The sequence below is a fragment of the Cavia porcellus genome, unplaced genomic scaffold (genome assembly GCF_034190915.1).
Source record: "Cavia porcellus strain 051 isolate PalLab524CR breed Dunkin Hartley unplaced genomic scaffold, mCavPor4.1 scaffold_7, whole genome shotgun sequence".
NCBI lineage: Eukaryota > Metazoa > Chordata > Mammalia > Rodentia > Caviidae > Cavia > Cavia porcellus.
In genome coordinates, this window is record NW_026947490.1 from 804,027 (window position 1) to 948,205 (window position 144,179).

Sequence of the window (144,179 nt, forward strand, 5' to 3'; positions counted from 1 at the left end):
AGTTTCATAGACATTGGGTTATTTAGGATTTTATATCTTCTTGATTCAGTTTTGGTAATTCCTATGTATGTAGGAATCTATCCAATTCTTCTGTGTATTCCATGTTGTTTGAGTACAGGTTCTTGAAGTAAGCATTGATGATCTTCTGGATTTCTGCACAATTTGTTGTGTTTTCACACTGTTCAAAGATAGTTGCATGGATTTGTGTTTGTTCTTTCCTTTTTTGATAAGGTTTTCTAAGTGTTGGTCAATTTTATTTCCTGTTTCAAACACATAACTATAGAATTCATTGACTCTTTGTATTGTTTTATTATTCTCCATTGCATTATGTTCTGTTCTGATTGTTATACTTTCCTCTCTTCTATGAGCGTTGGACTTGACTTGCCTTGTTTTTCTGGAAGCTTGAAGTTCAACATTAGGTTGTTGATTTAGCTTGCTCTGTTTTTGTGATATGAGAATTCACTGCTATAATTTTCCCTGGTAGGGCTACTTTCATTGCATCCCATAAGTTCCAGTATGGTGTATTTGCATTATCATGTGATTTTAGATACTTTGTATTTTTTTTTTTCATAAATTTCATCTGTGTGTCCTTGGCTGATCAAGAGGGTACTATTTAATTTCCATGTGTTTATGAAGTTCTCATGGTTTCCAATTTCAGTGCATTCGTCTGATAGTATGTATAGAATAACTTTTGTTCCTTTGAATTTACTTAAGCATGTTCTAAGAGCTAATATGTGGCCTATTTTGAAGAACATCCCACTCACAGTTGAGGAGAATGTGTATCCTGATTTGTTGGGTGGAATACTCTGTAGACATCTACTAAGTCCATTTCTTCAAAAGTTTGGTTCAATTCTAGTATTTCATTGGTTTTCTTTTATCTCATTGTTCTGTCTATCTGTGACAATGGAGTATTATGGTATTCCATTCGAACTGTATTAGTGCTTATTTGATTTTTTGTGTCAATTATTATTTGTGTTAAGTAATTATGTGCATTGATATTTGCTCATATATATCTACAATTGTGATTTCTTCCTCCTGAATTATTCTGTTCTTTGTCTCAATCCATTTTTGCTTAAAGTCTACTTTCTCTGCAAGTAGAATAGCTGTCCCTGCTTTTGGCAAAGTTCCTATCACATTAAATATTGTATAACATCCTTTGATTTGTCTATGAATTTCTTTCTGAAACATGTATCTAGAAATCTATCCATTTATTCTGTGTTTTCCATATTGTTAGAATATGGGACCTTGAAATAGGTATTGCTGATCTTCTGGATTTCTGCTAGATCTATTATGATTTCACCCTTTTCGATTCTAATTGCATGGACTTGGGCCGGTTCTTTCCCTTTTTTTGGATAAGGTGATCTAAGGGTTTGTCAATTTTATTTAATCTGTCAAGAACCAATTCTTGGATTCATTGTGATATTTTCTTAGTCTCCAGGGCATTCATTAATTTCTGCTTTGATCTTTATTGTTTCCTCCTATTCATGAGCTTTGGGCCTGACTTGCTCTTTTATTTCTGGAAGCTTAAGAATCAACATTAGTTTGTGGATCTGAGTTCACTGTTTTTGAAATACATGTGTTTCTTCTATGCAGCATATTGTTAGATCTAGCTTCTTGATCCATTCTGCCAGTTTGTTTCTTTTGATTGAACTGAGTTCATTAACATTGATGGTAATAACTGATTTGTATTGATTTATGTGTGTCATATTATTTTCCTGCTCTTGGCTCCAATTTTTCCCCTTTGTTTAATTGCTTGTATTTTTCTGGTGGATTTCTTGTTTTGGAGTTCATGGAGCTAGACTCTTTGTTATCTCTCTTTTTTTTTTTTGCAAGATTGTTGACCTTTGTTTGTTGGTGGCAACAGGCCACACACTTGATCAGTTAAACCTGCCATTAATAGAGACATTTAGACAGTGTAAATCAAAGGCAGTTAAAAAGAATATGAACAGAAAAGTAAGAGACCAGGACAAAGAAACTATGAGCCAAATCACTGTAGGATTCAGTGTATCTATACATCTCAACAAGAAGAGATAAGCCAAAATTTTTGACTGCTTTTGTTACTGACCTTGAACAACCAGTATCTTTTTCCTCTAGAGGTCTTGTTATTGGCAGATATGGTTGTATCCAGCGTAGCACAATAGTCAGTGCTTATAATAAATCACACTTTTTGGTACAATGTGCTGCACACAATATATTCAGAATCACTATTTGCTTTTTCTTCACCTTTGTCTCTATTTTTCCTTAACAAAGAGGTTTTGGAGAGTCTTGTATCTGTTTTATGCTGGACATAGTCTCTTTGAAGACTATTTCATCATCTTTATTATCACTCATTTCAGCCACTTCTGTTTTTCATTTCTCCTAAAATTTGGTATGCCAACCAGTGTGGTAATCTGGCTGTCCACAGTCTTATTGTCATAGGAAAGCCTTTTCAAACTCTTTTCTTCTTTTTGTGAGGTAGGTCTGAAGCCTTTTTCTTTTGGCGGGAAACCTGTTTTTGTTGTCTGAAACCTAGTTTTCTAACATAAAATGAATGAAGGCTCTTCTCGACCATGCTATCCTGTCATTTGTCTCCCCCAACTTTTCCCCCATTGGTGACCCCATTACTGTTCCTTGAACCATACTAATCTTAATCTCTCTCTAGAAATCCTTCAGCATTCTCTGTAAGTTTAAGTTTGTGGTCATGAATTCCTTCAGCTGTTCTTTATCATGAAAGCATCTTACTTCTCTATTAATTTTGAAAGTTAGGTTGGCAGGGTACGTCAATCTGGATTGGAAGTTGTCTTTCAGAACATGAAACACCTCACTCCAAGCTCTCTGTGACGTGATGGTTAGAGATTTCTGATGGGTTTTCCTTTGTAGGTGATCTGCTTCTTTTCTCTAACAGCTTTTAATATTGTTCTTGTGCTGAATTTCTGGGATCTTGATTATTATATCTCTGGGTGTAGATTGAATTTAGTTATGGCTTATCTGTATGTCAAGTTCCTTTCCCATACTTGGAAGTTTTCTGCTATTATTTCTGCAAATAGTCTTTTTTAAGTCATTTGTATTGACTTCTGATTTTTCACTGACACTAGTCTTAAATTATTTTTCTTGGTGTCATCTTGCAACCATTGGATTGTTATTTCTTGGTTCCTTGTTATTTTTAAGAGATCTTTCCTTTCATGTTTGCTAGCTGCAATCTTGTCTTCAAGGTCTGAAAATTTCTGCCCAGCTTTCAGTGGAATTTTCAATTTCATGGATATATCTCTGAATCTGTTTCATTCATTGTAGTTTTATCCTGTATTGTTCATTCAAGATTTCCATCATTTTCTAATGCTCCTCTTTTTTTAAAATCATCTTAAGAAATGCTCAGCATTTCTTTCATTATGTTTGCCATTGTTTCTTCTATCTGATATAAGTTTTGATCTGATTACGTTTACATTCTCATGAATTTGTTTCTTTACTTCGGTTGCTATCCTTTCAGAAATTTCAGGTGTTTGACTTCCAACTTCTCCTCCTCCTTCTCTCCATCCTTCTCCTTCTCCTTCTTCTTGTTTTTTGTACCAGGTATCAAACTCAAAACCACGCTCTTAGATGGTAGGCACTTAGTACGCACTGAACTAAATCCCTAGCCTCCAACTTCTTTTATTTGTTTGTCTTCTAGACTTGGTGGTGTGCACTGAAGAACTGAGATTGTCTTTCTGCTTTTTTTCTCGCCATTTTCCTGGGTTTTTCTGTGTGAGCTAGTTGATATTTTATGTTCAGCAGTATTTGTTTTATGAAAAAATGTGCTTCAGTATTTAGTGCACGTGTATTAATAACCATAGCCACTTCTTCTTGGATTGTTCCTTTAACTTGTACATAGAAACATTCTTTGTCTCTTCTAGTCTCATCTTGATGTTTATTATGTCTGAAATTGAAATTGCAATCCTACTTGTTGTGCTGTTTTCTATGCATTGATTTTTATCTGTGAATAGATTTGTGAATTAATGACAATCTTGACTACAACACTGTTGGATCCAATTTTTGTCTCTTTGAGACAGGGTCTTGGTATGCAGTTCAGGATGGTGTTAAGCTCGCTTTGTAGCCCAGGTTGTTCTCAAACTCAAAATAATCCTCTTGTCTTAGCCTCCCAAGTGCTGAGATTAAGGGCCAAGGATTTAGCTCACTAGTGTAAGCACCTGCCTGGTAAGTGAAAGTTTGTGAGTTCCATCTGATACCAAAGGAAAAAAAATAAAAATAATAAAACAAAACAAAAAATGTGAACCAAGTCTGGAGATTACAAGTGTGCATCACCATAGCTGCTTTGGATTCTAGATTTAATCCAATTTTCTAATGTATGTCTTTTAACTGGAGAATTGAAGAAATTAATTTTGATAGATTATATTGAGATATGCTGATTACTTATGATCATTGTATTATTTCTCTCTTGCTGACACTTGTTTTCCTTTTGCTGTTGTTTATCTATTGATCTTGCTTGATGTTTTCATTTCAGATGGATTTTTAAATTTATGGATTTCATCATTTTTGTCTAGGTAATTCTTGAATATTTTCTAGAATGCTAGTTCCATAAACACGCTCTTGAGTTGTTCTTTCTTGTGACATTTCTGATTTATTTGAAGGAAAGCTTTGTGAAGTACATTGACCTGGGCTGGAAGTTCTTTGCTCTTAGGGCATGAATTACTTCACTCTGATCCTTCTGGACTTTTAAGTTTGTCTTGAGAAGTCTGCTATGATTCAAATGGATTTAGAGTTATATATGATTTTATGTTGTACTTTGGCTGCTTTTAAAATTGTTTTTATGTTGAATATCTATTAATTTAATAAAAACGTGTCTCTGAGTACATCAGGATAAACAATATAGTGAGACCTTGTCTCCAAAAAATAATATCTTATTTTTTCCTTTTTCTTGAAGCTACTGTGAATAGTATTATGCTCATAATTTCCTTCTTATTCCATTCATTGTTGGTATAAAAAATGTTAACAGTTTTTACGTGTTGATCCTGTATCCTCCTACTTTGCTGATGATGCTTATAATTCTAAGAGATTTGGTGGAATACTGTTGGCTCTTCTACTGGAGTACCATGTCATGGGAAAGAAAATTTCAGGTCTTTCTTTCTCATATGTATCCTTTTCTTTATTGTTCTTGCCTAATTGTCCTGGCTATTTTTCAAAAAGCACAGGAGATAGTGCACATCCTTGTCTTGCTTCTGATTTTAAGGGTAATGCATTTACTTTTACTCATTTACTATGATATGGGCATTGGTTTGAAATACATACTAAGTATGATATTTAGGTGTGGTCACTGTATATCTGCTGTCTTCAGGGTTTTTATCATGAAATGATGTTGATTTTATCATATGCCTTTTCTGTGTCTATTGATTTGATCATATGGTTTTGGGCCTATTGAATGTTTATGGAATGTATTACAATTATTGACTTGTAATGTTAACCTGTAATTATTGACTCATAATGTTGAGCCATCCTTGCATCATTGGGATGAAACATTTTTACCAGGATATGTCTGGTAACATTTTTTTTCATTATAATTGTTCAGTGTTCTGTGACCCTACCTTGTGTTTATATTGAACACTTTTCTCATATTTGGGAAGTTTACTGCTATGATTTCCGTGGATATACTATAATTTCATCTGTGTTATCTTCTTGCTTTTTTCTTGTATTGGTCTTTTCTTGGTACTGAGCAGCTGTTACAGGGTCTTTTCTAAATTTCAGAATTGACTAATGTGACAACAGGATGTTTGAAATTCAGAAAAGTACTAAGAGAAGCATCATTTTCTGTGCTTCTCTTAGTAATTCATAACTGATCATTTTTCTAAATTTCAAACATCCTGTTGTCACATTAGTCAATTCTGAAATTTATTAAATGTGTATAGGTTTGTATCTGGTATTTCTATCTGATATCATTCTGAACACATTAAAGCTTTGGTAAATTTGCCATTCATGATTTCAACAGATTTGGTCTGCTCTTCCAATATTTACTTATTTCCCCTGTATCCAATTTAGATAGCTTAAGTAATATATCAGTGCACTTTTGCTTCATTTCCTCATGGAGGTCATCTGTTTTCTTCATCTTTCCCATAAACTTTTTATAGAATTCTGCTAACTGGTATTTGATTTCTTTTCCAATTATGTCCATTAGATATGCATTAGGAGACTTGGAAGACTTTCAGAGTGTTCTGTTATCTTTCCTTCCCATGTTATGGTGTATGTATATCCATTTTTTATGGTGCTCAGGAAATCTAGATATTATCATAGTAAGAAAATCAGTTGTTATCCAATACAATGTTACCTTAACTATACTAGTACATTCAGTGGCAACAATGGCATCAAATGTCAACTAGATATTGACAAACCCTATGATTTTAGGGAAGATTATTAGACCACTATATATTGGCTTATAAAATGTCAACTCGTTTTTGCTAGAAGTAGACAGCACTGTCAGATCTCAAAATTATGACCAGAACAGTGATGCTGAACCTTTTAGAGAGACCAAGTGTCCAAACTACAATCTGAATCCCACTTATGTATGGCAAAGGGACAATACCAACTCTCTTTGCAGTTATGTGTGCTGCTGATGTAATACTGGGGTGGCTTTGTATGCCAAAAGTGTGGGCTCTGCATGACTTCAGTGGAAAGCATGCCTTATGTTTGTTGCACCACGGCACCAGACTAGCTGTATTGCCCTTTTGGTTTATTCCCAATGATGATTTTATTCTCCAAACCTGGCCACTCTTAATGGACTACATGGCCAATGATATCTATAGTCTGATTCACAGTCTCTCAAGGAACTGCAGGAGATCTCTATTTTAACAGTCCCTTTTTCCAAGTCTGTCTTCCAAAGCTTTCTCTCACCTGGTTTCTGTGGCAGAGTAAGCCCTTAAGTACTGAAGCAAAACTGCCTTCCTGGGTGTTGGTCTCTTCTTCAGTCAGGTGGATATCTTGATTGTCATTTTTGTTATTCTGTTATGAGGAGATTCCAGGAGAGTAGGTCCCAGAAATATTGGCTGGGTTGGTATGATAAGGTCAGTTGGTCTGGGCTGGCATTCCATGGATGGGTACATGCACACTCTACTTCTGTTGGTGGTGGTGGCCAGAGGCAAGACACACATGCCTCTCTGTGTAACTCAGGATCCTCCATGCCTGGGTTAGAATGGTCCCATGGCAGCAGCAGTGGCTGGGTTAGGGGTGCTCAAGTGGGCCAGTCCTGGCTGGGGCCCTCAACCTAACTTTAAAAATAACCCTAACACAAAACTCAAAATAACTCTAACTTTAACCATAAATGTAATCTGAACCATAGTTCGAACAGACATAGTCTTAACCTTCACCCTATTCATATAATTTGCCCTATCCCTAAACTTAACCCTAAGCCTAACCTGGAAGATAATCCTAACACTAGTGGAACCTGAACCAAAGGCCCATCTCTAGCATTAGTTCTAGATTTAGTCATTTCACTAATCTAAATCCAAACCTAAACTAACCTAACACTACTGACAGTGAAAACCAAGCCCTAGCATAGTCCAACACCTAATAATCAGCCCTAAATCTATCCTAAGACATAGTACTCTTAACATTAAACTTACCATAAACAAAACATTAATGTAGGTGAATCACTACTCAGAACCTACATCAAGTGATTGCCCGACCCCTAGTACTAGCACTAGAACTAAATATAAACCTAAATATACCTTAAATATGACTTTAATGAAAATCTAACTGTAGCCCTAACCTTAACCCAAATGCTGATATAAGACTAATGTTAGAACTAGACATAGCCCTAAACCTAAACCTAAACCTAATCCTAAAACTGAACCTAAGTCTAAAGGTACTCCTACTGTAAACTTATTCTAACATGAATCATTAAAGCTAATACTATCACTGCAAAGAGCCCTATCACTGGAAATAAGGCCTAGGCATAGCTGCAGACATGAAAAAACACTAACTCTGATACTAACAAAACCCTGGTAAAACACTAAAGCTAACTCTAAACATTGCCTACCGTCACTATTATGCAAGCCCAGAAGAAATGCTAATGGTACCATTGCAAAGCTCTACAGCAAACCTTGACACACCTCTAACCTCAACCTTAACCCTAACCCTAACCATATTCAAAACCTAGCACTGTCTTTCCACTGAACACTAAGCTCTAAAACTAATAATAAACATCATGGAAACATAAACATAAACCCAATTTTAATCTAACTCTAATCCTGACTTAAACTAACTACCCTGTCTTTAAATCAAATCCTACTCAAATAATGGTGGAAAACTAATGCTACCCCTAACCCAAACTCTAACTCTAATGCTCTTGGAAATCTAGCCCAATTTTAAAAGTAGCTGTAACACTAATCGCAAACCTCAACCTGATGAAACTCTAGGCCAATTCCTAACTCAGGTGATATTCCTAGCACTAGCCCTAGTTTTAGGCCTAACACTAGTCCTAAATCTGTTGAGATTCTTACCCTACCCTATCCTTAAACCTAAAACTAATCCAAATTCTAGTTGAAACCTAAATTTAACCCTGATCTTAATTCTAACCATGCCAATAAATTGTCTATTCTATCGGTACCTTGGGGGAACTCTAATGCTAACCGTAATCCTAAATCTAATATAAAACCTAACACCAATTCAAACCTTAGCCCTAGTCCTATCTCTAAACCTAATTCTACCACTAAAACCAACCTTGCACCTAATCTTGACCTAACCACATGGAAACCTATTCTCCTATTACTAGCCTCAGCCTAACACTAACCCTAAGTATAGCCTTAGTGGAATCATTGCTCGAACAGTAACCCTAATGTTAACATTGAACAAATCCTAATCTTAACCTTAGTGGGAGACTAATTATACCATAGCACTAACACTGCCTTTACACTAACCTTGGTGGAACACTAGTTCTATGGCTAGACCTACATAGCTTTAGCTTTAGCATTGTACAAACCCTAAATAAATTAACTCTTACAATAACCTTAACACTAAATATGAGCTTAAATTTAAACCAAGAGCAGCAATAGCAAATCTTTTAGAGACAAGTAACCAAACTGCAATTTAAAACTCAGCTATTTATCACAAAGAAAGCAATTAATCATGAATATTGAGGTTTCAGTTTAGAAAAAAAAATTATACATTAATATTTTTTACCTTAAAAGAAAAATCAATGCACAAGTCATAGGTTTGCCACCACTCGCCTCCTAGTGGAAATCTAATTATACTTCAACCATAACCATAATCATAATGATTACTTTGTAGACCTCTAGCTGTAGAACTATTTCTAGTGCAAACCCTATCTATAGGGCGAGCCCTATGCCTAAGAATAATCATAAGGTAATCCTCATGGAACTAAATATCTGATCCTATACCTATGCCTAAATCTGAATAAACCCTAATCTAATCTCCAGCAATAGTCCAACACAAACTAAACATGACTGAGACACAAAATTCTGGTAGAACCCTAACCTTAAAGCTAAACATAAACCTAGCCTTAAAACTAAAACTAGCTGAAATCATAAAAATAGAACTCAAAACTATTCCTAGCACTAGCCTAACCCTAGAACAAACACAAAACTTAACCATAGCTCTAAACAAAAATGGAAATTGAAACCAAAACCAAACTAAATACCAAAACCTTATCAATATCCTGGTGAAATAATTTTAAATTTTATCATGATCCTAAACTTCTGAAACATAACATGGATCTAAATACTAACCCTAACAAGAAAGATATCCCTACCTTAATTTGAACCGTAGGGGAATTCTACACCTAAACTTAATCCTAACTGTCACACAAAAGCAAGCACTAAGCCTCATTCTAACCTTAAAAATAACTCTAGTTCTAGCCCTCACCTTCATCACCAAACCTACACCTAACCCTAGTAATTACACTAACACTAAACCTTATGCTAACTCTAATCATAACCTTCTACATAAATCTTTCCTTGACACTGATAGAACCCTAAACCTAACGATGCCCAGAACTCTAGCCATAACAGTAACAACTATCATAACTCTCAACCTAATCCTTATGGAACTATAACATTAACTTAATCCTAACTTTAACAATAAAATTAAAACTAATCTTAACACTAAGCCAAGAAAGAGGTGACTAGAGGATGAATGACAACGAAGACGCAGGAAACTATGTGAGTAAGTTAAGCTGGCTAGGTAAGTAGGAAAAAGCATCTTTCCAAAATGTAAAGATAATATTATAAATCTGCATAATCTATATTATGGGCGACAACTAAATTGTTTTTAGTAGCTGTTGTTTCAGTTTTTGATATAAAAACATTTGCGTCCTGGTAACTCATAGCCTTTTTATCTTGAGGTGCATATCTAGTTCACATTTATAGAGCTGATTGGCTCTACCAGCTCACTGTGCTTATATATTTTACAGAGAGAACTATGCAAGGAAGCAAGAGACAGTCTGCTGACTGCAGGGGTTATATACCAGTACCCTAGCTAGCCTTATTTACAATGCTTAGAGCCAATTAAAGAATAAAACACCATACTCAGTTCTGTACATATCAGTATAAAAACGTTTCAATACAATCAAAGTTGCAGAAATTGTTCTACATTCAAGAGGAGTCACTCAAATTGTCTTCCACAATTGAGGCCAAACCCCCTCCATGAGGGATCTCTGATCAAAAAGCAGATCTTGTACTTCTACTTGGACACTGACAGTAGAAAAAAGCAAAAAGCTAAGTATCTATACAGACTTCAATTATGCTTTTCTGGTGTTCCATGCCCATGTAAAATTAATCAATGACATAGAATACTTTACCACTTCAATATTCAAGAGAAAATGTAATTTTAGGGCTAGATTTAGGATATATCACATTTAGATTTAGTATATATCACATTAGTTGAGGCTTTGTTTTTTTTGTTGTTGTTTTGTTTTGTTTTGTTTGTTTTGTTTTGTTATTTTTGTACCGGGGATTGAATTCACAACCACACATTTGCAAGGCAGGCCTTTATGCCCTGTACTAAATCCCCAGCCCTGAGGCTTTAAATAATCTGAGCATTATGCTGAGAGTCCATAACTTTCTTGAATACTAAATTTTTTCTCAAGTGTTGCTCTTCTAAGTAAGGAAATTATTTTATTATACTTCATGAAGAGAAAACCTATTTAAAAGACAGAGAAAGGGAAGGAAGAAATTGAAGTTGAGTGGTAATCATGTGGAGTTTTCATTTCTTCTTATTTTTAAAAAGTTTTCATTGTAGTTCTAATATTCAAGTGATTAAAGACAGAACTAAAGACATTTGTCCAGTCAAATTCAAAGACTGATAAAAAATCTGAAAGTAATTTATATGAAGTGTACATTTGGAGCAATAAAAGATACAAATGTCAAAACCAAGAATACAATCCTGACCACTCAATAAAAAACAAATGTTGCCTACAAACATACTATGTGTGTTAAAAAAGAGGATATTGTAACAAGACTAATAGGAAAAGTAAAATAATCTTGAAATCAGCCCATTTACAAAGGCCAACTTAGCATCTCCTGTCCCTGTGCAATGAAAAAAGCAGAACATCACATTTGTGATATTTTTGGCACAAATGCACACACTGAATCTGATCATGAGAGTACATCAGACCAAGCCAAATTGAGAGACATTTCACAAAATACCTGGCCTGTAATTCTGTGAAACAAATGGCCAGTAAGTTTAATAGCTGTACACTTTCTTAAACACTGAACAGGTGGGCAAAATAGTCCAGATTAAATAAAACTAAAGATAAATGAAAGAAAAATTCAGTACGGTATAATGGATTGCATAGTGGCAATTTTTTTAAAAGTAAGAATGCATAATATTAGAATATTTGTTGGCATTTTAATATTCCTTGAATATTAACAGTATTGAATTGATGAAAATTTTCTGATTTTCTCTAGTAAAATATCGTTACTTAAGAGATTCTTCTTACTTTTAGTGAATTCAGTGTAAATTTAAAAGTATTATTTATAGACAGGGTCTTGCCTTTTAGTTTAGAGTGACCTTGAACTCACTATGTGTACGCTGGGCTGTACTTAAACTTGCAGAAGTCCTCCTGCCTCAGATCCCTCAGTGCTGGAATTATAGGCATGTGCCACCATGCCTGACTAATAATGTAGATTATTTAAGAGAATAAGGAAGTGAGTTTACACCCAAGTATTTAGAAAGCAATATAATGATTTAAGTACATTACATATTTATGCATTTGGCTTCTCGCTCCCTCTCTGTCTCCATGCACAGGAGAAGTGGAAGTACACTGGGGCAAGAAGAGTGGAAAGAAGTCAAATGCAGAATATTAATGCTTGGAAAATCTTTGTGAAGTTCATCTAAAAATTATTCACAGTTTTTTTGAAATCATTCCAAATAAGTCTGTAAAAATGGCAATTGAATCCAGTAAAAAAAGCAAAATAGACGTATCTTTAAAGATAGGTGGCAATTTACTTAAGCGTAAAATATTGTAATTTCATAATTTTGTCAGGATGTTAGTTTTGGGAAATTTTAATTTCATAAACCATTTTTGTACCAGTTCAAGTAATAGTACTTGTACTAAAATGTCAAATAAAGTATAGGAATCTAAAAACTGACAGGTGATAGAAAGAAAGCTTGCTTCCAAACACAAACATATTCATGTCAAATAATAATTATACTGTACCATTTGTTTACTAAAATGTAGCATTCTTTAGGCTGATGTTTCAAATGCATAAATTTATATAATCAGAGTTACAGTTGCAGTCACATTTGTAGAGGTTAAACTTCTTCACTCTCATAATTAACTACTAGTAGTTTAATGCTTTTGGCAAATTTAAGCCCCTTTTTAACTAACATCAATTAATATTTATTCTTAGTTTCAGTTCATTGATGAGGTAAGGGTTGAAGCAGTCCTTCAAACATTATATTTTTCTCAAGCAAAAAATATCTGCATAGAAAGTTCATGAATAAGTGTTGTAAAGCCTTAATATTCATAAAGGTCAATCCATCCAAATTGCTGAAAGAAATCACATTGCTTCTTTTTAAATGTTTAAAATTCACATGGAATTTTATACAAATAGCAAATATGCCATAGGATTTGATGAAGCAGAACAATATAATTCATTTTTTACTTATGAAGTCATAATTGGATATATGCTAGCAATCTGTGTTATCATGATTGTATCACAAGAGTATAGGACTAACTGCTGGCATTACTTAAAATACACTTAATATAATAATGAAAAATAAGTTATGATTACCTTTGCCTTAAATAAGATTGTATGAAAATATCTATGCATAAACTGAGCTATATGTAAACAAGTATCTTAGAAATATAAACTAAAATAACTGCATTTAAAAATTTGTATATCCAAGTTGTTTCCCAAGTAAGAAATTCATTTCAGACAAAATAAATCTATAAACAGAGAAATGTTTAAAGAGCTACTGATGGAAATTATTTTAAATATGAACTGTTGAAGCATATGTACTTTATAATCAATTTACACTGCCGAAATTGTTTTAGATAGTTATGTAACAAAAACTATATCTGTGCTTTCTACAGCTTTTATATATTAGATGTTGTCATCTTCCATATTCATTGCTCACTGTACGATGATTTTAAGGCATTATATACATATACATATATATTATATTATACATATACATATACATATATATTATATATGTATATAACTTATTCACATTGAATTACAGTTTTATATATATATATATATATATATATATATATATAATAGGTGAGAAAATAAAGGTGAGAAAATTTCAGCAACTATTAAGAAAACATAGAAGAATAAACCAAAGACCTCAAAGTGAAAGTAATACAAAATCTCAGATTCTCACCATCTTCACCTTCTCTAACAAATGGCCAAAAATGCCAGGCCTACTCTAAACTAAGGTCCAGAAACAATGAGCAAGAACTTTTAACCAGAGAAGTTCATGCATCATGATCTGTGCCATACAGTAGTTAGCTAACACAGACTCCATACAAGGGGTTCAGGGAATGAGGGGAGACAGAAGGTGAGGAACAGAAGGGGAAGACAAATGATTAAGATGCAATACAAGTATACACCAATTCAAGCAGCACGAATATAATCATTAAGTAGAACAATAATATAATGATTTTTAAATCCTTGATTGTTTCTTGGTGAAAACAAGGAAATTTGATATCTTTCTTCTTACTAAATACTGATGATGGCTTTTGTTACATCATTAGTGCATATCTAATTAAACTGTATCTCTGGATCATGTCTGTACCTATATAATTTGTAACCTGTCATAATAACTCAAACTATCAATACTTTTAATTTTAAAAATATCACATGGAATTTTATACAAATAGCAAAAATTTAAATCTCACAGGACAAATGCAACTAATTTCTAATGCTTATTCAAGTTATTTTTAGTATCTTTTGGCTGAATTTATTTGATAAGGAATCATGCTACATTGTGCAAATGTTCCAGTGATTTACTGCTAACCTATAATGGAAGAAAATGGGCAAGTGCTGTCTTCTATTGGAACAACCAAAAGGGATTGAGTTTAAAAAGGCGAATTTAAATGCTGCATTTGATGATATTATCAAGTACCATGTATTCTTCTAACCTCACTGAAGTTCTGTTTCTTCACAGATAAAAAATAAATAATTATCTGATATTTTGCCTAGAGATACAATAATCTATTTTGTCTAGAGAATACAATAATGAGCTAACATCGAAAAAACTAAAGTAGCAATGGTAATATAAAGGTAAAAAATAGTATTTTAAATTTATTTTCTAGAAATGTAGCTTTTTGCTTATTTGAAGTGTATATGCTCAATTGTATTTATTATATACAATGTCTATAGATTTGCTATCATTTCCTGTCCCTTGCTCAAAAATAACAGGTGCCCTTTGGTTAGATAGATTTGATTTGATTTTAATCTATATTTTGATTTAGTTGTCCATTTGTATGATAAATATATTAAAAGTACAAATATGTATCACTTGTTCACAAACCTCTAGAAAATATATGTAGCTGTATGCAATAATTCTCTTTTATAGAATGGTGAAAATTATAGATTTTCCATTTTCAGTATTTTAGCTGAACAAGTAGATTGTTGAGTAAGTAAAGTTATATTTTCAGACAGTTGAGGTATTATCTGTGTTGTGAACATCCATTGGGCTGATCTCTCTGAGGTTTCCTGTTCCTCAATTTCTTTTATGTAAACCTCTGTTCTTTTCTATCTGCTCTTTGGAGTAAAGTAGCTTTCTGAGCTACGTTTACTACTGAATACGTGAAAATATATTCCATAACTCCTACCCCATGACATGATTTATATAACATCTACAAGTCTAAGATTCTATTCATGGGTGGAAAGAAAGCATCCTTTGATGAACTGTACACAACAAATTCTGTAAGTTTAAACTATTCATTTTATGGATATTAATTCCATTGTTTTGTGATAGCAGAGCATGTGTGAGTGTACCCTTCAAAGCTTATTAATGTATGTCATATCACCAAAAATGCAGTTATCTTTGTAAAATTTCATGTGTTTAAAAACTTGTCAATATACAGATATGTAGATACAAATATATAGATCGATAGTTTCATATTTTACTGCTGTTGGATGAGGTAGTCTAAATATGCCAATTATATCCAGTCAATTGGTGGTGTGAAGTTCATCTAAAGTTTTATTTCCTTTTTATGAGCTTTTAATTATTTAAACTTTAAAAAATATTATCAGCATATGCATGCAGTATATGCAGCTTATGATCATCTTGGGGAGCGGGTAAATGTGCATACTAGAGCTTGTTTCTGTTTCATTTCAATCCGCTCACCCCTTTCCCTCCTTCTCTGGCAATTCCCCTATCTCACTTTTCATTCTTGTTGAGATTATTAATCTGAGATCATGTTATAGCATCTAATGTTATATTCATTGAGGTTATTAGGTTCCTATATACAACATATCTTCTTTATTTCCTCTTCTGTTCCTTTTCACCCCTCACCCCTGTTCCTTTGGACCACTTCCATATTGTAACAGATTCTTCCTCTTGTCCTCCTCTATTCATCCTTAATTATTTTCTTTTTATACTTCACCTTACCCAAATGACAGATACCAGCATGACCCACATGTTTCCTAAGGTTCCCAGGGTGAAGGACCAGACAAGGATGAGAAAAAAACAAAAGAAGAGATGAGAGTTGGGGTCAGGTAGAGACCTCCTTTCCTGATGGGAGAAAAGGAACTTATTCCTCACTGCAGGGCATTTATTTATGCATTCAGCAACACAGTGCCACATGGTGCCTCTTTGAGTAGCAACCCATTGCTTGAATTGTCTAGATGCATGGTGCTATTTTGGGCTGAAGCAGCTTCTTTACGTGGCTTGCTCCAGTGCTTTTGTTCATGGGGCAGTCATGCTCAGGCCATGCCCCAGCCCTGCACGTGTTATAATTTTCATTTCCCCATAACATACAATATGGTATTTAAATTTGTGTGTCTCATGTATTTCATTCAACATTGTGTTTCCAGCTATATCCATCTTTTCCTACAAATGTCATGAATTTGTTAATATTTGTAACCAAGTAGTATTTCAGTATATACAGATACCACGTTTTCATTATCCAATCATCTGTTGATGGGTATACAGATTGCATCCATTATTTAGCCATTAAAAATTGCCCTGCTATAAATATTGGTATATATGATGCAAAGGCCAACATATGACCAATATTGGTATATATGACCCAATGACCAATAATACCAATATATACAGATAAATATATATACCAGGCCTATAGCTGGGTTATATGGAACTTCTAGTTTCAGTTTATTAGGAAGTCTCTAAAGTGATTTCCCTAATGATTATACTAGTTTGCGTGTCTATCAACCATGAAGCAAGGTTTACTTTCACCACAGCCTCGCCAGAGTTTGGTATTGTTAGATTTCTTAATGATTGCTCTTCTTTCAAGATAAGATGGAATCAGCATTGTTTTAAAATGCTTTTCTGTAATCGATAGAAATGTTGAAGATTTTTTCATATATTTGTTGAGTATTTGTGTTTGTTTCTCAGTGACATGTCTGTTCATTTCTCTTGCCCATTTCTTGACTGGATTTTTAATTTTAGGTGGCTTAATTTTTAAAAATTCATTATATAGTTCTCTGTCTGGCGATAGCTGGTAATCTATTCTGTCATCGATTCTGGAGGTTGTCTCTTCACTTTATTGATTCTTTTGCTGCACAGAAGCTTTTTAGTGTGATATAATCACACTTCTTGATTCTTGCTTTTATTTCATATGCAACTGAGGCTGTTCAGAAAATTATTTTTATATATAGCCATGTCTTCATGGGGGTGTTTATGTTTCCTGTTTTCTATTCTATTGATCTGTGAAACTGCTCTTTTTCCCCTACTGTGCAACCTTTTCCACTACTGCTTTGTGGTATTGCCCTAAATCAGGCATCAAAAGGCCTCTTGCTTGCTCTTGTTTCCAAAAATTGTTTTTGCTACTCTGGGTATCATCTGGTTCCTTATTTATTTATTTATTCATTTATTTATTTATGTATTGTATCAGGAATCAAACTCATAGCCTCACACTTGCCAGGCAGGGTCTGTGCCACTGAACTATATTCCCAACATGGTTCCATATGAATTTCAGACTCTTATCTGTAGATCTGTAAATTATGCTGTTAGCACTAAATCTGTATAACGGTTTGGAAAGTATGGCCATTTTGACAATACTGGTGCTGCCTATCCAAGTGCAGCGGGCATCTTTCACTCCTGGTGTCCTGTTCTATCTCCTTTTTCAGAGTCCTGAATGGTTTTTTTTGTAGTGTTCTTTCACTCCATGGTTACATTAATTCTTAGGTATATCATTTTTCTTGAAGCTAACGTGAATGGAATTCTTTCATAACTTTCTTCTCATCAAATTCTTTATTGATGTATATAAATGCTGATGATTCTTTGGTGTTGGTCAGCATCCTGCTACCTTGCTGAAGTTGATTACTAATTCTAAAAGCTTTTTGGTGGAGTCTTTGGGTTTTGTATGTAGAATATCATAAATACTTCTATGAGAGTATCATGTCATCTGCAAATAATACTAATTTGAGGTTTTCTTTTCCTGTATGTATTCCCTTTATTTGTTTCTCATGCCTGAAAAAAATTTCAAGTGCTGTGTTCAATATAAGTGACGGTAATAGACACAATTGTCTTCTTCCTGATTTTTGGAGGAATAGTTTTGATTTTCCCCATTTAACAGGATGCTGGCTGTTAGTGTGCCATAAATAGCTTTGATCATGTTCAAGAATGGTTGCCATGTATCTATTTCTTCAAGCTTTTTTTTCATCATGAAGGCATGTTGTACTTTTGTGAAAACCTCATCTGCATCAATTGATATGATCATATGGCTTTTCACTTTGTTTCTGTTTATGTGATGTATTAACATTTACTAAGTTACGCATGGTGAACTATCCTTGCATCTCAGACAAAATCTACTTGGTCATGATCTACAATCTTTTTGATGATGTGCTGCATCCTACTTGTTAATATCTTACTGAGTATTACTGCACCTATATTCATTAAGGACATTGGCCTACAGTTTTGTTTTTCTGTTTGGGCTTTGTGCACCTTTGAGTAAAGTGAGATAATTAATTTTCATAAGTGAATTTGGTAGCATTTAATGTCTTTCCATATCTTTGAAGATTTTGAAGAGTATTAGTGACACAACATGCTTAAAGATTTTTTAGTATTTCAACCATGAATTCACCTGGATTTTTTTCTGTTTATAGATTATTTATTATGGTGTCTATTTCATTGCTTGTTATTGGGTTATTAAACATAATTATGTATTCTTGGGTCAGTTTTCATAGTTTGCATGTGTCTGGATATCTATAAGTAATACTATTTTTTTCAAAATTTGCTAACTTGTTGTAATATAATTTTTCTAAGTAGTTAGTATCATCTGGATTTTGACATTGTCTATTGTGTTATCACCTTTTCATTTCTAAATTCTAGATTTTCTCTATTTTACTTTTAAAATCTGACTATACATTATCTATTTTATTTATTCTTTCAAGGGAAAAGCTCTTTGATTCATAGAGTTTTTGTTGTTTTTTCTTGATTGTTGTATCTGTCTTTTGTTATAGGATAGTGTAAATCTAAATACAGTAAGTCAGTTTCTCCTGTTAATTCTGTCCACTTTTGCCTTAGATTTTTTTGGGGGTCAGATATTAAAGATTATCACACATAGTTTGAGATTTGAACCCTTATCACTATGTGGTAGTCCTGTTTGTCCTTGATGATTTTCTTGTTCTGAAATCAAATTGTCTGAAAGTAACACAGCTATGTCCTCTTTTGATTAGGGATAACATAACAGATATATTTTTAATTCACTTAGAATCAATCTGTGTGTGTTTATATTTAGAGTTCCAAGGAAATATAAATGAGTGTTATTTTCTTTTTTAATGAGTGTTAACAATCCCCTCTGATGATCTTTATCTTCCAGTGGTTCTTTTAGACTTTGCCATTCAAATTATTGTTGATATAATAGCAATATCTACCATGGTCTTTCTATCTTTTATACATTGCATATTTTTTTTCCTATTTTTGTCTTCCATTCTTAGAGTGTCTTTTAGTGTCTGTGTTGAAATTCTTACTTTTCCACTTTATCTCTTAGTATAACAGTTGCATTTCTGTACCATTTTAGTTGCTATGTTAGTGTTAGCAATACACATTTAAAATTAACACAAACTACCCTTTCAATAATGCTTAAAGTAACATACACACACTTAACATGTATAATTAAGCAAATTATTGGTGATATGTCTAATAAATTCTCTGTTAGATCAACTAATAATATACATATATATGTTTTACATTCACTATATTCTTCAATGCTGTTACTTTGTTAATTTCAGACATGTATCATTTTCTTCTCTCTAAAGAATTTGTTTCTTTTTGTCTGAGAAAGTATTTTTCCATTATTTTTGAAGAATAATTTTTCATGATACAGATCTTCAGATCTTTTTATGCTAGAAACATCTGAAAATTTTAGTTCCTGCTTTTTGACTATTTTTTAAGTAGTTTGTTATGGCGTTTCTGTTTGTTCCTCTACATTTTTATTCTGACTTCTTTCAAAATATTTATTTTTTTGATTTTCTGTAGTTCAAAAGTAATATTTCTGGGTATAGTTCTCTTTGGCACTTATCCTTATTAGAGTTCTTTGGGCTTCCTGAATCTCTGATCTGATATAAATGTTAACTGGGGAGAATTTTCAGTCTTTGTCTTTTATTATATTTCTTAGGTTTCTTTCTCATTTTTTATATTATGCACAGTTATAACTTTAGTGATTATTTAACTGAATAACTTTGTTACTTTATTTCAAGTTATGCTTTCTAGTCTCTTTTCTGTTTGCTTTTAATTGGGGAAGTTAATATTGAAATGTCCTGAAGCTTAAAATTTTTTCTTCTCATCAATATCCCATTTATCAATTAAGACCAAATGAACATTGCTTCTATCACAGTGTTTTTCAGTGCCTTATCTTGTTTGCTGTGCTTTAGCATGCTCACTGCATTTTTCACTGATCACCTAATCCTGTACATTGTTTTCTTTATCCAGTAAAGCCTATTGCACATTAAACATAAGCGACTTACATTGCTTTTCTATTCACACAAATGTCTCTCTTATTTCTGAGTCTGACTCTGTCTTCCTATGATTTCACCTTTTAATATGTGAACTACTGAAAATAAGCCCTTGACAATGTAGTAATAAGGTGTTGATGAATGAATGAATGAAAATTTTTTAAAAATTTTACTTTAAATAGAACAAAGCAAAACAAAGTGAAATAGAATAAAACCAATCTAAACAAAACAATGAAAGCAATACAGAATTTTTCAAAACAAGATAATAGAAAATCAACAATGGCTCCATAATGTCTCATATTATATTAGTTGTACATACAATAAGACAATGAAACCAAGCAAAATAAAACAGAAAAAAACAATTAAAGCAAAACAATAAAGTGATACAGACTTCAAGACGAGAATAGAAGATCAACAACGGCTACCATAATATATCTTTTTATCTTAGAAATAATTTCCCATACAATCTGACGCAATAGAATCTAACAAGACAAAACAGAATAAAACCCAAACAAACAAAACAATGAAAATGACACAGGACTTCAAAACAAGGCAATAGGAAATTAGCAATGGCTACCACCTTCCCTTTTTAGACATTTCCTCCTCTTTCACCTTCACAATATCTATTGCACATTTTGAATCCCACTAACTCCTTTAGTTTTATCCCTATCCTTAATTTTAAAGGGAATAAACAGCAATAAAATGAATCTAAACAGTGATAAGACAGTAGGAAATGTACCACAGTTACTATATTACATACTGTTGTCCTCTAAATAGTCGCTCGGCTTTAGGCTTACTAAGTCAAGCAAACGATGCAGTGCCTCCAAGTCCACTTGTGGCTCCTAGGGGAAGCTGTACTCCTCACCCCATCCCGTGCACCAGCTGGCTCACAGGCAGGGCCTTTGCTTCCATCTTGGCTTTCCCCATCTGCACTCTGAATGACATATAGGCAGGGGCAGAGAAGAAAACATTTTATGGTCTTATATCTCTCTTGATCTTTTGGTGAAGCTGTGCATGTAACTGTTACATTACTTAAGTCCTTCACCACCACCACAGATCCATGAGGTGGAATAAAATGGCTAGCATAAATACAAAGCCAAGGGTCAGTGTTTTCCTTTTGTCATATGGAAGGTTGGAGGAAGATAGAGTATATTCTATTTATGTCATATCAGTTAAGCTTTGAAAAATCTCAAGCAGTTCAGTCTTTTGTAGAATAATTTAAACTGAGGGAAAACTTTGGAACAGAAAACGCTGGTCAAAATAATTATTTTTCTTTTATGTCTTTAAATCTACAACAGAATTTCTCTCTTGTATTTACTGCAGGAATCATGTGAGACTTCTTCAGGTAAAACACAAAAGTATTGTGGCTAGGTCTCATTGCATATTTTAATTCTCAGAATTACACTAAACTTCCAAAATTTTTCAATTTCAATTCACAGTTTCTTACCCTGAAATTGGGCCATATTTGTAGGATTAATTAACTCACTGATATTGTCTGTATTCACCTGGCTCTCTAAATTTGCTGAAGGCACATTTGTTGCCCTGTTTTTTCACTTCTTTTACAATTATCAATCTAGTAACAGATAGAGCTTGTATACTTCCTTCTTTTTTTGTCTGATTCTTAGGATAGAATGGTGAATCCAAGTTTCTCATTTAGTAGTGAAATATAAGACATATTGTGTTGTATTTTTAGTGTGAATGAATAGAAATTCATGGAGCATTGCATCATTCTGAGCCACAAAAGTCAGGGAGTTATCAGTTGCAGATCACTTCATTGTGGATCACAAAAGGGTAGTAATACTGATTCAGCTTATTTGCCAAGTGATATTAATAGATTAGACTTAGCATGTGATTTAATATCTATTATTTCTATTGTAGAGGAGAAATAACAAACTTTAAATATGAGATAGCAGCACTCCTACTTCACATGTTAAATTTATAAAAATTAATATGAAAAATGTTTGGAATCTCAGAGTGGTAATACAGTTTTATATGTGTGCTTCAAAATTCACTTTATTATTTTTAATTAATGTGTGTGACTTTTTAATGTTATTTTCATACTCAACCTTTAGAACTCATTTCTTTCAATGTTTATACACAAATGATTGACTATATCACAGTGCATCATGAGAAGTAATTTTTGTGGAAGAAATGTTTGAAAATCAATTGAAGCAAGAGTAAGGATAGTTATATTTTTAATTAATGAGTTAACCTTTTGATAGTTATTGTAATAATGTCTTAACTTTTTTCCTGTATTTACATTGCAATAAAATTAGTAAAATGAAACTTTTCATAAACATTTTAGATTGACTTATTTAAAGTTCAAGTTTAAAAAGTTGGGAATTAAGGCATGCATATACAAAGATTTTAATCAATTATTGAATTACTGTTATCCTAATTAGAACTTGGAATCTTCTGTTTTAGAAAGCAGAATACCACAGCATTTTAATTATATGACTACACATAGAAATATATCTGAGCCCTCAGGTAGAACTACATTATTTCAACTTGCATTAATGAACAAGTTTATTTTTTCTTTCTGATTTAATGATAGAAACAAAAAGAAATAAAGTGCACAATAAAAAAGTGTCTTATAATCAAAACTCTAATTGAAGTTTAATATCAAAATGGTTTCCTGAGTTTTTGAAATATCAATAGTACTGTGTCTGCAAGTTCATCTAATTCAGAACTTTGTAAGGACTCCTAAATGCTTGCTAGTGAGCAAAAGGTTAAATACTACCTATTTAAATAGCAAACAGTTATACATGGTGTGTTCATATGCAACCATCATTTTATATTTCTTCTCACTCAGAAAAGTACATTTTTGTAGTGACAACTCACTTTGTTTCTCGGTTAATTTTCTCTAATATCAATTACATATAAAACTGATACAATTCAATTGATCATGTTCTCACCACAAAAATAATAAAGTGAGCTCTTATGTAGGCTAATTAGCTAGATGTTATTTCACAATGTATGTAAACTTCAAAACATATGGAGAGAGATCTGGGGTGCCCTCGTTGGCCTCTCTGTGTGTCTGGAGGACTGTGGATGACTCTGCCCAGACTGTTGGGAGTCCCCCCAGGCTTCCAGGTGCAGTGAAGGGGAGAGGTGGGTTTGAGGCTTCTACATCAGCCTCCCCATCCCGGTTGCACTTGGAGAACTGCTGAGCTCCCGACGGGTGGGCCGGCCCACACTATCAGCCAAGCCCAGCCTGTTTTGCTGCCACGCCTGGCCATCGGTGTGCAGAGGAGGAGCTGGGCGGATCTGGGGTGCCTTCATCGGCCTCTCTGCATGTCTGGAGGACTGTGGATATCTCCACCCAGACTGGTGGAGTCCCTCCAGGCTTCCAGGTGCAGCGAAGGGGAGAGGTGGGTTTGAGGCCTCTATATCTGCCTCCCCATCCCAGTAGAACTTGGAGAACTGCTGAGCTCCCGAAGGGTGGGCCGGCCCACACTATCAGCTGAGCCCAGCCTGTTTTGCGGCCACGCCTAGCCATCAGTGTACAAAGGAGGAGCTGGGCGGATCTGGGGTGGCTGCATTGGCCTCTCCGTGTGTCTGGAGAACTGTGGATATCTCTGCAAGCAGGGAGGGATCACAGGTTCCTGAGGCACCACGGCCTGTGGTGAGTACCCTAACCCGGCTGCGATTGAAGAACTGTGGAGCTTCCAAGGGGCAGGTGGGCGCACAGTGTCCCTGAGGCCCAGCTTGTCTGGAACTGTGGAGTTCTGAGCAGGCAGAGGAGGGCCACTGATTCTGCAGGCCCAATGGCTTGGGGTAGCGTGGTGCCAGAGTCTCAGTAGCTGCAAACATAAAAGGGGATTTTCAACAGATCCTGAGGAAGCTTTCAAATAACACTTGAAACACAGAAATATAGTAAAATGACAAAACGAAAGACCATATTTCAACCTCAAACTTCCAGCCCATCTCAAGAAACCCTAGGAGTGATGTATACAGAAGAAAATATATTCCATCCACCTCATATATCGGACACAATAGCTACTGAAATTGACAAGCAACTCCAGGAAGCTTTAAAGAAATTCAAACTCGAAATAATCTCCCAGATAAAAGAAGAAATGATAAAAGAAATGAAAGAGATTCTAAATATATCTAAAGTAAACACAGATAAAAAAATTGGAGGAACTAAACAAAAAGATAGAATCCCTAGACGAGCAATATAAGAAACAAACAGAATACATAATGCAGATGAAAAGAGACATACAGGAAATAAAAAACTCCACTGAAAGTTGTAAAAACCGCCTTAATGAAAGTGAAGATAGAATTACAGACCTTGAATACAGGATTGCAGCTAGTGAACAGGAAAGGAAAGATCTTTTGAAAATAACAAGGAATCAGGAAACAACAATTCAAAAACTGCAAGATGATGCAAAGAAGAAGAACATAAGAATGATAGGGATTAATGAAAGAGAGGGAGACAACATGAAGGATGTCAGGAGGATATTTAGAGAAGTAATAGCTGAAAATTTCCCAAGCATGAGATCAGAAACTGACATCAGGATCAGTGAAGCATATAGAACTCCAAATAGTCATAACCAAAATAAAACTACACCCAGACATATAATAATCACCATCCCAGAAATCCAACACAAGAATAGATTATTAAAAGCTGTCAGAGAGAAAAGACAGATCACTTATAAAGGAAAACTTATCAGAATCACAGCAGACTTCTCAGCACAAACGATAAAGTCAAGAAGAGCATGGAGTGAAGTATTCCAGATCCTAAAGCAAAATGATTTCCAACCAAGACTGATATATCCTGCAAAACTATCATTCAAAATAGATGGTGAAATACGATAATTCCATGACAAAGAACAGCTGAAGAACTTCATGAACACCAAACCAACCCAAAATATTGAAAGACAGTTTAGATACACAAAGGAAAAATCCACTAAGCAAAGCAAATAATTAAACAGAATAGAAAGATAAAGATGCAACAGCAGAGAGATAACATTCCTACAATTAACTGGCATTTAACAGTAATAACCATTAATGTAAATGGTCTCAATGCACCAATCAAAAGAAACAGACTAGCAGAATGGATCAAGAAACAAAATCCAACCATATGGTGTTTACAGAAAACCCATCTAACCCAGAAGGATACTAACAGACTGAAAGTCAAAGGATGGAAAACAATTCTTCATGCAACAAAATGCAAAAAAAGGCAGGAGTAGCCATTCTGTTTGCAAACAACGTGAACTTTAAACCAACAATGACCATAAAGGACAAAGAAGGTCACTACATACTCGTAAGGGTAAAACTCCAAGAGGAAGAGATAACTATCTTAAATATATACGCACCAAACTCCAGAGCACCCAGTTATATAAAACAATTATTAACAGAAATGAAAACTCAAATTATCAGTAATACAATTGTAACAGGAGACCTTAATACACCATTGACACCAAGGGACAGATCAAACAGACAGAAAATGAGCAAAGAAATAACAGAACTGAATCATACCTGTGAACAAATGGTTTTGATAGACATATACAGAATGTTCCATCCAACAACATCAGAATACACATTCTTCTCAGCAGTACATGGATCATTTTCTAAAATAGACCATATATTAGCTCACAGAACATATTTAAGCAAATGCAAAAGAGTTGAAATCATCCCTTGCATGTTATCAGATCATAGCGCTCTGAAATTAGAAATTAATGATAATAGATATGCAAATCCTGCAAACACGGGGAAACTGAATAACACACTCTTGAGTAATCAGTGGGTCACAGAAGAAATTAAAGAAGCAATTAAACAATACCTAAAAGAAAATGAAAATGCAGATACAACTTACCGGAATCTGTGCGATGCAATGAAAGCCGTCCTGAGAGGAAAATTTATTGCACTGAGTTCCCACATCAGGAAAACAGAACGAATACAAATAAATAACTTGATGCTACACCTCAAACAGCTAGAAAAAGAAGAGCAAGTCAAGCCCAAAGCCAAAAGAAGAGAGGAAATTATAAAAATCAGAGCAGAAATCAATGCAATAGAGATTAAGAAAACAATCCAAAGAATCAACAAATCAAAGAGTTGGTTCTTTGAAAGAATAAATAAAATTGATAAGCCCCTAGCCAACCTTAGTTTAAAAAGGGAAGAAAAAGCTCAAATTCATGCAATAAGAAATGAAAAAGGAGAAATCACTACAGACCCAATAGAAATACAGAAGATCATCAACACCTATTTCAAAAACCTCTACTCTCAAAAGTTTGATAACACAGAAGAAATAGACAGATTCTTAGAAGCATATGAAGTACCAAAGCTAGATCAAGAGGATGTAAAACTGTTGAATAACCCAATCTCTGCTAATGAAATTGAAAATGTAATTAAGTCCTTACCCACCAAGAAGAGCCCAGGCCCAGATGGATTCACTGCAGAATTCTACAAGAAATACAAACAAGACCTAATGCCGACACTCCTCAAACTATTCAATGAAATTGAAAGGGAAGCAATCCTTCCTAAGTCATTCCTGGAAGCAAATATTACTCTAGTACCAAAACCTGAGAAAGACCCAACTATAAAAGAGAACTATAGACTGATCTCCCTAATGAACACAGATGCAAAAATCCTCAATAAAATATTGGCAAATAGGAGCCAGCAAATCATCAAGATTATACACCATGACCAAGCGGGATTCATCCCAGGAATGCAAGGATGGTTCAACATACGCAAATCAATAAATGTAATCCACCATATCAATAAAGCCAAAAATAAGAATCCCATGATCATTTCTATAGATGCAGAAAAAGCCTTCGATAAGGTCCAACACTTATTCATGATAAGAACTTTACAGAAAATTGGAATAAATGGTCTTTACCTCAATATAATAAAGGCCATTTATAACAAACCAACAACCAGCATCATACTAAATGACCAAAAATTGAAAGCCTTTACTTTAAAATCGGGCACAAGACAAGGATGTCCTTTATCACCACTCCGATTTAATACAGTACTGGAAGTACTAGCCAGAGCAATCAGGCAAGAGAGAGAAATAAAAGGGGTAAAGATAGGAAAAGAAGAAGTTAAATTATCATTGTTTGCAGATGACATGATACTCTACATAGAAGACCCCCTAAACTCCATTGAAAGACTCTTAGGTACAATAAATAAATTCAGTAATGTGGCTGGATGCAAAATCAATACTCAGAAATCAATAGCATTCCTATACACGAACAACAAAATCACAGAGAGGGAAATAAGAGAAACTGGACTATTCACATTAGGAAGCAAAAAAATGAAATATATAGGAATTACTCTTATGAAAGAAGTGAAAGACTTATACAGTGAAAATTATAATACACTGAAAAAGGAAATTGAAGATGATCTCAGAAGATGGAAAGACATCCCTTGCTCATGGATAGGAAGAACAAACATTGTGAAGATGGCCATTCTCCCAAAACTGTTATACAGATTCAATGCAATCCCAATAAAAATACAATCAACATACCTTATAGATCTAGAGAAATCACTCCTAAATTTCATCTGGAACCAGAAGAGACCTAGAATCGCAAAGGCAATTCTAAGCAGGAAAGACAAAGCAGGAGGCATCACAATCCCTGACTTGAAGATATACTACAAAGCAACAATAGTAAAATCAACATGGTTTTGGAATCAAAACAGAGCTGAAGATCAATGGAATAGATTAGAAAATACAACCACAACTACAAACACACTCAACCAAATTATCTTTGATAAAGGAGCCAAGCAGGTTCATTGGAAGAACGACAGTCTCTTTAATAAATGGTGCTGGAAAAACTGGCTCTCCATTTGCTGAAAACTAAAGCTAGACCCATGTCTATCACCATGTACTAAATTAAAATCTAAATGGGTCAAAGATCTGAATAATAAAACAGAAACACTAAATCTGTTGGAAGACAAATTGGGTAGAAACCTTGGAGACATAGGAGTAGGTAGAGAATTTATGAACAGGACTCAAACCGCACGGGAAATACTTGCCAGAATCAATAACTGGGACCACTTCTTATTAAAAAGTTTCTGCATGTCAAAAGAAATCTCCAGCATAGTAAAAAGAAAACCCACGAACTGGAAAAAGATTTTAGTGAACTCTCTCTCAGACAAGGGACTCTTGTCTAAAACATATAAAGAATTAAAAAAAAAAACTCAGACCTCCAAAATTCAAAGATCCAATCCAAAAATGGGCATCTGAGATGAATACACAATTTCTCAGATGAAGAAATGCAAATGGCAAATAAATACATGAAAAAATGCTCATCATCATTGGTCATTAGAGAAATGCAAATTAAAACCACACTGAGATAACATCTCACTCCTGAAAGAATGGCCAGGATCAAGAAAACCAACAACAACAAATGCTGGAGAGGCTGTGGGGAAAAAGGAACTCTCCTGCACTGTTGGTGGGAGTGTAGACTGGTACAGCCATTGTGGAGGTCTGTCTGGAGATTTCTCAAAAAGTTGGGATTGGAAATCCCATTTATTCCAGCTATTCCACTTATAGGCATATTCCCAGAAGAACTGAAAGCATCATACCACAGTGATATATGTGCACCTATGTTTATAGCAGCACAATTTGTAATTGCCAGATCTTGGAAACAACCCACCCCATCTCACTCCTGAAAGAATGGCCAGGATCAAGAAAACCAACAACAATAAATGCTGGAGAGGCTGTGGGGAAAAAGGAACTCTCCTGCACTGTTGGTGGGAGTGTAGACTGGTACAGCCTTTGTGGAGGTCTGTCTGGAGATTTCTCAAAAAGTTGGGATTGGAAATCCCATTTATTCCAGCTATTCCACTTATAGGCATATTCCCAGAAGAACTGAAAGCATCATATCACAGTGATATATGTGCTCCTATGTTTATAGCAGCACAATTTGTAATCGCCAGATCTTGGAAACAACCCAAGTGTCCATCAACTGAGGAATGGATAAAAAAGTTGGGGTATTTCTATACAATGGAGTATTATTCAGCTATAAAGAAGGATCACATTGAGATACTTATCAATAAATGGGCGCAGCTTGAGACCATACTCATAAGTGAAATAAATCAATCTCGTATGTGTGAATACCGAATAGTTTCCCTAATGTAAGTAATGATTCAAATATATAAAAATATGTGGTAATCATGATTCCCCATTATGTGGCCTTGAAGCCTTATAAAGTTTTCACTCATTAATTAGAAAGGCTTTATTCTGGGCTTCTTGATATGGAAATATTTGAAGCTAGAGTATATGAAGTTTTATCCAAATATTTCAAGGAAAAAGACAGACACAGTGTAACTACTATTAAGTCGGGTTATATGGTGGTGAAGTACTAGGTTGCTGAAACAGTCATGCTTTGACCTCTATTGTTATATTGTTATGTCCTGTTTTATCTCAATCTCCCCCTTATTCTTTAAAAAAATTATTTAGTTATTTCTTATGTTTGTCTTAATTAAGGGAAAAAATTTTAAAAATTAGGATATATAATAGTAACTCTTTTTGATTTGCTATTAACTTGTTTTGAAGTCCTGTAATACTCCCACGATCTTGTTTTGACTGATTAGACTGTGTTCCATTCTGTATGATAGTATCAAGTTTGAAGATATAGGCAACTACTTTGAAGGCAATAAGATTCACTAAGATGCCCATTCTGGTTTGACTATTGTCTTCTTTGGAAGTCCTGTAATGTTTACAATGCCTAAGTTTTATTGGTCTTGTTCTCTACTCTTTTGTCCAACTTTATAATATCTAATGAGATAGACAATTCTTTTTAAGGAAACAAGAGACAACGTTGATAACCATTGTTGATAACCTTGTACTCTGTTCTACACCATGTGCTATGTCTATCCTTGGTTTTGACTGACAGCTTTGTTTTGCCATATTTGACTGTATTCTCTCCCCCCCAAAAAAGTAATAAGAACTAAGGAGTAATAAAATCCAAAATGGGTAAATTTTGTTGTAAAAAAGAGAGGGGAAAAAAAGAGCTCTAACGGATATAACAGCAAGTGTGTTTAGGGGTGTTAAATAGCTGACTATATCAACGTTTTTGGATCATTGAACACAGCTGTTTGCAGTCTCCCTGTTTGAATGTCCACTTTGTATTCTTTGATACTGTGATTTGAGCAACTATTTTCAAGATGATAATATGTAATCTATTAACAGGTGATTTCTTACTGTTATGTTTTTTTTTGTAGTTCTGTGTTGTGTGTACCCTTACACCGCTTTGTTTTGTTTTGTGTTTTTCTCTTTTTCCTCTTAAATGAAATAAAATAAAATAAAATAAAACATATGGAGAATATATATATATATATATATCAACATAAGAAACAATTTTAAAATGTTTTTAAATTTAAAGTATTTTAAATTTAAAATTTAAGTGTATGCCTTATTTTATATCTTAAATGTCCCTCAGTGGCTCATGCATTAAAGGCTGAGACTTGGACTCATGTCATTATGGGAGGCCCTGCAACTTTAAACAGTGGCCTCAGAAGTTAGATATTTGCAGAAGTGCCTTAAAGGGGTTATGTAATTCTAATCCCTCCACTTTCTAACTTTGCTTTCTAGCTTCCATGAACTGCACATTCCCCTTTACCACATGTTTTCTCCAAGGTTTATTGCAAAAACACTGCCCCAAATCAACAGAACCAAAGGATTGTGCACTGAAATCTCTGATGCTATGAGCTGATGTAAGACTCTAATTTTTAATTAGATTTTTAACTTAAATATTTTGTCACAATGATGGAAACTGGCAAACAGTGTATTTGAATACAATACAAATGTAAGGAGACCACTGGTCTTAAAATGAATAATTATATGTCCTGTGCATATGTAATGAAGCATTATATATTACTAAATCCATTAAGCATTATAATATATGTATTATGTAACTTATATGCATTACTTGATTATCATACGTCACATAAGGAGTTAGATAACTTTATGATTACCTATGCTTTCCCAGTAATCACACATATAATAATCTTCAAAATACTGCTCCTTGCAGATATACTTCCTACAATACTAAATGACTCTCATAAAAATATATGCAAACAAAAAAACCCAAATCCGGTATGGTGAACTACGTTCTTTATTTAGTCCCACAGCTTGAAACAATATCTTCCTGCTTTCTTACAATTCAGGGCCAGCAATTAGAGAATTTCCGATAGCTTCTATACAAAAAATCCTTGGGCTTTTTTGAAATTGAACAATTCTTTATCCAGTTTCCCTGCCTTTTCTTATCTTTACTTTCTCACAAAAGTCACAATAAATGTTCTTATCCATGCTTTCGTCATCACTTGTTCTGTTACTTTCCTGAGCCTGGCACTTTCTTTTGCAGTTCTCCAGAAAATACAGTGCTCCTTCTTGTTTTGAATACTATTTGTTCTATAACATTAATTTCCTTAACTATTGACCTCACCAAATCTGAATAAGTTCTGCATTTTACATACATAAATATTTAAGTGTGTTTCTGTATTTAATTTATGTGTCTAATATTAAAAAGGATTTTGTGGTATAATTCAAAAATTTTATCATTACTGATTTCTGTGCTGATAAATGTTGTCTATATAAAAGAAATAATTTAGTTTTACATAATATACTAATTTATTTAATTGTTTTGGCCTCCTAAAACATCAGCTAATATATTTAAAATAATTCAAATAAGCTTGTAGTGTTTATAAAAAATATATATGGTGGCCTTTGGCACACATTTTAAATAATAAAATTTGACATTAAAAACAAAATTTTAAATACTGAAATTTGCTAATACAATATGAAAAGCACTTTTCTAAAACAAGAATGTTGCTAAATAAACAAGTTTTTATTATATTATATTATTTCATTTTAAACAAGAAGTTTTATGAAGAAACAAGACATGACTTAAAGGGAAAATTGTTGAGGAATCTTTTTTAAAGAGTAATTTATAGCTATGTATGTAGCTGATTGTAACTGCCACATACAGAAAAGTCACAAAATTGTCCTTGGCTTTACAGTGATAAATGAAAAAATTGAAATTCTCCAGTCAAACAAAGTATGCAAGAATTATATTCTGTTTTCTTTTCTGTTAAAATTATGAGAGCAAAATAACTTACTTAAAATACAGTATGCAATTATATCAAAGCACTTAAGTTTTATTGTCAGTTTCCTGGGAAGTTTATATATTCATAAGGAAATGTTGTATCTGTAGTTGTATTTTTTGTACAAAAAGAAATGATATTTTCACATGTTAAAGAAACTATGCTGTCTTTTTTCACCCTTTATCTCTTGATTTCCCTTGATTTCTGTACCAGATTTTGAGGTAGACCATTTTAGTTCCATTTTATACGCTGTACAGAAGTCAGGTATACCAAATGAGTATAGAGAAGAAAAAGGAGAAGTTTCTTCCAGACTAGAGAATTCCAGGGTTAGGGTAGAAAGTCACAATAGAAAAACAGAGGGCGAGCCTTCTGCACTGTAAGCCACGTCCTTATAAATGAGAAAATGAGAATAAGATAAGAGAAACCACTAAATTGGGAGGTTTTACTCCCTCTTCTCTTTTTGGGAAATTCTGAGACCATGAATTCCCAAGATAATGACTTTGCCATTGTGTGAAAGAAACACATTTAGTGGCCAGATGGATAATGTATCCTGAGGATGCTGAAGATGGTAAGTTTTGGGGTACAACAGTGGAATCTCCAGTTTGTCCTTTTGCCATGGGTCATAAAAATAGTATTTTCCCTGTTGTCTGGGCTGATACACATATTGAAACAGTGACATTTACCTTGCATATAATCATAGTGAGAACATTATAGAATCTCTGACACTGTTTTGATACAAACAGCTCATTTCCGCATTTTTTCTAAGTAGTAAGTTTAATCATTCTGGTGGAGGGAAATATATCTACCAACCATTTGATAATAGCTATAATAAAGCATCCTAATTACATATAACCTTTTTAGTCAAATAATAGCTCATGTGCAGTGAAATCGATCTGTTCCAATTCATCATAGTGTAAACAGTGGAACACTTACAAAAAGTAAAGGGCATGAAAAACTATGAAGTCACTGAAAACAAGTGGATAATTTGAGCTTTAATGGAGGTCAAATTGAAAGTGATTTTTCTTGAAATCACAATGTAATGCAATCAGATGCAAGAAATAAGTTTGTAAAATTTCTATGCAGTTTTATAAATCTAATTTTCTATGATTTTCCAGTTAAAATTAAAAACTAGACCTTTACCCTCCTAATCCATTTTCTAGATTTCCTTTCTTCTTTTCTAGTTTTGTATTGTGACTGTTTACTTGCAGTGTCTGCTTTAATAAACTTTATATATTCCTGAAAACGATTTCCTAGAACTATGAAACACAGGAGGTTGATAGAAATTGTATTATACTAAAAATTATTATAAATACTATCAAGTAGACAAAATATATTATCAGAGTATCCTAGTGTTTATGTCAATAATGATAGTAATTTTATATACATAAAATTTTAATAAGCTTAATACTGTTTAAATCAAAGAACATGCTATTTGACCACAATGACTTCCAAAATAAAATCTATGATTAAAGTACCTTTGTTCATCTATTAAGAAGTATATTGTAAATGGTATACATGAAATAGAAATACAGATATATGATCATTTGAGATGATGTGTTTATTAAAAGTTTGCAGACTATCCTTTTTATTAAAATATATATGTGCAAAACAGAAAAGAACATTATCTAGAATCACTGATTAAACAGCTTCAAAGTATTTTGGTAGTTTATTTTTAAAAATATGATCTAAGAACCATCAGCACTACCATCACCCTCTGCTCATTTACAGTGCCCAGTACTAAATCTACAAAGAGTCTTCTCAAAATTATATGCATTTTAATAGGAGCCCCAGATAATTTTAGATACTTTCAAGGGTTGGTCAAGCAATTTGAGATTTAATCTGCTTACTTAAAATTTTGAAATAAATTTTTAAAAAGATGTTAATAACTAAGTGTTGTAACTATCAAGAAAAAGTATTCAGAATAATGTGATGATGGTGAAAGAAAAAGTAAAGAGATAAATGAATGCAGTAGGAGCCCAGAAACATAAACACGGAAATATCAACTAAGTATTGGTAAAACACATACAAAGTAGATAGATTTTAATAAGTGACCATGAAAACACTGGACGTCTGGTTGCAAAACAAATTAATCTAGATATAGACACTGGAATCTTCACAAAAAGTAATGCAAGATGGACTATGGTTTGAAACATAGACCTCAAAACTACAAAACTCATGGATGATAACCTAAAAGAAAGCCTAGGTTATTTTTTGATTATGGCTCTAATATCAAAGATATTAAAAAATAGTTGAAAACATTGACTTTATTAAAACTGAAAACTCCAGCCATGCAAAAGACAGTGTCAAGAAAATGAAGCAACAACCCCATAGACTGAGAGAAAATATTTCTTCAGTAAACATCTAGTGGAAAGCAATATTCCAAAATGTGCAAACAATCCTTTATATTAACAGTAAAAACATACTGATTGGAAAAATAAGCAAAAGATTTGAGCAAAAATCTCAACAAACAAGATCATAAATGATCACATGCATTTAAAAATGCTTATAGTCACATGTTTGGAAAAGCTCTAAGATTCCCATCACCCTTGGATGTTGGTCTCCACTTTCTTCAGTTTTCCGGTGCAAACTTACACAAATGTCCCAATAGTCAGTTTCCAGACTTTTGATCTTGGACTTGTTTATGTTTCTGGGCTCCTACTGATCTTGTGCTGTTCCCTTGATCCTTCTTGTCCATTATTTTGGATTAAACAGCTCTTGTATCTTCCAGTTCTCTTTCACACAGATAATGACTCTGGACTCTCTTGCCTCTCATCCTGTAAGCTTACCTGAAAAATCACCTTGCATAATGTTATGGATTAAGAACTGGTGGTCAACTTAACGCCAGCTGGATTACATCAGCATGGCATTGAGCGAAGATGCTCCACCTGAGGAAAGTTGCCAGAATAAATAGGTGGAGACGAAGGGAGTTATTGAGGGTTGAGGCATTAAGGAGGCATTGTGGATTCTAAGAGTTGCTGTCTGAGCTGTTGGTTCTCCTGGAGAAGCTTTGGTGCTCACATGGAACATTGCTTCCTGGCTCCGAAGGGGAAGTCGTGGGCTGCTTGGTTCCAGGACGAACTTGTCACGCTGATTCCTGGCATGTACCCAACTGTGCTTGTGGTCCGAGGAGGAGCTCTCGGCCTCCGTGTCGCTGAGGTTGACTGTGGTTCCTTTCAGGATAGCCCTGGATTTTGTTGTGAGTGTGACTTCTCAGGTCCAGTATGGGAGCCTCATCCCACTAGCACAGCTCCTTAATCCTGCTGGCATAGATTTTCTGGCTTCCACTGCTGACCACTGGGTCTTCCCAGCACGGATCCATAAAGAGACTTGGGTAAGTCCTTCTTGTGGGCTCTGGACCTCCAGTTGGACTCGTGGGAGGCATTGTCCTGAGCTCTGGGTTTTTATCTGGACTCAAGTAGGACATTGCTATGGGATTTAGGCTCTTGACTAAATAATCTATGTCTTTGGTATTGTGAATAGCTTTTCTGCATTTTCCTGCGTTAACTCTCAGTGATCATTATAAAAATAATATTATAAACTCCATGTCTGGATCCTGATTTTTCTCTGGGTGCAATCCCTAACTAAAACACACAAGTATTCATATTTTCTATTTTTACTGTTCCCCAATACAATTCAAAAAAATATGGAAGCATACTAATTCCAACTCTATAACCTTCTGGAAAAGTGAATTCTGCAAGGACAATAAAATGATTAATGGTTTCAGAAGTGACTAGAGGATGGTGGAGAAAGATCCTTAGCCAGAAAGCAAAGGATATTTAGGGTGATAAAATACTGAGTTATGATGATATGTATATGGTCATATATTGTCTAAATTTTTAGGGTATACACCACCTAGAATGAATTCAAAAGTATGATAATGGTTTATACACATGGTTTCATCAGTATCTACAGATATACCACTCTGGGGAGGCATATTAATAGTGAAAAGACTGCCTAAATATGATGAGAAAAGTTTTCAAACATTTGTAACTTTAATTTTTCTGTGATTTTCTAAGAAATAGTTTATTAAAATGACTACAAAAAAACTTGTTACTTAAGATAAATATAAACAGGAAGTGGAAAAAATGGCGGCTAGCTAGGGGATCGAGCGAAGAGTCTCTCCGGAGAATTCATACTAGAAGCTAAAAAATGACAACATGGAGAGGGCCAGACAAATCGATAGCGATTCTTATTAACCAAGACAGTACAGCTGGAGGATTTAAAGTCGTGCTGAGACCGTGAACGCTGATAATGGGAGGCTGCAAATCCCGCGCCTTTAAATCAACAAACTGACCCGTGGACCCAGCAGGAAAAGCTGAGTTGCTTTTGGGGACTGCGGGAAACTGAGACCCGGGCCGAGACACCGAGTAGCAGCCAGGACTGCACCGCTGCACCAGAGGGGATGTACAAAGCTCTGGCATTTCAAATCTAAACGGTGCACAGATATCTGACTGTTCAGCGCTGTGCAGGGAGCGCATGCTGTGCACCGTTCCACACTGTGCCGGGAGTGCGGGAAAGGTGGGCAGCTTGGTGTGCGGTGGTCCCGGAATGAGGACCTGCGCTGGACTCTGGTGAGTACTGGGAACTCCGCCCCTGCTGGGGTTGGTCAGAGAACAGCTGGCCCGCCACCACGGGGAAATCAATAACACAGAGTCTGGTACCAGACATTTAAGTCTGGCGGCAGAAACTACAGCGTGGTGACATCACCAGGTCCCCCTGTAGGGAGGGCTGGTGGAAGACATCTTGAATTCTGGCAGATCCTGATTACGTGCTGGCTTCAGCTCCACACAGAGAACTTAGTGGGAGACATCTTGGTTTTGGGCGGATTTGCTATTCTGGTGCTCCTGTCACAGAGAGTTTTGGAAGAGAACAGCTGGGATTTGGGCAGAACCCTGTGCCATAGTGACATTACTCAGCTGCTTCTGGTACAAAGAGAACTGGCAGGAGCTACTGGGGCTAAACCAAGCCTCTGCTTGGGGCCAAATAAGCGAATACAAAATAGGCACAACTCAGTGACAACCAGAAAGTACAGCCTAATTTATGAATTAACTGGCACAGAGGCTAGAGACTAGCCTGTACCGCCCCTGCATTCCAGCCTACCCCAGATAACAGTAAATTGGGGAGGACAGCAAAAACTCAAGCCAGCACGCTTCTGAAAGGCCCTAAGCAATTCAGAGAGGGCCAGAGAACTCCAGGACAGTCTGAAAGAAACCAGAAACATGACAAGAGATAAAAATAAAAAAAAATCTCCAGCTGCCCAACAGGAGAAAATAAGCCCAGGAGAACTAAACACTAAAGAGAACAAGCACAGTAACCATCCACTACTCGACACAGCATCAGCCGAAATTAAAAAGTACCTACATGATCTCATAGAGGAATTTAAAGCTGTACTCCTGATCCAAGTGAGGCAAGATATAAAGAGATTAATTAAAGAAATGACAAGACCTGCCCAAGAAAATACAGATGGAAGAACTGAGGAAATCAGAAAAGAAAGAGAAGCATCTGAAGAAGAATTTAAACATAACTTAGAATACATGAAACAGATCCAAAGAGAATATCAGGAAACTAAAACCTCCATTGAACACTGGCAAAATGCCTTGACAGAAACTAAAGACAGCCTTCTGAAACTTGAAGAGAGATTTAGGGCATATGAACGTGAAAGAAAAAGCCTCTTAAAAATAACAAGGAACCAGAAAGAAGCAATTCTAAAACTGGAAGATGACAAAAAGATATATAACCTAAGAATAAAGAATGTGAGTGAGGAAGCAGGAACATCCAAAAATGAAATACAAAAAATATTCATAGATATATTAAAGCAAAATTTCCCATGTATAGCAAAAAGAAATGATATCCAGATAAAAGAAGCATACAGAACACCAGCTACCTACAACCAAAACAGATCTACGCCTAGACATATAATAATCAAGGTACCAGAAATCCACCAAAAGAACAGAATATTAAAAGCAGCCAGAGAAAAGATGCAGGTTACCTATAACGGGAAAACTATCAAAATAACAGCAGACTTATCAACACAAACTCTTAAGTCAAGAAGGGAGTGGGGAGAAATATTCCAAGTCCAGAAAGAAAAAAAAATGCAACCAAAGTTCATATACCCATCAAAACTCTCTCTAAAAATTAATGAAGAAATAAGATACTTTCAAGACAAGGAGGAACTGTGGGAGTTTGTGGCCACCAATCCAACCCTACAGAGAGCGCTGAAGGACATTACAGAGAAAGAGAGGAAGAGATACCAGGATTCCAGCAACAGTGGCAGAGAGGCCTCAGTGAACGGGGCAGACAATGGAATGAGGGAATAAGGTGGACAAATTATAGCAGAAAAGTGGAGTAGCAGACATGAGGCAGAGATGGTAAGCTAGTCTTTAGTATAGACAGCTCTGAAACTATATTTTAAAAAAAGCAGAGGTCATTGCTAATGGTGTATAACGATTTAAAAGACACAGTAGTCCTAGTGCCATATTTAGATTGAATTTAATTTGTTCTGGTCTGTCCACTCATATCAGATTTGAGGGCACAGACCTCTAGAACCAAAAATGGCAGGTTATACCATGGTAACTATCCTTACTTTCCTATTGACTTAGACTGAAATCCTGTATTACTTACATTGTCTTACTATGACTGATCTTAATTGTATCTGAATCATAAGACTATTGGTTGGCCTTGACTGATTCTATTTGAAATTGGTATGCTTGTTAGAATCAACCCTAAAAGTAGAGGCAACTACTCTGAGCATGACAAGATGTAAAGGATATCCATACTGGTATGAATCAGTAACAGCTCTCAAATCCTACAATGCAGTCAAAGTTAAGTTTTTATAAAAATAGGTGATAGTATGTTTAACTATAATAAGCCAGTGTTGTGGACAAATCTATTGAAAATAACAAGAGAAAACATAGTAGCTATGGAAGATCATTTATATTGTAGTTTTATATGTCTTATCCATTGCATGTTTTTCTAGGAAATTGTTTTGCTGTCTTGCTATGACTTGGTTTTCCCTATAATACAGAGAGGATAGATATATAGGTAGAAATTCACACATGTGTTTTTTTTTTTTCTTAATTTACGGGAACAGATTATATAATGCAAGATGTAAGGAACAAATACTCTGAGGAAGAGATGCTGAGAAACCCGAGGCTTATTTTGTAGCATTATAATATAAATTCTAGCAATCTATTGTTTGCTGATTAGAATGACATTGGACTGGTTTCTTAAGTTCAACTTCAGCATATGCAGAGATAGGGACGGCTATCACAAACAGAATGAGAGATGCGATGGTAGTTGCTATTGTCTTCCCTAATTTGGAACTTGAGGACCTAAAAAGACTTCATCATCCTGTAATTATTTGATTAGTTCTATAATATGCAATAAGTATATAAAGTGGGTGAAGATAGGGAACAACTATTTGTAAGAAGCTAGAGACAGTTAGATAATGAAGATCTCCAGTGGACTTGCTTTGAAATCTGTATTTCTTTAAATTGTTTTTATTTTATTTTTTTAATGTTCTATTCTGTTTTGATATGTTTAATCTTACCCTCTTTGAGATGTAAAACAAATATGTAGGACTGATAATCATATTACTGAGCTTTTGTTCGATCATAGAGCAGAATGGTTTGTAGGGTCACTTTTTGAATGTCATTCTAAATACTTTAATTCTATAACCTGAACAGCTATTTTGAAGATGACAATGTGTAACTTATCAACCGGCAATTTCTTACCTTTTGTTTGTCTGTAATTTTGTATTATTTCTACCCTTCTTTTATCTCCATGTATTTTTTTCATTTCCTTTTCTTTAAATAAAAAAAGATAAATATAAACAACTTAATGTATTTGTATAGTTAAAAATGTGCATATGTATGCACAAAATCTTTACAAAATGAATACATTCATCATAGGATACATGATGATACATGTAAAACACAAACCTTAACTATTTTTTTACTATTGATTTCTCTGCTTCTCTCCCTCATCAATCTTTTGTTTCATAGATTCTTTTTTATTTCAAATTTTCCTGTAATGCATTTGGAAAATTATCTTCTGGAAGTGACTGGAAGTCCATTTAAATTTTAGAGTATTAAAATAAATATTTTTAGCTAACTCTCCATGAATTTCTTCTAACTCTAAAAATATGGTAAGGAAAGAAGTGAACAGTGAAGAAAAGAAAGGGACAAGTATAAGATCTAGTTCATTCTAAGGACCTTGGGTGGGATTCTTTGTTGAAAGTTTTCTACTAATTCCAAGCTACCCAAGGGAGGATCAAATGACTTAAGATCGTGAATATCATAAAAGAAAATGAGCTAACATTGCAATCATTCATCAGTGTTCAGTTTGGAGAATGGAAAAAACCTAGTGATATTGTAACAACTGGCAGCACTCTGAAAGTAAGTGCAATAACAAACACTACACTTGGTGCTATAACATTATTTAATCAAAGGAACATTATAATCTACATACCATGGAAGATTCCACTTATCCACTTGGTTAATCTGGATTCATTTTTGTCAAGAAATTTATTATCATTGAAATTTTATAATTAGAATATATTTAAATATATAGAATTTTAAAACTTTCTAAGATTTTTCTACTGATTTTGTTTCATTGTGATATTTATTATTACCTGGTTTTTGGTTTTCCCACTGCAAAGAACAAAATTGACTTTGTTGAATAGTTATTTTATGCTTTTATTAACACGTATGTATTGGTTCCAAAATTTATGTAACTGGGCAATAATCTGCTATTTCTTTTGAAGAATACACACTATATACAAAGTAAAAAGGTACATAAATTTTCCAGTGACATTTTAAGTTATACTTTAAGCTCAAAGAGATTCAGAAATATATTTTAACAGCGATATAATATTTATTTCTGCATGTTCTAATGGTATTTCATATCTAGAAAAATATTTACTCTTTTTAGTTACTGCAAGTCAGTAAATTATTTATAAGGGTAAAAATTCAGGTAAATACAAACTACTGCACACTTGAAATCCTTTCAACTGTCTTCTCAAAGAGGGTTTTGATCAGTTTAAATATTCTAAATTTATTTAAGTATGATATTTTGATATTTTATTCCTCACTATAATCAAAGACTCTAAAGTCAAAATCAACCAAATTATCAGTTCAAAACAAAATTACAGTATCCCCAAGTATAAAATCAAAATTAGTAGATAGCAGTGAAGATTTTTGTAATCACACATTATTATATTCTAAAAATTAATGTTTTCCTACCCAAATGTCTTGTTTCTGTAGAAAGAAAAAAGAAACAAATCTGTGAAATTGGCTAGAGCATATGAGATATAACATTACAGAGGCAGTTCAAGTAGCCCAAGATCAATAACTAGTAATCCCAAATAAATTGCTTTATGTTAGACTGTTTTCCCTACATTAGAAATTGCTGGTGTTCTACTGGAAACTAAGGGATAAAGAGAAACAGAAAAGTAATCTTTAAGATGGGGATGATAGTAAATGCATTGCTTATAGGCCAAAGGATTGACAGTATTTTCCTGAAGTTTAGTAAATCTATTGTGTAAATTACTATACAGTTATAGAAATGAACTTTTCCATTAATAGAACAGATGAAGAAAAGTGAATGGAAGCAAATTATACATTCTCCATATAATTGCTCTGGTAACCACTGATAAAATACACATACACACACACACACACACACACACACACACACACACACACAAACACACAAATGCTAACAATCTGAAGACAAATAAAATAGTAGGGCATACTTGGCAAATGTGTTGCTTGTGTGTGTTTTTCTGTGTTGCACTGCTGGCTGCAGTGAAAAGAAAGCATAAATGAGAGAGAAATTTCCTTATAAGAATCTTGTTATAATTTTGAATTTTAAATTAAAGGCAATCAAAGTAGTATAGTAAATCATGTAAGTATCTTCACCATCAAAGAAAGACTACACATTGCTCAACATTTTACTAAAGTTTACAAAACTGCATAATAGGCTAGTAATCAAAAATATCAAAAGGTTATAAGCTATAAGGTCATTGAAAACAATGTGGAGTTTTCTCAATCTAAAATGAGTTTTATACTAATCAGTAAAACATGCTGTCTAGAACGATGTTTAAGTATAATGAAATATTCAGTAGTTATGTAAAATATATGGTAACATTTACTGACAAAGATCAAAGATAAGCTTCACTTTCCAAAAAATTAATATTTATTAATTATTAAATAGATTTATTAATTATTAAAACTATCATTTGATACTTTTTGGATTTATTACTCAAAACTATTTGGAAGCATTTGCTTTGTTTTGAATTATTCAGATTTTGATATTTTTGTTCAGTGAAGATAACTTGTCTTATTCATAAAATCAACAATTTTGAAAATTGGTTTGTGGTTCTGCATTTAACATCTCTTTCTAGGAATATAATTGAATATAAATATTCAAAGAAAATAATTGAAAAACAATTTATTTTATTGTTACCTGTTGATGCCTCAAATTGTTTACTAGTTTGAGTGTGTGTGTGTATATATATATATATATATATATATATAACATATAATCAAAAAGTAAGATATACATTTAAATTTGTAAAGCCTATTATTGTAAAAGACACATTAACATTAATCTCCCCCCAAACTCTATCCTTTCCTTCACACATATTTCTTCCACCATTCTTGTCACTTTCTGAAGCAACTTTTAAAGTTTTTAGTGAATGTCTTCATTAGGTGTTTTTCCAAGTTCAACCACCCTAAAATTATTGGTATTATTTTATGTTTGTTTCTTTATTTTATTCAACATTTTATGTTTTAGAGAGAAATTTAAAATATTTTCAGGCTTATCTGTAAATTGAAGTTTGTGGCTTAAGCTACAAAACATAATTGCTGGGTACAAATTGACTGTTTTCTTCAAATTAGTGACTCTACTGACAGTATAAATTAACAAACTTCAATATAATATTTATCTCATCTCTAATTTAAAAAATATATAATCACAAAGATAATTTGGCATTTGTTTGCTTATAGACATAAATGTGCACATGTGGAAAATTAAAGAACTGCTAGATCTTGTTAGTAGGTGAAAAATGGATAATTTTTGATCTTTTTTTAACATCTCAAGAGATTTGGTTTATAGTGCAGTGGATCAAGCCCTCTATATGGTATTTAATTTTTCTTTCACTGTTTCCAACGTTAATTGTTATATTCTTCTTTTTAGTGTCCAAATTTTCACTATTGCTCTGATGAACTTTTTTCCTAAGCTAGTGAATAAAATGTACACGCAATACTTGTTCAAAGACTACAAATTAGAAAAATGTAAAGAAAAATATATCCTGATAATAATTTCATGGCAGCACAAAGTCATATGATGTTAGCTAGGGTGTTTATACATTAAAATTTCCACATTTCATGCTCCAGTTTGCCAGCTATAACTCTTTGAACTGACTTTTCAAATTTGACAAGAGAATTTAGCAAGAAAATATTCCATCATTAGTTTATTTTAGAACTGACTGGCTGAAACGGTTTATGGATAGACGGCAGTGAACTGTAAAACTTATATGTCATAAAACTAGTGAAGCATGAGACTACCCAAATCAATTGCTTAATTAAACTTAATAACTTTAAAATTTGAAATTTATTCATAGATTGAGAATGGAGAGGAATTACAGTACAATATCAATAGCAGATCTCTGAAAAGCCTTCATTTTAAAGATTTGACCTCAAACTATATTTCACCATTTCTTCTTAACTTTCAAATTTCTGGCAATAAGTGTTAATGTGCATTTCTGCATCTATCAATCATTATTAATTTTAAACCTGTTCATTAGTGTCTTAGTTACTGTTCTTGTTGTTGAGACAAAATACTCAACAGCCAAATAAAGGAGGAAAGGTACCTTTAGTCCACAGTTTATAGAGATTTCAGTCTGTAATTGGCTGGCTCCAAGGGAGGTGCCAAGGCAAACAGGCATTGGAGAGGAAAAACAGCTCATGGAAGGGTGCAGGTCGCAAAGTGAGAAGGGACACCTATAGCTCTATCCCTTATAACTCATCCAGGCAAAACAGGATGAGTGGCACTCACACCCTTAATTCTAGTGCCCTAGCAATGCGCCATGAATCAATTCCAGCATCACACACTCTAGACCCAGTCACCTCTGAAAAAGTCCCTCCAGTGACTGCATGAGGACTGGGAAGGCATTTATGCACAAATTATAATTAAATTTAAATTTATTCATCTGATAGGTTCTTTAGTAAATGAGAAGTAATATTATGTATTAAGAGTGGTGCTATAGTTTCAAAATGAGGAATCTATCCCAATAAATTAACAATTTGATGGTAAGAAAATAATTTATCAATCTTAGTATTTCCTTCTTCATACTTGTCTAATATTTATGCTGCTTGTCTAAAGTTACTAAAAATACATAGAAAAATATAATTTAATATAAGTCTACCTTGGAACAGTATATATATATATATATATATATATATATATATTCAATGCAACAGATATCTTTGATCAATATATAGCAGATACAAAATATAGGGAAAAGGTTTTGAATATGTAAAAATTTACAATCTCTGAATTTCATCTCCACTGAAAATGTTTTTTCAACCATCAATTCCCCCTTGTTTTACTAAAAGAATCTTCTAAATGATCTCCTTGATTTTAATAAACCACACCTGCTAAAATTCATTCTTTAAGCAACAGAATAATACATTTTAAATGCTATGTATTCAAATGTGTCAAAAACTGGAGCTGTATTAAATTGGCCTTACAAAGTGTATTCAAATGCTCACCTAGAGCATAGGCCTGTTCATGACTGTGGTGGCCCATTTATCTGGTCTTGTCCACTATTCTACTCATACTGACTAATGCTACTCCAGTTGTACTAGTTTCTATGGTATTCCTCGTTCATGCCAGCCCTATTAATGATTCAGGTCCCCTACACCTTCATCTTGCAGCTTGAAACTTTTATCATATCAATGTACGGCCATTCCTTTTCATCAGATTTCTCAGTCTAAATTTCTGTTTATCTCAGATATCTTCCTTCATCATATAACCTGAAGCTAATTTTTAATTTATTGTTGTTGATGCATTTCTGAGTTTATTTTTTCCTCCTTTTTTCTGTATACTAAATCTCAAATTTAATCCTTGGAAAAAGGATTGTTTTCTTCATTTGCCTTCCAATTTTTACCACTTAAAATAGAAGCTGACATACAGCAGTAGACACAATGTATGGAATTGAAATTTCTTTGGTATGAGAATTTCTCCAGTATTAGAGAAAACATTGTGACTAGTGTCTACATAAAATGAAAACACAGACATATCTAGAAATGGCAGAGACACAGATTGCAAAAATATCTCCTAAACTCGAAAAATAAATTATCTATACCATTTAATAAAGATCCCTATATCACTTGCATGTGAAATAAGCAATTTATTTAAAAATGAATTTGATTAACATTTCTTTAGAATCTACTAACTGCCAAGCACAATTGATAATGTTGCAAAATAAATATATTGTAAAAAATACACATGAACCATTATTAAATAGATTGGAATATAATGAAGTAAATATTAAGTCTGAGAACAGAAGTGTGGATAACACAGAACAGAGATGTGGAATAGAAATCATGCATCACATATGTAATTTAAATTTGAGAGTGGACATTACTCAGAAAGTGTTAATTTTACACATTTTAATTTTTTGTATCAGAAGCACTTGAAATCTACTGCACATTTCACAATTATAATGCATTCTAATTCACACTGTATACCTCTTAAATGTTCATTAGAGTGCAATACAGACCTGTAATTGCAAACTTCCAGAGAGTAGGCAGGAGGATCTCAAGTATGATCCCAGCCTGGGCAGCTTAACTACTTAAGGACACCATGTCTAATAAAGTACACTAGACACACATGCACGCACGCACACACACACACACACACACACACACAAATAAATAAATACTTACAGTCACCTAGGGTTGTAGCTGAATTCAGAGGCCCTGAGCACAATCTCTAGATTACAAATAAAGAAAAAGAAATATTGAGCACAAACACATTCCTATTGTTTATCATATTGTACTAGTTTACTCCAAGCAAGAGTCTGTTTCTTTGGTCTTGTAATCAGATTGCAAATGACTGGCTAACTTTTCCATGTATTGAGTTCTGCTCACTTTGTAGCAAACTGAAGTTCCTCAATTATATGTTTTGTATGTATAAATGATGACTAATGAAATAAATGGAAACATCAACAAGCAATGAAATATTCTGCAAGTCATCAAAGATTTTGAGTCAAATGTTAGGATTCCTTTAAATATGCATGTCAAAACAAGAACTCCAGAAAGTAAACGTAAAGAAAAAATACAGAGGTAGAGATATTAGAAATAAAATACATATCCATATACATACATGGCACAATATACATAAAAGTGAGAGAGTGTCAAAGAACTAATTTTAGGGTCTGGGGATTTAGCTCAGCGGCATAAGCGCCTGCCTTGAAAGCAGGCAGTCATGAGTTTGATCCCTGGTACCGATAAAAACGAAAAAGACAAAAAAAAAAAAAAAAGAACTAATTTTAAAAACTTGGGAATTGTCAAGGCCTCACAATTTCAGAATTATACAGATTGGTACAAAGTCAATGTTAACTATGATGGTGAGTATATTAAGAGAAAAAACTTAAATTTAGTAAGAAGTTTACCAAAATCACCCATAAAATTTGAAACTACTTTCTAAGTTAACATTGCAAGGTTCTGACACTTTAGTGTCCATAATTCACTTTTTGAAAAGAACAATTGGAGCAATTCTGATGCACAGAAATTTCTAAAATCTAAAATTTTATTAAAGTAAAATAGCACCTTCATACTGTCAATTATATTATTAATGCATGCAATATTATGATTGTATTAATTTAAATCTGTAATCTACTACTTTAATCATTAACACTACATATTTATAATTATACCCACCACTTTTGTTACAACTTCATATTGTTTATATTTTTTACCCTAACTAAAATTTATGATTTAGCCTAACACAAGTCACATCATTTGTAACATACATATTGTAATCAATCCATTTGCAATTTTCAGAAACAAATTATGCCATAATTCATATTCTATTAGGTCATGTTAAAATAGACTTTTTATTTGAACTGTCAGGATTCAATTTAGCTATAAAGTAATATCATGAACACGAGGCTAGTAATGATTCATTTTCTTCCATGATTTAGTAATATTAACTTCATAGCTTGAAAAATGAACCAACAAAGCCCTATGAAAACATTAACAGTGTTTAAAAATGTAAATCAATGATAAAATATAGGTTATTTTACTGAAATTGTTAACAAAATTTCACACTCTCCACAATTTATGGAAACAAAAATAGTATTTTGCAGTTTATTGCGATACTATGGGACTAATTTAGGCACTCCCAGAAAATGTATTGAAACTCTAGGGTACCATTTGGTAAATTACCGCTTTAGTTCATTAAAGGGTACCTAAATCATTATAGTACTCACTCCCTTCTTATGCTCACCCCGAACTTTTCAACTACTAAAGATAAGGATAGCCCGGGGCATTTAAAGTTGGAATGCGAAAGGTAAGAGACTAATGACTGACAGTGTTTGATGGGTCCTTGGGAGGCAAGCGAACCTGCTCTTTCCTGATAATTCAGACCTGAAACGTGTAAAAACCATATGGATGAGATTAGAAACCTCTTCCACGTGGCCTATGATGCAGTTTCTCTTCTTATCCTATTCTTTATCTTTAGCATTTGATAGTGTGCAATCTACTACAATCTAATAGAAGTAATAATCTAGCTAAGTGCTCACATTTTATCAGTTAAACAATATATTCAGTTTTATATATTTTATATATTGTACAGCATTATTGTACACTTATATAATTAGCTTTATTAATTTGATAATGAATTGTATATTTGTTTTGATTAAATTTATAAATTAATGTTTAGTAATGAAATGCATGTCATATGGCACATATTCAGTATATACAGTAAATATTTTAAGTTACATATTTTTATATAGAAAACTGAGGAAATCTACAGCCTAGTCCTTGTGACCCTTTCTAAACCTTATCATGGTTGTTCATTTAGTGCTTCTGTATGGAAAAGTTTGTGCTCTCAATATATGTGTGTGCATGTATATAAAGTGCACTTCTTAAGTGTATACACATTAATAAGCATAGACAATTGTTACATATGCTGTGCATATGTGTGCATATTTATCATCATCCCTAGATTTATCTTCCCATATCAAAATAATATTCTTTGGTGCAATACTCAGTATTTTAAGAGTAGCAAAATGTTTCATAGTGGTAAACAACTCTTTGGATTTTTTCCACAGATTTACAGTTTTATTCTCTTTGATGTAGCTAACACAAACAATAAAATGAATATTAACTCACATGATATGATATGTACAGGGTGTATATTTTCGGGAAAGTACAAACCACAGCAATATAAAATATTCAAATACTTTAAGTTATTTTCACAATATGTTTATAACCACCTTCAGGATGGCATTGTGAGTACCTGACAATGAGTCACGTGCTTTCACATTCATTAGTAGAAAAAGGACAGTCATACATAATGAGCACTTATATCAAATATTATTTTCCTATAACTCTTTCAATAAATTTCACCAGGTCAAGTTAGCTACAGTGGCATTACTTTCCCACACTTAAAGAGTGGACTGCACATTTATGTCACCTACTCTGTTCCTCTTCCATGGCTCAGAAGGAGCTTATGAAACACAATACCTGGGGGAAAGTAAAATTGTTGCTCCCAGGAAGGAGATGAATGAATGGCTATTGGACATCAACTGGATGTATCTGCCATAAATTTTATTTTCTCTGAATCTGTTTGCCAAATGATACAAATATTGTTTACAAAAATATCATTTTGTACTTCTTCTGTGACTTATATAAGAATTTCTAGAGAATAGATTCAAAGAAAGAAAGGCTGTTATTGAATTCAATAAAAACCTACAAATTTTCTATAGACTTTCATACTATTTTGCAACTTTCTGTCACTGTGACAAAATATCTGAGAGCGATAACTTAAAGAAATAAATATTTCATCTTACGGTTTTGGAAGTTTTAATCCATAGTCATTTAGCTAATATTTTTCTGGATGTATGGGGAGGCAGAGCATCATGGAAGGGCATGTATAAAGGAGCAAGGCCACTAACCTTATGGGTGGACTGGGAGCTGTGGGATGTATCAGGGTCCATTATATCCTCAGTGACCTATTTCCATCAGTTCTCAAATTCTACAGCTTCCATCACCTCTCAACAATAATTTATTGTGGAACCAAGTCTTTAGGACATAAAGTTTTGTGAAGCATTCTAGACCCAAACTACGTCACATGTAACACATACCTATTTGTATATTGATGACTACTAGATGCATTGTTTAAGGTTGTGCCTTATTGGCAATGAAAGAAAGGCTAGTTATAATTATGCCACATTAACAAGGCAATTAAAAGGAATGTTCTAAACCAAGTGGATAGTTTTATCAGGCTGTAGTTATACATATGACCAGCATAACACCTAATGCAAAGAGGTGAGCCCAAATTTTCAGTGTTTTTTGAATGATAATACAAAAGAATTATGGAGTATATGTCAACTGGTAATTTTATTCTTTTTCATTTTTGAGGAATAACTTTATATCTTATCTTTTTATCAATTTGGGATAATAATTTTAATATATGATATGTAAGCTGGCATATCTATTAACTATCTATAGGTAAATATATATATATATATATATATATATATATATATATATATATATATACAGAGAGAGAGAGAGAGAGAAATCATTTACTTTCCTAATTAGCAACAGGTTTTTCAAATCTGTTTTAAAATAGTGGTCGAAAAAATTAATAAATAAATTCAAATAAATTTCCTATTGTGACTCTAAATTGCATGCAATTTTATTCAGAAGAGGTTTAAGTAATTAAATATCTTAAATAAATTTTCATGTATTCATTTATTTTTTTCTTGTTGCTTATTGGCTATTTGAATTATGTTGGAAAATTGTTTCACAAAACCATGTATTTATTTCTCATGTTTTGAAATTTTTTATTTACAACTCATTGAACTACAATATGTCAATAACAATAAATGATTTAACTGTATAAGGAAGGAGAAAACGACTTTTTTCAAGTGGTTGCCAACTATCCTAAAACCATTCATTACATAGTTCTTCCTGATTTTAAAGCAATTACAACTCTCAATTTGACAAAAATTTTATTTGTGAATAATCTGTTGCTGTGGAAATTAGTATATTTTCATAAATAATAGAAAAATTTACAAAACGGAGCTCTTGTTTTCAAGTTGTGTTTAGGATGAAGGAAAGGATGCAAGTTTAATCCATCACAACTAATGCAACTAATCCATCACATGAAAGCAGATTTGAAGATATAGTGCAAGAGTACAAAATTTAACTATCCAAGGAAATTAAATGGACAGAAAAATATATATATAGCATTTAACAATGAATGAATTTTATTGATGGTAAAAATATACTAAAAATAAGTGACAAGGAGGTAAACAGCTCAAATTTTTTTAAAAAAATGAGCAAAGCACTTAAAAAGATACATTGACCAAAGTGATGTAAAAATGAATAAAAATTAAAAAGCCCAATATTACCAGTTACTAATAAGATTAAAATTAAATCCACAGTGCAGTAGCACTATGTATAATCAGCAATTGCCACAATGAAAGAGGCTAGTAATTCCTAGTGTTTCCGCTGAATTAGAACCATCAAATATGGTGGATAATTTGAATAGTTATACAATCATTCTAGAAATTATTGTGATAATTTCTTATAAACATAAAAATACACTAATGAAATGATTCAGCAATTCCTTCAATAGGTACTTACCTTAACTAAACACTATGAACGTAGATATTACTTAAAAATCATGAGCTCAATCATCCAAACTGGCTTATTCATCGTACCAAAAGTAAACAAACGAAAAAGTACATTCAGCATAAATAAATATCAAACATCACTAAGTTCAAAATGAAAGCAAAATACTCTGACTTTTCTTTTTCAATATCAAAATGCAAATCCTTATAGGTAATGCAAGATGATATAAAATAGAATCTAAATGTGAAATTACTAGAAGGAAGAAATATTTTTAGTCATAAATGATGTTATTGAGTTAAAATTTCCCCCAAATCAGTAACTATTCAATTGTATAGCCATATGTATATTTTCATACATTGTCTGGTAAGAATTGCAAAAACTTTGCGATATGAATGAAACTAAACCAACATGATGTGTTATAAATGTCAACATGTATGCCATTACAGAAAAGGCAAAACTACTTTGTAAAAGAGTAAATCAGTAATTCCTGAGTCTATTAGATTTCAAGATGCTCAATTTCACATAAGAAAAAATGAATATTCTGAGTGTGGAAAATTGTTCTTGTCTGAATTATGGTGCTTCACCATATATCTATATATCTGTATATCTATCTATCTATATCAAAATATATATAACTCCAAATTTAAATTGATAAAAGTTAAATTTTGACAGTTGACTCTATAAGAGTAAACACAGAGAAATACAGTACTTAAAATTTTGCTTAATGCAAACTAAAACTAAAAGATTCCAGATCCAAGGTTAACCACGTGCCAATGTGTCTTATGAGTATAAACAAAAATACTGGAATGCATCATGATATCCATTCTTTTTGATTTAATATATTTATTATAACTCAGACAGATTATATTTATATGCTGAATATTTAGATATTAACAAAGAGATTCAGAATTATGAAGAGAGTTGGAGATATGGCTCAGGCATAGAGTTCTTGCCTTGTATGGAGAAGACCCTGGAATCTACCCCTGGCATTGCAAAACAAAACAAAACAAAAACAAAATTACAAAGAAACACAAAAATCAGAATATCTAACACTATTTTGAAGAACAGCGAAGTTATGCTATAAAGCTATGATAATCAAAAAGTGTGAATTTTGGGGGTTGGGAGGATAAAATTGGCAAATAGATCAATGATACAAAAAGCTCAGAAAACTCATAAAAACAGTCATAAAGGTATAGTAAACTTATCTGAGGAAGATTGTCTTCACACACTGTCTGGGACAATTGGACATCTACGTTAATAATTTTAAAAAGGAGCATACTTGGCAGGGCATGATGGCCCATGCCTGTAATCCCAGCTCTTGAGAGGCTGCGGCAGGAGAATTTTTGCAAGTTTGAGACCAGTCTGGGCTACAAAGTGAGCTCAAGGCCAGCCTGAACTGCATAAAGCAACACTCTGTCTCAAAAAGATGGGAAAAAAACCACAAATGTTTGTGCATTTCATGCAAACACATAAAATACAAAAATCTAAAATTCTTAGATGATTACATAAGAGAAAGCTATAAGCTATTGTTTACTGATTTTATATACAGTAATTTATAAATTAAAATTATAAATTATAAATTTATAAATTAAATTTATAATTTATAATTTATAAATTAAATTTATAATTTATAATTTATAAATTAAATTTATAATTTATAAATTAAATTTATAATTTATAATTTATAAATTAAATTTATAATTTATAATTTATAAATATTAAATTTATAATTTATAAATTAAAAAATTTATAAATTTATAATTTATAAATATTAAATTTATAAATTTATAATTTATAAATTAAAAAATTTATAAATTTATAATTTATAAATATTAAATTTATAAATTAAAAAAATATAAATTTATAAATATTAAATTTATAATTTATAAATTAAAAAATTTATGTTGTGAAATCAAATATAATTCAAAATTTCTACTGTGTGACAGACATTGATCAAAGTGAAAGGGTAAACTGAAGAAAAGGAGAAAATATTTCAAGAGCACATATTTTAATAAAGGACTGTTATCTGATATATACAAAGAACAAGCAAAATCTAACAAAAAAGTAAACTTCACTAAAAATTGGCAATATATGCAAAAGACCTTGTACCAAATAAGTACAACAACACTCTCTGGGTCAAGGTGAAATCACTTGTGTCATATCTTCGCTAAAAGAAACAGCAAGGGGAAGGGAAGAGAAGAGAAGGGGAGGGGAGGGGGAGGGGGGAAGGGCGGGGAGGGGAGGGGAGGGGACGGAAGGGAAGGGAAGGGAAGGGAAGGGAAGGGAAGGGAAGGGAAGGGAAGGGCAGGGAAGGGAAGGGAAGGGAGCCATCCTGAAGGTTATGAAAGAAGGAATGTCCTGCACTTAAACTTGGTAACAATAACAAAATTCTCTGCAGAACCAAACCTTACACAAAGGCCACTGCATGCTTACACAGAAGACATTTCGGTGGCACATCGCCCTTCAATGGCTGCCACATTTGCTGCTGATTTTGTGTAATCTTTTTGTTTAAAAATAACTTTTCTACTATTCCATATTTTACCTTTGAGAATTTGCCCTTTGCCTGAATTCCTTAACATATGAACAGTGCATTACAGCATGTGTATATCCATTACTGTGTCAATTGTCAAACAAAACTATTACTTTTAGATTACCCCTTTCTTTTCATTTAGGCTGACAGTAAATAATTAGGACATAAATAAGCATTTGAAAAATAGGAACTACTACCTCTGTAAATAGATATTATTGTATGTTTGTTAAAATTAATGAAATACACAGCCAAAAGAATTATAATTCAAGCCATCATTTCTATTTGTTGATTACTACTGTAAATACATGGTCAAATAATTAGGCAAGATAAATAAATAAAATATATCTAAATTGGAAAGGAAATTTTTGTTTTCTCTGTTTGAAGATAACATTTTATTTATAGAAAACCCTAAAGACTCTGATAAGAACCTGTTGTAGCTAATAAACTCAGCAAAATGATACCATACAAATTCACATATTAAGTATTTCATATACTAACAGTGAATTATCTAGAAACTATATCAAGAAATAATATGACTTAAAATAAGTACCAAATTAAGATAAAGTACTTGACAATAAATTTAATCAAAGAGGTAAGAGATGTCTACCCGGAAAACTATAAACCATTGATAAATACTGCTGCTGAAACTAACATAGACAGAAATAAATGGAAAATTATTCTGTGCTCGAACACTGGGAGAATTACTATTATTAAAGTATTTATTGTACTCAAGTAGTTTATGGATTGAATAAAATCTCATCAAATCATAAATACTATTTTTCATAGAATTAAAGAAAACCCTTAAAATATAAAGGACTACCCAAAGGATCTTAAAATGCCAAATAAAAATTTAGGAAAAAAGAAAAAAATCAGAGGCATCACGTTACCTGACCAGGAAATACACATGATAGTAACCAATTTGGATAAAATTCTACTGTAAGAAATGAAAAATGATAGATAGTGATGAAAAAAATGAAAATATAAATACGTGTGAATTTCTTTGAAAAAGATTACTTAATTTCTATAAATGTTTGATAAGTAATAAGAAAAAATTACATAATTACTAGAAAAATTAACAGCAATAATTTAATACTTTTATCAGTTTAAGTGTGTCCATCAAAAGCCTTTCATTAGCCGAGTGTGGTGGCTCACAGCTGTAAACCCAGCACTTCTGAGACTGAGGAAGGAAGATCCTTGTGAACTCAAGACCACCCTGGGCTACAAAGTGACCTCATGGCCAGCCCAAACTGTATAGTAAGACCTTGTCTCAAAAAGACCAAAAAAAAAAAAAAAACCAAAAACTAAAAACAAAACAAAAGAAAACCTTCCATTACTTCATATACTAAAGAGATGTGACTGACATGACTCCTAATCTGACAATACATAGCTCATTTAAAACTTCTAAGCAACGCACATTGGCACAGCTCATATTCAGTAATTCAAAACAGTATTTGATCCACTGAAATTGACAACAGCATTCCTAATTTTATCTCATTTTTATAGAGTATTGAAATAGTGTAAAGCTGTGTATCATTAAAAGAGGCCTCCTATGATTTCACAAGAGATAGCTCATTATTTCTGCTTCATGCTTGGGTTCAGTGTTCTCAGGGAGATAATATATGCCCATTTGTCTTGGTTTTGCTTATTGACTTCTGGACATGCCGACGGCATATGTTCAGTCACTCTGCAGTGAATCTTCATTGGATTGGTAGATCACCCAAAATAAATCATCTGTGGGTGAATCAACTCTGCTCACATAGAGCTCCTGGACAAGGAGCTTATCTGTCATAAACCACAGAGAAATAAGTGGCTGAAGCTTGATTTACTACCTCTAACTATAACGATGGTTTTGCATTACCTAAGATATACCATGAGTTTTCAAGAAGCATATCATTACAAAAATTTAAAAAAAGAGTTATCCGGGCTGGGGATTTAGCTCAGCGGCATAAGCGCCTGCCTTGCAAGCAGGCAGTCATGAGTTCGAACTCTGGTACCAATAAAAAGGAAAAAGACCAAAAAAAAAGTTACCTCCTTAATATTGCCTTTCAAAACGTATTTTCTAATATATCATGATCAAAATAAAGAGAAAAGTAAGATACTAGAATATCATGAAATTATATTAATTTAGCAATATATAAAATAAAAGTATATAAATAAAAAGAAAAAATTGAAATTGTTAAATGAAAATATAAAAAATTCTAAACATTAATGTAATATTATGTATTTCCCTTGTAAAATTTCAGTGATAATAAACATATATGGGTATTATGAAGGATAGGTTAGATGCTTTGTAAATATAAAATTACACTTGTGTGCTTGTCTGTTCTTTGTATAGGCATATGAAATATGATATACACTAAATTATTCTTATTTTTATGAGTTTTTAGAAGGCTTATAATCAGAAAATAATATGATCATCAAACAGAACTTTATTAAAACAAATAGAAAAATCGGACTGTGATCGACAGCAAAATTTCCCCCAAAATTCGACTTGATGAATACTCTAAAAGTTCAAAGGATACTTTAAGTGGGCAATGGAAATAGGGATTTTATACCATAAGGCTTAAAATTAGTGTTGGTGTAAATACTGTGGACACTAAATATAAGAATCTGTAGCTCTACAGATTTAGACAAGTGTGAAGTTATAAAAGAATTTTATATGACTGAAAAAAATTTTTTATCCTAGACCAACAGGACATCACTGGTAGCACGGAAGGGGGGGACTACTGTAACACTGACTGGGCTTTCTGGTCTTCCTTATTTTGTCTAAAAGGTCACTATCTTAATTTGTGTTATATAGAAGTTGTTATCCTGCAAATCATACCATAAAACACATTTTGCCAAAACATTTTCTGTTAGAGTTGAAAAAATATATAAATTTAATATCTGTGGAAATAAACTTGCAAACATTTTGGCAATGATAGTAACCTATTCACCACTTTTGACATTTATTTTTCCATCACATTTAAAATTATGGTTTAAAACTCACTTCAGGACTTTATTTTCTAATATGTTGCTCATTCATAAAAGATGAGAAGCTGATTTAAACTTATTATGTTAATAATATTTTGCTTCTACAGTAAAAGTATTTGATTTTACCATTTAGGTTAGAAAGTTTGTGACTCTGTAATAAAAGAAAATATTATTTACTATTCTGTGGATATGCTTTAGTACAATAAAAAGTATGACTTAAAGCTTTATTTGTGTGTGTGTGTGTGTTTTGTTGTTGTTGTTCCTGTGATTTGTCAAAGAATTATTGTTCTATACTCAGTAATGAACACAAAACACAGTCTTTGTTTAAATAGTAGAAGTATAAATCAGGATGTGTTTTATAGGTATTTTTCATAACACATGGTGAATTGCTGAAGGAAATGTAATAGGTGAAGGAAACATTTGTTCTTAAACTGTTCTTGGTCCAAGAAAGCAGATTAAATAATTGTTGCATTACTTGATTTTAAAAAGAAAAATTTTCACATCAATAAGAATGACTTCATTTTTTTGAAGTGAATATTATTTTAAAGAATATGTATAGTAACTTCTTTAGATTCCCACTCAGATAATGACTTTAGAATATATATAACATTTTTGGGAACAAATTGGTATAATTAAAACATAACAGCAAATGCGAAAAGATTCTCATAGCAAATTCCTCTTGATTGTGTCTGAAATTGTCTATGGGTTTAGATAGATATGTAGATAGATACATAGAACTTAGGATATGTATATATTCATATATATCTTTTATATAAACATCTACTTAACTATATGGAGGATTATATATCAAGATAATTTTCTATTCCTATAAAGATATAGATGCCAGTGACAGGGAATATTTGTAAGATTGCATAAATTCTTCATTATGTTTATAATATGACTCTTTCAAGAAAGTTAAATTATCATAAGCTGACTTTCCTAAAATTGCAATTCTTAGAATTCCTCTTTTAAAATTTGAATGTCTTTAATAAATGAGTTAATTAATCTTTAAATATCAAATATAATGTGCTTGCAGTGCAATTAACCCATACATTTTTGATATATAAAGTTACTTAGAATTATGATTGCTTGCACACACCAGCTTCAGACAACTTCTTGCCCAGTAAGGGGAGAAAGACAACAGAATTGATCCTTTCTATGCGTTAATAGTTGTTCCTAATAAATCAAATTTAATCTTATATACATTGTGTCAATTTCTATAAATTAGTTTGGTGACTGGTCTTAAGTATAATTTGAATTGTGATACTACTGGTTTGCTATACTATACTTTTTCTTCCTAAATTGTTTCTACTATAAACTACATAATGACTGTCAACATGCAAAAAGATAGATAAATGTTTAAATCTGTAAATCTCTATTTCTTCTACCAGACCATAGTCAGGCTTTTGCCATCCTGTCCTGCACAGATAGTTTCATGATCTGTATTTTAGGAAGAAAGGAAAAATATTTTCAAATTTTTATGGATGGAGAAAAACAGGAGCTAGGTAGCAAAGCATTCATATTCCTGAGCTTAGTTCTGAGAACTCTGTCATTGCCCTACTCACTGCTCTTTAAACACAACCTCCTCACTTGTAGAGAATTAACTGCTTGCCCCCTAAATGCCAAGGCATTTCCCTATCACAGTAATTTACTGCCAGCTACTCATATATCTCATAAGTCATCCTTCTGGACAGGAAGCCCTCACCATAATCTCCACTTGTACAAAAAGACTGATCTGTGTGATGTGCATTTTGTTAGTTGCTGACACAAAACATCATTATATCATTTACTACATTTCTGACATGTAGGCCACATTTTCCATGGCCTTACTTGCTATGATAATTTTTCAGTAATAGAACTTTTACAACATTTCACACTCAGCATAAGAGTGAATTATTTTAAAATTCTCTCCTCTTCTTAAATCAATGGCAATTTGGTGAAGGATGATTTGTGTTGCCCTTTTATTCTTGGGTGTTTTTGGACACTTTCTTGGTGAATTTTTCTATTCCTCGTTGTTAATTTCCTTACTTTCAGAGGCTTTTCCCCTCCTCATTTCCTGCCTGTCTCCTTGTACTTGAACCTTGCTGATGAAGTATTTTCTTTATCCCATTTTCTTTGGGAAGTTTTCCAGCACACTCTGACCACTCCTCCTAATTCTTCCCATTTTCTTTTTCTACTGTCAACACTACAATCCAATTTGCAAAATGCAACCAGACTGACTTTCATCATGTGCTGCTATTCTGCACAGTTCATACAGAGCCAACTCATCAAGCACTTGTTAGACAGCATTTCTAGATACTTCCTTTATGTGGTTTAATTTTGATCTCTCCCTCATAATTGCATGTCTTGATTGCTGAGTAAAGTTCCATTTTTCAGAGAGTCTAATCTTTCATACTGCCTTATACAATTATTTTCAAGATGAAAAAAAGGAATAGTGAAAATGTTTGACATTTATGTCAGAAGTTTTACTCTTATTTCAGAAGTTCTCAAGTCTTAGTTTTGGGCAGGAGATTCAGAAAGCATATCTGCTTGTTAATAAGTACATGGTCTACCTTTTTATATGGAGCACGAGGAGTAGACCAGGAACATGTACTTCAGTGGCAACTTCATTGTCTTTTGCTGCAGACAGCCTGAGCTAATTTACCAATTTCTCAATAGCCATATTTTATTTTAGAAGATTATATAGTTTTTCAATATTTGTAAACAAATTCTTATTTTCTTTGGTGTTTAGCCTAGATTGGAGTCTTCAGAAAGGCATTTTCCTTTCAGTGTCCAGGGAAGAAAAATGCAGTCACCTCACTGAATTCATTAATTTGCTTTAATGTTTACCTCATAATCTGATTTCTTCAGAACATTTTAAATTATAAGTTTCTTGTAAAATATAACTGTGATACTTATTGTTTGAAAAGTACATCATAGATCTCTTCCGTGGCATCATCATCTCTTTGTCTGGCTCTAATGTGTTCCCTTTTTATCCTTGAATGCTCCGTGTTCCTCTGAGGGCCAGGCAGAAAGTTGTCATTTGGTGCTGAAAGAAAGCTAACAAAAAATGCCCTAATATAATTTTATAATGTTAAAAGTTTGGGGGAACAAAACCCTCTATGTTAACTTACATTTTCCCTCAATGCCAAATGCAGACATCCTCATAATTTTCTGAAAGTATTTCCCTAAAACTGTCACACTAGAAGTACATGTAAACACTTACTAGAGTGTGGACCTGTGGCCTCAAATTTTACTGATGATCATAATTTAAGTGGGCTGCATGAAATCTGTCCTATTTCTCAACTCATGTTTTGCATCCCTCTTTGCTTCTTTTCTCCACCATCTCTCAGTCACCTCAAGGCTATTTTAATACTGCTGAGCCGAATATTTTATTTGGCATATTCCTGATATCACATAAGTTTAAGACCAAATAGCACTTTCACAAAATAGACTTTACTGATAAAATAGCCAAAGAATTTTCCCCCCATCAGAGCCCCCAAACCAGTCTCTGTTACATCATGATATTATTGTCTCTAAACAAGTTTCATTCTCTGGAAGATTTAGACTCTCTTATTTACTTAGTAATTTTAGTGTTTATGTCTTTCCCAGCCTACACACAACAATGGTAATCATTTTACATTTTACATTTCCCTCTGTTCTGTCCTCAGTATTTGAAACAAAACCACACACACACACACACACACACACACACACACACACACACACACACACATCTTGTACTGGAACTTGGTTGCAATGACTTACAAGGCTAACTTTGTTTTGCTCCTTTTTTATTTATAGAGAAAGAAAAAAACAGGAAAAAAGGGTATAAATAGTACAGAACTTCAGAAAAATAAACAGTAAAAAATCACCAATCGATAAGTTGACTGATCTTATTTGAAGCTGGTTTGTTAGACTGCTGTCTGGCCTCAACTGATTTTATTCAAATTTGTTATGCTTGATAGTATCAGGAGTAGAGGCAATTAATCTGAATATGACAAGATGTAAAAGATATCCATTCTGGTTTGGATTATTAACTGCTTTCAAGACCTACAATGCCTTCAAAGTTGTGTTTTATAAAAATAGCTAGGTAAAGTTATGTTCAATTATATTATGCCTGATGATGTAGACAATTCTATTGAAAATAACAAGAGAAAGCATAGTAACTACTGTAGATCACCTAACATTGTGGTCATATATAACTTTTTCATTTCATGTTTTTCTAGGAACTTATTTTGTAGTCTTGTTTTGATCTGTTTTTCCCTGTTTGGCTCCTTCTAATTGAATTCAGAATGATGTAGATAGCTTGAAATTAGCTAGTGAAGAGCACTTTTGCCACAGAAATCAGGTAACACTAAAAACCAGGATTTTTTTTTTTTGAGAATCAAAAAATAATAATATTACCAGTAAATGCATCCATGGGAAACACATTGCACCCTCCCTGTCCCCTTCCCCCAACCTTTTCAATTCTAAACATCAGACAGAAAATGAAAGGGCAAAATAATTTCTTTCCTATAACTAAAATCTGAAATAATACAACAATACATGAAAAGAGACTTCATTCTAGCTGGATGGAGGATGAAAGTGTTTAAAAGAATGAAAAGCAAGAAAATAAAACTGAAGGAAAGCCCTTATGAAGTAATGCATCTTAACAACTACTTGGTTTTCCAGTCTTGAAAACAAAAGCAAATGTGATTCATAATTCACTATAATTTCCATCCCAAATGTATTTAAAATCCAATATTACACACTTATTATTAAAATGGAGTTGTAACCTGTTTTAGCCTGTAGACAAGAAAAGTTTTCATACTAGGTAATTCCGGTCAAAAACCAGTACTGCAATTGTAACTAAATATTCTTTCTGTCTGGCTATTATTCCACTTTCCAATTAAAGAACACAAAATCATTTTTGAAATGTAACTCTACCTTTTCTTAACCACAGTAAGTATTCCAGTATGCCCATTTATGTGCAAACATTATCAATCCAGTATGATGGATGGAAAAGTCTTTTTTATAATTCTTTATTTTCTAAAATATGCATATCAAAATTAAGGATTGTAATTTCTGATAGTGAGATAGATTTTTAATTATAAAACAAGTTTGAGTTGAGTATGCCAGAATTTCAGTGCTAATAGAAAAATGTTTAATATTGTAGATATAAATGTTGCCATCAAGAGTGATTCAATGTAATATATTGTTTATATAAAAGAAAATCTTGGGGAAAATAATATTGAACAATTAGTCTCTTTTTGTGTTTATTACACCAGACTTTGTATTTTTTGAGAAATTTTCTTACAAAGTCAATATAATAGCAGTACTTGTAAGTTCTTTTTGTTGTTTCAATTTCCAGATTACACTGATACCACATAGAAAGCATGAGATTCAATTTTAGATGCCCAAAGTCTATATTCCATAAGATCTTATATTATATTCCATAGGATAGAAAATATATAGCATACTATTAAGACACAAAAATAAAAGTCAGTGATGACAGATCACAGATCATAGGATACTCAAAGGGTACAATTGCCATTATCACCATCATCATCACCAGTTTCCACTAGGAGATGGTTCTCTAAATTTGAAGGCAAGATACACATGAGTGTATTTCTGTTCCCCTCCTCTAGGTATACATAGACACAAATATATGCATATGTATATTTATTCCTCTATTTTCATTTTTTCTCAGCTTTTCTTACAGTGCAAAATTATATTCAGAGCCATGACAAACACAGCTTGACCATTATTATTTTGGAAGGATGGTTCTATTATATTTAATTTCCTTATCTTAACATGATATATTCATTATTCACTTTGGAGTATGATGTATCACTTCTATTGCTTTTCTGCAGACTCTTACAATTTAATAGTATGGAATTAAGGTTTCTTTTGTATTTTCTGACATCAAGTTTGAGAAACAAAAATCCTTAAGTTTGGTGCTCAGCACAACAGCAATGACTGTACTTCTTTAAAAACATAGATCCATTTATCAACTTCATGATGGGAACTACTGAAAAACAAATCTGAGATTATGCAAAAGCAGAAGAGCATAGTTCAGAATTGCTTATTATAACCATCTTAAAAGAGTAGATATAGATGAAAAATAGAAGATGCACATAAAGAAACAATATTACTCATTTTTGTCATTTGTGCCAAGTTGTTTGGATGGCTAATTCTAAAATATAATTTGAAGATGCCCCGAGGGATGGGAAATTGGGAAATGTACTCAAATGTCTATTTTGTGACTTCTTAGTGCACCATTAATCATTCTGAAGAACAGTTTATTTGATAATTTAACTATTCATTTATTTTGTTTGAATAAAATAGAAATAAATTATAGAATGTAAATCATACTTCACGTGGTTCAGTTATGTAAAAATACATGTGAAGGTTTCATTGTGTACTTAAGTTTACATTTATGCAAGGGGTAAAAAAAATTAAATACTATCTATAGCATTTTTGAGATAAGATATGATAGAAAATTTGCCTAAAAGATATAAATTACTTGATTTTAAGGAAAAAAAATCTTCTCCATGACATTAGAAAACTTACCTATTGTTGGTTGGAAAATAAAAAATATACTCTCATTATAATTAATAACATTGTCCTTTCATCATGAAATGTTCCTCATTTGTTGAGTAAATGATTTTGAGAAGAATCTCAAATAACGGGCATAGTTAGTTAAGGGGCAAAGACAAACAGAAACACTGAAATGACACCCAAGATTCTGAGACAGATTTTTTTACATCAACTGGCAGTGATTGGGATCATTTACAAAGTATCAGGCCCTGATTCTTGGCAATTTGAGGCATATATGTTATAAGCACCAAAGCAGAGTAATTGGTTATTCATTGGTTTTGTTGTTTGGTTTTTTGTTTGTTTGTTTGGTTGGTTGGTTGGGTTGTTTTGTACCCGGGATTGAACTCAGGACCTTGCACTTACCAGGCAAGCCCTTGAGTCACTGAGTTAAATCCCTGGTCCTTATTCATTGGTTCTTATAATATGCATCATGGTCACCAGCTATGCATCACAGTGACCAGCTGTTTCTAGAAGATAGAAGTAACAGGCCCTCATAACAGGAACTTGCACTTGGGCAACTAACAAACTGAAGCGTCCTGCTGCTCAGGAGGGCACTTTCTGCTACATTCCCCTACTCTTTTAGTTTCCCAGAAAATCATTGCTGGGCATGTTACATGTGATCTTTTGAAACAAGGCCCAACTAGAAGAAGTAACGTTAGGGCTGTCAGTGGTCCTAGAATGGGCCTAACCAAGGTCCCAATGATTCAAATGTTTTCCCTCCAGGGTTTGTGGTTTGTTTCCCTTACTGTACATCTCTCACTAAGTTGTCTCTGGCAAGGGGATGAAGGAGTTATTCTGATCTAAGAGAGTACACAGTGTGTCTTGGACTCTCAACAAATCTTTGAGCTAAGGCAAAACCCCAGTAGCAGGGGAGCAGGGAGTAACCAAGGCGACTACAGCATATCTATCTTGTCAAACTGCATTCCAACAACACCTACTTCTACCTGTAAACAGGGTGTATTCAGCATCTGTTGGGGCCTTCATTTTTAAGTCCTGTCAGCTCATCAGTCATCACTCAGTGCTAGTCAGCCATAATCTGGTGGGCCCAGCCTTGTGTGCACATATGTGACAGAACTGGACTTCAAGAGTCGGGTGAGGATTTTCACATAAGAGTAGGTCCATTACAGCATTTGACAATAGGACACTTTGGTCTGGGCCTAAGAGGAGCTTGTCAGTCATTTCATCAGAAGATCAGTGGCTCCTAGAGCACGGATGCAAAGATGGTGAGGCAACTGCTAGTGACGGGTCTGAACGGTTGTACAGGTGGGCCACTGGGTGCCTCCAAGGGCTGAAAGTCTGAGTAATCATCTTTAAAGCCAAATATCATTTGTAGATTTGTGTCTTTTCTCAAGATACTTACAGAGAATTTCTGTCATATATGCAGCAGAGCTTTTGTGTGTTTTCCTCAGGCAGCATCGGTATCATTAATCAGAAGTGTTACAATATTTTGTGAGAGATTCTCCAAAAGAGGACAAACAAGTTTTTGAACTTCTGTGAGGTTGAGTTCCTATCAGTTAACCTTTGAATTCAGAACAGGGGTCTTTTTAAAGATGAGGCGAGGATGGCTGGCAGCATCCACTTGAAGTCAGAAGAAGGCGTTCTTTAGGTCGAGGCAGATGTACCAGGAGGCTGTGAGTGGCCGAGGACTGAAGCAATGTATGTGGACAGCAACTGTGGTGACCTGGGAACGTGGAGCTCATGAACTGACTTTATGGTCAGGAAAGGTGTATTTTATGTTTTATTTTTTTCTTTGGATACCATGATTTCAAGCAGAGAACAGGTGGGCACTCTTGAGAGGCAAAAGTCCCAGTTGCCCCAAGTGATGGTAACCTTTTAAGGACACACGGGACTTTTGATTTGGTCTCCTCTCTACAATGTCTTTGAGAAGTACTTGACTGATTTGATGCTTCCAGGTGGGTGACCTATAGGAAAGGCCATGGAAACTCATTTATCAGGGCTGACAGTCCAAGTTTTCCTCAGTCAGATTGAGGCATCTGCTGACAGTAATCTCAGGTGGGCATCAGATGATGCCCTCTGACCAAGACAGGAAGCAGTAGTCTCCGGGTTATTTTTGAATATTTATTAATTATTTCTATTATATTTCTAGATGTTGAAATAGCCAAATAGACTGAATGTTATTAAAACCTTTTATAAATTTCCTATATCTTCATGAAGAATATAACAATTTACACTAGCACAGTGAACAATTTCTTTGTTGCCATGATTTTCAGCTTACTATAATAAAATTGATGCATATAAATTCCTCATATTTAAAATTAACAACTCCCTCTGAACATTTTATTCTTCCATATTCAATGTTCCTATGATTATGCTAGGTTTTTTATGTTACACCTTTAATAATTTAATTTTTAGAACAACATTGTTCATTCTTACCAATAACCTGTAGTATATCAATTGCAATTTATTTAAATCAATAATCATTTCTTCTCAAAGACTTCTCAAAGATAAGAGTATTCTAAAGCATATGTACAGTATATACCACCATTAATTTGGCTCTTATTTTGTTTTCATCAGCAATGATTTTGCTCTCCACCACATGAGTCTTCTACATGTTACTGAACTGTTACTGTATTCCTATATATACCACATTTAAAAGTCACCAAATATTTTCAGCAAAGAGGGATTCCATGGTTATTCACCATTTAGTGTGATGTATGAGTTTCTAGATATTTTTGTGAATCATGTTTATATGGATGGATATTTCCTTCCAGTCATTACTTTTTCTGAGAAAGTTTTTCAGATATTACTGTTAAGTATTATCAAATGGCTTTTCAAACTCTGTTGAGATGAACTTTGTATTTTGTAGTGGTTATTCTGTTTACAAAGTGAATTACATAGATTGCTTATTCATACTAAATCAGCCTCACATATCTTGTATGAAACATAATCATGATGCATTATAATTTTATATATTGTTAACAATTTGATATTACTTTTGAAAACATACTTTTTGTGAGACTTGATATGTAGATATTTGTTTGGTTTGTTTGGTATGGTTTTAATTTCTTTTCAGTAGTTATAGACCTCATCAGGTGATGTAGGAAGTGACTTCTCTTAAATTTTCTGAGACTGTTGATAATTTGTATTACTTTTTCCTTAAATATTTCCTAAATTTTCAAGGAAGTACACAGGTAAGGAGTTTAATTTGTGGGAAAGCTTTAAAATGGAAGTTCAAAGTCTTTCACATAGGTAGTGATATTATTATTTCCTTGAATAAATTTAGTTTTGTTATTCTAGTTACCAAATTAATTAACATAAGCTTGCATGGATTCCAGCACTGAGCTCAAGTGGTTCTCTTGTCCAACCTGTAAAGTAACTTGGACTCATTATATTCCTGTGAATTTGACAGTACAATTCTCATTTAGATCTATCTTTATGCAATCTATAACACTGTCTTTGTATTACTTGTATTTATTTTTTATCATTTGATGAAAAGTAATCTGCATAGAGGTCCAACAACTACATACTACAATGCAAGGAAATAGCTTTTGATTTTTTTTTCTTCTTAATGTACTACTTTCTAGTATTTTTTTACTGTGTATATATATTTAGATTTTCTGTTTCAAGTATCTTTTGCATTAGTTTTAGGTCAATGATAAGAGATATTCTAAAAGAACATTACCTGCTATTCAGTTTTCTCTCACTCTTGTCTCAAATGCATTACAAAAATTCTGTAGGTTACTTTATTTTCATTTCACTCAGTTGTAGCTAATTTTTTTTGTCTTTTTCATTTTTATCGGTACCAGGGATGGAACTCACGACTGCCTGTTTGCAAGGCAGGCGCTTATGCTGCTGAGCTAAATCCCCAGCCCCGTAACTAATTTTTAATTGCAATCTTTTGACTTTTCTCACTGCTTTTATCATTGTTATTGTAAATTTTGTTAACTGCTTTCCATGTATGTGGGTATTTTACTTTCTTTTTTTCTATAGGCCATGCTGGGGATTGAGTCCATGGCTAAAGGCACTATTTGAAGAATACTACAATGAACTAAATCCTCAGCCTGTGTTCTCAGATTGATATTCATTTCTCCTATCATTTGATTTTAATCAGAGGACAATCTACAAGTTTCCCATTTTTTTTATAACTTATTGGGGGTTGTGTCACAATCCTAAATATAATCTACCTTTGCAAACTTTTTGAGTAAACATAAGATATTTTCTTTGATTATACTTATGTTATTAGTCAAATTAACTGATAATATTATTTAAATCTTTTACTTCCTAGCTAAATTATTGTATATTTGTTCTATTATCAGTTGAAAGAATTGCATGACTGGCACCATGTTTCCTACTTATATTACTGTCATATGTAGTTGTTGGTTTTGAACCTCTGTTAGCAGATGTAAAATTATTTTGTGTTTATATGTACCATCTGCTAATTAAAACTTTTTAATTATGATATAACCTTCTTTATCTGTAGTAGTATTATTTCTGCCAAATCTGTGTTGCTGTATGTTCATATACCAGTGTTATTAGATATTGATTAGTATTAGTTTTGTTTCTCCACTGTTGTTATTTAGATGTGTTTATGGTTTAACTTAATTTTAATTACATACATAGAATAAAGAAAGACAGGAAAAACAGTTAAATCCTACTCTTTCTATGTAACTCTAAAAAATACTTGCTCATATCGATAATTTTCAGGCTGTTTTCATTTATCTATTAATATTGTACATTTTAATATTTTGTCATTTTTATTTTATTTTCCCTCTATTCCTTTTTTAGCATTCTTTTTTTTTTTTTTTATCGGTACCAGGGATCGAACTCACGACTGCCTGCTTGCAAGGCAGGCGCTTATGCCGCTGAGCTAAATCCCCAGCCCCTTCCTTTTTTAGCATTCTTTATTATTTTATTACAGTTTTATTGTATTGACTAGATTTACTTTTAAAAATTTTATTTTTTTTTTATTTTTGGTAGTTCTTGTGATTGAACTGATGCATGTAAAGCAATAAATCGACCACCAAGCAATATCATCATCAATTAATATCTTCATTTTACAAATAATTTTGAATTTACTGAATAATTATAAAGCTAATAAAAATAGACATTTGCCATGAACTCAATTTGTTCTCTGATTTTACCTCTGGAGACTTCATTGACTCTTGGTTTACTTAAGTTAGCTGATTAACTTCCAAATATTTTAAGTTTTTTCCAGTAATCTTTTTTTATTGATCTCTAGTTTTAGATCATTGTGTTCCAAGAAGACACTTCATAAGATTTCTGTTCTTTTAAATTAGTTTAGGTGTATTTTATGGTCCAGAAGGTTTTTTTTTTTTCCTTAGTGAATGTTCCATGGGAACTTGAGGTGAATGTATCATCTGCTGCGGTTGGATAAGCCAGTCTATAAGTGTGAATTAGATGCAGTAGATTAATGGTGAGATTCACTTCAACTGTACTCTTACTGATTTTCTGCCTGCTGGATCTATCAATTATGGCATGAGAGCTGTTGAAATTTCCAGTTGTAACTTCAGATCTGTTTATTTCTCCCGGCAGTCATTACGCTTTGTCTGCGTACTTGGGCACATTTCTGTGAGATGCACATAACCTCATGATTGCTTTATCTTGTTGAAAGACTGCTAGTTTTTATCATTATGTTTTGACTCCTTTTATAACTAAAAATTATTCTCATTGTGAAGTTTACTTTAGGTGAAATTAGTGCAGCCAGTGTAGATTGCTTTAGTGTTTGAGTGAAACAATTATCACTATCTCTTTATTTTTAATCTACATGAATCTGGATATCTAAGCTGTCTTTTAGATGGTATGTTCCTCCAATCTAAAAATCTGTTTTTGATTTGTATATTTTAAATATTATGTTTAAAGTGATTACAAACAAAGGTCCTAACTGATTAAAATCTGTCATATCTACCTGACTGTGGTGGTGTTTGCCTGTAATACCAACACACTGGAAAGCTAAGGCAAGGAGATTACAACCTAGAGCACAGCCTGAGCAACTGAACGACTTAGTGTGACACTGTTTAAGCGGACAGGCAGACAAAAAGCTATCAAGACTGTTTTCTGTTACTGAAAGTTTTTGTCCTGCATTAGCAAAAAGAGCTGTGTCATCCTGTGCTATGCTTATCACCCTGGTACCCATGTAACTCCCTTCACAAACACAGCTGTTTTCTGCAGTCAGCCACCCTGGAGCACCGACCACATTGTTATAAATTAACTGAAGCCCTGCTACACCTTTCTGTATGCTCTTTCACCCTAGTATCCTGTTTGCTGTTTCAAACTTTGTTTCTTCTGTGAGAGACAAATGTTGCTGCTTCAACCTTTGTTCCCTTTATGAGAGACAAATGTTCTTAGAGTTAGCAGACCAAGGACCATAAATTCCTATGAGGAAAAAAAAAGAACTAACCACCAACTGTGAAACCTCTCTGACCTCAAGCAAAGGGGAACAAAGGTCTGCCTCATTCCTGCTCACTGTGTTCTTTGCAGTTAATTGGCTATAAAAGTCTGTCAAAATTCTAACCCAGTTACACAGATTTGCAAAATCCATCTGCACTGTGTCACTGGTACCAGCTTAAGTAAAAGTGCTCTTTTTCTTTTTTCTTTTGGACAACATCTCGGGGCTCAATTTTGGGGTACAATGTTTTTTTTTCCTTTTTATTTTCTCTACTTTTAGATACTATTATTTTAGTGGAGTTTTTAGTATGACAAACATATTGGTACAAGAATTACCCTTTTTTATTAAAATGTTGTGTTTAATATTTGCCCTAGTGTAGACAATACACATTAACAAGAAATCTATGACCAAAGTCTTAAGTCATTTTCTAATTTGTACTACATGCAATATTGCCAGTGAAGACGTAGTAGTTTTTCATTCTTTACAATATGTTGATTTCACTTAGTCATATTAAAATCACAAAATACATTTTGCCCTTATTATTTTAAGTTATTATATTTATTAATTGTTAGATATTTTAGATCAAATAAAAGTTAAAAATAAATTCATATATTGCATTCATTCAACAAATCTTTATTCTGACCTGCATTCTTCTTCATAAAAAAATTTGATATATTTAGAAGTCAAATCTGCTACTGATATCATTCTCTTTTACTCATGAAAGATAACTTTGATGGATATTAAGTGTTGTTTTGGTGTACCTTTTTATTTCAGCACTACTAATTTTGATATATTGTTTAGCTTACTTGGATATAGAAATTTTTGATGTATTTTCTTTATTTCTTATCAGAAATTGTGTTTATCTACTGCAGTTTCTTTTGAGATGTGCATGAGTCTATGTGTGCAAGTGTGTCTCCATGAAGTTAGAATTGATCTGATTACATGTTTTGCTATGTATTTTATTTGCAACTGTGAATTAATTAGACATATGGTTTCTTATTTTGATTTTGAAAATAATTGTTTATATTATTACTTCAAGTATTTCTTCTTCTCTGTTCTATTTTTAGTCTCTGGTACTTGATTATACTTATTATTGCTTTATGATTCCTTTTATATTCCAGGTATATTATAAGTGATTTTATTTTTCTCCTGTTTCAAAATGAGCAGCAGATCTTTCATTTAAATGCATTTCATTAATAATTAATTTTTCCACTTTTTATTTCAGAAAAAAAAACTTTGTTTTTTTACAAAACACTGCTTTGTGGAATACAATGGAAAGTTTACTGTCTATTTCTCAATACACAAAGATACTTCTCTGTTTCCTCATTTGCACTGCTTTGCATGAGCAACCTAGTGCTATTGTTTCCTTTAAGTTTCTTTATGTCTTGTATCTTTTTTTCTTGATGCTTTGAGGGTGTTTGTGTTTGTGTGTGCAAAGGCACATGTTTGTGTGTGTCAGATGGAATTTGCACTTATCTATAACCCTACCCTAGCCTTGTGTATTCATTTTTATTTTGAGATAAAATCTCACTTAAGTTGCCTATGATGTCCCTATCTTAGCCTGCTCAACCACTTGGTTTACAGGCATTAAATCATGGAGTGAGTTTATTTTTATTACTTGTTTTTGCAGTCCTATTTCTTGTGCATTAATTTTATACCTCATTTTTTTGAATTTTCAATTTTTTCATTTTCATTGTATTGGCACATACTGCTGATACATATAAATGAAATACTTTGATGCATAAATATTTTGATGTATAAAATAATTTGATGCATAAAATATGTAATGATAAAACTCACGGCATTCAGGATTGTCATTTCCTAACACATTTATATTTTCTATGTATTATGAAACTTTGGACTCTTCATAGTCAGTTTTTTAAAGTAAATCATAAATTATCTCCTAAAGTTATCCCATGTGTTATCCTACACCAGAACTAACTGTTCAGATTTCATTGTATTTTGGTATGCATTATCTAATCTATCTGTAGTTCTCATCCCTTATCCATCTTAGTCCCTTATGTCAATCACTTTATTTTATACCTCACTGAATTTTTATCCTATACAAATGAATGAGAACATGAGATATTGTCTTCCTCTGACTGACATTTCACTTAGGGTAATTAATTTTCTCCAGTGGTCATGTTGCTGTAAATGACTGCATTGCATTCTTTTTGTAGTTGAAAAATTTGCTTTCAATATTAACCACAACTTCTTTATCTCTTCTTCTTTTTGTAGGTAGCCTGTTTGGCTGTATGTTTCGATTAATCAATAATACTATAATAATTGTTTAGGTATATAAACAATTGAATTAGTTGAGGTATCTAAACTGATATGAATGTTTAGGTACCTAATAATTTCATTTCCTTTGGATGTATACCCATGAATGAGTATGGTGGATCCTAGGGTAGTTCCATTCTTAATTTTTTTTCCTTAGGTAACACTCTATTATTTTCCTTAGTACATATACTAAGTAAAATCATCAAAAATTTTTATAAAAATTCATTTTTCTCTATCTCTTCATCAGAATTTTTATATCTCTCACTTAATATTATATTGTAATTTTTCATTGTTTTTGACTCACTTTCTATAATATTAGGCTTAATCAGAAAATTATTTTAAATGGAATATTTTATTATGTATGTAAAATAGATTTGTATATGCAGTGCATGAGCAGCTTAAATGTATATATAATTCATTTAAATAATTTAAGATTTGTAGAAAAATGCTCAATTTCTTCCATAATATATTGGCTAAAATATTAAAAATAATGTATGAAGAATTTATTACATAGCTTCAGATATAACAAATAGCAACAACAGAAGCAACTTAAAAAACAATTTGATTCCCAGAAATGAAATCAATAGTTTATAGTAAACATAGTTTCTGTTAATTAATAAACATAATGCAGTAATATATCATCTAATCAAGTCAGTTTTCAAATTAAATACACTTTAAATGCATGAAAAGCACTCTGTAAAGTAAATAATAAACTATATTTATTTACAGCACTATGCCTGCAGTATGCCTAGTTTTAAAATCAGCAGTTTTCTTAATTTGACATCAGTTTATTCAGTTAATTTCAGTGTTGTAACTATTTTTTCAATTATAAGCAGACCTATTTTTTAGTACAATTTTTAAAAATGTTCTTAACAAATCAATTCTAATTGGCATGTTCATATTTGGCAAACAGGCACCCTTAAAAGCTCTCAGATATAAATATATGCAGTGTAAATTTTTAAAATTTGTCAATAGTACTGTATTTGTATCAACTCTGCCTATCTTTTTCTACTTTTCTTATACTTAAAAACTCAAGATGAATCTGCTACAAAGATAGATCACTTGATCTTCCATTGCAAATACTATTAGTGCTCATTCAATTAAAATGCTTACAAATTTCTGACTACATCATGCTATTTTATGTTTTATGTTCAAAAATTTCTTTTTTCACTACCATATCAATACAGTACTATAAGAATATTATAATATATTATAATATATGAATAGTATTAGAATACACTAGAATATGCAGAAAGAACTCCAAACATAGTCAGCCACCTTATCTTTGACAAAGGAGCCAAACATCTTCATTTGAAAAAAATGCAATTACTTTAATAAATTATACTGTAAAAACTAGCTTTCCACTTGCCAAAGATTAAAACTAGACCCATATTTTTCACAGTACACTACAATAAAATTGAAATGGTCAAAGACCTACATATTAAAACAGAAATGTGAAATCTGCTAGAAGACTGAATAGAACATCAAATAGAGAGAACTTGATGATGTAAGTGTCGGAAAAGACATTATGAATGTTGCAGAGAAAGTATCACGAAGAACTGACAAAAGGGATCAAATCTTATAAAAAAAACCTTTGCACAACAAAAAGAATTAACAACAGAGTGAAAAGACAAACCAGAGAGTAGAAAAAGCACTGTTATCTAGCTAGAATACATAAAGAATTCAAAAAGTTCAGACCTGGCAAATTTAAAGATGCATTCCAGAAATGGACATTTGGAATGAATACATACTGCTCAGATGAAGAATTAGAAACTGCAAAAAAAATACCAAAAAAGTTATCATTCCGATCATTCAAGAGATGCAAATTAAAATAACACTGAGATTCCATCTTACTCTAGAAAAAATGGCTGCTAATCAGAAATCAACAAACAGCAAATTCTGGTGGGGCTATGGAGCAAAGGAAACTATCTCTGCTGCTGTTGAAAGTGTAGACTGGTGCAACAATTATGGAAATCAGCAAGGAGATTCTTCAAAAAACTAAAAGTAGGCCCTTTGTTGGTAGTTTACCAAAAGAATTAAAAGCATCATACCACAGCAATATATGCATATCCATGTTTATGATAGCATAGTTCATAAAGCTAATTCTTGGAAACAGCCCAACTTCCCATCAACCTATAAATAAATAGATGTAGTTTTTGTATACAATGGATATGACTCTGCCACAAAGTATAAATTTGAAACATTTCTACATCCATTAATGCATCTTGAGATGATAGTCTTTAATTAAATAAATTGGACTCACATGTGTAAGTATCACATTTTTTCCTCTGCTGTGAGAAACAGAATGTATAAATAAGGACCAAAATGTATAATAGATAGTGTGAAATAGGAATAAAATGTTCAAATTGAAGTGAAAATTAGGAAGGGGGATGGGGAAATGGAGGAGGGGGAAAGGACAAAAAGAGAAAAGGAGGAAAAATGGAAACAAAGCTTCTGTAAATAAGCAGGGGAAAAGGAGTGAAAGGGAAGAGAGAAAAATACAAACATAAAGAAGAGTTGAGATGTGTCATGTCTAACGGTTCCTGCCTGGCAAGTGTGAGACTGTGAGTTTGATTCTCAGTACAAAGAAAACCAAATATCATTTACAGGTACAAATTCCCCCGTGATGAATGTGAACATTATGTATATCTAAAATACAGCAATTAAATTGATTTAGAATAAAAAATAAATAAGCAAACAGCAAAACAGTTACTTCACGTACTCTGATTATTTTTAATTGTGCACTTATGAGTTTGAGAATTATTTTTATCCGTCATTTTGCATCTATGTATGTCATAAATACTATTCTACTCATTTATATTCTTGTTTACTAATTCTCCAGAAAATCAAGTTTTAAAGAAAAATTGATACATAGAATTTAAAATTAAAAGAAACATTATGCAAATTTCCAATTATCTGATGCTTCTAAGAAAATACTTTCATGGACTAGTAGTTTAATATTATTGTACAAAATGTAGTATTACAAGTATTCAAGAAGCAATTGGAAATTTTTACTGTATTAATTCATTGATATTAAATATGTTAATAATTTCTTGATATTAATGATTGTAGCTTCAATTAATTAAAATTTAAATGTTAAAATATACTTTTCTAGTGTTATCAGCTCTTAACATTTTTAATAAATATGTAACATGTTGAGATTCCATAGTTACAGATTAAAAGTAAGATATCAGAAAAAGTCAGTTGCTTTCTAACCCCAAGCCAGTGTTGATTTGTAATGCTGTATCCTTTCTGTACTGTAAATAATTCATGATTTCTGTGTGTGAGAAGCCAAAAGTTTAAATGAGGATCAAAATGTATAACATATTTTGAGAAATGGGAAAACAGTGGTCAAATGAGAAGGAGGACAAGGCGCTGGGGTGGGGAGTGGCAAGAGAGAAAGGAATAGAAGGAAAAAATAGCAATGTAACTTGTAAATCAAGAAGAGAAGAGGGACCGCAGGGAGGGGAGGGGAACAGGAAGAAAAGAAGCAAAATATATCACATATAGACTCAAATTTCCAGTGATGAATGTTATCACTGTATACTGAAATGTACCAATAAAAAAATTAGAAAAAAAAAAACTATATCCTTACTGGCTAATAAATGAAAATGGATGTTTTCTGGGCAGTGGACACCAGAAACTGACACTGTTCCCAATTTCAAATTATAGTGGCTTATTAAGAAACTATCCAGTTGAATTTGGCAGAGTGAGGTCATAGGGAGTTAAGGAAGCCCATGGATCATAGACATATTGCACGGACACAATCCACATATACCTATAGAGACCCTATTGAATCTTCACCACTTGTCTACTAATTCAGAATTGAGATTAAATTGCATAAAGCATAATTCCAAGAGCCTTCCATACTCGGTGTCCACAGATGACAACTACATCTAATCTTATGAACAGATGAAAAGTACAAAGTTTCTGATGATTAAAGAAAATAGGAGGTTAATATAATACATATCACATTTGAATTCTCCTAAGTTTGAAGATAGTTTTAATTTTTAGTATTCTTTTTTAGATTTTATATATATATATATATATATATATATATATATTATAATCAGCATCACTAGAAATTATTGAATGGAGTTTCTTTGTTATTGGGAGTGTAATATAATAGTTGTTAAATAATAGTTACTAATATTAGGTAATCTCAGTAGTCAGAAGATATCAACCTCTCACATGAAGAAAATCCGTATGTTGATCAATTACGTACTCTTTGCTCAATAATGGAAAGTAAGAAATTACACTCAACCTCACCTGGTCTGTGCTACCATCTTTACAGGAACATGCAGCAAGTGAAGTAAAAAAGCAAGTGACAAGTATATGAAATGGAAAATAAAGGGAGATGTCTTAGAAAATTATGACCCTATATGTAGGGAAAGAAAAAACTTTCAAATATAATACTATGAAGAAAAATTTGCCAAGTCAGAAAATAAATAAAAATCAATCACATTTATATATTCCAGCATCCAATTATTAAATACTTAAACTAGTTATTTATATCATAAAAACACAAAAAAAGGAAAGAAGTGTATATACGGTTAAATTTTGAAAAAGTCTTACAGAAAACAATGAAATTGGGAAATTTACAATGTGATTCTAATGAAAGATTCAAATTTATTAAAAAAACATTTTTAGATTTCAAGAGAACTTCAACTGACCTAGTAAATATGCTAAAATATGTTAAATCTTTTCAAATGTTTATTAAATCAATAAATCTGACAATGTTGAGTGTATTTAACACTAGGATTATTCTACCTGTATATTTTAATGTTATTCTTATAAAATTTCACATCTTAAATTTTTCACTTTTATGATTTTAATATGTAATTTCCTTTCAAAAAATACATTTCATTTTCAAAATTTTATTTTCTTAAAAATTTTAACCACTATCTCATGATGGATTGGAGTGTATTTTTTAACAATTTTGTCAGATTTTGGTCCTATAACATGACATTCAATAACTGTATTTTAAATGTAAAGGATAGTTATATTCAAAATATCTAATAATTCAATGCATACACTGAGCAACAAGTTACCAGAACAAGCCTGATTTGCAGATATTCTTAAATTAGCAGTGTTCTATTTATGAAAGTGATTTAATGTTACTATCTGGACTCAACCTCAGTCAATTTGTGGTGCCATTAGATAGGAATAAATATCTGTCATAGTGTCTTGATTCTATTCATTTCTGCTCGGTACACCATGTCTCTTTGTCAGTGTACTTTACACATTTTTAGAATGAATCTGATTTATTTCATATTCTAAATCATCCTTTGGTCAAAATATTTCATTTTGCCATTGAGTTTACTTGCGTATTGGCTTACAGAATGTAACACATTTCAGACAGATTTTTCTCAATCATATTAATTTAATACATCATGATTGAAAATTAAATTACATAATTTTACAAGGTTTTTAAAGTTGTAATAAAAATGGAATAACTTACTAGTTGTGAAAGTAAATATTCTGAGGTGTTTTGACTTATGTGTTTATGCAATAACTTTTATAGCAATAAAGATAGTGAACCAATTCTGATGAAATGTATCATGTGGCATTTAGAATTATCTTTCTAGTCGGAGCTAACTCACATACCAAGAAAATCAATGAACTGATTTCTCACACTTTGAGATTAACTTGTATTTATATAAATAAATCAATAGATTATTTTCAGAATTTCTTTTCTTAACATGATGTCATTATTTAGCATACCTGTTATGTTCATCTGTGTTATTTTGTACATTGATAGGCTTAGAGCCCCGCGAGCCCGGCCGCTGCCGCCTTTGCACCAGAGCCGCCCTCTCCGCACCAGCCCGCGCTCAGGCCTCGGGCGCCACCTGTGCCTGCGCAGGAGCCAAGCGTATGGGGGTGCGCTTGGCTGCGCTGTGTCGAGGCGGGCGCAGGGCGCACGGGGGAGACGCACGGCGCACGGGGGGGGGGGGAGGGAGACGCACGGCGTGCGGGGGAGACGCTCGGCGCGCGGGGGAGATGCACAGCAGCCTCCTTTCTACCGGAGCGGCCCGGGGCTGCACCTGCCGGCTCCGCGCTGCCCTTGGTCACGCCCCGGGCCCCTGGCTGATCAACAGAATGCCTTGGGGACATGGAGGTGCTGACGCTGTGGCTTCTCCGTGGATCTGCCAGTGCTTTATGGCTGGACCGACTCCATCATCCACACGGGTGAGCGTGGCCGGCTAGCTAGGAACCTGAGTGGCTTTTCTGGAAATTGGGAAAGATCTGCAGGCCAGACAAAACTGGCCCTAGCAGGGGGCGGGGTTGACGGCATGTGGGCGCTGGGCAGCATGTGTCCCATGGTGGGCAGTGTGGCGCTGGTGTCCTGAGGAGCTGAGAAGCTGGGTCTCTTTCCTCCTGCCCAGCAATCAGCTCCAGGGAAGTCGAGCCAAGCCGTGGGAACTCTGCAACCCTGCGATGGGTAAGGGGGGGGGCTCCTCAGCTGTCAGGGTCGGTCACAGTGTTGCGCTCCTGTCCCCACTGCGGCCAAAGAGATGGCAGAAGCACTGCTCGGTGCTGGCTTGGGGGTCCCCTAGAGGCTCCTCGCACCAGCTGCCACTTCCAGATGCTCACCCCTTTGAGCTGGACCTGAGAGTTCAGGGGACTGTGGGACAGTCCTGGCCCCCACTTCTTCCACCACCCCGCAGGAAGAGCAGGGTGGAGGGAAGAAAGCCAGGGTTCCAGGCCCCGTGCCCATGGAAGCTTCCTGTGCTAGGTGCCCGTGGTCAACGTGTGCACCCAGTTGCGGACACACGCAGCAAATGAAGGATCTTGCATCTGGGCCTCAGGCTGGCAGACAAGGCCCTTGTCGGGAACTTTTTGGTTCCTGGGATGAGTCTTAGGAAAGCAAGTTAGGGACCTGTGGGTGTCCCTGGTGGCCACCCTGGCTTGGCACAGTGCCTCCCACTGGGGATGGTGAGCACATGTGGTGCTTTGGGTGTGAGACTTGCATGTGACATGGTGGCAGCCCATGTGTTGTGCCTGCCTGATGCATGTCAATGGTGTGCACCTGTGTGTGGGGCTGGGGGCATTTGTGTGGGTTTTGAGGGGATAGCCTTAAAGGCGATCCCAGCCCAGACCTCCTCTCCCTGGTGGCCTGAATTACTGGAGAAGAGGAGGTGGAGTCCTCTCCAGGCCCAGCATTGACCCATCTACTCCTGCAGTTAACAGCTTTGAGGAGAACGCAGCCAAGGATGACAGGGTGTTCCAGCTGGCCTTGCCCCACCTGAATCTCAAGGATAACATCCTGCAGCCTGAGATGACCTACAGCATCAAGGTCAATGAGGCCAGCAACCCGTTCCAGGCCATGCAGGAAGGTTATCCATTGCGCAGCCTGGGGCCAGCAGAGCTCTCGGTGTGCCTCTCGGCCTAGGGCCTCAGCTTGGCAACGAGCCCAGGAGGCAGCCAGCAAGTGGGTTGCCCGGGAGGCTGTGTGCATGGCCTGGAAGAAGCTGCTCCTTTCCCCTGCAGGCGGGGTTGGCAGCTCTGCCTGCTTTGTTTCTCTGGGGTTAGTGGGTGGGCGTGTCTTCGCCTAGGGACCTGTGAGGCTTGCCCCTCGTCCCCCTTTTGGGCCCCTAGTCTTTCATGCCTGGGGTGCCCTTTGGCCAAGCGGGCCCTGTGCAGCTTCTCCTCTTGCAGCCCAGTGAGTTCCTTGGCTCTCCATCGCACCATTGTGCCTCAGATCCAGGTCTCAGCAGCCATTCTCCTTTGAGATGGGGTGGGAGGATTGGGTTTCTCTGCCACCTACTGGGCTGGAGGTGGGCTCTGTTTGCTCAGCGAAAAAGTGGAGCTTGGCCAGGTCAAGCTGCAGGGAATCCTGGCTGGTGCTGGTCCACCTCCTCCTTTAGTCTCTATCACCTAGGCTTGCAGCAGGGCTAACAGGTGTGGGGAGGCCACCTCCTCTCCTCTCCTCTGCTCTCCTTTCTGTCCCCTCCCCTCCCCTTCCTTTCCCTCCCCTCTTCTCGCCTCCCCTCCCCTCTTCTCTCCTACTGCTTTCCATCCCTCCTGGCTCTCTGTCCTTCATGCCAAGTCCTTCTGGCAGGCCTGCCTCACTCTCAGGGATCAGGGCTTTGAGCTGTCTGTGGCCCCCACCCCTGGTCAGCCCCACATCCTGTGCCCTGGATTCGGAGGCTGGATCCGCTCTGCTGGAGGAGCAGAGTACAGGGACCCCTCCGCAGAGGAGTGGCGGGGATATGCAAAGGGTTCCTCTACAGTAGAGTACACTGCTGCCCGGGGCTGCCCCCAGCAGGGGTATGATGGCATGGAAGCGCGAATCCCATGGTGGGCAGTGTGGCTCTGGTGTCCCAAGTAGCTGAGAAGCTGGGCCTCTTTCCTCCTGCCCAGCAATCAGATCCAGGGTTGGCGAGGTTAGCCGTGGGAAATCTTCAACCCTGTGGTGAGTGAGGTGTGCACTCCTCAGCTGTCCGAGTCGAGGGTCAGTCCAGTGAGATGCTCCTGTCCCCACTGAGGGCAAAGAGATGGCAGAAGCAGAGCCCAGTGCGGGCTGGAGGGTGCCCCAGAGGCTAATCGCACCAGCTGCCACTTCCAGATGCTCAGCCCTCTGAGCTGGACCTCAGAGTGCAGCTGCATGTGGGACAGTGTGCGCTCCCACTTGCTCCACCACCCCTGCAGGAAGAGCAGACTGGAGGACAGGAATCCAGTGTGCCAGGCCCCGTACCCACAGAAGCCCCTGTGCTAGGCACCCGTGGTCACCGTGTGCACCTCCCTCAGCCGGACACACGCAGCAAAGGAAGCATCTTGCACCTGGGGCTCAGGCTGGAGAACAAGGCCCTTCCCAGGAACTTTCTGATTCCTGGAATGTTGTCTTAGGAAATCAAGTTTGGGGCCTGTGGGTTCCCTGCCGGCTGCCCTGGCTTGGCACAGTCCCTCGGATTAAGCATGGCAGGCGCATGTGGTGCTTTGGGTTTCAGCGGTGCGTGTGACCTCATGGCTTCCCAGGGGATGTGCCCGCCTGATTCATGTCCATGGTGTGCACGTGTGTGGGGGCAGGCGGCATTTGTGTGAGTTTTGGGGGATAGCCTTAAAGGCGATCCCAGCCCAGACCTCCTCTACCTGGTGGCCTGAACTACTGGAGAGGAGAAGGCAGAGTCCTCTCCAGGCCCAGCCTTGACCCCCCTACTCCTCCATGTGCCAGCTTTGAGGAGATCGCATCCAAGAATGCCAGGGTGTTCCAGCTGGCCTTGTCCCACCTGAGTCTCAAGGATGACATCCTTCAGCCTGAGAAGATGACCGACAGCATCAAGGTCATCGAGGCCAACAAGCAGTTCCAGGCCATGCAGGAAAGTGAGCGACTGTGCATCCTTGGGTCAGTGAGATCTTGGTGTGCCCCTCAGCCTCAGGTTGGCAGCAAGCCCAAGAGGCAGCCAGCAAGCAGGTCACCTGGGAGGCTGCTTGCATGGCCTGGAACAAACTGCTCCGCCCCCCCAACAGGCTGGGCTGGCTGGTGGCTCTGCCTGCTTGTTTTTCTGGGCTTTGTGGGTGGGTGTGCTTGTGCCCAGAGACTTGTAAGGCCTGACCCTCCGTACCCCCTGGGTCCCCGAGTCTTTAGTGCCTGGGGAGCCTGGTGGCTCATCCGGCCCTGTGCAGCCTCTCCTTTTGCAGCCCAGTGAATTCCTTGGCTCTCCATGGAGCCATTGTGCCTCAGATCAAGGTCTCAGCCACCATTCTCCTTAGGTGTAGCAGAGGCAGGTTTCTCTGCCACCTGCTGGGCTGGAGGTGGGCTGTGTTTGCACAGGACAAGAGTGAAGCTTGGGGTGAAACACTATTCTGCTTAAATGGTTATGTTTTGATCAGCACTGTTTCGCTGTTATGCCCTCTTTTATCTCAATCTCCACTCCATTATTTACTTTTTTATTTTTATCCTTTTAATTAAAGGAAAAAAATAGCAGGATATATTATAGTAACCCACTTTGACTTTCCATTATCTCAATTTAAAGCCCTGTATTACTCTCACCATCTTGTTTTTGACTGATGTTCCCCTATTCTGTTTTGCTGGATAGTATCAGGTTCGAAAGTTTAGGCATCAGCTGTGAAGATAATGAGATTCATTATAACGCCCATTCTCGTTGACTTTTATCTACTTTGAAGACCTACAATGTCTCCAATGCTTTGGTTTTGTCAGTTTTATTCTTTACTGTTTTGTTCAATCATATTATAACTAATGATATAGGCAATTCTATTAGAGATAGCGGGAGGCATTATGGTAACCATTGTTGATCACCTTGTATTATGTTTTTACATTATCTATTATGTCCACCCTTTTGACTTGACCGATTCTGTTCTGTTATGTCACATTTGGTTTTACTCTCTTCCAAAAAAGTAATAAGAACCGTGGGAGCAATGAAACCCAAAATGTGTAATAGTCATTGTACAAAAGAGAGGAAAAGAAAGTGCTCTAAACTATATAACTGCATGTATATTTAAGTGTATAAGATAGGAAATGATATCACAGAGTTTTATTGGATCATTGAACAGAACTGTTTGCAGTATCATTGTTGGAATGTCCACTTTACAAGCTTTAATTTTGTGACTTGAACAATTATTTCTAAGATGACAATATGTAATCCATTAACTAGTGATTTCCTACTGTTTATTTTTTTTCTGTAAATCTGTATAACTTGTACCCTTTCTCTGCTTTTTTTTTTTCTATTCTTAAATAAAATTAAAAAAAAAAAAAAAAGAGTGGAGCTTGGCCAGGATAGCTGCAGGGAATCCTGGCTGTTGCTGGGCCACCTCCTCCTTTAGTCCCTGTCAGCTAGGCTTGCAGCAGGGCCAACAGGTTTGTGGAGGCCACATGTTCTCCTCTCCTCTGTTCTCCTCTCCTATCCCCTTACCTCCCCTCCCGTTCCCTCTCCTATTGCTTTCCCTCCCTCCTGGCTCTCTGCCCTTCATGCCAGGTCCTCCTGGCAGGTGTGCCTCACTCTCAGGGATCAGGGCTTTGGGCTCCCTCTGTCCCCCATCCCTAGCCAGCCTCGCACACTGTGCCCTGGTGTCTGAGGCTGGATCTCCTCTGCTGGAGGAGCAGAATACAGGGGCCCCTCCAGAGAGGAGTGGCAGGGAGATTCCAGAGCTCCCCCTGGCAGAGTGCGCTGCTGCCCAGGCCTGTCCCCAGCAGGGTATGATGGCATGGTGGCATGGACTGGTGTGGCTGCCATGGTGGGCAGTGTGGCTATGGTGTGGCTAGGAGCTGAGAAGCTGGGCCTCTTTGCTACTGCCCAGCAATCAGCTCCAGGGAAGTGGAGCCAAGCCCTGGGAGATCTGAGACCCTGCAGTGGGTGAGGTGGGGACTCCTCAGCTGTCCAGGTTCAGGGTCGGCCCCAGTGAGGAGCTCCTGTCCCCAATGCGGGAACAGAGATGGCAGAAGTAGCACCTGGTGCTGGCTGGAGCGCACCTATGCAGTTTCTCCCACCAGGTGTCACTTCCAGATGCTCAGCCATCGGAGCTGGAGCTGAGAGTGCAGGGCACTGTGGGACGGTACCCGCCCCCACTTCCTCCTCCACCCTTGCAGGAAGAGCAGGCTGGAGGGCAGGACTCCAGGGTGCCAGGCCCCATGCCCCTGGAAGGCTCCTGTGCTAGGCGCCCATTGTCACTGCGTTCACCTCTCTCAGCTGGGTACACGCAGCAAAGGAAGCATCTTGCACTTGGGTTTCAGGATGGCGGACAAGGTCCTCCCCAGGAACTTTTTAGTTCCTGGCATGGGTCTTAGGAAACCTAGTTAGGGGCCTGTGTGTTTCCCTGGCAGAAACCCTGGCTTGGCACGGTCCCTCGATTTGGGCATGTCGGGCACATGTGGTGCTTTGACCTTGTGCGTTTGACCCTGTGGCTGCCCATGGAATATGCCCACCTGATTCATGTCAGTGGTGTGCATGTGTGTGCAGGGCTGGGGCATTTGTGTGGGTTTTGTGGGGATAGCCTTAAAGGTGATCTCATCCCAGACCTCCTCTACATGTTGGCCTGAACTACTGGAGAGCAGGAGATGGGGTCCTCTCCCGGCCCAGCCTTGACCCCTCTACTCCTCCAGCTGCCAGCTGTGAGGAGAAAACATCCAAGGAGGACCGGGTGTTCCAGCTGGCCTTGTCCTTCCTGAGTCTCAAGAGTGACATCCTGCAGCCTGAGAAGATGATGTCAAGGTCAAGGTCAACGAGGCCAACAACCCGTTCCAGGCCATGCAGGAAGGTGAGCCACTGCACAGCCTGGGGCCAGCAGAGCTGTAAGTATGCCCCAAGGCCTAGGGCCTCACATGGGGAGGGAGCCCAGGAGGCATTCAACAAGGGGGTCGCCTGGGAGGCTGCATGCATGGCATGAAAAGAGCTGGTCTTTCCCCAGAAGGGCTGCTGGCAACTCTGCCTGCTTTGTTTCTCTGGGGTTTGTAGGTGGGCTTGTCTGCGCCCAGAGACTTATGATAGGTGTGCCCCTCCCCGCCCTCTGGGGCACTGAGACTTTCTTGCCTGGGGAGCTCTGTGACCAAGCCAGCCCTGTGCAGCCTCTCCTGCAGCCCACTGAGTTCCTTAGCTATCCATCTGGACATTGTGCCTCAGACCCTGGTCTCAGCTGCAATTCTCCCTTAACGGGTGGCAGCATCGGGTTTCTCTGCCACCTACTGTGTAGGAGGAGGGCTCTTTTTGACCAGGAAAAAACTGGGGCTTGCCCAGGCGAGCTGCAGGTAATCCTGGCTGGTGCTGGGCCACCTCCTCCTTAATCTCTGTCAGCTAGGCTTGCAGAAGCGCCAGCAGGTGTTTGGAGGCCACTTCCTCTCTTCTCCTCTGCTCTCCTCTCCTGTCCCCTTACCTCCCCTCCCATTCCCTCCCCTCTCCTCTTGCTTTCCCTCCCTCCTGCATCTCTGCCCTTCATGCCAGTTCCTCCTGGCAGTCCCGCCTCACTCTCAGGGATCAGGGCATTGGGCTCCCTCTGGCCCCCACCCCTAGCCAGCCTCCCATCCTGTGCCCTGGTGTCTGAGGCTGGAACTCCTCTGCAGGAGGAGCAAAGTTCAGGGGCCCCTCCAGAGAGGAGTGGCAGGGAGATGCCAGGGCTCCCCCTATCAGAGTCCACTGTTGCCCAGTGCAGCCCCCAGCAGAGGTGTGACGGCACTGCAGAGCGGGGTGGCATGGGTCCCATGGTGGGCAGTGTGGCTCTGGTGTGATGAGGAGCTGAGAAGTTGGGCCTGATTCCTCCTGCCCAGCAATGATTTCCAGTGAAGTCTAGCCAAGCCGTGGCACCTCTGTGATCCTGAGGTGTGTGAGGTGGGGAGTCCTCAGCTGTCAGGGTTCAGGTTCGGACCCAGTGAGGTGCTCTTGTCACCACTTCGGGCACCCAGATGCAGAAGCAGCACCTGTTGCTGGCTGGAGGGTGCCACAGAAGCTCCTCGTATCAGCTGCCACTTCCAGATGCTCAGCCATCTGAGCTAGAGCTGAGATTACAGGGGACTGTGGGATGGTGCTGCCCCCATTTCCTCTACCACCCCAGCAGGAAGAGCAGGCTGGATAGCTAGAATCCAGGGTGCCAGGCCCCTTACCTGCGGAGGCCTCCTGTGCTAGGTGCCCAAGGTCACCGTGTGCACCTACCTCAGGCAGACACACACAGCAAAGGAAGCATCTTGCACTTGGGACTCAGGCTGGTGGACAAGGCCCTCCCCGGGAAATTTCTGGTTCCTGGGATGGGTCTTAGGAAAACAAGTTACAGGGCATATGGGAGTCGCTGGCCCCCACCCTGGCTTGGCACAGTCCTTCGTATTTGGCATGTCAGGCACATGTGGTGCTTTGGGTGTGAGCCGTGCTTGTGACCTGATTGCTGCCTGTGGGATGTGCCTGCCTGATTCATTCAATGGTGTGCACATGTGTGCGGGGCTGGGGATGTTTGTGCGGGTTTTGGGGTGATAGCTTTGAAGGCGATCCCAGCCCAGACCTCCTCTACCTGGTGGCCTGACCTACCGGAGGGGAGGATGCGGGGTCCTGTCCAGGCCCAGCCTTGACCCCTCTACTTCTCCAGGTGCCAGCTTTGAGGAGAAAGTACCCAAGGATGACAGGGTGTTCCAGCTGGTCCCCCTCTACTTCTCCAGGTGCCAGCTTTGAGGAGAAAGTAGCCAAGGATGACAGGGTGTTCCCACTCAGGTGGGACAACCACCTGAGTCTCAAGGATGGCATCCTGCAGTGTGACAAGTTGGCCTACAGCATCAAGGTCATAGAGGCCAACAACCCATTCCAGGCCATGCAGGAAGGTGAGCAACTGGGCAGCCTGGGGCCAGCTGAGCTCTCGTTGTGCCCTGGGTCCTTTGGGCCTCTCATTGGCAGTGGGCTCAGGAGGCAGCCAGCAAACGGGTGGCCTGCAAGGCTGCATGCATTGCCTGGAACATGCTGCTCCTTCCCCTGTTAGGTGTAGCTGGAAGCTCTGCCTCTTTGTTTCTCTCGGGTTTGTGGGTGGGAGTGTCTGTGCCCGCCCGTAGACTTGTGAGGCTTGCCCCTGCCTGTCCCTGGGTTCCCAAGTCTTTTGTGCCTGGGGCGCCCAGAGGATAAGCTGGCTCTGTGCAGCCTCTGGATTTGCAGCCCAGTGAGTTCCTTTGCTCTCCATAGAGCCATTATGCCTCAGATCTAGGTCTCAGCTGCCATTCTCCTTAGGGGTGGGAGCTGCGGATTTCTCTGCCACCTACTGGGCCGGAGGGGCGCTCTGTTTGCCCAAGAAAAAAGTGGAGCTTGGCCAGGGCAGCCGCAGGAAATCCTGGCTGGTACTGGGCTGCTTCCTCCTTTAGTCTCTGTCAGCTAGGCTTGAAGCAGGACCAACAGGTTTGCAGAGACCACCTCTCCTCTCCCCTCCCCTCCCCTCCCCTCCATTCTCCTCCCATCCTCTCCGCTCCAGTCCCCTTACCTTCTCTCCTGCCTCCTATTGCTTTTCCTCCCTCCTGGATCTCTGACCTTCATGTCAGGTCCTCCTGGCAGGCCTGCCTCATTCTCAGGGATCAGGGCTTTGGGCTCTCTCTGGCCCCCATCCCTGGCCTGCCCGGCATCCTGTGCCCTGGAGTCTGAGGCTGAATCTGCTCTGTGTGAGGGGCTGAGGGCAGGGACCTATCCAAAGCAGAGTGACAGGGAGATGTGGAGGGCTCCCCCTAGCAAGAGACTACTGGTGTCCAGGGCTGCCCCCAATGGGTGTGAAGGCAAGGTGGCGTGGTTCCCATGGTGGGCAGTGTGGCTCTGGTGTCCCAAGGAGATGAGGAGCTGGGCCTCTTTCCTCCTGCTCAGCAATCAGTGCCAGGGACATGAAGCCAAGCCTTGGAAACCGTGCGACCCTGCAGTGGGTGAGGTGGGGACTCCTCAGCTGTCCTGGTGCAGTGTTGGCTCCAGGGAGACCCACCTGTCCCCAGTGCAGGACAGAGGTGACAGAAACAGGGCCCAGTGCTGGCTGGATGGCACCCCAGAGGCTCCTGGCACCATCCTCCACTTCCAGATGCTCAGCCACCTGGCTGGAGCTGAGAGTGCAGGGGGCTGTGGGACTGTCCCCACCCCCACTTCCTCTACCACCCCATCAGGGAGAGGAGGACCAGGGCAGGAATCCAGGGTAGGCAGCTATGCACCCACTGTGGTCACCAAGTGTACCTCTCTCAGCCGGGCACATGCCGCAAAGGAGGCATTTTGCACCTGCGGCTCAGGCTGGAGGACAAGACCCTCCCTGGGAAGTTTCTGTTTCCTGGAATGGGTCTCAGGAAACCAAGTTAGGGGCCTGTGGGTGTCACTGGAGGCCGCCCTGGCTTGGCACACTCCCTCGCATTGGGCATGGTTGGCACATGTGGTGCTTTGGGTGTGAGCCGTGCCTGTGACCTGGTGGCTGCCTGTGGGATGTGCACTCCTGATTCATGTCAATGGTGTGCACATGTGTGCAGGGCTGGGGGCATTGGTGCAGGTTTTGGGGGATAGGCGTAAAGGCGATCCCAGTGCAAACTTCCTCTTCCTGGTGGCCTGAGCCACCGGAGAGGAGGAGGCGGGGTCCTCTCCAGGTCCAGCCTTGATCCCTCTACTCCTCCAGGTCCTATCTTTGAGATGAATGTAGCCAAGGATGACAGGGTGTTCCAGCTGGCCTTTTCCCACTTTAGTGTGAACGATGACATCCTGCAGAGTGAGATCACCTACTTCATCAAGGTCATCCAGGCCAACCAACCTGTTCCAGGTCATGCAGGAAGGTGACTGTGCAGCCTTGGGCCAGAAGAGCTCTCCGTGTGGACCACAGCCTAGGGCCTCTCCTTGGCAGTGAGCCCAGGAGGCAGTGAGCAAGTGGGGTGTTAGGGAGGCTGCGTGCATTGCTTGGCACAAGCTGCTCCTTCCCCTGGCAGACGCCGGCTGGTGGTTCCCCTGGCTTTGTTTCTTGCATGTTTGTGGGTGGGCGTTTCTGAGTGTGCAGACCTGTGAGGCATGGCCCTTCCCAAGCTCAGGGGCCCCGCATCTTTGTTGCCTGGGGCGCCCAGTGGCCAAGCCATCTCTGCAGCCTCTTGTTTTGCAGCCCAGTGAGTTCCTTGGCTCACCCTCGCACTGTTGTGCCTCAGATGCAGGTCTCAGCTGCCTTTCTCTTAGCGGTGGGAGCAGCCAGTTTGTGTGCTGCTGACTGGGGCTAGGGTTGGCACTATTTGCCCAGGAAACAGTAGAGGTTGGCCAGGGCAGTTTCAAGGAATCCTGGCTAGTGCTAGGCTGCCTCCTCCTTTAGTCTCTGTCAGCTAGGCTTGCAGCAGGGCCAACAGGTGTGCAATGGCCACTCCCTCTCCTTTCCTCTCCTCTCCTCTCCTCTCCTCTCCTCTCCTCTCCTCTCCTCTCCTCTCCTCTCCTCTCCTCTCCTCTCTTCTCCTCTCACATCCCCTCCCCTCCTGTCCCCTTTCCTTCCTTCCCCTGCCCTCCCCTCCTCTTCGCTCCCTTCCCCTCTCCTTTCCTCTCCTCTCCTCTGGGTTCCCCTCTCTCCTGGCTCTCTGCCCTGCATGCCAGGTCCTCCTGGCAGGCCTGTCTTACTTTCAGGGATCAGGGCTTTGGGCTGTCTTTGACCCCCACACCTGGCCAGCCCCCAACCTGTGCCCTGGAGTCAGAGGCTGGATCTGCTCTGTTAATACACATTTGGAGTGGGACAGAGCACACTGCTCTGCGAGGGAGTGTGCCAAGCCAGGGCGGCCTCCAGTGACACCCACAGGCCCCTAACTTGGTTTCCTGAGACCCATTCCAGGAAACAGAAACTTCCCAGGGAGGGTCTTGTCCTCCAGCCTGAGCCCCAGGTGCAAGATGCCTCCTTTGCGGCATGTGCCCGGCTGAGAGAGGTACACTTGGTGACCACAGTGGGTGCATAGCTGCCTACCCTGGATTCCTGCCCTGGTCCTCCTCTCCCTGATAGGGTGGTAGAGGAAGTGGGGGTGGGGACAGTCCCACACCTTAGAAGGGTCATCTCCCCTGGGAAACGATGACCAGTACTCCCCATCTCCACCCTGGAGGAGCAGGGTGCAGGGGCCCCTCCTGAGAGGAGTGGCAGGCAGGGGTGGAGGGCTCCCCCAAGCAGAGTCCTCCGCTGCCCAGTGCTGCCCTCTGTGCTGCTCTCCTGGGACCCTCTCAGAGGAGGTGACTCAGCTATGGATGAGGTCCAGAAGGTTAGTGTGGTGCTGCCAGGTCTTCCTTAGAAGTTAGGCCATCTGGCGTGTCCTACTCCTGGCTGAGGATAAGGAGGAGCTGGAGGCCATCTGCAGGGGTGGGGACTGCCTACTTCTGAGCCCAAATGTCTGGGAAGGCTTGGGGAGGGTTGTGCAGACTGGGAGTTCCAGATGGTGTTTTCAGGGTGGCGATGAGTGGGTTGAGGCCAGTGTCACCTGTGGTGGGGATTGCTTCTTCCAGCCTTGGTAGCTGTCTGTTGTCTGCTGTCTGCTGACATGCAGGGAGGAGGAGGCCCTGCCTTTCCCTGGTCACAATCCCCCCGCCTGAACTCTCTGTCTCTTGGTACCCCATGTCCCTGTGCTTCCTTTATGTGTGTGTAGGGGTCCCTGGCTGTGGTCCCATTGCCTGGGTGCCTTCCATTGATTTTCTCCTCTGAGGGCCAAGGTCCTACATTGTTGATCAGAGCTGCATATGCCACAAGTGCCCTGCAGCATATGTTGCTGTACACAGTCCCACACTAGACACTGCTGCCGGCCTCCCTGCACAGCCTGGGAAACGATGACCAGTACTCCCCATCTCCAGTCACCCCAGTCCCACGGAAGTGCACATTGGCCCTCTCTGTGCTCTCAGAACTCCTGCCACTGCCATCAGGTGGGGTCCTGTGGGGCCATCTCCATCTTTCTCTGGACCCATGGATGCAGGCCACTGTTGCCTACTCCTGGTTGGAGTTCCTCCCTGGTCCCAAGCTGGGTCCTTGTCATCTCCCAGCCTCTGGATGCTGGTTCAGCCCTAGGAGGTGCTAGGGAAGTGCTCTCCTTGCCTTGGTGAAGGTGACCCTTCTCCCTGCTCTCATGTTTCCGGTGCCCTACCGGATCCCATGGCCTTTTCCCCCACTGCTTATCCCTTCCCTCTTAGATGGCTGAGGCTTCCTGATGAGTCTATTGGGATGTCTCTTTTTACTGTCCTGACACTGCCCCTTGCATTTTCTTTCTTTCCAATCTGTTACCTTTGTTAGAAGTCTGTCCCATTTTGATGATGTTTTCATAAATGATTTTGGTTCTACCAATTATAGTTCTTTAGTGTTTCCAGTTTATATGATGTCCGATCAGATCTTATTTTTTATTCATTTCTCCTTTTCTGCTTGCTTTGGACTTCATAATATACCCTTCTTTTTCAATCCCTTTAAATTCATATCTTTGCTTTTATGTGAGATGGTTCTTCTTTTTAACATTAGCATTTGAGCATCACAGATTTCCCTCTAGGCTTTGCTTCACCTGTATCTGACAAGTAGTAAAATGTTATGTTTTCTTTCATGTGTGGTTTAAAATATTTCTAGTTTTCCTTTAGACTTTCCTTTTGACCTATAGGTAGTTATTACTTATGCTTTCAAATCTTTGTGAGTAAATTTCTTGTTATCTTTTAATTACTGTAATCTATTTTAATTCTGTTATGGACAGAAAAATCTAAGATTCAGCTATTTTTAGTAGTTCATTTTCATTTTATGACATAGTGCATAGTATTTTTGGAGAGTGTTCCATGTAAGCTTGATAAAAAAGTGTATTCTTGGGGCTGGGGATTTAGCTCAATGGCATAAGCCCCTGCCTTGCAAGTACGCAGTCATGAGTTCAGTCCCCAATACAAAAAAATAGTGTATTCTGCTGTTTCTGAGTAATGTTTCTATAAAGGTCTGTCCAATATAGTAGGTTAATAGAAGTTTCCTATACTGTCTTTTGTCTATTTCAGTCAATATGAAAATCATATTGGAATTATACATTAGTATTTATACATTATACATTAGTTTCTCATTTCAGCTTCTACAGTTTTTGCTTCAAATGTTTGTCTTTCTGTTTTTAGGTTAATACACATTTGGAGTTTTTATCTTTTCTCAGGGTAATAATAAAAGTGAATCTTTTATTATTATGTTATGACCCTCTTTATCCATGGTAATTTTCTTTCCTCTGAAACCCAGGTTGTCTGATACTAATATAACTACTCCAGCTTTCATTGATTAATTTTGATGTGAAATATTTTCCTAATCTTTTAGGTTTGTTCTACCTGTATCATTGTATATGAACTTAGTTTCTGATACCAGGTGTCACTGATATGTAACACTGGGCATGGTAATTACTTTGGACACTCTCTAGTGTTTCAATTTGTTATCTTGAGCTGCCCTCCTGTTTTTTACATGAGGAACTAGGCAACCTTTTTGTTACTAACCAAAAGATAATTTGTTATTAGGAGCCAGTACTTTTTCAATACTTTGTTTTGGTACCGAGGATTGAACTCATGACCTTGTGTTTGCCAGGAAGGCACTTAGAATGCTGAGCTAAACCCCTGGTCCTGGAGCTAGTACTTTTAAAAAAATACAACGGTAGAGCATTAAAACTCATGTGTGTGTTGTGTGTGTGTTTGTGTGTGTGTGTGTGTGTGTGTGTGTGTGTGTGTGGGCACGCAGTTGGGTCTGGGCCTTGCACATGCCAGGCAAACAAGAAATCTTCACTAAGCTACTTTACTAGTTTGAGACACCTGCCCTCCCAAAAGCCTGTCATCATGGCCTCAGCTTCCCTGGTGCTGGACATGTTAGAGGTGCTCACACCAAGGCTCTGGTAACCAGTAGGTAGCCAGTAGGAAGCAGGCATCACAGTCTTTACCTGTGTGGCACCCTCTTGGTGCAGCTTCTCAGGAAGCCTGGTCAGTTGTGCGAGTCCCGCATTGCTCAGGTTACTAATGAAGCCGCACTGCGCAGCTCTGATGCGGATCATGGAAATGGAGGGTTTGGGCCATAGTTTTGTTATGTTTTCCTACTTGTTCTCATTTTTGTGTGTAGTTGTAAATATATGAAAATTATAGTTTCATCGATAAACTCTAATTAGATCAGAGAGTGTCTTGAAGTTTAAAGAACACGGCTGGGTGTGGTGACACACACCTGTAATCCCAAGTGCTGGAGGCAGAGGCAGGAGGATTATGAGGTGAGGTTGGCCGTCACTTTGAAAAACATCCTTTAAGCATCCCTGTGTAGAGCATGGAGCAGAGGAAGGGTTAATTTATCTGTGTTGTCCCTCTTTGTTTACACAGTCTCTTTTGAAAGAGTTTCATTCCTGTACCGCTGTACAGATTTCATGCTGTGGGCTTAATTTCATAGGTTCACAATTATTTTTTGTCAGGTATGAAATTCAGTTGTAAAACTGATTTTTTCATACATTTAGGCAGCAGGATAGCCTAAATTAATGTGTGGTAATTCACTCTTTATCCCATCACGTGTGAATGTGTCTGTGTCTTAGAATTTGAATATTATGGGATACTCCTCTAGGTCCTGTGTGTCTGGTAAGGTATGTGCACCATGTTCACCCTTACCAATTGCAAAGTCCCTGACTGATGGGAGACTGGAGTGTGAGTCAGTAGAACAGCACAGTGTGCCTGAGAACATGCTAAGTGTGGGGCATCAGTGCTGAATCTGTACACATCTGGCAGGAGGCTGGCTCTCAACTGCCTCTCCCCTTGTCGGTGATGGTTGCGCATGGCACCAAGGGCTGACTGGGTGGTCACATCCCACAGTGGCTGTGTCTGCCAGAGGCGTGGAGCATGATGGGAGTAGTCCCGGATGGTGCATTTCAGTTCTTACTTGTGCTGTTTTGTTTCTCCAGTCACCTACAAAAGCTGTATATAACGCCAGACATTGGAACCATCCAGAATGAGAAGAACTACCTGGACCACCAGTAGTCAAACCTCAGAATGTCACAGTAAGTAAGCTGGCCGTCTTTACTCTGTGCTTTTTAGTAAGGTACACTAGTTAAGCAGTGACTGTCCCTGTGAATAATTTGTGAGTCTGTAACTTTTCTGATTAACAGCAGGTTTTTGCCTTGCTCACTGAGACTTGGTAGCTTTCATTGAATTCACTGGAAAAGTGAGGACTGTGGGATGAACATCAGAACTTCTTGTAGCTACTAGGGTATAAATGAGAGCCTTTAAAAAGTAATATAATTAAAATATTCTTAAAAACAGAAGACCTTGTAGAACTTGCAGTGTAATGTTTAAGGAGTGACTTTATTTATTTGAAGTGTATATTGACCATTAAGGACTACATTATAAATTAATTCTGCACAGATCTCAAAGTGCTTTTCATTGCTTAAGTTGCTTTTCAAAGGAGAATTTTTCTTACATTGCAGTACTGACTTTTTAATCCAGAACACATTTTTGAAGCACTCTTACTGAATTGTTTTTTGCCAGGGATTTAGCTCAGCAGTATAATCTCCTGTGTGATGAGCACGAGATTGTGAGTTCAATCCCTGGTACCAAAAAAATAAAAAGTTGGATTTTTTTTTTAGAAGCTCCATAGTGTCATACATGAGAACTACTAGGTTAGCGGTACAGACTAGAGCTGTCAGAGGAATGAGTTCTTTATAACAGCAACCTAAAAAATAGGGATTAGAGGTCACCCCCTCCCGCTTTTGAGACTTCCTTGCATAACTCAGACTGACCTTGAACTCTGTAGCCCAGGGTGGTCTCTTAACTCTCAGGCCTCCTGCCTCAGCCTCTAGGTGCCATCACACCTGATGCTTGTGCCCCCCTGCTCCCCATGTGCTGCTGGGTTTTGAACTCTGAGCCCTTTGCATGCTGGGCAAGTACTCTACAGTCGAGCCACACACCCCAGGCCTAGAAACAGATGTGTAAAACACAGTATAGCGTTTTCTCTCCAGTAGATTTTCTTCAGCCACCACCCCCCTTGCCTTGCCTGGGATTGAACCAAGGCCTTCATTCTGAGCCACATCCCCAGAATTGTTTACTTCTTTTATCTTGAGAAAGAGTCTCTCTTAATTCCCTGGATCACCCACACTGGGCTCATTCTTACTATGCAGTTTAGGATGGTCTTTGGCTCACTGTGTAGCCCAGGCTGATCTCAAACTTGCAACGGTCCTCCTGCCTCAAGTTTCTGAGTACTGAGTTCATAGGAGTGAACCACCACACCCAGCTACTGGGCTCATTCTTAAGATCCTCTTGACTCTGCCTCCTGGAGTGCTAGCGTTAGAAGTGTGCACCACCATAAACTCTTATTGGAAGAATGAAACTTTTTTTTTTTTTGGTACCAGGGATCGGACTCATGACTTCATGCCTGTTAGGCAGATGCTTATGCTGCTGAACTAAATGAATCCCTGGCCCAGCGTGAAGCATTTTTATTTGTACTTGGGAATCATACAACACGCTGATGTGTGCCCTATTCTTGTTATAACTATTACTTTAGTTTTGTTTTTGTTTTTTGAGACAGGATCTCACTATGTAGTCCAGGTTGGCCTCAATCTCACAGCAGTCTTCATGCTCAGCCCCTCAAATGAAATGCTGGTGTGACAGTCATTCACCACATTGCCCAGCTCTTGCTAAAAGTATCTAAATGAACTACTGTGGCTTTCTGTGCTTTCAGATTCTTTTTCTTTCTTTTATTTTATTTTTTCTTACTAGGAATCGAACTCCTGATCTTGTGCTTGCTAGGCAGGTGCTATGCTGCTGATCTGTGACTCAGCCTGCATTCATTTGTCTGTTGTTTTACTGTCCCACTCCAAAGCAGCATATCAGTGCTATTTATGCATGCCCTTGTGGTTTTTTTATTCATTCTTTGTCCTGGGTAGAGACAAGTCATATAAATATAAGGTTTAAAATGACAAGGAGTTCCTGAGTGGTCCTTCTTCATGTAAAACATGTATACCTGCTTGTGCATGGAATTAAAGTATCTCTTAGGACCTTTTGAATTAAACTATCGCTTAGGACCTTTCAGAGGCCTCTGCTGTACTCCTCACCCCTTTTAAACTTTGTTTACTTTTTTAAAGCTGAGCTTACAATTAGACAAGATGTTACTATTTCAAAATATTTATTTAGAACAACTAATTTAATACCTTTATTAATAGGTGATGCTGTCTTCAAAGGAACCAAATCAAAAAGATGATGGAGTTTTTAAGGCTCCTGCACCACCACTCAAAGTGATAAAACCTGTGACAATACTACTCACACCTACCAAGATATAGTTACTGCACTTAAGTGCAGAAAAGAAGACAAAGAAGTAAGCAGCCATGACCAGTTTATTGCCTGTGGATAGCCCTTTGTATGTAACATATAGCCCTGTAATGTGCAGAAATGCCAGTGCACTGGTAGCCAGAGCTGTGAGCCACAATTTTATCTTGTCCTACCACAGCCAATGTTTTAACAGTGTTTTAGTTGCCATCTAGTGAAGCATTGTATGTACAGTACTTTCACATAAAAGGCAGTGAACCTGACATTCATATATGCTAGATCCAAGTTACCAAGGGGTAGCCCTACTCTTTTCTTGGCAGCTGTATACTGTTGTTCAGCACGTGAAGCACTTAAAATGACGTTGTGGAATTTGGTGAGAACCAAGAGTTCACTGATGACATTGAGAACTTGTTAAGTGGCTTAAGGAGCACTCAGCCTCTGAACACATGTTGTCTTAGGTAAGCGCTTACATTTATGTTTTATAGCTATGTACATTCTGGGTCATTGACTTTTTTTCACCTAGACATAGAATGTGCAAAAAGCAAATTTTTTGATTTTGTAGCATATAGCAGTGATACTAAAATGTAAAGGACTGGATTCCATGCAATCAAGGGAAAGCAAAGTGATCTAGTCTTTTTTTTATTTTTTTTGGGGGGGGGCATAGTATAGGCTTCAATTTTCAGTGGCCTAAAACAAAAAATATAATAGCAAAGAATGTTTTTTCATCTCAGAATTTCATATATCAAGTGATAAATCAGATTAACTGTGTTGTTAATTCAATATGTCAAAATACAGATCGTCTTTTGCATATTGCAGTGAGTTAAACATCTTTGTTCAGTTGAATTACAAGTCAGTTGAAAGTGTTCAGTCTAATATCATCATAGGTTTCATGCATCAGAAGCATTGGGAAGGTCAGATGAGACGGTTAATGGCAGTGCTAATGTAAGGAATGTGCTGAAGACAGTCATTTATTTGTCAAAAAGGAGTAACCAGTCACATAATAGGCATTAATGTTTTTTTATATTTGGATTTCTCATAATGTTTAGGACTTTGGGGAGGGGAGACCAGGGATTGAACTCAGAGCCTCTTGCATGGCAGCCAAAAGGTCTGCTGTTTTGCAACAGTCTACCCAGGCTGACCTTCAGCTTGCCATCCTACTGCTGCAGCCTTTGGAGTAGTGCCAGGGATGATGCTACGCTTCTTGGAATTTTGTGGCTTTTGGTTTGGTAATATTGGGACTTGAAGGAGGGCTTTCCCATTGAGCTACATCCACAGCCCTTTCTAAGTTTGTATTTTGAAGCAGAGTCTCACTAAGTTTCCCAGACTGGGCTTGAACTTGGTGGCCTTCTTCCTCCCAGAGTGTCGGATTATCCGTGTGCGTCACCCTGCCAGCCCTGCTCACGGTTTTTATGTTGTGATCCGCACCTCCTTATCATTGCTCGTTTTGGTATTGCTCAAACTTAAAACCAATGTACTAGTCACCTCAGCTTTCCTGAACAGTCGTGTTCTTCCCCTAGTGTTAGTATCCTGGGTACCAAGTGTGCCATGCCTAGTTTCCGAATGCACCTACAAGCACATGGAATGGTTGCAATGGTCTTCAAAACCTTGGATGATTCCCAGCACCACCAGGTATTTTATGTTTTTGAGTTTGAGAATCTTTAGTGAAAAATCTTAAGTCTACTTGGCCACCAGAAAATACCCTCACTGAATACTTATGTGAATGTATCCAAATTATAGGTTGAGTTCATTTTATTTGCTCAATACCTTGTCATCTTCAAAATAGCTGCCCATATCATCAGACATGATTGAATCTAACAAAACAAAATAAAATAAACCCAAACCAAACCAAACAATGAAAACAATACAGGACTGCAACACAAGGTAATAGGAAATTAACAGTGGCTGCCACCTTCCTTTTTTAGACATCTCCTCCCCTTTCACCTTCACAATACCTGTCGGTATATTTTGGATCCCACTGACTCGTTCAGTTTTCCATACTAGGGCGATAACATATGTTCACGATTGTGAGTCCAAACTGGTTCACTCATGAGCACGATCTCCGGTTGCATTTGTTTACCTACAGGAACCTCGAGGTTATCGTTCTTTATAGCTGAAACTATAGCTTGGTAGTTTACATTGTATAAAAATAGCATGTCTTTCTTATCTGCTCAGTGGTTGAGGGGTTAGCTGCTCCTGCATTTTGCTGGGTCTCTGTCCCATGGAGCATTGTCTTGTCTCCTCTGACCTTCAGTCCATGAATTTTCTTTGTAGTCAGATGTGTTTCTTGTAGACAGCATATTGACGAATCCTGTCTCCCAATCCACTCTGCTCATGTTTCTTTGTATTGGTAAGTTGAGGCCGTCTATATTAGTGTTATGGCCGACACATACTGACTCATCTCCAACATGCTCTGCTTCTGCCCTTGGTCCCCCATGTTTCTCCTCTGCTCAGTTGCCTGCCCTGCTTGGTGACTCCCCTCTGCTACTGTCCCTGGAACCATGGTCATCTTTATCTTCCTCTAGAATGTCCTTCAGCACTCTCTGTAGGGTTGGTTTGGTGTTCTGTATCATGAAATATCTTATCTCTACATTAATTCTGAAAGCTGTAGGTTTCACTTAATGACATTTGAGTATTTTCTTACGAAGTTTTTTAAAAGCCTCTTAGTTTGTCCATTTGTGCTATTAAATTTTCATTCTTTTATCATAGCTAATGTACCATGCTGGATCTTTAATTCTGTAAGCATGGTGTCTTCTATATAAAACAATCTTGTTTGATATTAATGATTTGAACTCCTTAAACTTTTTGGCCAATATTGAAACTGGAAGATAATCATATTGATCACATTGAGAATAAAATAAATTCTGCATTTATATTGCCTTTGACACTTTCTGTTAATAATTAGCTTTATCACTGTCAGAAGCTAGAAAAAGTAGTGTTACTTGCATTAGCCATTATCACAGTGGTATTTTGAGGTGGCTTTAAGTATGTTTATTCAAGGAAACTAGGTTCCAAATGCAGAGTGGATGGTAGAGAATTAGTCTCATACCAAGTCTGTTGAAAAGAGCAGTTCTCCCAAGTTTGAGTTTGAGAGCATAACTTTTTACCAGGGTGCGGCAAGATGGCCACAAGGAGAAGGACATACAGGTATAGTCAGTTGGCTTTGTTATGCAGTGAGAGCAAACAGACATTACTGTGCTTCCTTGGCTCAGGGTTCCCTGTAGCCTTGACTGTGGGACCCTCACTTCTGAAAATAGTTTGCAATATAATCATTTAACCAGTCACTTGATTAAATTTCCAAACTTTTTCTCCTGTGAGAGCTTCAGAGTTTAAGTCGTTGGATTATTTTGTTTTGTACATTAAAATCCATACAGAATATCTTCAGTCTTGCTTGTTGGACATTACCCATTGGGAGCGTGTTGGGGACTTGCAGGGTAGCAGAGTCCATGGCATTTTGCTCAGTTCCATGAAAGGGCATGGGAGTGGCAAGTGTCTGGCTGGTCCTTGGGAGCTGCAGAGAGTCTCTAGATGTGGTGTTTATGCCATGTGCTCATGGGGGAGTGCTCCTTCCCTGGGCTGTTGAGGGGTGGTGACCCAGCGATAGCAATGGGCAAGGTCTGTGCACGCTCCTATGGGTGCATTTTCTTTCTTCTGCTGGCACCTGAATCCATGGATATTGGAGGTTGTTTTGACATTGATCTAAACTAGATCACCTTTAGCTTTTGTAGGTTGCAGAACCTGTTATGAACAGTATGCTAGTTACTGAACTCGGTGAATTTTGAGAGCATATTTCATTAACAGTTGATGGGAAAATACTGAGTAACCAGATTTGGTTATTTTAAAGAAATTACCCCAAATACATTTATTTCATTATCTTAGGTTTATATAACTGTCAGATATGTGTATGTGTATTCTCTTGGGGGAAATTTGTGCTAATTGTTTGTTGCAGATTTTGAAGCATTTACGTTACTGACTTTGAACTGAAAAATGGTTTCTATGTCATAAATAGCTATCTGACAATTAATGTTCTAACTATAGCTCCAAATTGTCAAAGGAATATGTAATTTGGCTTCTATTCTTTCAGTTTTGAACATTCACATAAGGAAGGTGGATGAAAGGAAAATTTCTAAGAAATGGTGCTTTATTTTTTTAGTAGTCGTGTTTCCCTAGAATATTTAGAGAGGCCACTGAATCAAGCATTTACTGAATCAAGCATGTAAATCAAACATTATATGACCAGCAACCTGAGTTTTACATGTTTTAACTTGTAAGCACATGCCAGCTTCGTCAGTGCTGGTCTTGTTTCCTGACTGTCAGAACTTACTTACACAAACCCTTTTTTCTCTTCCTGGCCCTCTAAGAACCTGTCCCTCTGTTCAGCTGCCCTCATGTACATACTGAGTCGAGATCGCTTCAACATGGATCTTGACAGAGCTAGCCAAGATCTCATGATCCAACTCCTGAAGCTAGAACAGCATGCTTCATCAGCTAAGCTGCTGAATGAGAAGGATATGAACAAAATCAAGGAGAAAATCTGGAGACTATGTGAAACTGTACACAATAAGCATCTTGATCTAGAAAACATAACGGTGAGTTCTAGCCTGCCTTCCACTGGTGACTGTCACCGTGGCTGTGTAGCTTGGGAGAAATCCTTTAGCCTCCTAGCCTTGGTTTACAGCTTGGCAGGTTTTTCTGAGGTACACAGAGTTCTTCCTAGTCCTCATCTCAGTCCAGGAAGTTTATATTTGTAATCCTGTGGAAAAGTTATTGGAATTTGAATAAATTATTTCCAGTATACCACTTGTAGTGCAACTTTATTCTAGCAAGAACAAAGACACTAAGCCATAATTACAATTTTGGGGAGCCAAAGGGTTCTAAGTCCAGCTTGGTTGAAGATTCTTTGGAACAAAGGCCATGACCCTGAGCCCAACCCAGGTTTTATTAACTCTCAAGGGGAGAGGCTGGTAGGTGAGTGACAGAGTGGTGAGAAATTCAGGAACCCTGTGAACTGGGCTAGGTAGGAAGCCTGAGATCACCTCTGCAGCACTGGGAGAGAATAATCTGCATAACACAACTGAGGGAAGTGCCTAATGTTTTGGGGTAGGTCTGATCTCCATCCCAGTTGATAGCTGTGAGGTGGTGGCTCTTCATTCCATCTGGCTGAGCCATGTTTTTTGGGAGGCACCAGGCACTGTCACCTAGCTTCAGAGATTACACTTCCTCAGCCAGCCTGGCTTACATTGCTTAAAGCCGACTGATGGGATAAAGGATTGGCCTGGTTGGCTCTGCACCTATCAGTGTATGGAGACTGGGCCAGGTCTAGTCGAAGTGGAGCTGCTTGCTCATCTTCCAGGGAGTTCTGTTTAGGCCTTGTTCCGTTCCCTTCCTGAAATCTCTGACCTGGTTCAAACCAGACAGCACAACAGCCAGTTTAAGAGTGTTTTTTGTCCTTCCTCAGTTTGTTTTAAATTGTGCAACACATACATCATAAATTGTTTCATTCAAGGAAAACTAAGTATGAATTTTGTTCTTATATGAATTTCTCCCTTGAAATGTATTAGTATTGTTAAATGTGCTAAGGCAAGGTAATTCTTAGGTATAATATAGTATTATCATATACTTAAATAACTGAGAGCGAACACAATTGCATAGTAGTCTGGTTTTTTTGTTTTGTTTTGTTTTTAATGTTTTTTTTTTTTTTTTTTTTTTTTTTTTTTTTTTTTTTTGGTATTGGGGATTGAACTCATGACCTTGTGCTTGCCAGGCAGGTACTTAGCCACTGAGCTAAACCCTTGGCCACAAATAATCTTTTTACCATTTCTAATGGTGTCTGTCTGTCTGTCTGTCTGTCTGTTTGGCTGGCTTTTTTTCCCTTCTTGTACCATTGATCGAACTCACAACCTTGCACTTCCCAGGCAGGCACTTACGCCGCTGAGCTAAACCCCTGGCCATCCTGCCCCCCATTTTTTTAGGCAGGATCTCACTATGCAGTTCAGGGAAGCCTTGAATTCACTATGTATGTAGCCCAAGCTGGCCTGGAACTCAGCAATCTTCTTGCCTCACCCTTTCCCGAGTGCTGGGATTACAGGCATGCACCACCACACCCAGCACATAATAGTATTCTGAGCAATGATATATTTCAAATAAAGTGCTTATAGGCTATATTTTAAAGCAGCTAATCATAAATACTGAAGATTACATAAAATGTCTTTTTGTGCCAATAGAAATAGACATTAAAGTTTCTTTTTAACATAAAAACACAAAGGCATTTTCGCTGTATTTATACTGAATTATTATGTCCCTTCTTCCTAACTGTGGTGCCTTTGTGGGCATCTGCAGCACTGTGGTGGCCTGGCTCATACACCAGGGCCAAGTTAAATTTTTCATTAAATTCCTCTCCACGGGGCTTAGAATGAGACATGGACACAGTGAATTTGTATTTGTAGTATTGTAGTCTAATTTTCTACTGGTCACCTTGAACAACAATTTAAAATACAATATTGCACAATATTCTGGATCCCTGTTTTAAAATTGTGATACTAGTAAGATCTGTTGTTGATGTTTCTAAATATATTAATTTACATTCTGTTCCAAATATAATATAGGCCAGCATGTAAATTTGCATCTTTTGAAGGGCAGAAGCTTTGGATAGAAAACCAGGTCTCTTCAGGCTTTGCTAATTAAAGCATTTCTTCTGTTATGCAAAAGTTCCTTTATTACATCAAGAACCGATTACTGTTTGTTGGAAGTGTCTGTATGCAGTAGGAAATGAACTAAGAGAGAACATAAAGTTAACCTGGTTTTAAAATTGCTTTCCCCTTTTGTGCTCCCTCTAGCAGGGACCCTGGAGTATTAGTACGTAATGTAGTTAAAAATAGTATGACTTTTGTCATAATAGCCATTTAAAGAATGTCCACACTGCTCACCCTGCAGCCCAAATTTTAAGACTAGTCATTCTATACCACCTAATCAAGCAAAGGATTTGTATTTTAGAGTAGATGGAAAACAGGAACCTGACCAGCAAATAAGGAACAGGACACTCAGAGAAACATGCAGGACCACCAACCACTGGGTGACTATTATGTACTATTTAGCGGTGTAAAGCGGTAATCTTGGATCTTGAACACTCAGGGCAACTGGGACCCCATGCTTTGTTCCTAGGAGTGTTAATTTGTTCCATTTTTCCTGGTGAATCAACTCACTACAGTAAACACAGCCCCACACTTAAACCTTAAAAGCATTTTGTCCACATTGACTATATTGATAAACGTTAGCTCATTTTCACTTACGAGTGCTCACGGTTCTATTAAAACAATACAAAACAAAACAAAACTGGGGCTGGGGCTTTAGCTCAGTGGCGGAAGCACCTGCCTGACAAGCATCAGGTTGTGAGTTCAATCCTTAGTACCCAAAAACAAAAAAAAACCCGTTAGTAATATGAAATAGATGTTTGTAAAGAACAACAGCCTCTAAAATTGTTGCTTCAGAATTATCACTAAGAGTCAGCATTCACAAATGGCATGTGTGCCTCTGATTTCTTGACTGGGCTTTTGGCGATGGAGACACTGTTGTCCCTTTCTTCTAAACTAGCATGAAACTGGTTTAAAGAAGAACTGCAGATTTTGGGTGGTCTGGATCACAACATAGATAAAGGTATGGAAATGGGTGCACACGTATGGGTATGTGTTGTGTTTACATACTTACAGCACAGAGAAAATACTCTGTGCAAAAGAATTTTTTCAGTTTGAAAAGGTCCCCTTTTAGTAGCATCCTACAAATCTCTTGACTTTTGAAGTAGAAGCTATCGATACTGTGACCTTGGGAGTTTATGGGAACACAGTACCATACATTTCACAATGACCCAGTATTAAACATAGAACAAATTACATTTGTGGAGATTCCAGCACACGCCTAGCATGCTGACCAGTGACTTTGAAGGGTCTCTAAGGGTTGAGTCCTGAGCTTGAAGCTGTAACTGACATCTGTTTCTTTTCACCTAGTCAAAGAGTGTGTGGATCATTTAAGTAGAGATGAGGATAAAGAAAAACTGGTAGCCCCGTTATGGGGAGCAGAGAGATGTTTATGAGTTCTGGAAGGTGGAAGTATAGATAACTATTTGGGGACAGTTATTTGATCCCCCCCACCCTTTATCCTGGTGCTGGTTTGGACTCAGTGCCGTGTGTGCACCAGCAAGGCCTCTACCACCGAAATGGATTTCTCCCAGCCCCTGAGTCATGCAGTTTTGTGATTGTTGCATGTAGTCACCACATATTTTATATTTGGCTTGTTGGAACTCTGCTTTTTTTCACCCGCAGTAAAGTTTTATGCATTTCTTGAGCAGTTTAGCGGTGTAAAGTGGTTATCTTGGATGTTGAACACACAGGGCAACTGACACCCCATGCTTTGTTCCTAGGAGTGCTTTAAATGAACATTTTAGCTGGGTATAGTGGCATGCACCTGTAGTTCCAGCACTTGGGAAGAAGAGGCAGAAAGATCCCCATGCATTTGAGGCCTGCCTGGCTACCTAGTGAGTTCAAGGTCAGCCTGAACTATGTAGTGAGACCCTGCCTCAAAAAATAAAAAATAGCCAGGCGTGGTGATACCCACTGTAATCCCACCCCTGGGTGGCTGAGGCCAGAGGACCCCTGTGAGTTTGAGGCCAGCATGCATTACATAGCATGACTCTATCTCAAAAATTTTTTAAAATAAATAAACGTTTATTATTTTAATAATATGTATTGCTCCAAATGATATGTTACATGCAAGTTTCTTGATAAAGCTTGTGTGCCACTTTATTACTCTACATAATGTAGAATGCTACTTATCTGCATTAATTTTTTTGCGTGAAACAGTAGTTCACCAAAATCAGAGATGGGGTTTGTGTCTGTGTGTGTTGGGGATTGATGGAACCCAAAGCTTCAAAATTAGAAGGTTGTTTGTTTCTGTCTTTCTTTCATTTTTTGAGACAGTGTCTCACTTTGTAGTTCAAGGTGGTCTTGAACTTGCAGCAATCCTCCTATCTCAAGCCTCCTGCAGGCTGGAATTACAGACATGCACCACCATCCCTACCAGAAACTGGGTTTTTTTTGTTGTTGTTGTTTTTGATTTTGTTTTTGTTCTTGGAACTGGGAATTGAACTCTTGATCTCGCACTTGCCAGGCAGGCACTTATGCCACTGAGCTAAATTCCCAAAGAAAGTGGTTATTTTTAATAAGTATTTATTTAGCTTTTCTTTAAGTAATATTATAGTCACAATATATTGTCATTAGTATATTTTGTTTTTTGGCTTTTAGGCATAACTTTACCTATTTGGGTATGGGTTCAGGTTTCACCACCAGTAAGTTTCAGGATGGTAATTGTTGATTAGGTTGGATTAACTTGGTGCTTTAGAAAAATTGGCACGAGCTCCTAATATAGATGAAATTGTGTCTTCTGTCTTATAGGATACTTTGGATATATTAGATCACAGGTATTGAATCCACCTACAAATTTTAAAGTATTCATCTGTTTATAAGATGGGGATTTCTAACATTCAGAGTGCTTAGCAGTTCATTACAGTAAATGTGTAGTAAAGAATATATCATGAATGAGTAATTATGGCAGTGACTTCTTAAATTTATGATTAATTGGTGGCTCTGTTCTTTTCAATTTAGAACCTTTGAGTCAGGAACTGTTTCTTATATGACAAGGAACTTAGGTAGAGTATGATGCTAACGTGAATAAATAAGAGGTTTGAATTGCCATAATCATTTTGTGTTCCTCTTATTTAGGTAACGGTGCATAATCCAGAGAATCAGAGCTACTTGATAGCGTATAAAGATTCACAACTCATTATTTCATCTGCTAAGTAAGTCTTCAAAATCTTACTTCATAAAAGAAATAAAGTCTCTGTTAAGATCTGTAAATGCTTTGTATATCATAGAGCAGAAGAAGTTGGGCATATAAATTCTAGAGTCAGAACCCCTGGGTATGGGTTCTCTAGCATCATAGACAAGCCACTTATTTGCTGCAAGTTTATTACAAGGTGGGTAATGATTGATTCTGCCCGCCTTGGGCAGTGCTTACAACGAAATGAGTTTATAGATCCGTTAACATGTAGTTTACAGACAGATACATTTTGGGATACATGTGTGAATAATACTTGCATATATAGAGCAGATTTTGAAGGGTTTAAAGTATTTTCTGCATGTTATGTGTATTGAAAAGTTAACCTGTTAGGCCCGGAAGGGTATGCACACAGCATGTAGTAAACCATTACTCCTTTTCGTTGTGGTGGTTGGTGCTCTTCCTCTGTACTCTATTTCTGCCTGTTTTCCTAGCTCCAAGTAACTTCTGGTTTGAGCCTTCCCTGCCCTGGGCTTATCACAATCAGGCTAATGCTGTCACCTGGGTGTGTGGGCATCTCCCATCCCGCTCTCTCTCCTCTCAACTTCAGCGTCCTGATAGCGCTGGCCTGGTTTTTTTCTTTGTCCTAGCAGTTCTCTGCCCTTTTGCTTAGCCAACATGGTACCACAGGGAGTTAACTTTCTCCAGGTCACCCCTTTGGAAAAAAGAATCTGAAACCCAGCCTCTGTGATTCCTTGTTGTCTTTGGATAGGTCCTCTTTCTTTCTCAAGGGAGGGCCTAATGCCATCAGACTTGAGTTTACCTGTCTTTTTACCTTACATTTTGGAGAATTTCAAACTTAGCAGAAGTAGGCAGAGTAGTGTAATAAACCTTCTGTATGCATTGCTTAGCTTGAATTATTGCCAGTCATGGCCCGACTTGTTTTTATCTGTGACCTTATACTTTTTCCCTCCTACAGTCACTTAAATAAGTCCAAATGTCACAACACCTCCATCTCCTTTTTAGTCTTGCTTTTGTAGATTTGTAGCACACTGAGTACCCTTGCACATGCGTTTCCTTTGTTTCTTACCAGGTGTTAGACTCCCTTACCAAGGACTATTCTGATGGTAAATCTGTTGCTGATCCTGTGTCTGTAAATTGTTTATTTTTTATTAATATATAAAACTGTATATATTGTATTTTATTTTAAAAGGCCTCTTTTGGCCAGGCATAGTGGTACATGCCTATAATTTCAGCACTCAGGAGGCTGAGGTCAAAGGATTGCAATGTGTTCAAGACTAGTCTGGGCTATGTAGTGAGTTCAGAGCCAACCTGGACTACATGGTGAGGCCCTGTCTCAAAACAAAACAAAACAAAACAAGAGGACCTCTTTCACACACGTCCTAACTTCTGACAAGTTCCTTGAGAACAGGAGTGTTAAGTGTGACAGGTCAGTTTTCACTGTGGTTAGGACACTTATACCAAATGTCTTAGAAGTGGCAGAAGGGGTCAGAATTAACATGTGGAAGAGCATTCGTGGGGCATGGTGCGGTTTTCAGTGGAACCATGACAGGTGCAGCCGTGGACTTCATGAGGTTGGTGAGTGTTACTGCTGCTCCCTCAAGACAGTCAAGTTCTTGGTAGTAACAGGATAAATCTGTTAACACCCCAAACATCAGGAGAATGAATTGTTTAAGTTAGACATCATGAGAAGCACCTTCCTGACCAGAGTTGTAAGTTATTCAGGAACACCATATCAGATTTCTGAAGCGTGTTTTAGAATATAGCCAAATGGGAGAGGATCAGTCCTCATAGGTTTACTTTTAGAGGTTTATGTGGTGTGTGATGCATGAAGAGTGAACTGCCCGGCTCAGCCTGCTCGACCTCTGGTTACTAGAGCAGTGATGGCGAAGATTTCAGTGATACAAACTGCCCACTGTGGTATGGGTGCCATGGGTTTGCCCCATTGCACTAGAAGAAACATTACTCAGGCATGAGCCTGGGTTCAGGCCCCAGTGCAAACAGTAGTAGTAATAATGAGCAGCCTTGATAGTTAAAGAGAGCCTTCTCAGCTGGACGCATGGCACACCCCTGTAATTCCCCCACTTTAAGAAGAGGGGGCAGGACGATCACAAGTAGGCCAGTGTGGGCACCTTAGTAAAACCTTGTCTCAGTGAAAGAGGAAGGGGCTGGAGGTGGAGTCCGGTATACAGCCCCCCTGGGTTCTGTCCCCAGTACTGCTTTAAAAAGCACAAAGCCTTCAGAAGTAACTTAGGATTCTGTCTTCTTTGTTGCTTTTTGGTAAACTCTGAAGAAATTTTGGATGTAGGTCATAACCCTTGTACAGCTGCCAAGAGACATGTCACTTTACCCTCAGGTTTAAAAATAATGATTCACTCTAATGCATATCAGATTTTTCTCATGGCTTGGAGAGCTCTGGAAGACGTGGGAAAAGTGACATAGGCAGTACAGATACAAATTTCTGCCAGCAGTATTTGTTCTGTTACTGTGACTGAACCTGGGCCTCAGCACTGAGTGACACACCCAGCTTTTTTTGGTTTACATTTTGAGGCAGAGTCTCACACTAAGTTTAGGTTGCCCAGGCTGGGCTCAGACTGGGGACCTTGCTCCCTCAGTCCTGCAGAGTGCTAAGATGACAGATGTGTGCCACCAAGTATACCTGCTGCGAGGGCTTTTGGATTTTGAAGCAGGGTCTCAGTATGTTGCCCAGTCTGGCCTTGATGCCCTGATGAAGGGGTCTTCTGCTTCAGCCCTCCTCAAGTTGGAACCAGGCTTGCCACCATGGTCAGCATGTGATTTTTTTTAAAAGTTTTATATTTTAAAGAGAATAAAACCTAACAAAACAGAATAAAGCTAATCAGTACAGAACAAAGTGGTACCTACAGAACTTTAAAACAGGATAATAGGAGGGCAACAATTGCTCCCATAATATCACTTGTTACCTTTATAGTCGCTGTCTGTACCAACAGACATAGGAAAATCAAACAAAACAGAACATGAAACAAAACAGTGAATCGGAACAAAATTAAACAGTGAGGACAGTATTGGATTTCAAAAATAAGAAGGAAATGCCCCATAGTTGGTCTACTGCATACTGTTACCCTCATAATACCATGCGCTCCGACTGCTGGCCTTAGGCCTGCAGCATCAGTCAAATGGTACAAACGTTTAGTTGTTTTTGTATCTCAGTTGCTAGTAACTCAGCCTGTCCCTGAGCCAGCTGGTGGCTCACCGGGTAGGGGGTGGGAGTGGGGTGGTTCTTGATTCTCATCTCCCACACTGCTGGGCTCACGGGAGTGGCAGACTGGCTTATCTCTTCCTGAGCCCTGCATGGCCTGCATGGCTTACAGGAAGGGCAAGTTGGCTTCTTGTTGTACTCCTCCCACATGTGGTAAGTTTTTCATTTTGACTTTCCTTGGAGAAGTTTTGTTCATTTACCAACTTTTTCCAAAGTAAAGTAACATTTAACTTCTAGTGTGGAACAGAGACATATTTGGTGAGTTATTTAACAGTTAAAACAACTTTCAGAATAGAAGCATAGAGTCTGACTAGAGTCTGACGGCTCACGAGCCCAGGAAGCAGAGTGTGTTGTAGGACTTCAGCAGAGCATGTCTGTGTCCCCTAGAGTGCTGCAGCACTGTGAAGAGCTCACCCAGCAGTACAATCGCAATGAGAGCAGCGTCTGGGTGGCCGACAGCAGGCCTTTGCCTCCCCAGACCATGAGCAGCCATGTGGGCAAGGCGGTGGAGGACCGCATGCGGGCCATTTTTGGGGTGCTGGTCAACCTCACCAAAGTCAAAGGTGCATCCATGTTCCCATGGAGATGGACCCCCGCGTGTCTCCTCTCAGTGGCATGCTTTTTAAGATTTCCGTAAGGTATTGTCTTCCTCCTGTAGGCCCATGCCGCTTGTAGGATTCCATCCTTTTAGACCCAGTCTAATGGGTGGCCTGGCTGTGTCACCGGTGTATTTCAGTAAAGCAGTGGGTGTGCAGCTGCAAGTTCCTGACTGTGTTGATGAGTCTGGTGTTGTCACCGGGAAAACCAACACTCTTCCACCCGTCCTTTCTCATTGCAGAATGGGGCAGCACCAAGACAGGGGAACAGGTCGGCCTCATTGGCACAGAGCTGTGTTTGCAGGTCCCGATGTACCTACCTCAGGAGCAGAGAGTTGACATTCGGGTGCTGGTGAGCCGGGCGGGCAGCTGGGGAAGTGTTTGATCTGGTCAGATGGTAAACGTGTCATTTCAGTTTGGGGTGAAGAACCAGACTTCAATGTATTTTGAATTGTTTTAAAAATTTCCTTATGAACACACTGCTTGTTTTTTTTCCTTTTCTTACCTCTTTAAAAAAGAAAAAGTATAAAAATTCAAAATGGTGATTAAAACCCATGAGAATTAGTGTTTTAGAAAACCATTATCTTCCATACTGTACTGATGATGTGACCATTTTGCTGATGGAAAAGTACTTTTCAGATTTTTAACTTTCACTAATTCCATACATTTTTGATTTTGAAGTGCTCATCTGTGATAATGCTCTTCCAACTGCCTTGTAGGGCTTGGGCCTGCTGATAAATCTGGTGGAGTACAGTGCTTGGAACTGGCACTGCCTGGTCAACATGAAGATGTCCTGTTCCTTTGATTCTTCCTTCTACCTCGGAGAGGGGGACAGAGACCTAAGGGCTCCCTGGCAGGTTCATGCTGTGCAAGCCCTCCTGCAGGTGAGCAGCAGTCAGGACAGGCTCGTTGCTGAGCCTGTCTTCCTCCCCACCTGTCACACCCACCTGCTGTGTTTCCCTTTTTTGTTGTTAGAACTCCTAAGGAGTGTTCTCTAGATATGAGTGGGAGGAGTGTCTTTTAGAGCTGACCAAATCTTAAATATTGATAGTTCCTAGTATGAAACTAATTTTAAGCATAGTCTTAACCAATTAAAAATTGGATTACATTTTCTCTTTCAGTCAGTAAGAAGTACACTGATTGAAGGGCACCTTTCCTTTGTTCTTTGGGCTTTTTCAACTGTGTTCACTCCTTGGCAAAGCAGGATTAGACCAGTGATAAGATTGGGCATCTGGCCCCATCCTGTCCTGTCATTGGCACTGGCATTTTCCCACAGGTCCAATCTGTGTATAAAATGCTGTTAGGCCCTGTGGCCCACAGAAGAGCTGGGAGCCCTGCATTACCTGTTTCTTGGCGAGTTCCAGAAAGTGGCAGAGCATCAGAGTGACCGAGCTTAGGGACTCCTGGATGGAGACACTCTTGTTTAGTGCTGAGTAGAATTCCCTTGTATGATGGCAGCATTCTGGCGCCTCCCAGTCTTGTTCAAGTGGAAGTGAGGTAGACAAAGCCCCCGAGTGCCCAGCCCTTTGTGAGGAAGTGGCCGCCACCTCAGCGTACCCCATGGGAAGGGCCAGTTTGCAGATGCTGCTCCCACGCCAGCTGGTAGGCACTTCCCCTGGTGTGGGCGTTTCCAGCCCAGGGTTCCTCATCCACAAGGCACCCTGCACTGTGGGAGCCACTTGTCTCAGGCTGCCGTCCTCTGTCATGACTGGCTTTATGCCACCTGTTAGGGTGTGTTGTTTTGGAATCAGCCTGTGTAAAGCTTTTGATTTTAGATTTTAGTGCCTTTCAGGTGATGAGTTTTGCTGCTGCGCTTTTAGAAAATTACTACCTTATACTCCAGTATCAAGAAACGCTCCTAATTCAAACGTGCAAAGCGATGGGAAGTGTTAGTGCTGAAATCGATGTCTTTCACACTGCCAACACTGATCTTGTTCCGGTTATTTTAAAATTAAGTAGTTCTGACTGTAACCTAAAATTCTCTTCACTGCTTTTTAAAAGTAATTAATTAATCGATCTAAAAATCAGAAATAATTCACCCCCATGTTTTAAAAATCACATTGAGGAAGGTTTAAAATGCCTGACTCCATTTTCTAAAGTTATCACTTGTAGTAGTTCTGCGTCCTGAGAAATTAGTGTCCCTGGGTCATATGGCAGCACAAACGTAAATGGTTCTGTGTGAGTGGGACTATACAGAGACTCACGGTGCTGCTCTTCAACTTGTTGATGAGGTGTGACATCAGTTTGTAAAGGGCAGAGAGCAGCTTTTCCTGGCATAATGGCAGACCGAGTTCCTGTCTCATGCCTGTCTGTGTTGCGGAAACACTGAGTGAGCTTGTTCTGGTCACTTCTCCTCTTCCATCTCCTGAGCGGTTTCTGGCAGCACAGGGTTATCTCAGGCTTCGTAATCACTGCAGGGCCACTTAGTAGTTTTATTAACTTGTCCTCTACTGATAAACGTTTTATTTTATGTGGTTCTTTTTTATTTTACTACAGAAATTACAGGATAAACACTCTTAAGTCTTAGACTGTATTTTTCCAAAGTAGGGAGAGGGAGTGGTAGTTTCCTGATTTAGGAGTTGACATGTTCTGAGTATGTACACTGAAAATTGGTACTCGGCCCTTCACCAAATTCCATGTTTCCTCTTCTTTTAGGGAAGCTTATACTTCTCCCCTAGAAATATGCCCAAACCAAGTCCTTATTTCCTCAGCTGCTTAACATTCAGCAGTGCCTTTCCCCCTTTTTTCTTGGTACTGGGGATGGAACTCAGGACCTCACACTCGCCAGTCAGGCACCTGTGCCCCTGAGCTACACCCTCAGCCCCATTCTTTTCCTTTTATTGAGACAGTGTCTCACTACACAGTTTAGGCTGGTTTGAACTCACTTTGTCAGCCAGGCTGGCCTCAAAGTCAGCGATCCTCCTACCTCACCCTCCTCAGTGCTAGGATTACAGCCATGCAATATCACACCTGGCCCAGTGTTACAATTTTTAAAGTAACTATCATTTCAGAAGTTTCACCTAGATACCTTTTGCGTATGGCATTTAATAGCATTTTGAAAAGGTCCCGAAAAATAGTAGACTTTATTTTTTTTGAGACAAGGTCTCACCATGTAGGCCATTCTGACCTTGAACTGAGAGAAATCCTCATACCTCAGCCTCCCAGTTGCGAGGATTATGGACATTTGCCACCACCCTGGTTCATTTGTTGACCGGTTTAAAGCTAATAATGCTTACATTTAAGAAAGCTACCCACAAACTGATTCTTTCTTGAGTTAGGAGTCCATCATTCTCTGATCATACATTTTGATCTTAGCACTTCTTAGATTCTTACTAGGAAACCCAGAGAGTTTCTCTTGATAACTGTGCATACATGTCCCTGAATATTTATTGCATAGGAAAACTAGGGAAATCACACTAGCTATTAGAGCAGTGAGTTTAATTATACCTCATCTAAGATTCTGCAGAACTCCTCTGTGCACATGAAGACTGGACAGTAGCTGGCCCCGTGGTGTGGCAGAGAATGAATGTTACCAACCCCCTCTACTACCTGTTGGGAACCCAGGGTCCCCCCAACCCCCGAGATTCTTGGACCCATTTTGAGAGCTGCTGTCTCATTTTCTCTAGGGAATCATCTTATGCGAGCCACCTGTGAAATGCCTACAGCCCTCTTCTCTGCACAGAGCACATCTTTGTGGATTGCTGGGTGGGGGGTTTTCATGCTGTTCCCCTTAGCAGCCTCTGCTCTTTCCCAGCTCAGTCAGTGAGGGTGTAGATGCTGCGGTGGGACAGGACAGGAAGGGAACGGAACACACCGGAATCCTGGTTCCCCTTTGTGCCCTGTGTTGGACCTTCTGCTTTTCACTCTGTTCTTCACTGATTGTTTATCTTTAAATTCCCTCTAAAGAAGCAACCGTGCATTTCCCAATCTGTTTAGTTTTATTCTGAGTTCTTCTTTCCAGCATGCCTAAGTTGGTGTGTTGGTTGGTTTTCTTAAATTGCTGTTTCATTGGGTTTTATGATTATTTTTAATTGAATCTCATTAAGGAAGGAAAATTACGGAGATGCCTTTCTTGACACAGCACCTATGTCATCTGGGTTTGGTGAGGATGGGGCACATCTTGAGCACATCTTTCTGCCCAAGTAGCCTGAGCTGGGGACAGCGTGGGGTCATTGCTGGACGTGGAGCCTGGCCTTTGGATATGCTAGGCAGGTGCTCTGCTGCCCCAAACCTATTTTATTTCAAGGATAAAAAGAAGAAAAAAATACCACAACAAAATTTCAGAACACATCAACTGGGGCAGCAGTGGCACACACATGGCACAGCACAGTACAAGACACCTGTGTGCAGTGTCTGAACAGTACTAGCCAGCTCTTCCTCGTCAGCGAGCACAGAGAACTCCGTAGCTTAACTGGCTTAGTGATTTTTATGTACATATACATATGCTTTTTGTTCTTTCAGCTTCTCACACTAGGAAAATCTTATATTTACTTGTGTGTCTGTCTTATTTCCCTAATGAGTATGCTCTCAAGGTGCATCCATTTAGCTTTGAAAGTCTCCAGCCTATGCTTATGGTTGGGTGGTACTCCATTGTATAAAAATACCATTTCTATTCATTTCTCTCATTGATGGGCACTGGGGTTGTTTCCAGGGTCTAGCTATTACTAACTGTGCTGCTGTGTACAGGAGTACACATGGATGTCTGTGCTGTGATGTTTTTAATTCTTTTGGGAAGACACCCAGAAGGGGAGTAGCTGCGTTTTTGAGGAATTTCCACACTGATCTCCATGGTGCCCAGCCTCTTATGTAAAGCGAAATACTAGGTGTATGTGTGTTGGTAATGGCTTTTCCGTGCTTTTCAAAATTAATTTTGTCAGCTATTCCTTGAGCAAGAGCGAGCAGCCCAGTTGGAAGAAAGCAAAACAGGTAAGTTGATCAAAGACGCACCCACCCCTGAGCACGATAAGGTCGGAGAGTGGCAGGAGACCAGCGGGGAGATACAGTGGGTGTTGATGGAAAACGCCGTTGGCAAGGAGGAGAAGCACAAGAAGGAGGAGGACGGCCAGGAGCTGGACCTCAACAAGGGTGTGTGCATCTTGGGGCTATGCTGGGTCAGGGTGCACTGGGTTAGGGTTTCTTGTTTGTACATTCAGTCTGGGTCAGGGTAGAGCTGGGGCCGCAGCTCAGTCCAGGGAAGCCTGTGCTATGGGACTGGCAGCTGCTCCCAGGGGAAAGTGAGGAAAGAGCTGAGTTAGCCCCTCTGGTCCCATCTGCCCTGCCTTCCTGCTGTAAGGAATCCTGCTGGACAGCATGAGCACAGGTTTGCAACTTTGGTTTATTTACTGAGGTTTTTTTAACATGTGCTCAAAGATGCTGGAAGTCACAATGGCAGTCTTCAGCGTGAGTGCCCGGAGGCCAGCACCACAGAGTCCTAGGCAGGGGCTCCTGGGGAGGGCACTCTGCTCTGGCATTGGTGCTTGTGATCCCATTTGTGGGGAGTCTGCAGGATGGCGCGGTCCCTGCGCTGTGGGGTCTAGGAAGTGTGGCCAGCTCCTCCAGCTTCGAGGCCACTGGCTGCTCAGAGCAGATGCCATTTAGCTATGGTGTTGGGAGCAATTTCTGTGCCTAAGAAACACAGCTGCAGTGTTCATGTTCCTTTTTTACGGTCATATTTGTGGTTGTTTAGCAGTCTTTAAAAAATTAAGAATTGAGTTATAATTCATGTAGTATAAAATTTCCTTATTAAAGCCAATAATGCAGAAGTTTTTAGTTACAATTTTATGGTGACAGAATCCTACACCCATCAATGTCACCTAAAGCCAGATACCTATCATCAGCCCTAAGATGCCACTTAGTGCTTAGTAGCCAAGCCTCATGTTCTCTCCCTTCCTGGGCACATGGAGTGTGGCCCGGTGCTGGCCAGGCTCAGTCCTGTGGTCAGGGCCGTGCTCCGTGTGTGTATGTGTGTGTGTGTGTGTGTGTGTGTGTGTGTGTGTGTGTGTGTGAGACACGGTTCCCTTGCACCATATGCCCATGCGTCAAGACTCTTCCTGTCCGCATGCACCCTTCCTTGTGTGCCAGAACACTTGCTGTGCTCCCGTCCTGGGGGAGCGAGGTGGCACCATGTACATGACCTCCTCTGGAGACACTGATCCCATATCTCCTGCATGTGTAGAAAGGAGAATGGCCACGGGATGCCCGGCTGCTGCGTTTTCCAGTCCCACTCAGGTGGGGTCCGCCTTCTCTGAGTCCTCCAAATCACTGTTTTGTAAAATGCTTTGAGTCATCTTGGTGGATGGGAGTGTAGTGCGTGACTCCGTTTGGCTTGCACGCCTGGTGAGCAGGGCCAGGCAGGCCCCCGTGCTCCGGTGTGTCACCTGTTGAAGTGATTGTCTCTCTCTCTCTCTCTCTCTCTCTCTCTCTCTCTCTCTCTCTGTCCGCTGACCCCGCGCATGCACGACCTGCCCTGCTGTGCCTGGTTTCCGCTCCTGACCACATGCTCAGCCTGCAGCTCTGCAGCACGCTGGCAAGCACGTGGAGGACTGCATGGTGGCCTCCTACATGTCACTGCTCCTCAGCTGCCCCTGCCAGGAAAGCCCCATAAGTACGGTCCACAGGCCCTGTGTGCCTCTCCACTCCCTCACACATCCAGTCTGTAGTTTCTCCTCCTGTGCCCATGGTGTTGTGGCCCAGCTTTTGATGATGGGGCTGTTGATACTCTTGTATCCCTTCCCTATGGAAGAAAAAACAGTAGGAAAATGTTTAACGCTTAGGGTGTCTCCTTTTTTATTTTTGGTATGAGGAATCAGACTCAGAACCTTGCATGCCCAGATGGGCACTGAGCCTCAGAGCTATATGCTGGGCCCAGCAGTTTTCTTTAGATTGCCAGGTTCTCTTACTGTCAACACCTTGGACACCGTGACTTACTTTCGGATCCAAGTTTCCCACGTAACTGTGACGTGCACAGGTGACCGCTGTGGCTGTGTTAGAACTGATGCACCTCTCAGGGTCAGGCTGCTGGGGGCACAGCAAGCAGAGCTGCTGAGGGCCCTTTAAATATGAGAGCAGGTGTACTGCAGGGCACAGGGTTCCATGAAAAGGGAGGCAGTAGGCGACAGGTAGGGGCTTCCCCGGGTGCAACCCAAGTCAGTGTCCCAGGGCCCACAAAGGCGCTCCCACTTGATGAGTGTCCTTTCAGTCACTTCATCTGGACAGCCCAACTCCCTGGGCCATCTGTGTACCTGCGAGCAGTGGCTTGGTTCAGTGGGCACGGGGGACAGGGGGTGCCAAGGCCAGCTCCGGGCAGGGCACCGTCTCATGGGCCCTGGCAACTGATCGAGCTCTTTGGTGCACTCTGCAGATAAATGTCACTACAGTGCGGGAGTACCTACCGGAAGGAGACTTCTCCATAATGACAAAGATCCTGAAGAAGTTCCTGAGCTTCATGAATCTTACTATAAGTAGCTCCTCTTGGCAGGTGGGTATGCGGTGTAGTCAGTGCTCCAACAGGAGAGCTGCTCCCATGCTGTAGGGACAGGAGGACAAGGGAGTCTCGGAATGCTGCACTTTCTTTAGGGTCATCAGGATTGAAGGCCAGGTGCCCTGTTGCAAAAGGCATGATCCACCTCCCGAGGGCTGGGGGTCACAGGGTCAATGTAGCAGTTTCTGTGCAGGTGGCCTGGACGCTCTGATTGAACATTAACTATTAACTGTGCTTCCTCCCCTCCCCCTCGGTGTGCTGTCGGGACGACAGGCCAGAAGTCTATCTCTAGTGATCGAGTATTTGGAACACTGCTAGCTGCTTTACCTTTGCTTCAGGTGCTTGGGGATGCAGGAGCTACCATTAGGCAGAGGAACGTCACCAGGTGTCCTTGAAGAGCCATCAGGAGCACTGGCAGGACCGAATGGCCGCCTGATTTCTTCCCATACTCCGTGTCTGCTCAGTGACAGTTTCCATGTCAGCCTGCAGCTGGCAGAGGCTCTGGCAGCTTGGTCTGCACAGTGCCACCGTGACTTCCTTCACTCCAGCAGGTTCAAGGGGAGCTCATGCTGTGCTTCTGCTAGTGCGACTGCTGTGTGGAGCCGATGGCACCACAGCAGGGCAGCAGCACCAGCAGGGCCCGGGGTTCTGAGCACCAGGCAGCAGCTTAGTTCCTTCTTCAGGCTCATTGGCTTTTGCTTTTTTTTGAATGATTCCAATCGTAAATAAAGCATTTAATAATTTTGTGAATTTTTTGGTTGTGTTCCCTGGACTGCTGTCTATATTTAAAATTAGATGGAATCCAAAGACACAAGGGATTGATAGTGTATTTTTTTATTCTTGATTAGGTTTGGGTATTGAACTATTTTTCTCTCTTGAGACCATGAATCCATTGAATATGGATTCAATGCCATACTGCAGCGTATCGTAGCTGTAGGTGCAGGAAACAGGCAGCAGTGAGACGGATGTCCAGGAAGCCCATGTGCCCCATTGATGAAAGGCTTCGCAAACAGAGGAGCCCGGGATAGTTTCTGCGAGATGCTAGGGAGGCTCTTGGGACGGTGTGAGGTTTAGAGGGGCATCTCTAGAGGTATTTTATGATGCTCAGTTCAGTAACCATAAGGAAGCTAAACACCAATGTGGGACTCACGTTTCCAGGTGATGTGCATGTTCTTCTGCAGTGACAGGATCAATTGCATAAATGAAAAACCTTAAAATTGCTGAGTTAGAGAAGACCTTTTTTTATTCATACAACACTTGTTTGGAAAACAGTTGTGGAGCACACAGAACACATCCAGTGAACTTGATTTCACAGCATTGAGAGTTTTCTTGTGTTGTTCCGACCACTGGTTTCCTTTTTCTTTTAACCAATCAAGCTGGAGGATGGGCTTTCCAAAGCCCATCATTCATCCTTCATTCATCCTTCTGATGACCTTTTGGATTTGTAAAACTTGAAGCCATAAAATATTAGTTTGGTGTGTACTGGGGAAAATAGCTCAAAGTCTAGTTTTTGCCCACTTAGACTTGGTTCTATTTCCGTGTATAGTGACAAACTGGGGCTCTTGTACCAGTGCCAGCTGCACTGTTTTTAATGCAGTGGCTGCCTTCTATTGTCTTCCTATTTTTGATAATGCAGATTGTTGGGAACTCTCCAAGGAAATAGCTGATCGCAGGCTAATCATTTTCTTCCTCCTCTGCCCTCTGAACACTCCTGGCACCTTTAGGGACACAGTGCACAGTGTAGCGTGGAAGATAAAGTGGGTTTGCCCTGAGCAGAAAAACTGACCTAGCTTCTCAGCATACTGGGAGCTGGCATCTATAGGCTGCATTAGTTAGATATATTTGGTTTAATTATTTTTCAGCACGTTGGTATTTATTAGTCTTTGGATGTAGGGGGCAGAACAGATTTTGGTCAGGCTGACTGGTGGCAGGCAGTGAGGAATGTTACAGAACATTTGGATGCGATCAACCAGGGCGAACTACAGTTTTCTGTTACACTGGTAATCATTTGAAAACTGATTTCCCTCAGTGTTTTAACAGTTTAAGTTTAAGTAGTAACTAATTGTCAAACACTAATAGAGATGCAGATTTGGGGATGTGGCTGGGGGTGAGGGAGACCCCCCACCACCACTAATTACAGTGCATCCCTGTGTTTAACTCTCAGAGAACTCTGCATTGTAGGATACTTGAGGCTGACTTGCAAATTAACCCAAGTTTCTAAGTAAGCTTTTGCCATTGTAAATATTTCTGTAAATACTACCAGTTGGAAATTAGAACAGTAGAGTACTTTTCTGAATCCAATCCTATTTTTATTTTATATGGTATTTCTCAGCTGTGATCTTTGGAGCAATAGCCAACAGCAAGACAAATGTTTATACCAGTTTCATGAACTATGTGTTTGGGTTTTTGTAAATAATTTTAACTCAAATAAATTTGCTAATTTCAATACACATGTTGTCTGTAACTTAAGTCTTTGGGCTTGTTTGGGAGGAAACCTCAGCCCTGTCAGTTGAGTGAGTGTCTTTAAAGCCATACACATGTACCCAGGTCTGTGCACAGAGTGCTGTGCCCTGCTGAGAAGATTCACTGAAAGCAGCTGCTTCACTTTCCAGCTGCTCGGGTTACTTCCCCTGGCTTGGCCTCCTGCAGGGTGACGTGGGTTCCCACCTCTCCTTGGTGGGCTTGTGGGCTCTGAAGGGTGCCCAGCATGCTGGAGCTCAGGCACCCTGGGGACCCAGCAGGCTTAGTAAGGCTGCTTCAGTCCTCTTGTCCCTCTCGCCCTGCGGGGGAGCCCAGGTGCCTTAAAGAGGCCTGGAGCAGGATGCCTTGACAGCCTGGGGACACGCCATGTGTCTCCCATCACCAGGTCCAGGGCATTTGGGTAACATTGACACCAGGCATCCAGAAAGGCTGCTTCCAGAGCTGGGCCCCTCCTGTTTGGTGGTGACTGCTGAGCATGGGGAAACAGCAGGCCTGGGCCTCTCCACTGTCTTGCTGGTGCCCGCCTGATGCCCTGACATGGAGGGCCCTGCTTGCTTGGCTGCCTGCCCTGCCAGAGTGGAAAGTGTGGATGTGCAGCTGCCTGCAGAAGGTCCTGCTCACTGTGTGAGTGCTCAGGCCTCAGACTGCTGTCCTGGCCTAGGGGACAGAACTGTGTCTGCTACTGAGCAGCTTCTGGTTAGCAGTGCGACCCCAAGGCCCTCGGTGCCCTCCAGGGTAGGGTGATGCATGGGTGGAAAATGGACTCGTCCCCCTGAAATACTCCTCACTTCAGGGTAAAGTGGTACAGTACTGGGTCCTTGTGAAAGGGCATGCCAGAGGTGGCCACACCGCCTGCGGTAGCCAGAGGAAGTAAGGCAGAGACAGCCCAAGCTCAGGGTGCTCCAAGTGGAGCCCTGAAAATGTCTACCTAACTGGGGGGGGCACAGGTGGCAAGGGCGAATATGAACAAAAACTGCCCCTGCAGGGATGGACCAGAGACCTCACTGGGTGAGGGGGTGCATGTGCTAAGTACCCAGATTCAGGGCACCAAGCAGTGCTAAATTCACATTAAACATCCCATGGAGGCAGAGTGTGGGAAGAGGCCCTGTGTAGGCCATGCTGACCCATGCACGGGGACCGTGAGCATGACTGTGGTCACCTCCAGGTTCTGCCTGTCAATCAGAAGCCCACAATGCGCAGAGTGCAGGCCGTGGAGGGAGCCTGGCGGAGGCTGAGAGGGGGTTCTCGGGCTGCAGCTCCATTGAAGGCATGGCATCGTGTTAATTAATTAGTGCCTGGAGAAGCTGGAGTACCATGCTAGGGCAGGAGGCTGAGCAGGCAGCGTGCACCATGGGATTTTACCCAAGCCACATGTTGGTTATTTGCATGAAGAAAACCAAATTGCTAATGTCAAAAATGAAGGTTGCAGTGCGGCTGCAGTGAGGCCCTGCAGACAGCGATGTGACTAAAGCAGATTAACTTTCTACAATCTCAGGGAACAAATTCCTTGAAATTACAAGAAATACGAAGCCTATGTTAGCCCTGTATCTGTAAAAAAAAAAGTCCAAAGCAAAGTCCTGTCCCTGGTGTGTTGTATAAAACATTCTGGGACAAGTTAATACTAATTTCCAGAAACTTCGAAGGAGAGAGAGGAGCTTTTCCAGTCAAGACGAGGCTGTGTATGTCTCCACTGCAGAAGGCAAAAGTGTCCCAAGGCGGGCCTCGGACCAGTATTTATAAATACAGATGCAAAGTCAAAGTGTTAGGAAATTGGTATGCAACAAATAATGGTACATTATGCCATGCTTTATTAGAGGAGAATAAGAATGGCCTAACACACAAAGACCAGTGTAGTGGTAGCTTTGGTGAAGATGCCTGCCATAATCCCAGCACTGGGGAGGCTGAGACAGCAATTCAGGGGTCTGTGGCCAGCTTGGGCTGCTTAGGGACATCCTGTTTCAAAAACAGAACAACTAGCTAGACATGGTGGCTCACGCCTATAATCCCAGCACTCAGGAGGCTGAGGCAAGAGGGTCCTTTCGAGTTCGGGACCAATCTAGGCTACAAAGTGAGCTCAAGGCCAGCCTGAACTGCACAGCGAGACCCTGTCTCAAAAAGACAAAAACAACAACAAAAAATCCCAGAACAACCAGTATGTCCCACTATTGTAACCAAAGGTGAACCACTCCATGTGTCAACCCTGGAAAGAGACCTACCCTTATATATGGTCACTGTATTTTCAGCACAGGAAATAAAACATAGCTCAACTGTTGTCTCTTGAGGTTCTATAATTCAGGATGGTCATGAATTCTGTGTAGCCCAGGCTAACCTAGAACTCAAGACGATCTTCCTGCCTCAGCCTCCTGAGGGATTACTGGATTGTGCCTCCAAGCCCAGCATGTTAAACAGTATTTGAAACAAATAGTTCTGAAACAACTGGGTGCCCACATGAAGCCTGTGTCTACATTACCCCAAACAGTAAGTAACTCCAGATGGATAATCAAGGTAAACAGAAAAGGTAATATGGAGCTCAAAGAGGAAAACAGAAAGATAACTGCATGAATTGGTATGTGGTGATTGTCCAAGACTTTAGATAGGATACAGAAATGGATGACTTTTAAAAAGCTGGACACAGTGGTCCACACCCTGTAAGTTTGTGTGCCAGGCCAGCCTTGGCCACGAAGTGAGCTCCAGAACAGCCTGAACTACATAGCCAGACACTGTCTCAAGAAAAAAAAATCTTTTTTTTTTGTTTGTTTTGCATTGTTTTGTTTCTCAAAACATGGTTAAGGGCCGCCACTGAGAGGCGTTTCTGAACCATCCCGCGGATAACTGCAAATCAGTGTTTAAGACTCAACCTTCCAGTGGGGAGAAATCTTGACTGCTTCACAAACAACCACTAACAAGAATGAGAAGATGCCTGCAGGGTCACCTCGGAGGGGAATTTGTGTGAGGCCACACTACGATGTGTGCCGCAGCCACCCCTTTAAAATTTAGCACAAATGAGCAGCTCTGTAGGATTTTGCAATTCCTAAACCCTTTAGAGAAATCTTTGGCAGCTCTTTATGAGGTTAAATAGCTACCTGTCATTAAACCCAGAGTCTCCACTTTGGGACCAAGGAAGACACTCAACAGAAAAACTCATGAAAATGTCCATAATCGTTTTATTAACAGTTGCCAAAAACTTGAAACAAAGCATATTTCTGTTAGTGGATAAACAAATTGTGGGAAACAAAAGCAAAAACACCCCAGGAATTAATTTATACAAGCTTATGGAACAGGCAAAACTATTATAAGGATTCACAAGTATTTATTTAAAGGATAATATAAATGCACTCATTACAAAATCTAAATTGTAGTCATGTAACACACATCTTGGTAACTCCTGAGAAAAGAGGTTTTTGGTTCTGGGGCAGAGTGGCAAAGGCTCCAGTGCTCAGCTACTTCCCCAAACCCTAGAGTAAATAAACAAACAAACAAAACCCCCAGAAAAAAAATGATGATCAGGGAACAATGGTTGCATTTGAAAGCAGAAGGCCAGGGATATGGCTGGTCAGGGAATTCCTGCCTAGCATGCATCAGGCCCTGGGGTGACTCCTTGGAACTCCATGCCCCGAAAAAAACAAAAGCAAATCAGGATGAGGGGAAAGCCCACAGGACAAATGGGTCTCTGCTGTTTAGCTCAGACTGGCCTTGGCCTTACTATGTAGACCAGGCCAGCCTCAAACTAACAGTGATCTTCCTGACTCAGGTTCCTGAGTGCTGAAACCACACACATGAGCCACCTTATCTGTTCCCATTTTAAAGACAGACTAAGAGCAATTGAATCAGCCATTAATAAGCAGACAATAATAAAACATCTTTAAAAAATTTGTTCCAAAGTTGACTTTTAAAAGATCTAAGTGCATTTTAGAGATAATAACCAAGAAAGAAGTAAATGAGAAATTACAAAATCAAGTTTGAATGTTAATGTATAAGCATAGCAACATTTGATATTATTTTTTTACAATTGATATTTAAAAAGTTATTTACTGCATATATAAAAATCGATAACTTCAAGTGAATAATTCCTAGAAAAATATAGCAAAAGCTCCAAGTAAGTTCTTACACAATTTGTCAGAAATAAAAAGTTAGCAACATGACTAAATGAACAAGGAAAGAATTTAGATGTGCTGTCTTGTTAAAACACTTGAAACATTGGAATAAATTAATTTTCATGATGCTGAGAATCCAACCAACGACTTTCCAGCTCCTGAAGAAAAGGGTTTTTTTGTCTTAAAAATGCACCCAAAGCTTAGTCTGGTGACACAGTTCTATAACCACAGCACTCTGGGAGGCTGAGACAGGAGGATTGCAAGTTCCCCTTCAGCCTGCAGAAACACCTGTCTGAAAAACAGAATAAAAAACGTAAACCATGGCTTCCCACAAAAGCTCTGGGTTCAGTGTAGCATGGGCACACACACACGCATGGCAAGACACTGAAGACCCAGGTTACTGGGAGGCTGAGCCAGGAGGAATCAAAGGCACCTTGGATAATTCATGCTGTATCTCAAAATATAAAACCTCAAACCACAGTCATACACAACCATACACATGTGAGAACGAGAGGACAGAACATACCAAGGATGGCAGGGGCGCACAGCGCTGAAACCTTCCTCTCTTTTTGAAAGAATGTGAGACCTCGCTGCCCAGGAGGCCTCTAAGTCCTGGCTCCTGCAGTCCTGCCTGGGCCTCTGCACGGCCTGGGCCCCAAGTGAGACGGGCACACACTGGCACCATCCTCAGCAGACGGATGGATGCTGTGAATCCACAGTAGTCAGTGTTCTGAGCTCCTGGGGTTTTGTGTTTTTTCAGTGTTTGGCTTTTTGAGACCAGGTTTCACTCTGTAGCATGAGACTCCTGCCCTTTTGACCCTTCAAACTCAGGGACACCATGGGCACTGTACACAGAGCCAATCCGAAAAGTGCTCTTTTGGACCAATCAATAATGTTCTGTTTTCATCCCTGAATCTGGTACTGCTCACATGACCAATCAGAAGATGCTCAGTCAATCCTTCATTTGCATATGGATGTAGCCAATTGGAATATGCTCCTTCAATCCTTTATTTGCAAGTGGGCTCAGCCAATCAAAAGGGCTCAATCCAGGGCAGGGCTCAGCTGGGGCTCAACCCTGGCTGCTGTGCCCCTCAGCCAATGTTCTTTCCATTTTGCAGAGACGGATTCAGAGGAGCTCCAGGTAATTCTTACTCACTTCCCAGACAGGGAACTGCCCTCCGCCCTCTCAAGAGGACTACTCCTGCCCCTGCTCATTCGCATCTTTGCTCCATTATAGCTCTTCTCCCCTCTCCCCTCCCAGCACCAAATTCCTGCTGCTTTTACTCGCCAAGCAACTTAAATTAAATCCAATCAGCAAACTGGATGGAGATGGGTGATACTTTCGATATTATTAGGTGAGACCCAGAGGGAGACTGAGGTTTGCCCTGGATTCCACACACCCGGTTCCTGATCCTTTACAGGGGGCAGGAAGTCAAGCAGGACAGTTGTGATGTCACCTGTATGACAGGATGCTTGTCCCCAAGCCTTGTTTGGTGAGACCCTGTTCCAAAACAACCTAACAAGGCACAAATCCTGAGATGTGTGACCCCTTAGGCTTTGTGTGTGTGTCACCTCTGTTTAAACAGCTGGAGTGGGGGACAGGAATCCTTCCAGGAGCCAAGAGGTGCCTGTCCTTGGTTTGTGTTTTCAGAGCATCTCTGGATGCAGCACAGGCTGCCCTCGTGGCAATGCTCCTGCCTTAGCAGCCTGGGATGATGGGTGTGTGCTGACAGGTGTGTCAGTCTTCTGATATGACATCTACAACTCTTAGGGAGGACGGGGAGAAATTAATGTGTCACCTGCGGCTCCGCAGGAAGAAAGCGCTGCCTTTTAGATGACTGCTACACCTTTCATGTTGTTTCTTGGTGTCAGATGAGGCCCTTGGGAGAAAACCATAAAGAGCCAGTTTATTACTGTTTTAATTCTTTTTAGTCCACCTTTGTAGTACTTAAGGGTTGCACTCTCTGTGGGGAAAAGAACCAGTTTAAAGCAAAGTCACCCTGTCCCTCTTCTAAGTAACCTAGAGCAAATTTTGCTCATTAGAATCTCATTTGAATACTAATCATGCCCCTGGACATGTCCAGTCCTCCTCTGAGGAACGTGCCTGCCTCCAGCATGAATATGCCTGAGCCCTCTGGGTATGTTCTGGAAGGTGCCCCTGCCTGCAGCAGGTATTAACCCTCTTGTCACTGCCAGCTCCTGGTGCTGTGGACCCGCTGTGCCCTCACTGAGGGGCTGACACACCGCGATTGCTCACGAAGTCACACGTGCGCAGAATCAGGATTCAAACTCAGTACTTCCCACTGCTCAGGCAGCTGGGTGGCCTCCCTGGTTGACTCCTCTGTGGCCCAGCAGCCTTGGAGGCCTCGGCTCTAAGGGAGTCAGGGGTCAACCCATCAGGACAGAGAGTGCTGAAGAAACTCACATATTCAAATACTCAGTGTCCACAGAAAGCAGTGTACAGTGAATCCTGATGTTACTCTTGACAGGAAGACTGAGGTGGAGGCCAGCCTGGGCTACAGAGTGAGTTCAGGGAGAGCCTGAACTGTACAGCGAGACTCAGTCTTGGAAAACCAAGACCAACACCAACAACAAAACTACATAGCAAGACCCTGTTTCAGAAGTAAACAGCAACAACCAAAACACTGTGGGTTAGTCTGCCCATTTCTCCTCCTCCTACTCTTTCCCTCACTTTTTTTGGCATGAGGAATTGAACTCACAACCTCATGCTTGTCAGGCACGTGCTGTGCCACTGAGCTGTATCCCCCTCTCTCTCCCCCTCTTTCTCCTTCTCCTTCTTTTTTGACATGACTCTCACTGTGTAGCCTGGGCTGGCCTCCAACTCAGTCCTCCTGCCTCAGCCTCCTGAGTGCTGGGGTCACAGGTGCACACCACCACATCCAGCTGAAGGTTTTTCTAATAATTCTATGGGCCTAAAAATAACACATGAAACAAAATAACACATGATCAGGCCAGGGATGTAGCTCAGTGGTACAGAGCCTGCCTGGCAAGCACAAGGCTCTGAGTTTGAGTCTCGGTACAAAAAATAAATAAATAAATAAAATTACACATAGTCTTTTGTTACAGGATTTCTGATACTAGAAGGCTGCTCTATGGAAATAATTATGGATGTTTTACACTATTCATTTAAAAATAAATTTATGATAGAGTTGATAATATTAAAGGAACAATTAAACCGGGGATTTAGTTCAGTGGCATAAGCACCTGCCTGGCAAATGTTAGGTCATGAGTTCAATCCCTGGTACAGAAAAAAAATAAAAATAAAAATAAACAACAATTAATAAATATATGCTGCTCCCACAGAGTGGGATATTTTCAGTCATTAATAAAGGATAGTTCATAAGGGCACAGGGAATCAATCACACTCTAATGCAAAGTAATAGTGCACAATCTTATTATGGTACTTTTTCTTCTTCCTCCTTTTTCATTTTGCTTTTGTAGTTGAGGCTGGCCTTGAACATTCTATGTAGCCTAGGCTGGCCTCAAACTCATGGCAATTCTCCTGCCTCAGCTTCCCAAGTGTTGGGTAACAGGTCTTCCCTACCACACCCAGCTCAACTTAGATACTTTGTGAGACACCATCTCAAGATAAAATCATAAAAAGGGAGCTGGGTATGTAGTTTAGCACAAAAGCCCCAGCCAGCCTACTGTGCCCTAATCTCCTGCCTCAGGATTTTAGTCTGGGAAAATGATGGAGGATAGCAAGCATCGTAAGTGGGGAATTTCACAGGTGGGCAGCTGGATTAGGGAGTGTGAAGATACTGGGTTAACAGTGTGGGTAACGGAGCCACATTCTTTCATGGATGATGCCAATCGATGGACTTTCAGCCTGGGTAGAATGTAAAGGGGTTAAAAAAACAGGCAGACTCCTGTGGCTGCTTGTTGTTTGCTGCCACCTCCTCTCTGCCCTGCCATGGGCTGTTTTTCCTCTGCAAGGTCCCTCACCCAGCCACCCTGCCTTGGAGCAGCCGATTATGGACAGAAAACTCCACAAACTGTGAGTGAAAATCAACGTTTCTTCCTTTAACTTTGGATATCGGGTATTTTGTCTCAGGCAGGCATGAGAAAAGTGACCCAGATAACCTCTTAAAGGTTGTATCTCCTCAACACCACACTCAAACCACAGCATATGGCAATGAACATTTAGGATACTAAACAGGAGAGGATCCAAATGAAACCTTAATCACCACAGGCAGGAATGGGTGTACCACACACAAGGGCACCAGAGAGGTCCAGCAGCACACTTCTCTGCAGCAGCAGTGTGGGGGGAGCAGGACAACGGAGGGATGTCTTGGGGGTCTGTTTGTGTCATTCTAAACCCTCGGTTAGAAGTCAGGGCCAACAAGGACAGGTTTAGGGGAGGAGAGACTAAGACAGAGATTGTCCCTGGCAGCACAAAGGAGAAATTCAGAGCAGAAGTAAGGGGAATGGAAATGGGAGGATTGGGTCCGAGGGAAACTCAGAGGGGAAGGTCCCAGAACACCTGTGGCTACTGCAAACAGTCCAGACTGTGTCACCACAATGAGGTGAGCCGTAAAACTCATTTAGAAGGAATAAAAGTAGAGGTGACCAATGAGCTGAGTGAGGGGTGGCTGAGGGTAGACCTTTGATAAATCCTGGTACTGAGGGGCTGGGCATTTAGCTCAGTGGCACAGGTACCTGCCTGGCAAATGAGAGGTCATAGTTACATCTCTAGGACCAAAAAAAAAAAAAAAAAAAAAAAACCAAGAGAAGAAAAAGCTCTTGTACTATAAAAGAATAAGGAATATTTGTTAATTTTAGGTTTTTCAAAGTGGACATATTAAAAAAAGTTAGGAACGAGCACAGAGAGAAAATGCAATATACGCCCCAGAGGAACCACAAAAACTCCTCACGGCCTTAGCAACCAAGAGTCAACAAATCCCGCAGAGCTGATATCATGAAACTTACATAATCACTAATAAGAACTCAAAGCAAAAAGTAGCAAAATTTCACATTCATGTGCAAATTATAAACATTTTTAAATAACATAGAGGCCAAGAAAGAAATTATGATAGATATTAGAAAACACTTAAAACCAAACTACAGTGAAAACTGCAAATTTGAACTTGTGGCCTGCAGCTAAAGCAGTGGCTTCAAAGAAAATCAAAGTTGTAAAATATTAACAAGAAAAAATATGGCTGGGCAGGATGGGGAGTACCTGTAGCACTAGGAGATTGAGGCAGGAGGATTGCAAGCTGAGTGTTGCTGGGGGAATTAGAAAGACTCTGTCTCAAAATCTAAAAAATTAAAAAGTATTGGAGATGTATCCTCTAGGCATAAAGAGGAAAATGGTAAAGAAGGGTAAATACATTCTCTTTTGTCTCAGGAAATCCGGACATATACATATGACATCTGATTTTTCTTTGTACTTTTTTTTTTGAAACATGGTCTTAATGTGTCCCAGGTTGGCCCCAGACTCACAGGGATCCTCCTGCCTCCATCTCTCAAGTGTTGGGTTTTTAGGCTTGCACCACCATTCCCAACTCTTTTTTGAGTTAAGGTTTAACTAGGAAGTTCAGGCTGCCCTCGAAATCACTTTGTAGCCTAGGATGGCCTCAAGTTTGCAGAGATCCTCCTGCTTCAGCCTCCTGAGTGCTGGGCTTACAGTTGTATGCCAACACACCCAGGCTTTTCTTTCCTTTTTTTTTTTTTTTTTTGTTTTTGAGACAGGTCTTGCTCTGTGATTCAGGCTGGTCTTGAATTGACTGTGAAACCGAGGCTGGCCTTAAACTTGTGGCAGTCCTCCTGCCTCATCCTCGGGAGAGTTGGGATAACAGATGTGTGCCACCACACCCTCCACATGTTGATATTTTCACTCGCCTTCCTTCCACTTTCTCTTGTCTCCCTCTTCCCAGAGCCTCTTCTCATCCCCACAAACTTACTCCTTGTTTCTACCACCTGCCTTTTATTTTGCCCTTTAAATTATTTATATTTGAGGTTTCTCATAAAAGAGACACCATGTGATCTTACAAGGATAAATTCTTTATTAGAAAGGCCAAGAATAAATTAAACAGCAATGGGGAGAAGCTGGGTAAGAGAAAGCATTTCCAAAACACACAACTGATGATTAGTATAGGGTTTACAACAAAGTACTAAAAATAATAATAATAAAAAATCTAGTCCTCTAGATTAAAACATGAACAGGACAGCAGTTCGCAAAACAGCAAATGTGATGTCAGGATGAAACTCATCCTCGCTAAGAGCAGGGACACTTAATTTGATTTGATTTTGGGGGAGTTTGATTTTTGAGACAACATCTCACTATGTTTCCCAGTCTGGCCTTGAGCTTGCAGGGATCCTCCTGCTTCAGCCTGCAGAGAGCTGGGTTCACATGCAATGTCGTGATTTGTTTCTATGAAAAAGAGTCAGAACCACAGAAAAAGATGGCCTGGGTTATTTCCACACAAGGGGACACATATTTTTTTTTTTTACCTTTTTGTTCTATGCATGTTTAAAAAAATGTAGAGCTCTGGGTCCCCTATGCAGTGAGCAGGGCCAGGGAGAACTGAGAGGAGTGAGGTGAATCAGTTTACCCTTATGGTACACTGTGAAGCTGCTCCCTGCACCCCAAGTTTTAGGCCAGCCTGGAGGATCTAGCAACTCAGCCAGGCTTTGTCTTAAAATCAGAAAACACAGAGGGACACAGCTGAACGAAGGCCTTGGCTCAGTGTCCAGTATTGCCCCCCCACTCCCTGCCATGAAGCCTGGGACTGTCGAGGGGCTGTGGGATGGAAACCCTGGAGGGTCTGCTAAGACTCTGAGCCTGCATCAGGCCAGGCAGCGGCCCGATGGCCCCCAAGCGCTTGGGTTTTCCTGGACGGACCACGAGGCCTCCGCAATCACAGGGCAGCTGCCCTTTGTCCTGGTTCTTCACATGCGGCCATGGAGGCCTTGAGCTCCGGCCGGGAAAAGCCGAGGCACCTGGACCCGGCCTGGCCCAGCGCCCAGGGACCTGAGAAGGGCACGGGGGCCAGTCCTCAATCTCAGGGGCCCCGGGCTGGGTTCAGTCAGAAGTCTCTGGTCGCAGATTCCTGGGTCGCATGTTCAAGGCCTCAGCTGGTCCCTCCACCTCAGGAGCAGGCCCGGCCTGGGATGCAGCCTCCCAGTCCAGTCCACATGCTATTGTTGCCCTCCTGTAACCATGGGACTTGCCTGCTGTGTGTCGCCCCACCCCTGCAGCCCTCGCCACCAATCAGATCCCGCCCACACGCACGAGACCCTGCCCACCATCGCGCCCCCAGGAGCCTCCGAGGCCCCACCCATAAAGCTCAGAGGGCCCGCCTATCACACGCGATACCCCCCACTCTGACACGGTCCGCCCATCAAGCCCGAGGACACGCCCACAGAGGCCCAGACTCTGCCCTTCTGTCACCACCCCTCCCATCCTTCCTGTAACCTGTTTTTTTTCTTTTAGTTTTGGTATTGGGGGTCAAACACATGACTTGAGCTTGCCAGGCAGGCCCTGGTGCTGCTGAGCTCCATCCCTGGCCTTGCTTGTTTTCTTTAAAATTTTTGTTTTGGTCTTTTTGAGACAGCGTCTAGCTCTGCAGCTCAGGCTGATCTTGAGCTTACTTCGTGGCCCAGGTTGGTCTCCAACTCACAAGGATCCTGCTGCCTCAGCCCGCTGAGTGCTGGAATTACAGGCCTGAGCTACCATGCCAGGCCCCATGTCTTTGCAGGTTTTCTAGTCCAACACCAGGGCTGAGCGTGTTTTCAGGTCCCCTCTGTTCCTTTAACCAACATTGGCCCTCTCCTCTTCCCATATTAGGCCAAGGGAGTTTAAAATCTTTAAAACTTGATCCCAGCACTTATTTTTTGCCTGGGGTCTCGCTATGTAGTTCCCACTGTGACTGGCATTGAATGCGAGGGGACCCTCCAGGCAGGAAAGGAAGGGACCAAGCAGGAGCAGCCAGAGGGGGGCGCTCCCAAGGCGGTAGCAGCAGGTCCTGTGAGGGGCTGCTGTGTGCCCTGGAAGTGGCCGGGGGATAAGGCTGAGATGTGAGCACTCTGGACATCGCGCGACTGACACTGGGTTGCTGGGCGAGACCAAGCTCGCCTGTGATCCCAGCACTCCAGAGGCCTAGGCAGGAGGGTCACTGTGAATTCAAGGTCAGCCCGGACTACATAGCCAGACACCATTGCATAAAATCCAAAATCAAAGGAAAACAACAACAAAGCCACTAAATTGCCAAGGCTGGGCTCAAACTGAGGCTCCTGTCTCTGCCTCCCAGAGTGTGGGGATCACAGGCATGGGCCATGGTGCCCTGGCCCTTTGCTGTACATTTAATTTATTTTTTAGTGCTGGAGATTGAGCCCAGCCTTAAGTGCTAGCAAACACTGCACCACTGAGGTAGATGCCCTGTCCCCACTGTTATGCCTAATCTAGCTATATTAGATTCCTCTTATTGTTTTTGTTATTTGTGGTAATGGGAAACAAGGTTTCCACAATGAGCTACAGCTGAGCCTTTTTTTTTTTTTTTTTGCTTGTTTGTTTGTTTTTTGAGACAGGACCAGACTATATAGCCTAGGTTGGCCTAGAACTTGCAGCAATCCTCCTACCTCAGCCTCCTGAATGCTGGGATTTTAATTTTCATTTATTTATTCATTTCGTTTTTATTTTGTGATAGGCTTTCCCTGTCTCCAGCAACAAAATCCAGCCTGAGCTAGAATTTGTCATTCTCCTGCCTCAGCCTCCCAGAGAGCTGGGGTTAGAAATGAATTGAGTCCTTTCTAGGTTACAGTTCACATGGCCTTGTGATCTTATTCCTTGTACTTTCAATCTATTTCTTGATTTGAGTTTGTATACAGCGTAGAGTTGGATTTAAACCAAATCCTATAGATGGTCAACTTGTCATTTAAAGCATGTGTGCCTCTCATATTTAACACACTTGTTATTAAAGTGTTTGTGTTTTTAAAATAATAACTGACTTTATGCAGTTTGCCACCTGTCTTGTGCCTCATTTTCCTGGCTGAATTAGGCCATCTTGTCTCATCTTGTCCTCTGGGAGCCACACTGTCTTGCGCCTCTTTCTTTAATTCTCTGAAGTTAAACCTGCAGTTCCCGACCTCCCTCCTCACAGCCTGGGCCGCGCCTGTGCCTAGACAGATGTGCGGGGCCTTGGATTTCACTTCTGTCTTCTTAAACTCACTGTGCAACATTGTCACAGGCTCTGCCATCTGAGACCAGTTCCTCCAGATGCCTCCCCAAGTTTCTCTTTACCTGAAAAGAGTCCTTGTCATCCTGGTTCCTGGAGGGTCCTCGCCCTTCTGCTCCATAGCCAGAGCCTCTGTGTCTGGTGTGAGTCACTTGAGCAGAGCCAGGCTCAGGGCCTGGGGAGGCTGGAAGGTGGGATAAGAGCAGGGGTGCCGGGTTGGTGGGGGGGACCCTGTGTTGCTCCCCATGAGAAAGTGCGATGGTGTGGACCTCAGGTCTGGATATCCATTTAGCAACCGCTGAGCACCAGCTGCCTGCTGGGTGCTGGGCTAGGTAGTAGGCACCAACACCACCTGCCCACATGACCAGGGTGGGGGCCTGGGTGTAGACATAGGCGCCGCCTGCTGGCCGCTCTGGTCACGGCTCCAAGGGATGCAGCTGCCAGCCTGGGATTCATCTTGAAACTGGGATCCCTTCCACAGGGCACCCAGAGGAGGGTGCTCCCAGGGGTAGGCCGGGTAAGCTTGGCCCTAGGTGGTAAACAGCTTGGCTGCATCCAGCATCCAGCATCCAGCACCAGTGAACTGTTTATGTGCAGCTCAGTCGCTCTCACAGGTCTGTTTTAGGCATTGTTAAGTCTGGTGTCCAGATGGTCCCCAAAGCTAGGTGGCCTATTTCCCAGCCCACTGGGTCTGGAGTGCGGGGTGCTAGAGCTGATTCATGGCACAGCGCTAGGATCCAGGCACCAGCGTCACTGCCTGCCCTGAGTGGCTGGGATAAGACATAAGGGACAGGAGGACTCTGTGAAGGCCCTTGCTTGCTGCCTGCTTGCCTGCCACGAACTGTTTCTCCTCCGTATCACCCTTGGCAAGCCTCCCTGCTTTGGAGCCGGTGATTATGGACTGAACCTCTGTGAACTGTGAGCCGAATAAACCTTTCCTGTGTTTACTGTGGGGGCTGGGGATTCTGTCTCAGTGATGAGAGAAAAGTAACTAAGTCACAGTCTTTTACTTCACTTTTATTGTCCTGTAAATATTTGCAGTGCCTGGTGATCCCCTGCCTGGGGTGCGGGGTGCGGGGCACCACACATCATTTTCACCCCCCCTCCTTCCACATCTTGATTGCCTTCCCTGTTGCTAAGATCTATCTCTGTTTCCTGTCACTTCACGATTATTTTGCTCTTTATTTACCCTTTGGGTTTGCGATACTGGCACTGTGTGTGAGTCACCTCACTTACTGTGTTTGTTTGCTGGAGAGGGAGCCTGGGGATGGGGCTTTCCCTGCTTTTCTGTTCCCCACAGCTCCTGGGGCTGGGGCACCCATGAGGATGGGACATGGACCCAAAGCCAGGGCCTTGTGGCCATGTATGGGTGGAACCGAGCACAGAGTGTGGGAGGCTCCCGTTGCAGCCTGAGCTTCCCCATGCTGTGGCCCTGGGGGAGGTGGCCTTGCTGGGGCCCGGCCCTGCAGACCCTCCCATGGACCAGAAGCCCAGCATTCGGACCTGTGTCCTGCAGGCAGAGGATCTGTAAAGTGTTGCTTTCAATTTGGAGTATTTTATTTTGCACCTATGAATTAGGGTCTCACTTTTCAGAGTGGCCTAGAGCTCACTGTACAGCCTAAGCTAGCCTCAAACTCAGGGCAATCTTCGTGCCTCAGTCTCTCGAGTGTTGAAACTACAGATGTGCCCTGCCACGTCCCACTGCATTCACTCCGATGCATGTGGTGACCACATTTTGCTGATCTGCACAAGCTTTTTGTTGCTCCTAAGTTGTTTTGGGGCTGGGGACCTGGTGGACACCAGGCCATGCCCCCATCCCTGTGCACCCAGCAGTGAGCTTGCTGGCCTGGGCGGGTGGGAGCTCTGCTAGTTGCCAAGGCTTTGAGGAAAGCCTTTCTGCTTTCTGCTGCTGCAGCTGCCCAGGACTCACAGCAGCCAAGTGGGGGCCACAGGGCTGCCTCCCCTCCTGGTTTTCACTGGAATCTTTTCACGTGTTTGTGCACCTCTGCCCTTTCCCCAGGACGGTGTCTGTGCCTGGGCCCTTAGCTCTGAGCTGCATCCCAAGTTTTTATATGTATTCTGAGTCCTGGTCTCCCTAAATCCCTGTGTTACCCAGGCTGGACTCAAACTTTAACTCCTCCTGCCTCAGCCCCCAGAGTGCAGGGTACCAGGTGTGTGCACCTGTGCACCGGGATCAGTTCTTTGAACCCTGGCTTTGTTTCATTTCTTTGGTCACTGCTGAGCTGGGGTTGCTGGGATTGGGGATGATGAGCTGGGGGTGCTGATCTGGGGATCACTACTGACAGGGGATTGCTGAGCTAGGCGTCACTGCTGAGCTGGGGTTGTTAAGCAAGTGGTCACCACTACCCTGTGACGTGGTCAAGGGTGGGCCTGGAACAAGTGGTCACCAAGCTGGGGGATGCCAGGCCGGCTGGGGCCATCGGGTGGGCACTGCTACATGGGCTCTTCCTGCTCTGGGCCTGAGGCAGCCCGGGAAGTGGTCGCCTGGTTCATTTCATGGACTCTGAGATCTACCAGGATCCTGGACTTCAAGGTTCCTGGATATCTCTGGCATCCCAGTGGCCAACAGGGCCACCCCTGACCCTTTTCACTGTGTTCTGAGATAGGGCCTTGCTAAGTCACTAAGGTAGCCAGGGCGGGTTCCATCTTTCACTCCTCCTGCATGAGCCTCCCGGGGTGCTGGGAGGCCCACTTCAGGGCCTCCTTTAAGAAGAACAGATCCAGAGTTAACCGAGTTAGTGATACACACAATTCATGGAGCCCAGGTGCTCCCAGACCTAACTAACCCTTGACTGGTTTTTAGCCCCAGCTTCCCTCAGCAGCAGGCAGGGCATAGCATTGTGCCATGGCTACCCGAGGCTCACTCTGTCCTAACGTGAAGCGAACACATGAGGAACCTGCAGTCTCCACCCAGACTCCAGGGTCCCTGGGGTTCCCTGGGGGGCCCAAAAATCAGCTCTCATCGACTCAACCCACCACCCCACTCTGGGACCTGACCCCGAGGAGGCAGAGGGCTGTGGATGTGTGCATCCTGAAGAAATCTGCAGAGTAGTGTGGTTCAAGGTAGAGAACAGCAGGAAAGTGAGTTCAAAGGCAGGTGACTGCTGAGGGCCAGTGTGACAGGGTCATGGGGGAGATTCTAGCTCTCATGCCCCATTCTCAGGAAGCAAATCCATTCAATTGCTCACTGACTGACTGACTGATAGAGCATTTGTTTTAGGTACTGAAAATAAAATCCATCTTAAGATAAATGTTGTTCCTCTCCTTACCCAGCTTGCTACCTTCTACTGGGGGCAACAAAGATGCGAAAAATAGGTAAATTTTCCCTGGAAATGTGACACTCGGTTGTATCCCAGCATTCAGGAGGTTGAGGCAGGCAGATTCCCCTGCATTCAAGGCCAGTCTGAACTACAACGTGAGTGCAAAACCAGCCTCGTGTGAGTCTGGTGGGACGCTGCTTGCAGTGTCACTGGTGTGGCTTCTCAAGGTCCCAGAGGACCGTGTCTCAGGCTTGGGGAGAAGGGTGAGGGAGAGGAGAGTCCTTCTAGTCCTGAGCCTCTGACCCTGTCTTCCCGCTCTTGGCCTCATTCGTGCTGAGACTCTGTGTGCTGGGAACAGGCAAGGATGGTTGTGGTTCCCCAGACACTCCTGCACATGCACCACAGCCTGGCCCTCCTTGGGGGCTCCAGGAGGCTGGCACAGTTCAGGGCAGGCTATTTAAAGCCTCCTCGCAGCTTTCTGTTTGGTTTTAGACACCCTGCAGCACAGGCTGGCCCTGAACTCACTGCATAGCCAAAAGCAGTTTGTAAACCATTGAGGCCTTGAGAGCCTCAGTTGTCCATGCTGGGGTTGAACTCACCGCCCTCTTGCTTCAGCCTCTCCAAATGCTGGGGTCACAGGTGTGTGCCACCACACCTGACTCCTCATGCTCATCCTGGCATTTGAGCCCAGCTGGACCCCCGGGCTATGTCCTGTCTGCACATTCTTGAGCTGCTGAGGGCTTCCCTGAATGAGGCCAAACTCAGGCAACTGCAGTGGTGACCCGGGGCCGTGTCACCACTATGTGTTCTTGGGTGGCCAGGCTGGCCCAAGCCCCACGGGTCACAAAGGCAGAGTGGGGATAAGAGCTCTGAGGCCTTGTGGGGTCACATACAGGGTGGCCTATGTCCCACAATGCTCCTGGGTGGCTTCCAGGATGTCAGGCCCCATGTCCCAGGCTGTGCCATCTTCCGATGGCCCACAGGGCAAGGACATACCATTTCCTTTCCTGGTCACCACAAACCCTGTTCTGCAGCCTTGAGAGCAGGTGCTCAGGAGCATCCATGGGTGAGGCATAGGGTTCTGGGTGAGGTTAAGGGCCAGCCCAGACTCTTCCCACTGTCTCGATGGTCCTTGGCTTCCCCAGGGCCCTGGGGTCCCTCCCACAGAGCTGCATCTGGGAGCTAGGTGACATGGCATCCCCATCCAGGCTCTCTGCCCCTCCCGGGCCTGGCTCTGGGGCTCCAGGCACAGTTGGCTGGGCCCCTCATCCTGCACAGGTCCCTGGAGTGCAGGGAGGGGACAGCGGAGAAGCCCATGGGCCTGGTGGCAGGGAGTAGGCAGCCCCTGGAGGCTGTGCAGTTATGGCCAGATGTGGCTTCAAGCACCGGGAGGCAGAGGGGAGCTTGACCCATGTGCCCAGGCTAGGAGGTGCCCAGCTGGCCTCAGGCCTGGTGTCCTTCACTTGCCCCAGAACCTTCAGAGGCCTCAGAGGAAGGGCCAGGTCTTGCTGGTTGGGGGAGCAGGGGGATTCTTGATGCCATGTGACTGTCCCTGTGGCTCTGGTGGACGGCCCTGGGCCCCAATCTTGGTAGCTGAGGCTGCTTTGGGCAGGGCAGTCTGTCTCACCACCAGTGCTGGGTCTGGGCATGTGTGCTGGTTTACTTACTCTTGGCATCACTGGGACTGACCAGGGCCTTCACACGGGCTGCAGCCTTTCCTAGGCTTTGTTTTATTTGGAGCCAGGGTCTCACTTGGTCACCAAGCTGGGCTTGAGCTGCAGTCCTTCTGCCTTGGCCTCCCACAGGGCTGAGGTGTCAGCCAGGTTCCCCCACCTGGGCCAGGACTGCTTCGTTCTGAGCACCCTGAATGCCTGTCCCCAGCCCAAGGCAGGGGCAGGCTCCCCAGAGGGTCCTGGCCTAGGGGTTCAGTGAGCTGGCTCAGAGAGTCACCTCGGCCCTGCCCGGGAGCTTTGGGCAGGAGGCATACGTAGAATCCTCAGGCGGCCAGGTAAGAGGGTCCTAGGGTCAGCACTTTCAGGTACATACATTCAAGTCCTGCAGGCTGCAGGGGAGGAGAGCCCAGGGAACTCCCGACCTTGTCATCTACTCCAGACAGGCCAGGAGCCATGCCCAGATGGGGTGCATCAGCTTTCTACTTGGAAGGGGCCTTGAGGCTTGGCCCCCACTAATTATCTGTCTCTTCTCCCCAGCTGGGGGACCCTCTGCCACTCTGCCTCCTGCCTGGGAACCCAGGTGGGGCGGAGCAGTAGACTGGGCCTGTCCCACCACTGGAACCTCAGACAAAGGCCAACTCCCTGTTTTCCCCCAGATCTGGGATTGAACTCAAGACGTTTGCTGGAGCTGAAGTCTTTATTTTCTATTTTGAAACCAAATGTCACCAAGTTGCCAAGTTGCACAGGTTGGGCTCCAACTTGAGATCCTCCTGCCTCAGCCTCTCAGGCTGCGGGGTGAGGTCAGTTTGTTGAGGCCCTGCCGCAGGGCAGGACCTCTCTGGGCCGAGCTCATCCCCCTGTGATACCTTTCTGGCCTCAATGTCCCCTCAGCTCTGCAACCAGGCTTCTCCTTGGCCGCTTCTGTGGGGTGGGCAGGCAGCAAGGTGCTCTCCCCAGCCTCCCCGATTCCTCCTATACAAGGTGAGCACACCCTCTCCCCCTTCTCCTCCAGCCTCTGATCAAGCCCAGAGCCCTGGGCTTGTGCCCTCCTCCCTCGGGAACCACACCCAGACTTTGGAACCATCCTAGCCTCCAGGAGTCGCCCTGCACTTCCTGCAGACAGGGCCTGGCCAGGGGCCCAGAACACTCAGGGTCCTGAGCTGGGCACTCCAGGCCAGGCCGGCCTTGCCTTTCTGGGGCCCTCATGACCCCCACCCCCACACTCCACAGCCAGGCCATGCGGTCTTCCCAAAGCCGTGGGTGTGCCAGGGGAGCCCAGTCCAGCAACCCCTGGCTCAGCGCACTGTGTGCCCCAATCCGAGTGATAGAGAGCCTGGCGGTGGCACCGCAGCGCACTCCGGGCTGGGTGGGGCCCACAGGGCTGGCTTCTGCGTCAAGGCCGGCCGCTTGGGAGGCTCCTCACGTCAGGTCCCTGATCAGGGCCGCGATGGCCCCTGGCCATGAATTGGGCTCCAGAGGCCATGCCTCCCGCCCTGCTTGGCGGAAAGCGCCACCCGCGGGCGGGGGATGGGCTCTGGTCCCTGCGTTAGCCGCCCTGGTTCCAGCCCCCGAATGGCGCCGCGACCAGTTCGCCCTCTGGTCCGCCTGGGCCAGTCTGGCCCAGAACATTCAGGGCGCCCCGACACCCCGAGGGTGCGCACAGGCCGCCCATCTGCCCCTCTGCCCTTCCCGCCTGCCACAGGCCCCACCGCCTGCTGCGCCCCGGCAGCACGCCTCCCCACAGCGACCCCAGGGCGGGCTCAGCGGTGCCAAGCCCCTGCAAGCCAAGTAGTGGGATGCACACGCGGGGGCTGAGCTCCGCAGTCACGTGCTGAGGCGGGCGCGGAGCAGGGGAGGGGGCGTCCGCCTCAGTTCGCTCCGTGCCAGGCTCAGACGCACCGCCAGCCGCCCCCGCCTCGACAGCGCGTGCTTGGGCCGCGGGGCCCCCCCTGGAGCCGGTGCGGGATCAAGCACGCTGCGCTGGACTGGGCTGCACTGCGCTGCGCTGCACTGGGGCGGGCGCAGGGTGCACAGGGGAGAGGCAAGGCTGGCTCAGTTCTCCTGGACCTGTCCAGGGCTGCAACCCAACAGGCTCCTGGCCGCTCTGCGCTGTCCTCCACCTCGCCCCAGGCCCTGGCCAATGAACCGCGCGCCCAGGGGACATGGAAGTGCTGATTCTGTGGCCTCTCGCCTGGATCTGCCAGTGCTTTACGATGTGGGCTGACTCCATTAATCCACAACGGTGAGTGCGGTGGGCGACCAGGCTTGGACTGCTCCCCGGGCTGTGCAGGCAGTGCTCCAGAAGGGCCATGTCCTGCTGCCCCACAGAAGAGTCATGCAGTGACGGCACCGTGCTCCCAGGGGCGCCCATGTCCGCGCAAGGCCCTGCGGCCTCTGCCCACACTCGGGGCCACAGTGCGGGGGACGCCGTGGTGGGGTGCGTGGAGACCCGCGCCAGGCTAGGCGTCAATGGGAACAGCTCGGACGGGCCTGGGCCACGGCCCAGAGGAGGGGGCACACTGGGCCGGGAGCTCTCCAAGTTGGCCCAGCCACAATGAAGAGGCTGGCCCGGAGCTGAGCAAGGCCACCCACAGGTGTTGTCAGCTTGTGTCAGTGCATGTGCACCTGTCTCCATTTCATTGTCACTGAGAGAGGGCATTGGGGAGTGCTGGGCCAGGTAAACATGTGTCCCACACACAATGCCACCAGCCTGTTAGAGCAGCCAGGCGTCTGCCTGTGCCCAGCATGTCCACGCGGTTGTGTGTGTACACAGGGGTGGAAGCTGAAGCCCTGTCCTGGACAGCCCTGGAGCTGGGCGAGTTCCAATCCTTGGAGCCAGATTGCCAGCCAGGGGTGGGAGGTCGAGGGAAGAGGCGAGGTGGAGGAAAGGGGCACTGAGTGCAAGGAGGCATAAGGCTCAGCAGTGTGGAATCAAGAAAGCCAGAACAAGTTCGAGGGTGATGGGGCCACTGTGGGGAACCCTTGCTCAGTGGCCCTATTGGAAGTTGGGAAAGACAGGCAGGCTAGAAGAAACTGGGGAGTTGGGAGGCTCGAGGAGGAGGCAGGGGTGACAGCATGGCAGTGCGGGACAGCGTGGGTCGCATGGTGGACAGTGCCACTCTGGGGTCTGGAGGACCTGAGGAACTGGGTCTCTCTCCTCCTGCCCACCAATCAGTTCAAGGCAAGTCCAGCCAAGCCATGGAGCTCTGTGAGCCTGCAGCGGGTGACGTGGGGACTCCTCAGCTGTTCTGGTGCAGGGTTGGCTCCAGGGAGGTGCACCTGTCCTCACTGTGGGCACAGAGATGGCAGAAGCAGTGCCCGGTGCTGGCCAGAGGGCGCCCCAGAGGCTCCTCTCCCCAGCCGCCACTTCCAGATGCTCAGCTGCCTGAGCTGGCCCTGAGAGTGCAGGGAGCTGTGGGACTGTCCCCGCCCCCACTTCCTCCACCACCCCAACAGGTAGAGGAGGCAGGAGGGCAGGAATCCAGGGTGCCAGGCCCTGTGCCCACGGAAGCCTCCTGTGCCAGGCATCCGCTGTGGTCACTGAGTGCACCTCCCTCAGCCGGGTACATCCCACAAAGGAAGCATCTTACACCTGGGATCAGGCTGGGGAACAAGGCCCTCCCTAGGAACTTTCTGGTTCCTGGGATGGGTCTCAGGAAACCAAGTTAAGGGCGTGTGGGTGTGGATTGAGGCCGCCCTGGCTTGGCACAGTCCCTCGAATTGGGCATGGTGCACCCATGTGGTGCTTGGGGTGTGAGCCATGCGTGTGACCTGGTGGGTGCCCGTGGGATGTGCACGCCTGACTCACATCAATGGTGTGCACGTGTGTGCAGGGCTAGAGCCATTTTTGCAGGTTTTGGGGGATAGCCTTTAAGGCGATTCCAGCCCAGACCTCCTCTTACTGGTGGCCTGACTCACTGGAGTGGGAGAGGTGGGGTCCTCTCCAGGCCCAGCCTTGACCCTCGTAATCCTCCAGGTGCCATCTTTGAGGAGAAAGCAGCCAAGGATAACAGGGTGTTCCAGCTGGCCTTGTCCGACCAGAGTCTCAAGGATGACATCCTGCAGAGTGAGAAGATCATCTACCCCATCAAGGTCATCGAGGCCAACAAACCCGTTCCAGGCCAAGCAGGAAGGTGAGCGACTGCATAGCCTTGGGCTGGCAGAGCTCTAGGTGTGCCCAGCGGCTAGGGCCTGGCCTTGGCAGCCAGCCTAGGAGGCAGCAAGCAAGAGGTGAGCTGGGGAGACTGTGCACATCACCTGGAACACACTGCTCCTTCCCCCAGCAGGTGCCGGCTGGGGCTCTGCCGGCTTTGTTTCTCGAGTGTTTGTGGGTGGGTGTGTCTGCACATGAGACCCGTGAGGCATGGCCCTCACCGTGCTGTGGGCCCCCAGTCTTTGGTGCCTGGGGCGCTCAGCAGTGGCCAAGCCAGCCCTGTGCAGCCTCTCCTTTTGCAGCCCAGTGTGTTCCTTGGCTGTCCATCGTGCCATTGTGCCTCAGATCCAGGTCTCAGCCTCTATTCTCCTTAAGGGCGGGAGCAGCCGGTTTCTCTGCTGCCCACTGGACTGGAGGTGGGCACTGTTTGACCAGGAAACAAGTGGAGCTTGGCCAGGGCAACAGCAGGGAATCCTGGCTGGTGCTGGGCCGCCTCCTCCTTTAGTCTCTGTCAGCTAGGCTTGCAGCAGGGCCATCAGGTGTGCAGAGGCCAGGCCCCTGCTCCCTTCCCCTCCCCCTCCTCCCTTCCCCCTTCCCTCCCCTCCCTCTTCTCCCCTGTCCTCTCCTGTCCTCTCCTCTCCTCTCAGATCCCCTCCCTCCCAGCCCTCTGCCCTGCACCCTGCATGATAGGTCCTCCTGGCAGCCCTGCCTCACTCTCAGGGATCAGGGCTTTGGGCTCTCTCTGACCCCCATGCCTGGCCAGCCCCCCAACCTGTGCCCTGGAGTCTGAGTCTGGATCAGCTCTGCTGGAGGGGAAGGGTGCAGGGGCCCCTTCCTGAGAGAGGAGTGGCAGGCAGGGCTGGTGGTCTCCCCAGAGCAGAGTCCTCCACTGCCCAGGGCTGCCCACGGGTGCTGCTCTGCTGGGAACCTCTCAGTGGAGGTGACTCAGTGATGAATGCAATCCAGAGGGTCAGGGTGGTGTTGCCAGGGCTTCTTTGGAAGAGAGGCCATCTGGGGTGTCCTACTACTGGCTGAGGATGAGGAGCTGGAGGCCATCTCCGGGGATGGGACTAGCTGACTAGTTGTGGAGCCCAAAGGTCTGAGAGAGGTCTTGGAGAGGTCTTGGAAGGGTTGTGCAGACCGGGAGCTCCAGACGGTGTTTTTAGGGTGGCAATGAGTGGGGTGAGGCCAGTGTGGCCCATGGTGGGGACTGCTTGTTCCAGCCTTGGCAACTGTCTGTTGTCTGGTTGCTGCTGACCTGCAGGAAGGAGGAAGCCCTGCCATTCCCTGGTCACATCTCCCGGCCTGTGTCAAACATGTCACATGTTACAGGTGTGACATGTGACCTGTAACATGTGTGATACATGTCACATGTCAGATGTGTGGCGTGTGACATGTGACATACATGTGACACATGACAGGTGACATTTATGACACATGTCACACGTGTGACATGTGATATGTGACATGTGTCACAGATATCACATGTGACATGAGACTTGTGATGTGTGTCACACATGTCACATGTCACATTTCACACATGTGACATGTGACGTAACATACGTTGGACATGTGGCATGTGACGTGTGACATTTATGACACATGTCACACGTATGACATGTGATGTGTGACGTATGTCGCATGAGACATGGGACATGTGACATGTGTCACACATGTCACATGTGTGATACAGGTGACCTGTCACATGTCACTTCTCACACTCATGTGACATGCATCAGAATGGTCAGAAAAGGACCGTTAAAATGTAGGAGTGAGAAAAACACCATGGGTTGGTGCGCATCAGGGTGGTCTCAAATAGGCCCTTAACATGTAGGAGTGAGAGAAACATCACGGGGTGGTTCACATCAGGAGGTTCCAAAACAGCCAGTGGAAATGTAGGATACTAAAAACATAACAGGCTGGTGCACATAGCGAAGTGTGAAACACATCAGGAAAATCTAGGAGTGAATAAAAGACCACTTGGTGGTGCGCATTGGGATGTTGTGAATCAGGCAGGAAAAATATACAAGTGAGAAAAACACCACTTGAAGTTGTGCCTCAGAAGGGTCAGAAACAGGCCGGAAAATGTACCAGTGAGAAAAACCCCACTGGTTGGTGTAACACGTGACATGTGACATGTGTGATACATGTCACACATCACATGTCTGATATTTGACATGTGACATGTTTGACATGTTTGTGATGTGTGACATGTGACATATGTCACACATGTCAAAGTCAGAGGTGTGATATATGACATGTTCCACACATGAGTGATATGT